Source organism: Podarcis liolepis (assembly GCF_965112155.1).
Source record: "Podarcis liolepis genome assembly, chromosome: 3".
NCBI lineage: Eukaryota > Metazoa > Chordata > Lepidosauria > Squamata > Lacertidae > Podarcis > Podarcis liolepis.
The window spans coordinates 21,196,003-21,340,181 of NC_139557.1; the positions used below are offsets into that span (position 1 = coordinate 21,196,003).

Consider the following 144,179-nt stretch of genomic DNA (forward strand, 5'->3'; position numbering starts at 1 on the left):
TTCAGTTCTCAGGATGTACCTTTGAATTTTAAAAAATTACAGCAGGCACTACAACACATTCCAGTGTCCAGCTGCCACAAATCTTAAGCAACGTAGCCACTCTGCTGGAATCTGAACAGCAAAAATCATCACTGAATTATGAAGATGAGTTTGGATTTGATATCCCGGTTTATCACTACCCAAAGGAGTCTCAAAGCGGCTAACAATCTTCTTTCCCTTCCTTCCCCACAACAAACACTCTGTGAGGTGAGTGGGGCTGAGAGACTTCAAAGAAGTGTGACTAGCTCAAGGTCACCCAGCAGCTGCATGTGGAGGAGCAGGGACGCGAACCCAGTTCACCAGATTACAAGTCCACCGCTCTTAACCACTACACCACACTATGACTATGCATGAAGAGTCCACAGTCTTAATAGAAACCACAGAGCCAGCATAAAATCACTAGCAAAGTCTCCGGGAAGAGGGATGGCCCATGGGATAGCCATAGGACGTTTGGCTATGAAAAACCTCATTCATTAGGTTTCCCTGTTCCTTTGCAGGAGCGGTAATGGAAAGAAACAAGAGCGCTCTGAATAAATGCAGAGACCTTAAAACAAAATAGGTGTGGCCTTGGAGGTGTAACCTGTGACTCAACATTGCAGTCCAGAAAAGGGTGGAAAGCCTTGCAGCAAAATGCAAGCAAGAAACTTGCCAGCACACTGTATATGGTCATAAGGAAGTGTGTTGGTGGTTTTCCCATTACTGTACTGAGTTAAAGCAACTACTATAAGGTCACAGTTAGGAAATCAGAAGATGGACCTGCTTATCTTGTGTCTGCTAAAACTCCAAGCTGAAGAGACAGAATGAAAGTGTCATCTAAATAAATAAGTCAGCCAACCAACCAACCAGCCTAGGATGCAGTATGACCACCTAGGCCTGGATCCAAAGGACTAGTTCCACAGGGAGCCCATTTCTCAAACTGCAGCCACCTGGTGAACTTTGTTTTAATAGCAGCTTGACGCAAAATCGGGCCAATGTTTCTCAAACGGGAAAACTCCACTGGGGGGTCATCAAGTTGATGTACGCTTAACAGTCTGGCTGAAGATCTACAACTTGCTTAAGTACCACTTCTGTACGTTTGGCCATTAGCTATCCTAGTTGAGCCCAACAGCAACTGCAGTTCATTTTGAGGTCCACAGGTTAGTTGTCCCGTTCTTATATATTACTGTAACGTATTTGACCATTTCTGCCAAGTCTTACACGATAGGGTAGCGACCTATGGATGTCTCTCTGCTCTGGCTTGCAACTAGGGCTCCCCTGCTAGTGTTACCGTTTGATGCTACCAAGATAAAACACCTGAAACATCGGAGTCTCTGGAAATGCTGTGGTGTGGATTTAATGGTGAAAATGCTGACAGACACTTCAGGGAAGGGGAACCTGTAGACCTTGAGATGTGGTTGACCTACAACTCCCGTTAGAGCCAGCCAAGTAGTTGGAATATGGGTCACAGGTTCTTCGGTATGTATCTAGAGCAGCCTTACATGACGTGGTGCCCCTCTGGTTGATGGGATAGCAACTCTAACCATTAGCCACACTGGGTGAGGCTGATGGGATTCTAACAATGTCTAAAGGGCCAAAAGCTTAGTGGAGGAGAAGACCCAGAAGTTCCTGTGAGCAGGACTGCACGCATGGAATGCTCTCACTGAAAAGCAGGCCGGGGAAGACAGTATTTTTTGGCACATACCACCTTGCTCCTCTGCTGAAAAGCTGCTCTGGAATTTCAAAGGTGGTCGTACTGAGCATTATAGGAGAAAGGGGAAATTGACAAAAATCACCTTCTGCACTCTTCCTCTCAGGGGTGCCAACTTGAAGAAAATATTGGAGGGAGCCAGATAAGCCCTGCCTCACATAATCAATCACATGACATGGCACCCCCCCTATTGGAATGGCAATGCCCATCAACTTTGGGGGGGCAGCCCCCTCAAATATAGATGAAGCCTCTAATGGACACACAAAGGCCCACTTTTACTGTGACTTCTACAAAGATTTGCTCATTTTCACCAAGTTATTAGGGTCCAAAGTCAGATAGTTAAAGCACTATTAAGTGGCTCTTCTAGCAAATGGAAAACTGTAGAGGTGATTAAAAATTCCACAATTTTAACTGATTAAATCCAGGAAGAAAATTCTGATAGAAACCTCCTTTGGAGACCTGCTAAACCCAGAAATGAAAGTAGCAATTTTAGTCGAGTGTGTAACCCAAGGCTTTTTGATAAGAATCAAAACATAAGACCAAGCATATTGCATAAAGTTATTCACACATTTTCATTTTGTTGTTTTCTTTACAGCATATTACAAGTGAACATTACATTATTCAATATGAACTAAGAGCAGCCTAGAGGCAGAACAGACCTAAACAGACTAGGAAAAAATGTTCCATAACCAAATCTACATTGGGAAGAGACTGTAGTGGGAAGAACATCCTCAAACCAAGAAAGCTTATTATGTGGGAAAGTATGCTTGGTTTCCTACACTACTTCTGCAGAAATATACAACTGATTATAGAGAAAGTATTGGTCAGATTAACAGAAGACAAAATATTATTAGAGTATAACTATGCCACTTAGGCCAGCCAACAGGTTACAGAACAGACTTGAAATGTACCAAAGAATACTGAATTATTGTTTGAAGACTGTTTAAGACAAATGGAATAAATTTTAACTTGACAGACTAGAGGTATTACGCACCTCCCCTCACATGAACCACCATATCCAACGGCAAACTCCCTGGAAAGATTAGTAGTTTCCTGTATCTACTGGGAAAATGTTCTATAACTGTCATTAAACTTAAATTCAAAAGTTAAATATAGGGAAAGGAGGAAACTACTATATAAATTCAAATTGTGAGAGATACTTGAGTTATTTTAAGGTGTAACTGTTGAGCAGTTGTGTTAAATTATCAACATACTAAATTTTGTTGTAAGCAAATGTCTGTATGCTGTGATTGTATTCTTAATAAAAATGAGCATTTTGTAAATGAGATGACATGTTGCTCTCCTATCTTCTCTTTAGACCTCTCCACAAAAGGTTTCAATGCAATCTATAGTCAAAGCACTACTTCCAGCAGCTTTGAGACAAAGCACCTATGTTATGACATCAAAATGAAGTGTTTACACAAAATACTGACTTGAACAAAATACAAAGCACTTTATCTTTCCGAAACTGAATATACAAAGTAAGCTTCTTTCCAAAATATTTTCATAGGCAAAGGATTAAAAAGGATTTTAATTATACACATATGGTCACAATTCTGCCTTAAAAAGGAAACTGGGAAATGTACATAAGGCCGCTTGTAAATGTACAGCTTTTATCTTACTGTTACAGTGTCTTGTTCAGAGAAAAATTGACAGTATCATACATATTTGCTTTAGGATGAAGTAAGCTGTCCAAAAATACAGTACTCTTCTGTACAAAAACAAATCGTGCCACATTTAAGATGGAAGAAGCACTGGTTTGTGTGGTCAGTATTTCAGTCCATTAATTTGCCTTTATTCTCATTAATGTTTAAACTGATTAAGTTCCCCAAATATCCATATTAACAGAACAACTATGTTAAACAAAAACATTTCCTCATAATAGATAAAAGAAAGCTGGTTCGTAGTTCTGAAACCATATAAAGATAGAATCTTTTAAAAAATCAGTCTTGATTTGCTGAAATAAATTTACATTATACAACACTATGTCAGGGCAAAAAAGGGACAGGGGTATGAATATACACTAAAATGCAAATTTTCTTCCCAAAAGGGGTAAAACAAAGTACATTTACAGCATGGAGGTTTACAAATGTACATCTGTACAACCAAAGTAAGCGTCACTACTCAATTAGCAAGGCTTGTAAAACATTGAAAACAAGAAATCTGCTTACAAACGGTAAACTTACATCTATTAACTATACTTATATAATGCTTATATTTATAAGGAAGCAAAAAGTTATTTGAATATTTAATCATGCTTTAGATGTTGAGCTATCAAAGTCTCAGTAGGCCTTTCCTCCACCATTAACTGCCTACCGTTTGCAGCTACCTGTGAGAACACAAAGCCTATCAACACTTTCAAATCCTGTATATGCAAAGCAAAGCACACACCTTATGCCCACTGACTGCCTATTAGTTTAATGCAGGTTTACTCTTTTCCCAGACAGTACGTTGCTGGACCAAAGTACCACCTTGATTTTTATTCCCATATCTTGCACATCAATTAAATATTTAAGTATATACATGGCTTTTATACACTGCTAGAGAAAAGGGCACATTACATTAAAAGAAAAAACAATTGTTTCCAAAGTAAAAAGGTAGAAACTATTCCTCAATGTTCACATTTTATCACTCCTTACTGGTATTCTTCAGTGCCCTGATTGCTATTTGGATTATAAAATTGTGAACCACCAAAATACAGAACTTAACTTTCTGTAATATGTTAAATAATAATTATGCAATCATCTATTTTCATCTGTTATAAAAAAAGGATTCCGCACAAAGGGGTGGGGGGAGAAATTAAACTAATTTCTATATACAACTATATAAACATGTGCTGTGATGTTGGGGAGACCTACCAGATTGTGAGCCAGTATATTAAAAGAATACTGTACTTTTTTTCCCTTTAAAAACTATTTTATTCAATGACTTTACAAGGTAAAAATTTACAAAATGTGAGAGCTATTCGGATAGTTACATCATTTACAGGCATTCTGTGCTTTGTGAGCCACACAATCTGATAGGTCTCTGATAAGAAATGGCAATATGTTGCAATTCATTCCCCAAAAATATACACATGAATAAAATTTTTTACAAATGCATGAAGAGTCAATAAATAGGGTTTTTTTATATAAAAAAAATCACAACGTTTTGAGTTAAGTTGTATGTTTTGATAATTCACAATAAAATTCATCTTCAAGATTTTCTGAATGTGTCCTTAAAGCATTCCATTAGGTGGCCCTCCAACTGGGCCCAGGTCAGCACTGTTCTTCAGGTAATACTTTTCCAGCTTGGCAAGGATATGTTTGCCGTAGGTGTATTTGCGCAGGGTGGTAATATGGGGGCGAATCTGCAATAAGAAAATCCAGGTTTTAGTCAAAACATTCCTATCGCGAGGAGAGCAGATGATAAACTGAAGCAGAATATTCAAGACATCTTTGTTAGTTTTACGTTAATGTTTATGAACTCCGAGATCAATGATAAAATCTTCAGAGTCAAATAATATTTAAGATGAACCCAAGTGAGGACCAGGCGTAAGAAAAATTACAGTGGTACCTTGGCTCCCTAACAGCTTATTTGTCAAACAAATCGGGTCCTGAATGCCGCAAACCCGGAAATAAGTGTTCCGGTTTGTGAACGTTTTTCGGAAGCCGAACGTCTGCTGCAGGAAGCTCCTGCAGACAATCAGAAGCCGTGCCTTGGTTGTCGAATGGACTCCCAGAATGGATTAAGTTTGAGAACCAAGGTATTAAAACTTGTACTACATTTTGATCCACTGCTTCCTAGCAAGGAACTCTTCTACTGGGGCAGATATGTCTTCCTTTAAGCCTTCCCTTCACAAGAGTTCAAAGACAAGGATGTTCACATCCAAGCTAGTGGTTTGCTTCTCCGAACAAAGAGGTAAGCCAAGAACAAAATTTGGCTTCTGAACATGGTTTGTTTGGAGAGGAGGAATGAACCCAGGTTCAGGCATCACAACAAGCCACGTTGTGGAATGTTTCTGGGCAGTGCAAGAGCCCAGGTTTCAAATCCCCACTCAGGACTGAAGCTCAATGGTTTGGGTTAGCCACTCCCTCTCAGCCTAACAGAACTCACTGTAAGGCTAAAATGGGAGAATCATGTACCGTATTACATATAACCAGTGTTATTTTCTTTTTAAAATGTTTAGGGGCACTCTCATTTTCCTACTCATGTTGAAATAATACCCCTCAATGAGGCCAAACTTACGATTCACAAAATGTTTAGGGGTATGCGTACCCCTGAGTAATAAATAAAGCATGGAAAGAGTGAAGCAGGCATTACAAACAAGCATGCTGCTTGTTCACATTTAGCTATCGTTTATTTTTAACTATAGTTCAACATTATTTGCAACCAGGTGTGTATCTACAGTCAAGTAAAAAAGCACGGTTATGGTTGAATCATAAGAGATGGAAGAACTCCTGAGGATTTTCTAGTCCCTGCAATGAAGGAATATGCAGCTGCCCCATACGGGGATCAAACCTGCAATCTTGGCATTATCAGCACCACGTTCCAACCAACAGAGCTATCCAGGTTGAGTAAACTATCATTTCCATCCATATTTATATGAACCTGAGCCTCTTGGGTTTGCTGATCAGAAGGGTGGTGGTTCGAAACCGCACGACGGGGTGAGCTCCTGTTGCCCTGTCCCAGCTCCTGCCAGCCTAGCAGTTCAAAATCATACCAATGCAAATAGATAAATAGGTACTGCTGCAGCAGGAAGGTAAACAGCATTTCTGTGCGCTCTGGTTTCCGTCACGGTGTCCCGTTGCACCAGAAGTGGTTTAGTCTTGCTGGCCACATGACCTGGAAAGCTGTCTGTGAACAAATGCTGACTGTCTCAGCCTGAAGTGAGATGAGTGCCACACCCACAGTTATGTTTGACTGGATTTAACCACCCAGGGGTCCTTAACCTTTACCTTTTTCATATGAACACCACAAATTTTAAAGAACCTATTTGAAATTAGTATCATTAACTTTCATCCTATTTTCAATTATGCTACTTACAAAATGAGGAATTAAAACATGGAGTTATTGGGTTGTGGGGAGGAGAGAGAAACTGTCAGACACAAAAGCATGCAAGAGTCCTCCAAAGTTTGCAAAAGGTGGGAAATGATTTTTAAATTAAGAGTTCTTTCAAAGTCTGGAGCAGATAGGCACAATTACCTTGTGCATTATAATCTTTCGCTGAGCAGGTTCAGCCATGTCAATCATCTTCTGAACAACGTAGTTTGCATATTGGTCCTTCATCATGGTGTATAAGGCACTGTGAGGACCGTCATTCTGGCAACACACCTCATCAATAAGTAAAGCTCTTTCTGCACGAGATGCGTGAGTGACACATTTTTCTACCACATTGCTGAAAAAGATTACGGAACAGAATACAGGAAAGATTACTGAATGGAATGGAATAAAGACTAGATAAAGAGACAAATTAGATCCAGCTAAATACATTACTAAGCAGATTAAACGCAACACACTGAAATGAAATACATGGCACTTAAACTATGAGACAACACAACATTACTGTATCGTGCTAATCTATCCCTGTGGCCTCTCACGTACATTAACCTCTGAGGTGCAGATTCTGCTGAAATGACTCCTCCTTGTGTCAGAAGAGGTAACATTGCATGCTCATATCCATCAGAGAGAAGAACAACTGCTCCCCATGGCAGTGTTGCCCACATTTTAGGAAAGGCGATGCTTGCAAAGGGAGGAATCCCAGCTTGGGTTCCTATCACGTGGCCCAAGTCTTCTGAGTTATCCCGTGGAGCACTTAGGAGTAGCAATGGCTAAACTGACCCTATTATATTTCAGGTCTGGGTTTGGTCGGTGCCTTAAAGGGGTGACTGCCTTAGGTTCCAAGATGAAAGAAAGGCAGATATAAAGGCACAGAAAGGAATAATAAAGCAGTCACTCACTGCCCAATATTAAACAGCAATTAGTAATTCACTGTTAACTATACCTGGCAAATTTATGCTGACTCAGAGTTAGAACCTTCCCTCTGATTTCAGACACAATTTTACTCTTGTCTTCAGGACGTCCATGTTCCAGCACATGTTGAATAACATAGTTCCCATATTGATCCTGAAAGTAACACACTTAAGTTGTCTCAAGCATATACATTAGTTTAGCATTTTCTAAAGCGCCCAAAAAACTGAAGTTGAAGAGGAGACCACTGTTACATACCCATGTTTTGGAACTGCAGCATTTAAAGTTCTATAGGGAAACTGATTATGCCCAACAGATACTACACCAAAAATCTAATAAATGAAAAGGTTGACATGATCTTTTTTAAAGAATTTACTTCCAATATACCCAAACTCTGATTAATATTTGCTAATAAAAAGACAGCTACACAATATATTTTGTGCTCCCCAGAATATTTTAGTGTACACCAACCTGCACAAGCTGTTCTGTGTGCTGATGCAGTTCTTCTAAAATGGGAAGTGTCTGTTCAGCGGTGCAGTGCTCCAGAATGCGTTGAATTACTCTGCAGCCATAAGGATGAGTTGAAAGCACAAACACCTTAAAACGACAGGATTATAATTATTAACACATACTGCATTAAATTTGCTCTATTCCAGATGAAGATGCCTCAGGTGTACATAAGGAGAAATTGCCATCTTTAATTACACCACATTATTGAAAAACATTCGATGTAAACATGATTTTTGGAAGGAGGGAAAACAAGTGACTTTTACTTTTTAATATATTGTGTAACACTGAACACAGATATCCGTGCATTTTCCCTTTGGCAAGAAATTACACCGCACCTATAGGAAAATTCTGATCCCCTGTTGCACAAGCAGGAACTTTTTCTTCACGACCCATTACAGAGTTTAATATGTGAAGGGTTCTGTATTCTGAAGACCACTACAGTGGGGTAGGGCAGCTGAAAAAAATTCACATCTGGGAACCAATGAGCCCTTTGGTTTCAGGTAGTACAAGGGTAGACGAGTCTAAAAAGCCAGGGACACAAATTTTCATGGCCCTCTAGCAGCTATGGTGGCTCATTTACCAGAAGTAATGTATTTAGTGTTAACTCTGGAAGTGTAGTAGTAGTAGTAATAAAAATAAAAATTAGTAGTAGTAGTATTTATTCATTCATTCATTCATTCATTCATTCCCCAGCCACTCTGGACAGCTCCCAACAAATGATGATGATGATGATGTACATTCAGTTCTGACCAAACTAAGCCTCCTAGAGCACAACATACACCAGGAGGATTAGTTTGGTTATAATCGAGTGTACACTTCCCAAGTTAATGCCAAACACATTACTTCTGTATTTAGGCTAGGCTAAATACTTCTGTAAGGACGCGGGTGGCGCTGTGGGTAAAACCTCAGCGCCTAGGACTTGCCGATCGCATGGTTGGCGGTTCAAATCCCCACGGTGGGGTGCGCTCCCGTCATTCGGTCCCAGCGCCTGCCAACCTAGCAGTTCGAAAGCACCCCCGGGTGCAAGTAGATAAATAGGGACCGCTTACCAGCGGGAAGGTAAACGGCGTTCCGTGTGCTGCGCTGGCTCGCCAGATGCAGTTTGTCACGCTGGCCACATGACCCGGAAGTGTCTGCGGACAGCGCTGGCTCCCGGCCTATAGAGTGAGATGAGCGCACAACCCTAGAGTCTGGCAAGACTGGCCCGTACGGGCAGGGGTACCTTTACCTTGAAATACTTCTGTATTTAGGCTAGACGGTTGTGTCCCAGGCTTTTTATATTTCTCTACCCATGTACCATCGGAAATCAAAGGGGTGCATTGGTTGCCAGATGCCAAATATATTGGCATTATTTAAAGCTCTCCGACCCCGCTACTGAAAAATAACCAGGAGTCTTCATGAAGCAAAGCCACTTATCTAAACTGAGATTCTGTATGACAGAGAAGCTCTTCCCTGTTCAGAACTAACCTGGCAGGGCAGAGCAATGCATGCAGAGACTCCAAAGCACATGCCACTCTCATCATACATAGGTAAGCAAACTTTACTTTCTTTGGTGACTTGCTACGGGGGGGGGGGGGGCGACTAGCAAGCTTTTCTTATGGAGAACAGTACACTGCAACCCCAAGAAGCAGCATACACTCCGGGCTGTGTGTACTTCCTGATGCCAGTAACAGGCAAACCCAAAGGCAGCAAGGGACATAGTGAGCTTCTCGCCCTCATCTGCCTGCCACCCCGCTCATTTGCACTGCCGTGGTAAGCACAGAGCCTGCCAGTGGATGCATGAAACCATATCCCTGCAGCTGATGAAGTTGGTGACCAACCAGAACTTCTGAATATAGGTGGGCTACCTCTGAGCAGAGGGGCCTGTACAGGGCTGGCCCACCCATGAGGCCAGGTAAAGCAACTGCCTCAGGCAGCACGATCCACAGGGCAACGGATCCCGATATAGATCTTTATCCCCCCTTTATTCCTGATGTAAATCTTCACTCCCCGTTTCTTCCCTGGCGGAGAGGGGGAAGCCATTTTGCGGTTCGACTCAGGTGGCAAAATGTCTTGGCCCGGCCTGTGTGGCAAATTAAGGGTTGCATCCGACCCTGTGTGCACAGAGTTCTGCTCACATGGTGGAGCTTCCCTTCCTTGGCCTGCTGCAGAGGGTCTTCCAACCCCCTGGATCAGATTTGGAGGGTTCGGAGGGGAGGGTTTCAGGGGAAATAATGTTCCATTGCACCAGCAGAACAACAGCACCACAGGATAAGACCCTAAACAAATGAGACACATTTAGGAAGACTATATTTGCAGCAGCGTGCTAACCAATGTTATCTGAAAAGCTGTGATTATGGATAGTAACCATTCAGTTAAAGAGAGTAAATATAAAAAAAAACTAATTACCTGTCCTTTGAAAGCATCAATAATAAATTGGAGTGACTGGGGCTGGACACATTCTATACATTTTTGTACCACGTGGTTTCCATTTTGATCCTTCACGCATTTCAGGACGTGCCCATCGAGCTCCTTCACCATTTCATTCTACAGAGGAATAATTTGGCATTACCAGGTTACACAGGTCCGTAACAGGTTACTTTCCCCGCAAGTGTGCATTTCCCAATTATGATTTAACAAGAATAGTGCCTTCTATATATAATCAGACTACTATATTGTTACAAGCACGTTTCCCAGCAAAGCAAAACAGGAAACGTTTTACATTTGTGGGGTTTTTTTTGTAATGGAATACAAAAATATTGTTCTAACTTACAATTACCTGCTGGTCAGGTGAGATAGACTCGAGGGCTTTCTGAATAACACGGCAACCGTACATCTGCAGAGCTAATGGGAGAACATGCCCACGAATGCGGGTAGCAAGGGCTAACTTCTGGTCTATGCTTCCAAACTACGAGAGAAGGGAAGGCACTGTTAACAAAAACCAAGCACACCTCTCGGCGTGTTACTATGACAGTCATCTCACGCCACTATAAGAAATTTAAATCGCCTATCAGTGGATTATTCAAACCTGTGGAAAGCTGGAAAGAAAAGCATGTGAGCAGCCTTCAACACCACAAACACGGGAGTCGTAATATAGTCTAGGTTTCTCCCCATCAGAACAAACTCAGAGGTCAAAAACCTTTGAACAGCTTCCTTTATGCACTTACCTCAAAGAATTTCTGTATGACATAGTTGCCAAACACATCCGTCATCAGCTGATATGCTGCTTGCAGAATCTCACTAAATACCATTTGACGTTCAGCTGGAGTGGCTCTTTCTAATTTCTGCTGTATAAATCTGTAAGCACCAGAATTATACAAAGTAAAAACCTCAAGTTGAATAGAAGTCGAATAACTAGAGCAAAGTAGTGTAAAACAAACAAACAAACAAACTGAAAATTACATAATAAGAATAAAATTTTTATTATTTATACCCCGCCCATCTGGCTGAGTTGCCCCAGCCACTCTGGGTGGCTCCCAATCAAGTGTTAAGAACAATACAGCATTAAATATTAAAAACTTCCCTAAACAGGGCTGCCTTCAGATGTCTTTTTAAAATAGGATGGCTGCTTATTTCCTTCACATCTGAAGGGAGGGCGTTCCACAGGGCGGGTGCCACTACCGAGAAGGCCCTCTGTCTGGTTCCCTGTAACCTTACTCCTTGCAATGAGGGAACCGCCAGAAGGCCCTCGGCGTTGGATCTCAGTGTCTGGGCTGAATTATGGGGGTGGAGATGCTCCTTCAGGTATACAGGACAGAGGCCATTTAGGGCTTTAAAGGTCAGCACCAACACTTTGAATTGTGCTCGGATACGTACTGGGAGCCAATGTAGATCTCTCAAGACCGGTGTTATATGGTCCCAGCAGCCACTCCCAGTCACCAGTCTAGTTGCCACATTCTGGATTAATTGCAGTTTCTGGGTCAGCTTGAAAGGTAGCCCCACGTAGAGCGCATTGCAGTAGTTCAAGTGGGAGATAACTAGAGCATGCACCATTCTGGCGAGACAGTCTGTGGGCAAGTAGGGTCTCAGCCTGCATACCAGATGGAGCTGGTAGACAGCCGCCCTGGACACAGAATTAACCTGCACCTCCATGGACAGCTGTGAGTCCAAAATGACTCCCAGGCTGCGCACCTGGTCCTTCAGGGACACAGTTACCCCATTCAGGACCAGGGAATCCCCCACACCCGCCCCGTCCCCCCAAAACAGTACTTCTGTCTTGTCAGGATTCAACCTCAATCTGTTAGCCACCATCCATCCTCCCACTGCCTCCAGGCACTCACACAGGACATTCACTGCCTTCACTGGTTCTGATTTAAAAGAGAGGTAGAGCTGGGTGTCATCTGCATACTGATGAACACCCAGCCCAAACCCCCTGATGATCTCTCCCAGCGGCTGCATGTAGATGTTGAAAAGCATGGGGGAGAAGATGGAACCCTGAGGCACCCCACAAGTGAGAGCCCAGGGGTCTGAACACTCATCCCCCAACACCACTTTCTGCAAGTTTATGAAATTTTAGTTAAATAGTAACTGGTAAGCTACTCTGGCATAGTCCTAGAAGGGATTACTGTAAGTTAATATCTCCATTATTTATTACGACTACACTAGGATGAAACCATCAACTTCAGTGCAATGAAATCCGTGTAAATTGCTTGTGATTCATTACTGAGAATGAAGATTTCTCTCATGTTAGCCTTTTTTTTTCTTTCTTTTTTTTGGAAGACAGGCTTGAAAGCCAGATGGCCATGCCTGCTTACTCCTAAAAGTAACGATGCACTGTCTGAACAGGCCCATTAAGAAGGAAGCTCCAGATCTTTTCACGTTGAGAATTAAAATGACAAAAATTCCATGTGTTTCCCCGCAAGACCCAATTAAAGGGAATGCTTATCATTGTAAATGTTCTCCAAACTCATCAGCATAAGTTACAAATACTAACCTAGAGCCATGCTGGTCCCGTGAAAACTCAACTATGTGTCCAACTAGGTCTCTTAGTTGAAGATTAGGGAAGCGATTGTTTCGGAAATCTTCCAGTAACCTACTACGTCCAGAAGGCATAATGTCAGACCGACTGTAACGGAGGCGCGAAGGAGGAAACAACTGGCTGCTGGAGCTAAAAAGACTGGAGGTGCTTGCTGCACTGCGATACTTTGCTTCTGCTCCAGGGGCTGCAGAGATATAGCGACCACTACCATTGGTCAGTCCTCCTACAATGAAGCAGCCGTGTTAGTAAGAAGTCTTAATTATGCCGTAAATACTAAGAATATAAATTGTACAAGAAATCAGGAAGACTAGAATAATGAGCGTCTTCTCACACTTCATTTTCATTAAATTTCGAGTAAAGTAGTTTCTACCACTAGAAAGGAACGAGCAAATCTTTTTTAAAAAAGAAATATAGTAATAATAATAAAGGTGAAGCAGCAATAAAATTGAGACAGCTCCAACATAAAACAAGAACCCCACAACTAGCTTTCGGACACCAGTGCACTTTGCACAAAAGAAAACTTGAACTTTCAACAATGGGCAACTAGTATACACACTATGCCAATCACAGGAACTAAAGCGAATCATCAGCTACTCTTTCCGGACTCTCACACTTGGAACGCTAAGTTGTATCAATTGAAGTCATACTCTTGATTTAAATCATACACTGATTTAAATGAGCATGACTAATCTAACCTCAGTGATTTCAGTGGGTCTGTTCTATGATATAAATCGAAGCAACCCGCTATGTAAATAGCAGAAGACCTTCACACTTCTTCTCTTAAGGATTAACGTGAAAGTTCAGTAGGGCAGCTTCTTAATATGCTATCAATGTTTGTATAGAAAAAGAATCTGGAAGTCTGATTTTCAGAGGTTTTCCGAAGAGATACTCAAAGCCGTGCCTTGACTGCTTTGTTATCGCTTCTCCTAAAACAGCCACATAGCTCCCACCTCTACAAAGCACAAGATCAACTGCTACTAAGACAACATCAAAATTGGAAGCTTTTGCAAAGAAGACATCTTAAGCCACATTGATTAGCCAGCACTCACCATGCCAATTTGGTTCATGTTATTTAAGCACTAGTCTAGAGACTTTTGCTGATGTTACTAGCATGGAACCAGCCCTGTAAGGTAACAGAGGGGAGGCCAATCCAGCATTCACTGTGTGGGATGTGAAAGTAAAGTATGGCAACTTGTCATCCACACGTAAATTATATTGGTTTATGGGGGGGATGGGGGGGATGAGAAATTAATTTAAATAAAATACGGATCATATTAAACATACAAGTCTAACCAGCACAGCTTAATTTAGCTGATCACTTAGGAAAGGTGATAGAACATTTTCAAGCTGACACTGGGATAGTATATAACTCATATACACAGTCTGTATATGAGTTGAAGACCACTCATGCAACTGGTATTTCCTCTTAGCCTGCATCTTCACAAAGTCTCTCTGGAGGGCTGGGAGTCCTTCTGAACAGCCTGAGCTGCGGCTACAATAAAAAGATTGGTTGCTCTGCTTGTGCAACCTTTGGATTCAATCAACTGCTTTTTTAAAAAAACCAAACCTATAGCTACATTATCAATACATCAAACTTACTACACGCTTACTAGACCCAAGTAATGGCAGTGATTTAGCAAAAGACACCCCCCCAATTGCTCAGTTTAAGAAAATAGCTCATGCTGAATTATTTCCCCCCAGGAATAGGAGTGAGGAACCTGGATGCAGTCTCCCAGACCTCTACTTGACACTCAGAACTTTCTCCAGACCATTTTTCGTCATTGGCCCCTGATTCACACAAAAACAGGAGTTTTTGCCTGTCCGGAACGTGCTCTGGACAACACCTCTGGCTTGCCCAAGTGGAGGTCAGAGGTCGGTGCTAGGGCTGGGCGATATATATCAATATATCATCCAAAACTGGTTTAAAGTCCATAGCATAATAGCGGTTTTTAGCAAATCTGAAGAAAGCCAGTGAGATAGATAGTGATACACACAACAGCTTAGAATGTACATATTGAACAAGTACTGCTCACAGCGAAAGGCCAGCACAAAGATTTAGTAGCTTGACTACTATGTTAGTTAAAAGATGGGGGTAGGGTCCAGAGAGCCCACTGTGGAAAGAGATTGCCCCTTTTTGCTACGTCCCATGTTACTGCAGAGGGGCCAGCAAATTCCCTGGCACAGTCCATAGGAAGAAACACAGGCTGCAGTAGCAAAGAGGCAGTGGGGGAAAGTCTCTTCTGTAAGCAACAGTTTCTTGGATCCCACTCATTGGACTTCACTTATATGAGCTACTCAAACGACCAGATCTCTTTAACCATTGCTTTTATAGAGATTTTACAAACAGCCCCTGTTTTCAGAGATATAGTGACAGGTAAGTTATGCACAGGTAAAACACAGACACATCAGTTTTGCATTTCTTAAACATCCACAGAAGAGGAAAAGGACAGAATAGTAGTGAAGCAGCTTGATGTGTTAAGAATAGAACCTGACGTCTTTTCTGAAGGTACAGAGAAATAAAAATGACCAGTCCTTGTTCTGGAAGTCAGCCTGCATGAAGAGGAAACTTACTTTGCAGAGTTATGAATATGGACACCTGAAGACTAAATGTTGATTTAAATCTGGGAATACAGGCACTAGGTTCAATGCAGTAACAAGGTGAAAGCCACCAGGTGGCAGCAAAGTTAGCTTAATAATCAAGTGAAAAGAATTAGGTACCATTTCCTGTAATTTAAGTGCACAGACTGCAAAGTCTGTATTATTGATCTGCATAAAAATTCTCATTCATAAGAAGAATTTAGTTTGCACCCACTTTGTGGTGTTATTAGCGCACACAATCAAGGCATAACAAATAAGGAATATCTTGCACACGATTTGTTTTTGTTTGTTTTTTAAACAAAAGCCCATGAATTTATTAAATCATAACATTTTTCCATTTTAATTTACTTGATAGCCAAAGTTACTAAATATAAATGTGTGATCAGATTTGCATTTAGCATGTGGTCCTTCAGGCTATGAACAAGTTGACTTACTAATCTTATTTGGAAAATAGTCCCTGGAAACAATTTTTTCTTTTAGTTATTTAGCAGGTAGTATTTAGCAAATACAAAAGGGGATTAATCTTGTTTTGGTCTCCATCTTCTACAGAAAATCTTGCCCCAGTCGTTTTATAAAATGTGACATGAAATAATCTGTTGATGTTTTTACCACCAACGCTATAAGAAATCAGACTAGCTAGATCAAGACTTCTGTATATATTCAGGTATGTGGAAGGAAGGCAGTGACAGAATGATGGCAGAAATAATAAACACAGCAGAGGTGAAAACAGCATCTCTATATCATGGTGAAGATGAGGGCAGGTAAGGTAAAGAAATAGAGCAAACACACTGGGAAAAACAATTTATAAAAAGGGTGTCAAGAAAGGAGCAATGCACAAAAGATAAAATGAGCTTTCTATTCTGAGACCCTGCTCACTAGTTTGGGCCTCTGAATTTTCTCTAAGGCAGAAAATAATAAAATACAAACAGGCTAAGAAATCCTTCTTGTGATATTGAAAAAAGGAGATACCCAATGGTCCACCATCTTAAGAGACTTCTGCTTGTAGAACAGAACTTTTCCTTCCTGTCCCCTTTCCTGAAGCCATCCTTCAAAATCAGATCCACAGGGTTGGGGAATCCCACCACAGCAGATTTTTGAGGCATGCAGGGGAGAGGAAGGGAAAGCCTTGTTGCATGAGTGGAGTTCTGCTCACAAAGCACTGAGTACAACCCAGACACATTCTGATTTTCTTCTTTGCAGAGCTAACAAAGAACTAGAGAGGTGACAGTCCTGATCCATAAGCAATTCAAATCTGATTTTTTTTTTAATGTTTTAATGTTTGAAAGCTGGAACAATAAGTACAAATACAGATTCTCATGCAGCATAAATTTTGCAAAGATGAAATAATGGAGCCTATTCTCTCTCTCTCTCTCTGACTAACCCATTTCTGTACAACTCCAAAAGCTAGCACTTATTCTCGAGAGAGAAACTCTCCATAAATCTTGATGGTGTATACCATTTTAGGTACTGAGAATTTTGGGGTGAGAAACCCTCATCTACTTTAACTGCAGGTTTGACTTTTCTCTTAACCTGAGCTTTTGGCTTTTAATCTGAAGCATGCCATTACGACCTCTTTTAGTGGGATGCAATCCCTAAATCTGCATCTTTTATCTGTATAACTGTGCTTTTAGATGTTTATAGGACGTTTTCAATTGCTTTTATTATAGCTATCTTCAAATATCTTAAGGGCTGTCACATCAAAGAGGGAACTAGCTTGTTCTTTCCTGCTTTCCTCCTCTGGATGGTAGGACTCGGAACCAATGGCTTCAAGTTACAAGAAAGGAGATTCCTACTAAACATTCCAAAAAACTTTCTGACCGTTAAGAGCTGTTCACCAGTGGAACAGACTCCTACGAGAGATGGTGGACTCTTCTTCCTTGGAGGTTTTTAAGCAGAAGTTGGATAGCCATCTGTCATGGATGCTTTCGCTGCAATTCCTGCATAGCAGGGGGTTGGACTAGATGAACTCTTGGGTCCCTTCCAACTCTATGGCTCTATTATTCTATTGTAAGCTACTTTGAGCCACTATGGGAAAAGTGACTCATATACTGCATATAACAAAGAAAGAAAACAATCTGCAGATAATTGACGTTAATAGAACTACCAGCTACTTTTTCACCCACCTGCAAGGAATTCTCAGTTTGAAACCTTATTAGCCCAATATGATAACAGGGCATATTAATTCTACACCTCCTGTCAGTGTGCAGAGGTTCCTTAATCAAAGCATTTTTTGTCTATCCGGATACTATGGATGAAATTCAACACTATGGGTTATTTCCGTTCATAAAACAGGGCATCCCCTTTCTCTCCTCTGCTTTGCAATCCCAAATCTGCTCCGTGGGGTGTCCTGCAATCTCCCCCTCCCACAGCAAATTGAGGGGGTGCATGTCAGGAAAAAAAGAGGAAGAGGAAGTTCTGTTGCATGAGCAGGTGTCTGTTCTGCAAAGGTATGAACACCCCTGGGTACAAGGCACTCTTCTGCACCAAAGACCTGTAAAATTTGTTCAACTGACTATTAGAAGCAAAATGTGCACGCTTCAAATTGTCACTGAAATTCTGCGCAAAGCTAGGCTTTAGGAAATGCACACATCATCATCTGAAAAGCTAACATTTTAATTTCCTAGATGATGTTTTAAAATTTTTAATGTCAAAAGCGTCCACACAAAAGCATCCTTCAGAGCACATGGCTAGACAGTCATAAAGGCATATTAAGAGGTTTTTGTTACTGTACAAAAGGACACAGTGTAATTTGGAAGTTGAAATTGTTGCAATTAAAAAGGCAGCAGCTTTTACAGCCTGCTTGGATGGAGGGCCTCTATATCAGATTGCCTCCATTTTGAGTCTTTTCGTGTCTGTGCTTTATGTAGCCCACACTGTACCATCAATGCACAAGATGGAAGTCTCGGCAGGCTTGAGACTAACCTCAAGGTGTACAAAAGCATTAAAAAAACCAACGGAAAACTCTCTTTAAAACCTCAATACAGCACTATAACTCCTCAGTGGAACTGACAAGTGGGTGGGAGGAGGGAATTGACTGAAAAGGAGAACAGAGAAACAGACGTCTCTAGTATTTTTTGGAAAGCTGTTTGTTTGCCACACATCTGAACACCTCTTAAGAGATAATAACCAAATTTTGCATGATCATTAAATGTTTTTAGGTGCCAGGCAAGAACATTCCTCTTTACCCAGGCCTTTCACCATTAAATAATATATGGCTTGCTAAAACTTTGGGGCGGGGAGGGAGAGACACTATGATTATTTTATTATCCTCCTGTCTATTATGTTTTTATTTTTACGCTCCATAAAATGTGTTCTTAATGTTGCACACCAACCTGAGATCTTTTGATAAAGGGTAGCATATAGTTCCTATTATTATTATTATTATTATTATTATTATTATTATTATTATTTCCTAAGAAGCAGGTTGCCTTCTTTGTTTGGATATAACTGGCTGTTGTTTGGAATCCAGATGGCAGATTGGACCTTTCAAAACTACTGATTTTAGCCACTGATGTCAAACTTCATTACAGCGAGGTATGAAGTTGCAGGTATAGAGTCATACCTCGGGTTGAATGCGCTTCGGGTTGAGCACGTTCGAGTTGCTCTCCACGGCAACCCAGAAATAACGAAGTGTGTTACTTCCGGGTTTTGCCGCTTGCGCATGCGCAGATGCTCAAAATGACGTCACGCGCATGCGCAGAAGCGGCAAAAAGTGACCTGCCATTGCTAGTTACGTTTGCTTCTAGATGCGAACGGGACTCCAGAACGGATCCCGTTTGTATCTAGAGGTACCACTGTATATATAAAAGGGTAGAAAGAGCCATCTCATTGGCTGGATACACCACTTACTGGTTCATACTGAGAAGCTATTTTTCAATATCCTCAAAGGCTGGAAGACAGAGGTGCCCATAAACAACAATGGAGAAAATAATCATTTAATATAGCTGGGATTGGGCCTGAGCATCCAGATGACTCCATCTCTTCCCTCCCCACTACATACATCTGTATCAATCTATCTATGGAGGGGAAACTCCAAGAAGCAGCCCACCAAGGGCTTTGTAGGCTCAGTGAGCATAGAATGCTGCCTACCTGGATGAGGTTGGATACAGACCTTCAGGACAGGGAGGAATGGCATTGAACATCTAATCCTAAACAACAGTACTCCACACTGTGACCTTTGGGTACAGGTTTGAACAAGTGGTCATGATCATAGCACAGTGTGTGCCTGCTTTATTTCTGATCAAGCAGAAAAAGCCACAGAAGGTGCACTGGGTGCAGATTTCAAAGTGTTATGAATCTCACCTTTCATTTTTAGACATTTCAGAATTAAAATGAAGTGTCTAATGTATGGTAAAATATCAAAAGCCTGAGAAGTTGCTAAGTTCCAGGCTTCCAGCAGGCAGGGCTTAATAAATAAATAATAATAATTTAAAAATAAAATAAAGAAATCTTTTGTGTCTTCCATGAATATTCACAATAAAACAATGCAGCACAAACTATGCAAATTAAGAACCACTTAATTCATAACTTGCACAGCTATAGGACAGCTTTTGTTGTAGAATTTGGGATTATCCCAATTTTAAATTTTTAGCCAGATTACAGCTGGCCTAATCATATGTCATTTACAGGAGAGTAATGTCAAACCAAGAAGAGCCTCAGGCCACCTTTGCTGTCGGCTACAGAGAATAAATAAGGTCTGATTCTGGATGGAATCTAAAGAGTGGTGTGCTATTGAGGCAAGTGCTTCTTTTGCCAAAAAATAAATTTTAAAAATCACACTGAATTCCACTTAGGAATACAGTCGTACCTTGGTTTTCGAACAGCTTAGTTTTCAAACGTTTTGGTTCCGGATGCCGCAAACCCGGAAGTAACTGTTCCAGTCGGCGAACTATTTTTGGAAGTCGAATGTCCGACGGGGTTTCTGATTGGCTGCAGGAGCTTCCTGCAGCCAATCAGAAGCCGCGCTTTGGTTTCCGAACATTTGGTAGTTGAACAGACTTCCGGAACGGATTCTGTTCGACGTCCGAGGTATGACTGTATTTAGTAACAGCTTTTCTGGGTGTGCCAAGCATTTTGGTAGGAAATGGAGTTGGAAAAGCCTGGGTATATGCACATATGTCTCTTGTCAACCACTGAGCTTACAGGAAACTGGTATTTTTCCTTGCGTTGTGACAGAAAACCTCAGTTCTTCCTGAGGACAGATCAAGAGGCAAGATGCAAACCCTACTCAAATGCAGAGGTGCAAGAGAACCTGAAACACATTCCAAGTAAAAATGTCTCCAAGTAGCGACAATATTCAAGTACTAGGCTAGACAAGCCTGAATACTGTTTTACATCTGGTAATCTTTGTTTCAATGCAGTTAGAACCAACTTAACTTCATGAGAATGGGTTAAGTGCTACCTTCATCTTCTAGCTAACTTTAGGAAAAAACAAACAAAGAAAAAACATAGTTTGGATAATAAAATCTATCTTTTTATTTGGGGCCTATTAGTCCAGCCTCCTGTGCTCACAATGGCCGCCTACTGTAAGCTTACAATCAGGACCTGCTTTATAATATAATTTATTATAAAGAAAATGCCAATATTCTAGACCGAAGCCTCATTTTAATAAGGATACTTTGCACTTTATAATCTACACATCTTAACATAAGTTTATTTAGTACTACTTCTAAATGCAGCACTTTTTTAGTACTTTATTTTCTAAATACAGCCAGGCACTCAGTATAAAACAGGGCCAATAAATATATGCCCAAACTGCCTGTTTTTACAAGTCAATAGGAAAGACCAAAGAGCATTTATTTAGGTACTGTGCCATTATAGCACAAGTAGATTTATAATATGTATTGACATTTTGAAACATGTCATGTTTTTGGATCTAACTGTGTGGTGGAGAAACCCTTCTCTAGCAAAATTCCCAGTGCCTCTACAGTTCACAAGCGTAAAGCATACAACCTTACGTTACACAGCTTATACTAACCTGAAGATACGTGGCTCACAGCATTACTAACAGGAAAGTACAGAATTGCAAATTGCACAAAAAGCCCCCCAAAATGTATGTAATTCAATCTTTTAAAAATAAGCCTAATACCATGCTAAATAAAACATTTATCAGCATAAACAAAATTTGATGAAAATATTACTAGTGCAGTAGGTGTGATGGAGAGGATGTATTATAGACTACATATCACTGCTGTTCCCCCTCCAGCTGTTTTGAAGGCAAGTTTCTAAAAGACTTCCTGCAAAATCATTCTAACCTGTTGGTTCAAAAAGCAGGATTTTTCAGTACTGCAAACTTTGCATGTGCTTTTCTTTAACAAAGATATAATAATTCATGTCACTACCACGCACCAAACATTAGCCTAAAGCCGACTCCATAAATAGCAGACATATGTTTAACACAGAAACAAGAGGAATATATATACCTTTTCCTGTCGTACAACAACAACAACAAAACAACCCAATCTTGGTTTGTTTTCTCTCTCTAGAAATCGGGCTTTCGTTTTGATGCGGCAAGGGTGGTTATGGAAAAACATGTTGCTCCAGGGGGCTGATTTAACTTTTGGTAACTGCATCCGTTAAAAGATTTGACTGTGCTGAGCAACACACTGGGACCCGGCCCATTATGCAACATTTGTTTCCTTTACTGAAGAGGCAAATTGACATTTAACCCAACATAAAATATTTAATATACATAGAAAAATACATATACACACATACATACACAAACAAAAAAGGGCTTTTGTTTTTTTTACCTAAATGCAAACTGGATGAGGATCCATGTGATGAAAGTGAAGGCGGAGGCGTAAGTGAATGTCCAGGAGTTTGGCTTGGCAGAGGCATGCCTATTGGGCTTGGAGAGGAGGAAAATCCCAGACTATTGTAAAATGGCTGCCCTATGGGTGCTAGGCTGCTACTAGATCTTTTGTACAAGTCAGAGCTAGTAGATAGAGACTCTCTCCTTGTGGCACTACTACTTGCAGAACTGCCAACTGAAGGAAGAAATAAAAAGACCCTATTACATACAGCGTCAACCAAGGAAAACCTAGCCCCAACCTACAGCTGGGTCATAACAGATGTGATCACAATCATTATAACAATCAAAATTATTCCAAAGACAAATTACTGTGATAACCACACATGATTTAATATAAATCACAAAATGAGCACAAGCATCATCCCTCAAATCAGGAAGGATTTTTAAGCAATCGCCAAGTCTCGACACACTCAAGACTTAGTAACATTTCTGAGGTTATTTTGATACACTGGAGTCGGGCTTTGGGACCAATAGTCAGGTATGTCGTACTGTGTTAAAATGAACCAATGGAGTATTAATTTGAAATAATTTCTGTAAATGGTGTCCCCTCCCCCCCCCCCAGCTGAATTACTATATTGACAGGAGCTCCCCTTGTCTCCCGCAACAACCCCCAGCTCAGTAGTGCTACAGGATTTGGGTCTACAGGAGAATCCCTAAAAGACATTTTGTTCCATGCTACTTCACAATTGTTACTAAAAAGTTTTTCCTGAGATTCCACACTTCTCAGAACCATTCAAATTGATCACACTCTCTAAGTAAGCACTCTTTTAAAAAAGAAAAAGTCCAATGACATTTTGAAGGCAGATCATAAAAGGGATTTGAACTGCAATAGCAAAATATATGTGGTCTCGTTTAAATAAGGAACTGGGATATGTACTTAAAAAGCATGGACTAATAGTTCAATGATGTACTTAAATTTTATAGGATAAATGTCATACCATTTTAAAAATCTTAATCTGTAACTTTATGTGAAAGTAAAGGCCATGGGCAGATGTTGAGATTACCTAAACATATTTGAAGACACTAGGTAAAACTTTGCTTCGCAGTTTAGCAAATGCGAGCAAATATCTTGAACTGCTTCACCTGTTTGTTAAGAAGCAGTCAAAATTATTCTGCTTTTAATTCAGAAATGCAGTGTATGTCCAGATTAACTGCCACTCATCATTATGTCAAATTAAATACAGAAGCAGGCTGGTGTCTATCAATCATCTAGGACTCAAGCAACATATAACATTTGCCTGAGAGGATTAATATACTACCCACCCACGACCTGGAGATGTGTGACACATTTTTGCTATATCCCTACTCTGCTTTGTAGAACCTGATTTTAGCGCACTACAAAGGACTAGTCAAGTAACAAGAAGAAATAAGTTGCAGGTAATATTTTAATTCTAATTTAGGATAGCATGATTAACAAACATAATTAAGTGGGGAAACGATTTATCAATATGAAGAGCTCTTTTAAAAATAGTATATGCATAGCACTTTCAAACATAATTGGGGACTTGAATGGATTTATGTTTATATAATCAAGCCAAGATTACAGGATTAAACTTGGAAATGACAAATGGCTGCAATTAACTACTGCCAGGGTACAAGGAGCACAAGACTACAATAAGGTTGTTTTTTATAAATGGGCACATCTGTATCATACTCAGCTAAGGGAGTGAAAAACAAAACAAAACAAAACTTTGGAAGTCTTAAGGGTACTCTATGTAAAAATGACATGGACATAATTTTCCATTTTGTCATTCATAGCTTTCTGTTGAAAGCATTTTAAGATTTGTACAAAGGGCACCTTTTTTTACACTACATTATATCTACTCATTTAAAAAATGGAATTTACTGCCTAAGATAAAAACAATCCTACAAGACTAAAAAGGGAAACTGCTTATAACGGTCAAAACTGAAGAGTTTTATTAAATTCTCCAATACATTAAAAAAATTGTTTCACATGGGACATTTTCCACTGTCAGGGTGTGCAAGCGCACTTCTATTTTGTAACGTGCGCAGAATTGTGTGTGCTTCACACAGACCTTCTTCTATGCAATGCAAACAACAAACTACTCATGTGTGCTTCACCATACATTCAACACTTCCTTCAATAATAAACCAATTTCCACAATCTTAACAGGCTGACAAATTCTAGAAAGGTGTTGAGGTACTTGTGTTACCAAAGCTGTGAATAAAACAGTAAAGATCATTGTCCAATGAAAATAAAAGAAAATGGCTATTCCTAAACATTTATAAACTTAAGCAGGTCCAATAGGAATGGGAGGGCAGGAATTTCGCTTGCCCACTGCTCAGCCATAGTTGCATTTAAGGGACATAAACTTTGAAAAGCACAAGACAAATCAACCACAATAGAGAATTGGTTTGAAAAGCTCCAAATGTGAGCTGTCTGTCAAAGGCATCAACACGCTCAACCCTGTTTCTCATGTACAAGGCCTAGCAGGCTAAACTGCCTTCCGTTGAACTCCAGATGTACCATTTTTGATGCATGTAGGAAATAAATATGCAAAAACAGGATTTTCTTTCATCCACAGCAATTCATACAACCTGTTCAGTTTTCCTTCTTTAAAAATGTAACTTACTAGATGCGCCAAATCCACCGAGTGCAGAGCCAATGGCAGCTCCTAAGGAGCTGCTGCTTCCAAAGCCAAGGGATGTGCTTCCTGGTTGGCCAGGACCATGCGAAAAGAGTGAACTGCTCTGGGAGTTATTGGTCAAAGTACTGTTGCCATAAAATGAATTGGACTGTAGGCTACTGTTTGTTTGCTGCTGCTGCGGCTGGGCACCAAGGGGCCGGAAAAGCCCGTTTGTGGCTGCTGTGAGGTTGTTTGCTGTTCCTCCAGCTGAAGCTGCTGCTGCTGTAAAGAGACATGGTTTTCAGTCATCAGATTCTAGAACATTTCGACTTTAGAAAAATGAGACTACTATTTTCATTACTCTCTCCTATAAAGGCAAATCATCAGCGAACAAAAGAAATATTCAACGTAAAAACGATCCCAGTTGCATAAGGTGTTAAGTAGACGAAATGATTTTCAATGAAAATACAAGAGAAAATTGTTGGGAAAACGCAAAGGGGTCTACAAATTCAACAGCCTTTCCCACTGTGGAAAGCTGTCCTGCCTTGGATGCTATCTCCACAAACTGTAAAGAGCTTGGAGAAGGAGAGGGATCTCCCACTTGTATGCTGGTCTTTCACAGAAAGCTGAAGGATTAAGAGTAGTTATTGCTTTCTGCAAAAGCAGCAAGGAATTAAAAAGACCTTTTCTAGTCTTCCACTGCACATGCAGCAAAGGAGTGTTATCTCTTTGCCTCAGGTGCTGTCATCTTTCTCACTGCTTTCCCCCTTTCAATGTTTGCTGTTAGGGTGAATCTGATGGGCCGTCACTTCACTTCCCTGCTCACTATTGAGGGAAAATAGTATCTGAAACCCAGGCACTATCATATACTCTTTTCCCAGTATGGCTATTCAATTTCCCCCACTTCTTCTGGTTATTACAGCAAGCACAGGAATAGGATCCATGTACCTTTCTGACTCATCCAAAGCAATCTCTTGAAAACTAAAGGCACCCTTAATTTTAAGCCATTTTTTTTGGGGGGGGGGGTTGATGCCAAAATTTTCTGAATGCAAAAACAAAACAAAAAGAATCAAATCATCAAGCCCGGCATTAGAAACCACTCATTTTAGTTCCTTTCTTATTATTCACTCCATAGCTACACCAAGCTTACCTGCAAGGCTTTGAAGCAACCCCCACATTAGGAGAGCAGAACAAAGCAAAACACTCCTTTAACATTCAGCAATTACCCTTCCTCTCCCCAAACTGCTTCCTAGGCATGGCTTCCTATGTTATAGTAAAATGTCTGTGTGTATTAGATTGAGCATAGAATCATATCAAGGTGGAAAGGACCTCAAGGGTCATCTAGTCCAACCCCTGCAAATCAGGAATCTTTTTGCCCAACGTGGGCGTATCTACAACTTAGCAATGGCAGGAGGTCCCTTCTGTAATGGCAGCATGCTGCCATCACAGAAATTACTACCAAGATGTATAGCGGCCGGGGGTGGGGGGTTGTAATAGAAACATGCTAGGTTGCCTTATACAGAGCCCAACTATTGCTACATCTAACTCATTACTATTTACACAGACGGAAAGCAGTTCCTCGGGGTTTCAAATCAGAAGACCCTCGCATCCCTACCTAGAGATGCCAGGGAATGAGCCTTGGAACTTATGCATGCAAAGCATGCAAGTTACAGCACTGAAGTACGGCAGATTTACTTTTGGGGTTTCTACTTGGGTTTTTAAATACAGCCAAGTACAAAAAAGGAAAACGCCAAGGTGCCTCTGAGCACATTCTGAGCCTCAGAATTTAATTTCCGTATCAGAATTGAACCGGGCTAAGCTCCCAGACCATTCACACAATGGCTTTCTTTATTTCAGCAGCTTAATTCAAGGTGAGAAAGTCATTTTGTGGCTAATATTTTTTTAAGAACTGAGATTCAAAAACCCTTGCAGGTCTACTGCAAATCTCCCGGAGCGTTATCAGCAGATCTCAATCTGCTTTCTGTTCACCTATGTACAACCTGGTGCATACAATCATTTCTCCACATGTCCAATATCTAAAGAGGGCTGCATTTGGTGGTGGGGGTAAAAGGGAATTTCTGGAACAATCCAGGAAATAGTCCTTCAGTAATTTAGCTTTTTATGCTTCGGAAGGGACAGGAGATGCAAATCTTGAGAGAAACAACCCGAACACAAACTTTCTTGCATATATGCGGGAGCTACGAGCAAATAATGCTAGCTATAAAGCAACACTATTTGAAAGCGTGCAAGCAGGGGGAGAGAACTGATTACTGTTAGAATGTTTCTCCATCAAATTGTGATAGTGCTGCGAAAGATCTACCTACCTGCTTGTGCAGCTGCAGAACTGATGATGACAGGTGTTGAAGCCACCAATCTGACAGGTCCTCCAAGCCCAGTTCTGGCCCCAGGACCCACTACCAATGCACCAGTCTGATCGTAATAGGCAGTGGGGGCTAAGACTTGATAGCCTAATCAATACAAAACAAACACTAGTAAAATTTATTTATTTTGGGATAAGCTTTCTGTTTTGCATCTATATGACAGATCGCTTTTTAAACAATGAGCAAACTGACAGCTTTTTATCTCCTAGAAAAGACGAAGCAATTCTATTCCAAATCTAGTGGCAAAGGTTTGGCTCGGACGTACAGTTTGCCACGCACCTGCTTGTCTAAAGACTAGACAGAGGAACTGTCTCTGAACCACTCCCCCATCTGCCTTCATCTATTTTCTCTCCTGTCTGCCCCAACCTTTCCAAGCAAGGAAAAGAAATGCAAAATAACTGCTTTTCTGAGCCAGTGGGAACGGATGTAACAAATGCTGCACAAGCCGCCTAACATGACCTGAAAGAGTGCTGCTTGTATACAGCCAAGGCAGAGGCATCTGTTTTTAGAGAACTGGTGACACACCCCCACCCCAAGCAGCAACACTACAGAACCACAGTGGAGGACACTTCAGCATAACAGGTTTTTTAAACTTATTTAAAAGCACTTTTTTGGAAGGGGGAACAAACATACAAAAACGTAGGGGAGTGGGGCTGATCCATCCTGCAAATCCGTCACCTCTACAGCCATGTAAAAGCCAATGCACTGCTGTGTATTTTTCACAACGTGTGTGGAAACCCAGGGCCAATCGAGGAGATGGGGAAAAAAGGTCAATGGTTTCTTCTGAAGTCCCCCTTCCATGCATGTAAGGGCTGCATGCAAGTGGCAGATTATGCCCAGGAGGCTCTGTGTTTCGTTTTGTTGTAAATACAAGCAAATAGTGCACATTAAATGGGGAGAAAGGGATACTGGAGATCACATGCATGTTCATAGGCATGTGACACTATACCATTTGAAATCAACAAAGAACTATTTATAGTTACAGGGATACTGAAACCTTCTGAGGAACAGGAGAATTGTAGTTTCATATTACAAATGCATATTGAAAACTAGACTGTGCTGTTCTTTTCTACTACCTTCACTACCATTTTCACATGCTAGCAAATGGGTCAGGCTTTCACTGCACTCTGCTTTACTGCTCCTCTGTAAAGAATGCAGAATAGGCTGTTAGAGAATAAATGTTACAAGTAATATAACAAAAACTCTTTCACAGATAAAAACCGCTCTTTATCAAATAGATGGCCCTTCTCTAGAACAAACAGAGCCAAGAACTGTTTTTCTTTTTCTTTTTGTTTTTTGCATAAAGAACACTCCTCGGGAAATGTACCTGCTTTTTGAGGTCAAGCATATCACACAATAGTGCAATATATCATTATAAATATGCATGATACTGGAGGCTCAAATTTTTAAATGTATGAGTGCCAATATAAAGGTTGAGAGCAATGTAGATGTGGTGCAAGTTCCTTTGTATGGTACAAAATAGCATTTGCATTTTGTTTTGTGAAATTTTAATTACTGTACTGCAGCCTGACAAAAACCTAGGTCATTTTGCCTAGTGAAATATTTATTGAAAATACAGTGGTACCTCGGTTTTCGAACACAATCCATTCCAGAAGATCGTTCGGCTTCCATAACGTTTGAAAACCGAGGCGCAAAGGGCAACCTGCAATTTCAATGGAGAAAATTGGGGGGAGGGGACTCAGCGGAAGCCGTTCAACTTCCTAGGTGCGTTCGAAAACGGAAGCATTTACTTCCGGGTTTTTGGCGTTCAAAAACTGAAACGTTCAGCTTCCAAGACGCTCAAAAACCGAGGTACCGCTATAGTTAAAAGATTTAACTATGGTCATAGAGAAGCTACTAAATTCTAGGACAGTGTTCTTCAGTCTTGGGCTCCCATCTGTTTTCGGACTCCAACTCCCATCATTCCCAGCCAGTTAGACACTGATCTGGGATGCTGTGAGTTGTAGTCTTGCAACATCCAAGGACCCAAGTTTGAAGGCAGCCACTCTAGAAGACCCCAGGAGTTTTATAGAACGCCATGTATAATCATACAGCAGCCTACCCTCCTCATAGCAACTACAGTGGATGCTTTAACACCTGTGCTGTGTGTCCCCTCTGATGATGGGTGTATGGGTTTTCTCCACGTTTCTTGTAAACTGTGATTCTGAACAAAGCAGCAGCCAATTACAGCATACAGCCGATGAAAGCTATGACATTTGGTTCGAGAGGGCAGTGGCTACTCCTAGATAAGGGGTGTGCAGGGGTGCAATCCTGATTCCTCTAATTACTGCCATTTTAAAAAAATAAAATAAAAAGAGTAGTGACAGAGTCAAGAAGGGAATTCTTGACTTCATAGAATTATTTGTTTAGTCAATTGACTGGCTTTCCGGCCCCAACAAAAAGGTGACCTAATAATCATGTACATCATTATAGTAAGACTTTAATACCAATCATTGCTACATTAATGACAGCAAATTCAAAGGAACACTTGTGCTATGGGTTAAAAATGTTATTTTGTTTTAAAACTTTATGAATCATGACAGCAGAATAGGCACTGCAGTGATCTTGCACAAAACAGAAATGTTATTTTCATTGATCTGATCGATCACCTCCAATCTTCTGAGCTAAAGGACCTTGATCCTTTACCTTTATATGTGTCAGAGGTTCTCAAACTCTGGTCTGCAGACAGCAGGTGGTATGTAAGTTTCATCCAAGAAAGGTTACGGAACAGTCAAGACTATCTGGCCTTGATTTTTTTCTTCTTCTGACAAATAGAGGCCATTTTAACCCAAGCCAGAATTACCAAACAGGCTAACGAGGCCCTGACCTAGGGCCTGTGATTTTCATACTATGGCAGTTGTGTAGCCTAATTTATTTTAAACATCTACCAGTTAGTTGAAGGTCCCTAGCTGGCCAGGGCTCCGTGATTTTCATATCACAGCACTGATTTTGACAAAGCTCGTACTGAAGGAAATAGAAGTTTATTGTGGTCCATCAAGACTTCCAGTAATGTTTAAGCGGAAGTTTCCTTGGAAAAAAGGTGTGAGAATTGCTGCTTTATACGAAACAGAGAAGTTGTTACTATTTCTGTACCATTTATTCTTTTAAGGTATTTACAAACTGCCCTTCCAGAAACTTTCCAAGGCAGCCTTTGAATCTGTCTTAAATAATTTGGTATATTTTGCTAATATTAATTCATTAGTTAATTACTGTGTCAGTGTTCATTTCATTTACCAAGGGAGTAATTCAACAAAGCGCAATGGCAACTGTTCCATCAGCACAAATATTTCAGCTTACCAGACAAGATAATCCCCCTTCCCAACTGCTATGTGCTATTTAGGGAGTTCTCCCGATCCCCTGAATCAATTTTTGGGGGACACAAAAGTGGAAAGCCCCACTGTGCTAGCAGAAGTCCTTATGTGGGCTTCTGGTAGCGGGACTCATAAGCTGACTCCTGCCTCATATCCTGAGTTAGGTACAACACGCTTATACAGTACATACTGGGCTAGTTTCTGTGATCCTTTCCTACAGCATTGTCATTTGTTGTATTGGTTTCTGCTTTTCCCTAGTACAAAACCTAAGCATTGCCTCCCTAAGACAAATCAGCAACCTCACTCCTATCAACTTTATTAGTCTGGCCTCAGCAGTTACATTGCCCACCATGTCGAGCGGAAATCTGATCCACTTCTGCAGGAACACCACTGTACAGAACCCTATACAAATTAGATGTTACGTATATAGATAACAAATGGAACAAAAATCAAACCACCTCTACTCCTCTCCACTACAGGTGTTTAGTGATTAAGGCTGCAGTCCTATACCCAAATACACAGAAGTAAGTCCCATTGAGAACAGTAGGACATAGAACTATGCTAAGCCGGAGCTTTCCAAACTGTGTGTCATGACATGTTAGTGTGTCATGACATGTTAGTGTGTCGGCTGCACTGTGCAGGTGTGTGACACAAACGCTCCCTGCGCTCCTCCTGGGGCCAGAAAGGGTTAGTTTAACCCCAGGTTTGCTAGTAAAATTGAATTACTGTCACGAAATGCAAAACTGAGTTACTGTGTTGTGAAATGATGAATGTCCTAAGAGTGCATCACCAATACGAAAAGTTTGGAAAGCTCTGTGCTAAGCAGTGCAATCCTATGCCTCTTAACTTGAATTGTCCAATGGGGGCTACTCCCAAACTACCTTCATGTATGCCAAAAGATGAAGTTGCAACACAACAGAACCAGAGAATGTTCCCATCTTTGAATGCCAATCAGTTCTTTAGATGTTCAATAATGATATAGAATAGAGTCAAAGAAACACTCCAGAGCAAATGATACCAAAACTGTGTTATAATTACACAGCGGCTTAAGTTCAAAGGACTTCCCAGCAAGCTTATGCCAGAAAAAAATAGTTAAGCCTGATACTTCAACAATCCAACTTGTAGTGGCCGCTTTTTTTCTTTGAAAGATCATCTACCACATTCACCACCAGGACAAGGTGCCATTTTCACATGACACTAAACCCATAAGAAGGTAAGTAAGGTGAAACAAATATCCAAGTTACAGCTTCAACTGGACCAATTCAGATGACCTATTCACCAGAGAGCCAAAATGTTTAGAAGATGCTTTGTATATATAGTCAAAGCAGCAGCAGCAAAGCTCTAAAAGCATTTGTATATACTTAGCACTTCTGAGCTGTCTTAGAAATATTACTGTTGTGCTATTAACCAACCTATAAGTATTAGATATTCTGGACTGCTTGATGACCAATGATACTTTGTAGCTTGCATAAAAGCAGACAATAGAGAAAAATCAGTGTAACTATCCTTAAATGTCAGGCATGAAAGTCTAAGTTCTTAATGTAAAAATGCATGTGACAAATTTAAGACATCCATTCGCCAAAGTTGAAGCCCTTCGAAGTGCATATTCTAATGTGGAAATATATTATGCACCAATGTAAGGAATATGGTTTAAAATCTGTTTTACTGAAATTCAAACTTTCCAGAATCAACACCGAAAAGCTGCTGACAAAGCACTAAGCTGTGTGTTGCATGTTGTCACAAACAGTAAATATTACATAGTGAGATACACACAAAAATTACAGTGCTTTGGATCAAAACAGCTCATTGCACAAAAGGAAAGCATTTCTGTTTGTACAAGGAGATTGTCTCTGATAGCTGGCTTTCCTTTCCAGCTGCAGCTCCCTCACCTCAGCAGATCCCATCCCATAACTCTCTCATAACTCTCAGCAGCAAGTTTTTGGCAGCTGTGAGGGGCTGAAGCACGAAGGAGGGATGGGAAAGTGCCACTGCACAACTGGAATGCCACTCATGTTTCTTAAAATATAAGTCATTATTACTCCTGATAATCTGAAGGTGTGATAATTAAGAGATTAACACTGGGCAGTTGATTTAATTCTCCCATGGAGAGGGCACAGACAGACCACTTCATGTTAAAGGGGCTGGAAGCAGCCTACATTATTCTCCCCCATCTTGTACACACATTTCTTCTGCCAGCCGTAAACATGGTTAATGAAAGTCACATTTCAAATTTTTACCGAAGCTTTAAAAACACGTTACAAAGAAATTGCATCTCAGCAGTCTACTACTGTGAACACAGCAGGATTTTTAGGATATTTAGCTTGAACTCATTCTTAGTTTCCTTAACTCATCATTAGATACCTGGCATGCCTGTGGCAAGACCCTGACCAAAAGCCAAAGTTGGATTTGCTGCCGCAGCTGCTGCAAGTGACTCTGCCTGCTGCCCTTGCTGACCCTGATTGGGAGTTAGAGGACGTTGACTTCCTCCAGTACGAAGAACCTACAAAAGACCAATGGCGACACTAATTGCTTAAAATGTGAAGTATATAAAGGTAATATAGTATAAAAACGCTGGAACATGTTGTGCGTACTTTGGGGTTGTGATTTATAAAAACACAAAAAAACACACACACCCAACAACAATGTATAAATAAGGTAAAGTAAGCAGGCATAGACTACTTCAATGGAAGCATTATGACACAAGAAAACACAAGTTTAAGGTGCTAGGCCTTCTGTAATTCAATAACACTGAAAAGTAGTTTAAAAATAGCAAGGAACCCAAAGTGGAGACATTTAGTAGGTTAAGCGTGGTGAGCAGGTTATCGTTTTAACAGTCTTTCTACCCACTTTCAGCCTGCAAATTTTAAATACTGAACACTTAAAAATGCAATTACTGTTAAACTGTAATTATGGAGTTTAGCGATATATTTAGAATTCAAACCTTTGCAGACAGCACTTGCTGGCCCTAAAATGTATTTAAGGGATTGTTAGCCAACCGTGCAATGACAGACTCCATTCACCAGTGCCTCTCCGCTTATGAAAATTCTTTAACCATGGCTCCTTACTGTATTACCAGTATCAAGCATACTCAGTATGAACCAGGCTGTGCGCCTAACCTTCAATTTGAACCTTGTAGTGAGCAAGGTACAGTGGAACCTCAGTTTTTGAACGTAATCCGTTCCAGAAGACCGTTCGACTTCTGAAACGTTCGAAAACTGAAAGCGGAAGCCTCAATACAATAGGGAAACTCAAAATGGAAGCCGCATGGGACTTTCAGCTTCCGAAATTCATTCAAAAACTGAAGCAGTTACTTCCGGGTTTTCGGCGTTCGAAAGCCAAAGCGTTCAACTTCTGAGACGCTCGTAAACAGAGGTTCCACATTCTGGTACTGATTTTGCATAAGTCATCACAGCTATCGAAATAATATGCCCTGCAATTGCCAATGTTTTGTTCTAAATATCCAAGTCAAATGCAAATTTCACTGGAGTGTATAACTATTTTTTATTATCACTATTTCATTTCAAATATCCTTAATGAATTTAAATAAGGACAATTTTGCTTGTAAGCAAAGCATAGCACTAGTCTCACTATGTTGCAAGTTGAGTTAATTTTACTATTACACTATTACTGAACATATTGCAACTCATTGTCCAGAAAGTCATCCAACTCTTATCTCTGCTCACTGAAGCTTCATATGTGCTTCATGAGATATGGGAGGATATGCAACTGAAGTAACCACTGTACTTAATAAACATGACTAAGTGAGGTCCATTAATTTTACTGGGTTAACTCTTAGCTTAGTAAAACTTAGCCGAATTCTGCCCCAAGAATGCTTTCAGCTAGAAATCCACTGTTGTTCAATTATGGCAGCTTTCTCACAATGTGGATGGCCCTGCCAAAATAAATACTTGTTATATTGTGTTCTGAAGTTCCTAAACATGGTGCCCCTTTCTCAAGGCATACATGGCTGGCTTAGCCTTAACAGACTCTTTTAGCGTAGTGGCTCTTGCAACTACTTCATATCACACCTTTATCGTTACCCGAAGAACCAGGCAACACTGCATATTACTCAAAACTAGGAGACAAGCTAGACTCCATGCCACCTTGTAAAGAGAGGCCTGTTTTCATGTTCCAGCCACCCCGATTGCACCTAGCAACTGCATACTCTGGGAATGTAGTTTTTAAACAGAAATGGTCTTTCCCCTATGCGGCTTGTGGGTGGAGGAGTGTATTTCTTCACAGGAAATTAATAGTGGAGGCCATCTTGGGTTCCAGATGTGCCTCCCTCTAGGGAACCCAAGCTTTGTCCTCAGGATTCCTTGAAGATGTTACCTAGGATGTCTGCATTGCATTATACCAATGCATTGCTGACACAGACTGCTTTGTGGTCCTTGCTAGGTGAAGAAGCAAGAACTGCAGTGGCAGAGCACAGTTTCTGGTCCACACAGGACATGAAAAAGTGGTGGTGGTGGTACTCAGCTGTCCTGAGGGCAATACTCCTCAACTACATTTCCTTCCGACATATGTGGGTAGAGGCAAAGTGGGGATGGGGTCAACAGGAGGAGGCTTTTCCCTTTAAAGCCAGCACTAACATTTTAAGCAGGTGAGAGGTTTACGTAGGAAACATCCTGACAGCTTGTTTCATACTGGCCCCTCTGTTCCCTTCTCAATTTGGGCTTTGCTGATTTGTTGCCGTTATTTTGGCAGGCAAACTCGCAACACTTAACTCAGCTGAAGCCTGCCTACAACAATAAAAAAGCCAACTAAAAAGCAAAAGGAGAGGCCTGTCTTTCTAGTTATAAACTTTAAACTGACCTTTGTAGTTCAGAAGGCAAACTAAAATTTTAACCTGAATAGAGGATTTCCCCCATTTCTGAGGGATGAGCTGCCCTCATCCCTCAGCGGAGAGAACTGATATCTGCTGATTTGGTAATGAAATACCCAGACAAAATTAAGCTTATGGACTGAATGGACTGCTGTCCAGCATGGCAAACACATAAACTGTGCACTGTTAGATATACCATTATTCTTTATTCAACAATACGCATTGCATTCAATAAAACAGCATGAGCAGACAGATATATTAACTCCTCAGGTGTGTCCACCCAGCTTACCTGTTGCTGGCCTTGTTGTGCCTGTGACGCAGCCTGTTGATTGGCTGTGTTGTTTGCTGCAGCTGCTGCTTGCTGCTGAAACAAGTTGGCTGGATACACGCCCCAAGGAACTCCATAATACTGAGGAGGGACCACTGCTGGCCCTAACAAAATAAAAAAATGGCTTTACACGAAAATATTTACAGTCTCTCCTCAAAAGCCTCGAGATCAGTGCTAACTCGGTTGTGTGAAAACCACACGCATAAACAAACCCAGTATCCTATGCCTTAAAGGGAATCTCTGCACACGTACCTGAAAGCAGAACTCCTCCCCCAGGACAGATTTTCCCCCTCCCTCCCTGTAAATATTCCAAGAGGACCATTCTCACCCTCTGATCAGAAGAGGGACGAAAAGAATTACCCTCCCGCAGAGAAATAAGCAAGCACAGCAAAAAGGCAAATAAGAAGGGGTATACCAACAGTGGAAGAGCTACCATTTAGCTAAAACCTTTCTTCCTATATATAAAAAACAACATACACAATTTAATATATTGGAAATAATCCTCTTCTGCACAGCGGCAGGAGCCCTAAAGAGCCATCCCTGTAAGAACTAACAAACATGTTACTTCACTCATCTTCAGTACAGTGGTACCTCCAGTTGTGGACGGGATCTGTTCCAGAGCTCTGATCAGATCCAGGTTTCCGCAACTGGAGGAACCGCTTCTGCACATGTGCGCAGTGTGGTAGAGTGCTTCTGATAATGCCCGGGCGGCGAAACGCTTCCGGGGCTGCCGCTTTCGCAACCCAAAGTTTATGTTACCCGAGGGTAACATAAGCTGAGGTGCTACTGTATATCTGAATTGGAAGTGCAACACAGAACCCCAACAATTCAGATAGCGGCAAGCGTCCCATGATCCTCTCCTTTCAGAGTTACACAAGCTCCAGAACTCATGTAACATGAGTGAAGAAAGGAGAAGAACTGGATGCGAGATATAGGAGACATGCAAAAACCGTTAACAGGAACAACCTGTGGTCCAAAGATGGTGGTAGTGTACAAAAAGAGCTCTACTAAATCCCCCAGAATCTCTCATATCATTTATGATTATTAGCACAATTTTTAAAAATATCACTCCTAAACAAGAGCATTTTAAAAATGTTCTCACATGCTCTCTCACGGCTGTGGTACTATGAAAATTAGCTATTTTATATATCTTCTAAACTGTTTGGATCATGCATGCATGGACTCAAGGTGCTAGGAAGTACAATCGGCCTTGCAATCTGCCACAATGCTTTATTCGCGCCCAGGGTGAACAGCATGCCAATTCCCCAGGCAGCAAAACCATGCCTTAAGGTAGCTATTTAATTCTCTAAGGGAGGAAAGATTTGCACATCCATGAGAATATCACAGACTGTTGCCACCACAATTTGCCATCTCCTCATCCTTTAAGGGCTACTAGCTATTCAAGCCAGAATAAAGTCAGAGCCAAATGTATAGTATACAGTGGTACCTTGGTTTTCGAACTGAATCTGTTCCAGGAGTCTGTTCAACTCCCAAAACTGTTTGAAAACCAAGGCGTGGCTGCAAGGGCTTCCTGCATTCAATTGGAAGCCACGTCGGACGTTTGGCTTCCGAAAAATGCTCACAAACCAGAACACTTACTTCCGGGTTTGTGGCATTCAGGAGCCAATTTGTTTGACAACTAAGCCGTTTGAGGACCGAGGCACCACTGTATATCTACTCCCACTTCTCTCAGACTCCCAATTCCTCTGCTCCTCTTCACTCAGCTGCAAAAAAACCCAAGCTGAACATAGGAATTAATACCCTATGCTTCTCTTCAATCTGCAAGTCCCACTGGTGACAAGGTGAACACAGGAGGGATGCATGACCACCCTTGGTCATTAGTTAAAAGGCTGTAGAACATAAGAAAGGCAATTTCCTTTAAAATGTTTCAGTAAATAGACGTTTGAATCCCTAGTGTCTGACAACCCCTCCAGGTAAAGTAGGAATAATTCTTGATCCAACATCTTTGTTCCTCACATTTAACATGAAATCCAAGTCTCGGGCAACAGGAGTGAATGGGAAAAAGAGTACTGTGATGTTATATCTAAACTAGTTCACAGTCGTACCTCGGAAGTGGAACAGAATCCGTTCCGGAAGTCTGTTCGACTTCTAAAAAGTTTGAAAACCAAAGTGCGGCTTCTGACTGGCTGCAGGAAGCTCCTGCAGCCAATCGGAAGCCCCATCGGATGTTCAGCTTCCAAAAACTGGAACAACTCCAAAGGCGTTCAATAGCCAAGGTATGACTGTATTTCAACCTTCTTGTGCATTTTTGATGGTTTATGCCCAAACACTAAAGTTTTCAAATTTCTAGAGAAAAAGAGATTGTTGTAATTAACTTGAGCGATGGTAGTTTCTTACCTGCTAATGTAGCTGCTGCAGCTAAGCCTGCTGCCGTGTATGGGTCAGCACCCGGTGGAGCAGCACTGATAATGTATGGGTTTGGCACAAAAGCAGCTGGAGCCAAGCCTGCCGAAAATACACCTGTTACAGTAACAAAAAGTTCAATTTCACCAAAATCAAGACACCACACAAACACACACGCACCCCATTACATCATTCAAATTGTAAACGTATTAGAAATTTATGCCACCTGTTCTTGAAGAGGCTTCAAAAGGTAATTAAGACTAAAGTATCTCTCGCTTCTCTCATTAACTGTCAGGTTCATGCTCTACTTTAAGAAACGTTCATACCATAGTCCCAAGTTACTGCTGCCATTTCTATAAAACTAAATTTATAAAACCAAATACATTTTAAAAATGTATCACACTAAATTATTATTACAATACCTTTAGAACTTCACTTTTAAGCAATGAAAATTCCAAGTTTGTCAAAAGGTCTGCCCAAATTAGCAAGCTTTTAATTAAAAGAAAAGCAGCAATCATACATTCCCAGTTTTTAAGCTTGAAATTTAAGTAAATAAACTTGGGAAAATGTCTCACCTATGTGTGGTTGCTGTGCCGCTGCCAATGCGTATTGTTGCTGCTGAGCTGCTGTTAACTGCTGGACAGTGAGAGGGTTAGTCCTCTGAAAAAGCTAAGAACAACAATTTAAACCTTTTAATTTTAGCAACAATCCCACATCAGAATTTAAAAACCAACTGTGTGTAGATGCATTCACAGGATTGTCCGAGATCCATAGCACTATGTATGAAGTTTAAATTCAGGTGTAATTCATTCTTAAGCAATATCACGGCAGAATTACACATTATAATAAGCATGGGACTATAGTAAAAAAAAGAGAATGGCAGCTCTGTGTTGCAAGCTTCTGATCTTTTACTGTTAACATCCAGTCAAATATAGCCATGTCCTAAGGTTACCACATTTTTAGCTTCCCTACCAGCCAATGATGCAGAACTGATGTTGGGAACTAACCATGACTCCAGGACATAGGTAAGAACGTGGGAATAAATCTCTGTGATTGCCAAAATGTTGTAGTTCCACTTTTTAATGTGGCTGTATAAAAACACTAACCTGCTGCTGTGAATTGTAATCAAAGAGTCCCACAGTAGCTCCTGAAGAGTCCATTTGTACCTGATTTCCAGGATAATCAAACTGCAGAGAATCAAGACCCACTTGTTCCATAGCATCCAAATTCTGAGATTCAGAGTTAGAAAATTCTTCCACCAGTGGCTTGTGGGTTGCAGGATTAGGAAGGGAAGCCAATCCTTCAGCAGCGCTTGGGTTCGGCCCCAGACGCTCAGTTACTTCAGTTGGGGAGGCTTGCCGACTTCCAGGAGTACGACTGCTTAGGAAAAGAATGCAAAATAGATGTCAGCTTCATTGCTTAAACAACAGAATTTGTGATAATTAGTATCAGCTGTAGTTGCCTGATCTAGGGAAAACAGCATACAGCTGTGCTGAATGGCGTTAACAGAACAGTTTGAAATGCTGGGATTATGTTTGGAAACAAAAAGAATTAGTCTCTATAACAGCAAGCTCAGGTGGTTAACTACAGAACAGCCCAATGAGGACTGGTGGCCTTCAGGAGCCAGAGAATGTTAAAAGTCAACCAGAAAAGAAAGCTGGGAATAGGAGAGAAAGAGTGAATTGAGCCCGTATTGTAGCACTCCTGTCAGAAAGGCTACCTTGTAACTACCTGTATCTGAAGTGAATGGACAAATGGTCTAATGCGGGGGGGGGGGGGACACCATTTAACACGGAGAGCAACAAGTGCAGATGGTAGAGAGAATGTAGAGAGGAAGATTAAGAAGAGCTATTCTATCAGCTCTGCTGAGAAGTCAACTCCACCCTATTTTTCTTGCTCTTCAACTGTCATCCAGCAACAACCACTCCACCAGACTGCAGTATACAGAGAGAGACTGTAATCAAGGCCTCTTCATCTGTTCACCTGGAAGACCACTGTCAGCCCTGTTTAGGGAAGTTTTTAATGTTTGATGTTTTATCGTGTTTTTCATATTCTGCAGGGAGCCGCCTAGAGTGGCTGGGGAAACCCAGCCAGATGGGCGGGGTATTATTATTATTATTATTATTATTATTATTATTATTATTATTATTATTCTAGTTGTCATCAGCCGCCCACCCAAGAGAGCTTCCTGCATAGCCCCTTCTTGCCCTTTTCAACATACAGAGGCCAAGAAGCCCCTGACAAAAGCTGTCCCTGCTCCAATAGGTCTCTAGCTTAAAGGAACAGAACTCAAACCTCCTCTATGTCGCTCCAGATATGCCTAAACCTCTTACTCATTTCCCTACTGGAGATCAAGAACGTGCTCACCTTGGAGCTAGGATTCTTTTAGATCCTTACATTGCCCCAGATATATTGGAAAGTTTTTGACACTGCTGGTAAAGCTGCCTCACCCGCCTAGAAATTTCCTTCAGCCAGTGCACACACATCAGAAGGCAACTGAGGCTCTTGGGATATGGTAAAGAATCCTGTCAATTACATACGAGTGAAGCTCTAAGCACATCAAATGCATGGAGAGGGGGAAAGAGAGGCAGGCCAGCAGCAAGAGTGATCCTGGCTGGGGAGCATTAAATAGATAGATCTGGATAGACAACTTGTACACACAAAGCAAAGCAAAGCAAAGCAGAACAGGGGACCAGTCAAGCATATTGACACAGAGCAGACATGCTGGTGGGGCCCACGTAGAAGGATCGTTGAACAGGGAGCAGCCAAAATCATACCCACAAACTTCTAACACAGTAGTCAAGGGAGCCAAAGTGAAATATGGAGACAGAATCTCCTATGTCCCCCAGCCATTTATTTGGATCGCCAAGCATCTATGATGGCTTTAAAACAACCTTAGAACAGCAAAGCCTTTTGACTTGTTTTATAGCCTACACAAATAGAACTTTAAACTATTTAAAGATGACCTGTCTATTTAAGGTGAATTCAGAGAGAGAGAGGGTGCATGCCAGAGGCTGAATATTATGCAAAATAGGAAGGTAGGGCTTGAATCATCCATATGAAAAACTGAACTCTTAAAAAATATACTTTGTATCTTTAGAAAAATGTAAATGCCTACTTAAAATCTTTGCAGTCAGCATCCATTCCATTTGGCAAACCTCTGCCATTTATTTTAGTAACATCATCATCATCATCTCCTTGTTTAAGATCTCTGGTTTTGTCCTCCTCAAATGGAGAAGCCTTGCCTTTCTGGTCTCCTTTCTCAGGTCCATCTGTTTCAGCTTCTCTAGTGCCCTGAAGAAAAGAATGTTTGATTCTGAATTTGACAAAATGCAAGAGCACCACCACAAAACAATCTAATTCTATGTTATACTGCACAATGAATCATAGAATACTCAATAATATACCTTGATTGAGGTAGTTTCAGTCTTATACAAAACAAGCTGGTGCATGAAAGCAAACTGCTAGGATAAACAGAAAGAACCGCTGGGCTTACCTGCAAAAAGTATTTTCCTTTGAATGATTTTTTTTTTTAAATCTCAGGTGGGATGTGAGCTCCCTCTAGCATTTGAGGACAGGATTACAGTTGAATCAGAGTTTTGCTCCCAGTTGTCTAGGCCCCACAAGTTTACACAACTGTCCAAGTTGCATCCACCCAAAATAAGAAACAAGTAACACCAAAAAGAAACAAACTCTTTTTCTCTGGTTGTATTAGGAAATATTTTCAACTATTTCCTAATGATCCCTGGGATGGAACTTGCCTCTTTCAAGCTGCCACATAATAGGTCAACTCTTTCATCAAGCTATCCACACATTCCTGGTCAGTTACTGCTAGTCTAGAGTCCAGACCCCATGAGTGTATAGGTGAGATTCTTTGCTCTGGCAAAATGTTCTATTCAGCTGCAATCCTGCCTCCAAGCATTAGAGGAAGTTCAAATCCAACCTGAGAGCATCTTCACTCAAAGGAAAAAGTCCAACTTTTGCTAAAGCAGTGTAGCCCTTTTCATCTGTGGAAGAGCTGGTGATCTAAGAGAATCCCGTACACACAGAAGCAAGGAAATTTTTGCTGATTCACCTTCTGCCTTCTCCCACCTGTAGCCTCCTCCCACAAGATTCAATAAGGCCTTCTGCCAACCTTTCAAAACTGATTTGGGAGAGGGGGACAAGCAGGAGAAAACTGGTAAAAATCAACTCCCCTCATGGAATCTCTGTATCTAACCCACTGTCATGAAGCTGTAGGATGAAACTTATTTTCATACCTATTATTTTTTCATTACTGACTGTTCTCCGTAAATATGGACGTGTTAAATAAAATACAACTTTCAGCTGAATACTAATAAAAATGTCAAATAGTTTATACCCTGGTGAACATATAGAATCTTAGAGTTGGAAAGGACCCAGGAGTTCACCTAGTCCAACCCCCTGCAATGCAGGAATCTCAGCTAAACATCCATAACAGGTGGCCATCCAACCTCTGCTTAAAAACCTCCAAGGAAGGAGAGTCCACCACCTCCCAAGGGAGTCTGTTCCACATGTGTAAAGTGTCCTATATGGAGTTTCTAAACACAGCTATTATTTGGAAGTAAATCATACCGATTTCAATGAAACTGAGTTTCATACAAGCAGAGACTCATGCGGTTCTGCATAGACAATTCTTGTCTACATATATGCTCAAATGCCCTACAGGAAATAATCATGTTAACACAAAACACTGCTTCCTACAGGTCAGAATGGGAACCAAACTTTGCTAGTCCAACTTCTTATTAATACTGATTTGGAACCGGTGCGGTCTAATGGGGGATCCAGCTTAGGATGGTCTAATATTTTGTTCACGTAACCAAGTTACTTACAAAAGCTCCTTTTCTAAATCGGGAGTCCAATTTATCCGCTGGAGAAGAACTTAACACATATTCTACCATGCTCACGCCAAGGCCACCACTCTCTGATCGAGGAGATAAGACAGCATTCACTTCACTGTTTCCATGAAAAACATGTCCAGGCTTTCTCTGAACCATAATAGGCTGAGACATAGAGTGGTCTGTTTAAAAAACAAAAACTAACATGTAACTTGCATGAATATATATGTAGTTTAAAAATACTTAAGTTAATGACACTTTGTTCAGTGAGCTTGTTTAGATCACTAAAGCTTAATGAGTGTGATTCCTTCCCCCAGTAATTTCTTTCCCAAATGATTTCTGACCATAAGTTCCTTAAATGTACATCACTTACGAGGTGCTCCCCAGGCAGTTTCTCTCCATTCATCACCAAGGAATATGCCTTTTTGTCCATCCTTTGCTGGATCATCTGGTTCCCAAAATTTTTTGGCAGGTAGCAGCTATTTAAAAAGGATATACCACAGTTAAAACTGGTTAGTTTTCAGTTTATTTGTAAACTGGTGCTGACACAAAGCTGAGGAACAGGCATGCTAAACAGGAGGTGTTTAGGAGAGTGAAGCAGTGGTATAGCCCATTATAAGTGAACCTTGCTAAATTTAGCACTAGCATACATTAGTACATAAAACTTTAGAAAAAGGATGGGAAACCTGTGGCCCTCCAGATGTAGTTCAGCTACAACTCCCATTATCTCTGACCTAGTGGTCTAGTCTGATGAGAGTCAAACAGGGTCATAGATTCCCGCTTTACATAGTTTGTAATTAAGACTTCAACCCTATCTTCAGGTACCTGATTTAATAACATCTAAATTAAACAGGACAAAATGCACAGAACTGTGCACAGAACTGCCACATTACAGGTTGGTTCCTTACCTATCCAAACTGAAATACATTTTAATGAAAATCAAACCAGAAACATGTCTAATAGGTATTACACTTCAGCACCAGTATACATGCCTGATACCTGCTACTTTAGGGCCATGGAGAATGTAACACCTATAAAAAACTCCCAAAAAATAAAGATGCACTGGTCCCTTCAGCCAAGGCTGCTTCGGAAGGATCATTTTCCATTCAGACATAAAACTTGTTTGTACAAAGTGATCTATGCTACTCTTTGTCAGGTGCAATTCTTATAAAAATCTTGCTACTCTCAGTCTTAAAAACTGTTATACACAAATGGCTGCAATTCTCAGCATTCACTCATTAAAAGTATGTAAACTGATTTGGCTTTCAGGCAACATTTGAAATTCAGTTAGCATCTTTTTCTATATAGACCTGGGGTTTCCAAGTATCTAATTCAAAAAGGGTGGGGTGGGATGATTTGATCACCCTGGATGAATCTAAACTGCTAGCACTCAACATGCAGCCCTTTCCAAGCAAGACTCTAAAATCAAAAGGTAGAGATATGGGGCAGCAGTAAACTAATGAGTCCTGTCAGCAGAAGCTGTGCGACAGGACTACATTTGCACAATTGGGTTTTCTCCCCTCCTTCCCCAAATGTGGCGGGGGGGGGGGCATGTCAAAACAATCACTTTAGCACAACACTGAATTCCTCCCACTGAGCTTTATTTAGCATTATCATTCTGTATAGACATGAGGTTTCCAAGTTACTAATTCTAAATCCAGGAAAATATGTCAGCTATTTCAATACATTAAGATGTTCCGGTTTAAAGAAAAAAATACTTGCTGGAACCCTGTGCATGTGTCCAACTGAAACAGATGCCATTCTCCATAATATAAGCAATGTTTGCTTTCTCTGAGTGCTTGCCAATATTAACAATACCTCATTTAAAACTGATATACCTCTACCCAATAATTTTCACATAAGTATTCCAATGAACTGAGGAAGACCTCTAAAAGGTAAAGGGACCCCTGACCAATAGGTCCAGTCGTGGTGCTCATCTCGCTTTATTGGCCGAGGGAGCCGGCGTACAGCTTCCAGGTCATGTGGCCAGCATGACTAAGCCGCTTCTGGCAAACCAGAGCAGTGCACGGAAACGCCGTTTACCTTCCTGCCGGAGCGGTACCTATTTATCTACTTGCACTTTGACATGCTTTCGAACTGCTAGGTTGGCAGGAGCAGGGACTGAGCAACGGGAGCTCACCCCGTCACGGGGATTCGAACCGCTGACCTTCTGATCAGCAAGTCCTAGGCTCTGTGGTTTAACCCACAGCACCACCCATGTCCCATTGAGGAAGACCAGAATATTTGGAGACATGGTACTATGATTTGTGATCTTGAAAACTGTGGCTTGAAGAGCTCAAGCTACTGATAGCTTTGAACACTAGCTTGACACACAGAATCAATCCTTCATCAGATGATGAGTTTTCTAGAAAAACTCAGTTTTGCCAATGCATTCTCTCCCACAATGTTGTGCTATTTGTACTCAAAGTGTACTTGCATAAAAGGTGACTTGAAAATTCCTCCAATAACAGAAGATACATATCCTAAATTGTTGTTCTTTTAAGTGGTGCCAAGTTTAACAGAGCGGTGATTTATAAATTCTTGCGACAATCCATTCTATACATTTCAATTAAAGTTATTTACCTCTCCCATTCCCCGAGATTCTAGTGCAAGAGCTTGAAACTCATGATTCATTTCATCCAGAGCGCGAACCTGGAGAAAATAAAAATAAAAATTAGATTTCACTTGAAAGCTATGTGTTATATTTTTAAATTTTAGAAGTAGCTTCCAAATTGTTATGCCCCTGTTCACTATGCCCCATTTTTTTATTACAATGGTGCCTCGCAAGACACTTGCGAAGCAGTGTCGGAAAAGTTTTGGAAAAGCTTCAAAAATCGCCAAAAACCTCAAAAAAGGCTACCACACCACGTTCTATGAGTTGCTCCTCGAAGTCAAGTCGCAACTGCATTAACGGTGTTAAGAAAAAGAAACAAACTTGCAAAAAACGCAAGACGTTTTCGTCTTGCGAAACAAGCCCATAGGGAAATTCATCTTGCGAAGCAGCTCAAAAACCGCAAAACCCTTTCGTCTAGTGAGTTTTTTGTCTTGCGAGGCATTCGTCTTGCGGGGCACCACTGTAATTGAACTTCCTTGGTTGAAGAGCAACAGACAATTCTCTTGAATATTCACTTGTTGAATGAAAGGAACTATGAAAAATATTTGAAAGTACATTATTTAGTCACCATGAGCTGCTGGTATAATACCCAAATAAGTAAAACTGATGTGATAAACTTCCTAGGTAATTTATTTCAGGTAGTTACTAAGCACTCTTAAAAAGGAAAAGCTTACAAGAACAAACAACAATAAGAAATGCTTTGATAAAAACAAAAAGCACCGAAAACATGATTTATCATCTCTCCCACAACCCAAGCATGCCTTAAATATATTAACTAATATAAATCAACATAGTACATTTTAAATCCCTTGTTTGCATCCATTTGTATGCTTCTACAACCAAAAGAAGCCATTCAATTTTCAGAAGAGTTTTTGAAACCATACCTAGCTTTGCAAATATGCTAGCAGTTTTACTACTGCACCACTAGAGTGCAAGAGGAGGGGCAGCAAATTTGCCTGTCCTCCTATTTCCAGGAGCCTTTCTCAACCTGTGGGTCCCCAGATGTTGTTGAACTACAACTCCCATCACCCCTAGCTAGCAAGGCCAGAGCTCAGGGATGATGGGAGTTGTAGTCCAACAACATCTGGGGACCCGCAGGTTGAGAACGGCTGCTTACAGCCTTCCCCAACCCCCAGCACAACCTTCCAGGCTCTTCTGAACAGTTCTCCCAACACCCTGGAGCAGATTTTCAGAGGGAAATTGCCTCCTTCCTATTCCATTAGTACAGACGTCCACTGGATCAAAAGCTCTTCCAGTAACCAAACAGCACAACTGGATTCAACTTACTGGCTACCTTTGTGACATTCAAATGTTAAGGAACATCTGTGAGCAGATATATATATATATATATTTTAAAGCAAGGACCCAAGACTCAAAGCTCTGCTGATTAAGTAAATTTACTACTGGGTTTAAATGTTACACAAATCAAATCAATGTTTTATAATCAAATTGTTGCATTATTAGTGTATTTTCAAAACACCAAATTAAAGTCAGAGTTAACAGTAATCAACAACAAAAAGTCTAAAACCTGAATGCCTACAATTGCCTGTATAATGAAAATTAAAACCTGAATACTGATTCTCATTAAAAAGCATTTTAGTAAAGTAGTCATCTTCTATTCTATCATTATAGCAAACCTGCTGCCCAGTCATGCAAAAAATACTGGTTATTGTTGCTGTTGCTATTCTAACACAACATAGAGTTAATGTCATCATTTTGAACTTTGAGCTCCAGGTGAAAATGCTGAAATATTCAAGGTGCAAAATGAGACAGTGCCCCCACTACTAGCTTGGAGAACAATGGGCACAGAGAAAAATCTGAAGGAGGTGTGGGCTCTATTGTCCATTTCTAGAGCAGCAACTCAACCTCTTGAGATAAGGAACTGGATCTCTAGTTGATGTCTCTAGCTGAGCCCCAAAACATGGTGAAGAAGGATACTGATTTATATTGCTCGACTGGCAAACACCAAGACATGTAAGGGATTTGCTACAATGATGAAGGAATCAGAACTGAGCTAAAGAAAGGAAAACATGTGTTCAAAGGACAACCCTATATGAGGTGCAAGAGAACAGATCATAAAGTTAGCTCCTGCAACAAAGCAGCTAGGAGAAGGATGACATGACACGAGTAACATTAGGAGAAGTCTTAAAAAGATAATCAACACAGAGTGCTGCCTTTTCTCTTCATAAAGAGCAAATCTGAACTGCTAAGATCCACTAGCTGTTTGATCTACCCATCTCTAAACAAGTGCAGGTTGCTGGTTGTGGTTTGTTGATGAATACCATAACACCCTGTTTGCAAGGCACTGAAAGCACCCTTTTCAATATTTACAATTGGAAAATGTAATTTACACATTGACCTAACACAAGCTGCACAGCAGTATGCTCTTGTTCAACGTTCCAGGCAGCCAGCCATGCCTTCCCCGAGATACTCCATTCCACTCTCCCTCCTCCATTGTTTTTCCCTTCTCAGGCAGAAAGATTTAGCATTCTGTGCCAGCCACGCATGCTCCATCCCGCTGCGTTAAGGCTTTTTGTACTTCTGCAAAGTTCAGAGTTCGCCCGAGCATGCCAATACCTCTCTTAGTCACTACTGGTGCTGTCTTGGCTACATAGGCAACAGAACTTGATGAATGAGTTCGCTATTAGTATACAGAAACAGGGTTACATACAAAAATATTGCAGTGCAACTGCTGTAACCCACCTCATGGTCAAGCGTGGATATCTAATCATCATCATAATCTACTGGAAGAAACAATTACAGCACCCTAGTTTGTAACTAAATAACTTTACACTAATGAGGAACATAATCCAAACTTTCTAGTTGTGAAACCCACATGGTTTCCCTAGAGTTTGCATAGGTTTAGACACTTAGGAGCTAATTTTGAGATTCAGGATTACTGTTTAGAGTCATGCATGGACACTTCATTTGAATACCTTACAGAAGCACTGGCCATATTACTGGGCAGAATTTCTGATGATTGATTTATTTTTTTAACTTGTGAAGCGTGGTCAACACTGTCCATACATTCTAATTTTTACTTGATGATGTGCCATTAACACAACTTTCAAAATCAGATTTTTGATCCTGGTTTTACATAAAAGCATGTTTTAACAGAGGGGTTAGATAGAGGTTCATAATTTGTTTTATGGGTGACAGCCAACATTATTCACCCTCACAGAAGACCCACTTAAATCACAAAACTAATGTTGACTTATCACTCTATGTCTACTGCATCCAAGACAGACATGAACGCTGAAAACTAACTACAGTGGTACCTTGGTTTGCAACTGCTTTGGATTACAATCGTTTTGGATTACAGCCACGCCAAACCCAGAAGTGTGTGTCCCTTTTTTTGGATTTCAACCCTTTTTTATTATTACAGTACAACCAATTGGGGGGGGGGGGAGGCCCCATTGGCAAAAGCACACCTTAGGTTACAACCTGTTTTGGTTTACAACCAGACCTCCGGAATGGATTATGGATGTAAACCAAGATACCACTGCACAATGCTAGGACCCAGCTCAATAAAAAAAAAATAAGACCACTAAACAGATCCATGCAAGAAAGTTTTACCCCAGACTACAATCACCTTTATATAGTGAAAACAACAAATGAATATTAAAAATAATAAACTTTTCTTAACTTGGTTAGGAAAAATCAGAGCAAGACAGAACCTTTTAAAACCAAGGATTCTTAGAAAGACTGCATTCCAAAGGTATGCATCAGTATGCAGGAAAAAATTCTTTGATAAGTCAATTATTTCCCTCTTTGTCTTCTCTTGAAACACTAAATTCAGAATCAACTTTGTGTCCTTGGTTACCATGTCATGTTCCAGAAAGCATGGTGCCTTTTGCACTCTCTTTATTCTAAATATTTCCAGCACTCTGCAAGAAGCAAACAATTTGCATACCAAAGGAAAAGCCAAAAGCATGTTACAGTAATGAGAATAAATAGGAATTGTGATCTGCAGGACTATAGAACAGTAATTCATTCTATCTGCTAAGTTTACTTAAGTAACCAGAGAGCTGGTAAGGAACCTTAGAGCCAAGGCTGGAATGTGGCCCCTCTACTTGACCCTTGGAAATCTCCCCAGGAAACCTCACCAGTTCCACTTCACACCAAACATTTCTGCCTAGCTGGAATGTGTCCTTGAACTCCAATACTGCCTTTTGCTTCTCTGGATGGAGGACAGAGCAGTGTGCGAAGCACCTTGCCCCCTGTGCAAGGGCAAAATGTACATTTATTGCTCTACATACTTTTGCCTCAAGACATGCCCACCACTGAAAAATGGCCCTCGGAAGTTTGTCTAGAAGGGAATGTGATCCTAGAGAACAATCCATTCTGATCTCTATAAAGCTCTTCATAGGAAATAATTTATATAAGATATCCTATTCGGAAGTGTAGTTGTTCATGTGGTCGTAGATGTTTCTGCAGGAACCACGCAATTACAATGGAAAAAACAATTTCCTCTACAGCAAGAAAGTTGAAGATGAGTACCCCAGAGTTATCCAGCCAGAACAGACCTATCAGGTATTAGCAAAGAAACTCTTTTAGGAGTAAAAAAGGTAAAGGGACCCCTGACCATTAGGTCTAGTCGTGGCCGACTCTGGGGTTGCAGCGCTCATCTCGCTTTATTGGCCGAGGGAGCCGCCGTACAGCTTCCGGGTCATGTGGCCAGCATGACTAACCCGCTTCTGGCAAACCAGAGCAGCACACGGAAATGCCATTTACCTTCCCGCCAGAGCGGTACCTATTTATCTACTTGCACTTTGACGTGCTTTCGAACTGCTAGGTTGGCAGGAGCAGGGACCGAGCAACGGGAGCTCACCCCGTTGCGGGGATTCAAACCGCCGACCTTCTGATCAGCAAGTCCTAGGCTCTGTGGTTTAACCCACAGCGCCACCCGCGTCCCTTCTTTTAGGAGTATAATCCTGAATTTAAAGAAAAACTTATTCACATCTTGAGTAGGTAAACTCAAAGCAGCAGCAGCAAGCTGTGCTTGAATTGCTCCAGAGACTAAAGGAATCTCTCTAAAATGCCAACTACAATAAATGTGGCATGCTGAAACAAAGTACTAGAAAGGGTGTCATTCAACTAAGTTTTATGCAGGTACAGCCACTGAATTTAATGAACATGATTAAAGGTAAATCCAGAGTTCAGTGTACAGATCATGTGGCTGTAGTCTACATGTTATGCTGTACCACAGGAGTGGTGGGCTTGGGGCTCTCCAGACTACATTTCCAATGGCCTCAGTCAGTATAGCCAATGGTCAGGGATGACGGGAGTAGGCCCAACAATATGTGGAGGGTTCCCTACCCCTGCTGTACACATAGAACTCTAAATAAAAACGTCAGTCCAACTTACAGACATCAGGGTAGGCAGATGCAACCCCAGATGTGGCATCGCAAGTCTCCAAAGCATTAGAAAAATAACATTCAACAGGATGCAAGATTGTGTACAATAAGCTTATAATGTAGGTGTTATTACTGAGATTCAGTGAATCAGCAACAGTTAGCCATGGCTAAGTATCATGCAATGGAAATTAATCATGATCAATTTATTCTGTACTGAATGTAGGATATAAGTGTAACAGGCAAGATTACATGCAAAATTCATTTTTAATGTCATCCTGTCACTTTTCTTTGGTTTCTCAAGATGAACCACTTGGTACCACCTATCCACCTGCCATGAAATCTAATACTTTAAAAACTACTAAAAGTATCCCTGAGGGGGAAAATACTAGGTACTTTCATATTAATGTGTATCACGCCTTAAGCCAGTTACACTGAGAAGTTTAACTTCCAACAGCATGATTAAATGCTGTGCTTATGATAAATTAACCTATACATATCTTTCTGAAAGATATGAGTTAAGGGGGGGGGAACTATAAGCAAAACACAAATAAGCTACCTACCGAATGATCTACATGAATGCTATCTCCTGTGGGCCGACGGTGCTTACTGAAGTAGCCACTCAGTTGCTCACCAGCCTGCCTCTGGAAGACATATCCAACTGTGGCATCGTCCTGAGACCATCCACTGAAGGGTACCTGGACACTGGAAGCACCTGACACTGCAGATGTAGGGATGGAGTGAGGATTGGTTCCACCTGAACTGGGCCCTGAAGTTGTTCCACCTACTGTTCCAGCTGAGGTAACCCCTTGTTCAACCCCTCTGGTTTCCTGACCAATGTTCACATGCATCATTCCTCTGGTCTCCTGCCAGGACACTTCATTCATACCTAGGAGGACACATGTAATTTCATACCATGTAGAAACCTAAAAAGAAAAAGGATTGATAACGTAAAAGGCTTTCCACAGAAGGAGCGTAAAATATGCAGTTCTTATAATTAGGATTTCAAAACTAAAAATCCAAACTATAAGGAACAGGGAGTTTGCTCTGAAACACTGGCTTCTCTTTGGAAGCTCAACACAAAAGTCTGGCGTCACCCTAGAAACAGGTATAGGCAAACTCGGCCATCCATGTTTTGGGACTACAACTCCCATCATCCCTAGCTAACAGGACCAGTGGTCAGGAATGATGGGAACTGTAGTCTCAAAACACATGGAGAGCCAACTTTGCCTATGCCTGCCCTAGAATATGTAAGGTAATATACTAAAAATGTTCTAATCCAGCTGCCTGTCAATCTTTTAACCAATGCTTTTTGGGTGGGGGGTACTTAAGGGTATGCAGTACCAACCTTTTTTTCCTAGAAGAAAAGCACTAGTTAAAAGTAGGGCACTTACTGTAACAACTTCATGGTGAGTACCGGTACCTTTTTTCTAGAAGAAAAGCAGTGCTTTTAACTATTCTTCCAACAAGCCATACCTTTCAAATCAGGAACTCAAAGTAGTTACTCATACACCATGTATCAATAAATGAAAATTAAACCTTGCTCTCCTGTCTGCATAGGAGCCTAAGAGCACTAAACGATTGGCATGCCAGTTAACTACAGTGGTACCTCAGGTTAAGAACTTAATTTGTTCTGGAGGTCCGTTCTTGACCTGAAACTGTTCTTAACCTGAAGCACCATTTTAGCTAATGGGGCCTCCCGCTGCTGCTGGGCCACCGCCGTGTGATTTTTGTTCTTATCCTGAAGCAAAGTTCTTAACCCGAGGTACTATTTCTAGGTTAGCTGAGCCTGTAACCTGAAGCGTATGTAACCTGAAGAACCACTGTACTGACCTTGGTTACATAGTTCATAAAGCCGTAACACTGATGAATTGGTCTGCTGCCTACTTAGTGCAACAACAAAACTGGCTTCTGCAACAGATGTCGTTGCTTTATTTGTTTCGAATTATTTTCTTTTAAATTTTGTAACTATAGTTTGTTCAAAGATAAAAGTCAAGAAGCGGGCTGTATTCAAAGAAGCAGAGTTTCATTGATGCAGTGGCACTTCTATTTCCACTCCCCACACCACGCTACAAAAAACCTACTTTGAAGAGTCCACAAATCCCCCTGAGCCAATTCTGAGGGCGGGAGGGTCTGCAGAGGAGATGTGTATGTGCAATGGGAGCCTTGGATACTGCCCACTGTTCAGTAAAGCACTCATCTTTATACAAATCTTTATTCCAAATGGTCTAAAATTTTCAGAAATGACTGATTTTTTTTAAGGAGTAATAAAATTACCTTTTTATTTTATTTGATCTCACACAAAACAAATGTGAAAGTAAGAGGATAGGGAACATGTAGATCTCCTTTTTCTGGAATTACTAAAAGGGAACCGCGATAGACCAAAATTAATAAAAAGACACCTATAGAAAAATCCTAGAAATCCATGCTTAGTGATTTAGACCGAGGGTAGGCAACTACCAGCCTGCAGGTCAAATCTGACCTATGGTATACAGTGGAACCTCGGAAGCCGAACGCCTGTAAACTCAAATGTTTCGGCTCCCAAACAATCAAAAAAACGGAAGCGATTGTTCTGTTTTTCAAATGATTTTAGGAAGCCAAAAGTCCGGTGTGGCTTCTGATTGGCTGCAGGATGCTCCTGCAGCCAATCGGAAGGCACACCTTGGAAGTCAAATATTTTGGAAGTCGAGCGGACTTCCGGAACAGATTCCGTTTGACTTCCAAGGTACATCTGTATATGGATCTGGCCAACAGTCTTTTCTACCAAGTAACTATTAGGATTAACAAAAGCTGTGGAAACTACCAATTTATGACTAATCCCATGGCATGCAAATTATTTCACCACTAAAAGTTCCATCCTATTTCGGCAGACCTCTTGCAGAGTTGTTCCTACCATCAAGAAATTTCTACTCATGTTAAACTGAAATCTACCCTCCTATAACTTAAGTCCATTATAGTTAGTTCTGTACTATAGGGCAGCAGAAAACAAGTCTTTGTCTCTTGTGCTATCATCATGTTCTCTTTCAAATAAACATACCCTGTTATTTCAACTTTTCTTCAAAGGACATTTTCTGATCTTCCTAACCACCTCTAAGCCCATTACAATTTATTTACATCCATCTTCAAATGCAGTGCCCAAGACTGGAGGATTACAAATGAGGTCAGAATAAAGTGCAGCCACTTCAAGACTTGGAAATTATAGTTCTATTAAAACAGCCTAAAAATAGCATCAGCCTTTTATGCAGCCCCACATGTTGACTTATGTTTAGCTTGTGATCAAATACAATCCTGAAATCCATTTCACATGCATTATCCTCAAGTCTGGTACTCAATATTCTGCACCTGCTTATTTGATCTTCTTTTGTGTAATAGCAAAATTTTGCATTGATTTCTGTTGATTTTCCTGGAAAGTCTCAGTCCAGATTCACATTAATTCTGAATTTTATTCCTTTCCTCTGTGGTGTCACCTATCCCTACCAGCAGGGTCATCTGCTGCAAATATGATCAGGATCCTTCCACCTGTTCATCTAAGTCACTGCTGTTTAAGTTCCATAAAATGTTGACGAGTTTCGATTTCATAAAATGTTTAGGTTTCATTAAAATGTAGACAAGTACCAGGACTGAGCTCTCACTCAAAATTCTCCCTCCAGTTTTTTTCTGGCACGGAGTACTCAAGAGACTAGTTTTCCAACAATATCATTATCTAACTCACATTTACCCAGTTTCCTAACTAAAATGTAACGAGAGAAATATACATTACATCCAGTTTGCCAACACCCTTTAAGCTAATAAAGAGAAAAATGCAGTTTGTGTGGCAGAATTTATTATTGTTAAACCTATGCCACCTTTTACAAACCACTACATTATTAACAAGGCACTTATTAGTTAATGGCTTTATAATTTACTCTAATATCTTCCCTGATATCAAATTCAGACTGGTTTGTGGTTTCCCAGATTCTCTTCTCCAACCACCCCTTTCTTAAACTATCTCAATCTCCAGGATTTTGGCAACTCACATTATTAGAATTTATCATATATGGCAGAAAGAAGTTCTAAGAGTGCATCAACAAATTATTTTATTAGTCCATGATGCAATTATCTTACCCAGATCAAGGGTTCAACTGGCTCAACATTTTGTCCCCGACAGTGGCCATCATATGCTCCTGGGAAACTCACAAGCTGGGCATGACAACAAGCAGCTCCTGCAAGCTCAACCCAGCCACTAGCCCCTATTGTTTGTCACCTAGCACCTAGAACTTAAATGTTGGTAGTTATTTTGGGCTAAACCATGTCTTTTCATGCTACATTAACAAGCCTACCCTCCTTCCACTTCCCCATCCTCCTAACGCAAAGCCAAGAGGCGTTGGGAAGCTTTTGCTTCCATTTTTAGCTCATTTCAACTGTCAACTCCAGTGCCATTCTAACTAGGAAGTATAGTTACCATTATCTATTGTCGTAGTTTAAACAATTCAGCTTCACAAACTACAGTGTAAAGTTGGCTTATTTTAACCTAACTCCACATTGTTAAGAGTTTGAAGAAAGGAAAAGGAAATGCACACGTGTGAAGGGGGCTCAGCTTGTTCACATAGCACTAAACAAGGGCTAGTGCTAAATCCATTATTAGGATCAGCCTACTTGTTGAGTTTTTATCACAACTATTGTACTTTCCATTCAAGTGTTGAAGACTACTTGTTTCTGTTTGCATTGTCTCAAGTTCTTTTCCAGAAGGGAGCAGTGTCACCTACTCAAGGAAAACACTCATTCCCAAATGCAGGCAAGCCTCTCCATTGGCAAAGCCCAGGCACTAGAATCCAACCACTGTTACTGCCAGCCAAAGACTCAAGCACTTTTGCCTTATCAGATCACAGCACAGATAAATGAAGCTGACTGAACTGTCATTGCACACAAGACATTGCACTACAATCCAAAGGGGTTTATTGCCAGAGTCACTGAAATATCTCACCTCCATAGAGAGTTGGAAGGCCAGGAAAGAGTACTGGCAGAACACTGAATTGGCACCACTCAGCTTTCTTGTTTCCTCAAAACACCTACTACTTGTGTGCCCAGGTCAGGGTGTTCCAGCTACAGGCTGTTTGCCTATTATTATCTCCACAGGTCCTCTCCCAATGGAACAAGACCTACCAACACACAGTACCACAAAGGAGATCCATGTCATTATGGTCAACTGTAAGCAGGATGCTCCCAGCTGTTCCTCTATGATATGTTTTCCAAGCAGGCTCCTCACAGGTTATGTGCAAAAGTTATGTCAAAAGTGAATATATTCCTAAATGGAGTGTCATAAAGGTGCTAGTGCTATGACTTTCCCATGTGCATTGTTCCTTTCTTATTCGGGATTGGTAGCTAGGGGCACCTTTTCCATCCCCAGATGCAATCTAGCTTCAGCTGGACTCAGGGTGGGACACGTAGCTTGTTATTACCAGTGGCCAGAGTAAGAGATCCTCTACTCTCTGATCAATCAGGTTCCCAGGACTGCAAGGGTGCTGTGGGGTAAGTGCTGATACAAGGGTGTATAGAAGCACCCAGTTTAGAAGGGGAAAGCATCAGTCAAAAGGTGTACGGGACTATTCAGTGCTCATGCATATTGGTTCAGATGTTCCTGTATGTCAAAGTCCCTTTCCTTTTCTAGTGATACCTGGATTTGAATACAGTATCTCCTGCATGTGAAATTTCAGCTGCTTTACCAGGGCTCCTCTTGAAACCTACAGGAACCTGGTGTTCATAACTGGGTCTTGACATTGGCAGCCCAATGATATCTGTTTCCTGCCTGCTGGCTGATCAGGCAGGCACTGTTCTGTAATTTTTGAAGAACTGCCTCAATTTGAAGGAGCTTCCTCTTGTGTCTGTAACATGACTGTTGCTAGACAAAGCATGTAAACAGTGAGGGAGCCATTTTCTCCCCTATCCCCACCAGGAGCTACTGCTCCAATCTCCTTTTTCCCAACCCCATGTGGCAGGAGTGAAAAACCTATGGCCTTCAAGATGATGTTGGACTGCAACTCCAAATAATCCCTGACCACTGGTTGCACTGACTAGGTCCGATGGAAGTTGCAGTCCAACAACATCTGGAAAGCCAGATTTCCCACCACTGCCCAATGCAGTGAATTGCTGCAGATGTCTGCTATCAGTGTGTGGTTGTGGCATACCATGGTTTCTGTCTTGGTTCCTCCTGTTCCCCCTTTGGCAAATATTTATTTTCTCCCACAGTGTGTCTTGAATCCTGGGAGCGAGGAGGGACACGAGTCCTTTCTGCAGATCTCCCGCCAATGGGACAATGCAGGTACTATACTCAGCAGCCTGTCCTTCATTCCCCTTGTGTGTGGCTAAATGCAATTATTTTGAGCAGTATGAAACATAATGAGACCCAAACACCTGGCTGAGGAGGAATGGTGACATCAGTGTGTATGGATTGGTAGAAGACTGTCCTGAGACATGTATCACCATCAGTGCACTGACTCCCTCAATCATAAGAGTGGTATGGGGGTCAATACTACAACAACCCATGATTAGTGGATACTGGCAATATTGCCATAGACAAAATATTGCTCAATTGTATGTTATTCCATGGTGCATTTTCCAGAGCAGTTTTTTCCTCTCTCATGTATGGGGCTGACCCCATGTAAGATGCAACGGTAGCTGCACCAACATAGCAATGACTGCTCACTCTCACTCCCCAGCATGAGAGGCATATAGGATCACACCCTGAAAATAGTTTTTCAATGTGGACTAGAGAATATGCCATGTTTCCTATAAAGCTTAATCCAGAAAACAGCAAGCATGAGGATGTTTCCACAAGAGGCCTTTCCCACTCTATTCCAAAAAAGCCATTTCCCAGACTGAGAACAGTATGCAACAATATAAGTGAACACTGGTACAATGTGGCAATTCCATGCTATCGTGGATGGTTCCTAATGAGGCTTTCTGAGGGGCTCATGAGATTTCAAAGGAAGATGGAAGGGAAGTCCTTTTGCTTGAGCATCCTTATACTTGAGCTTCTCCACATATATTGGTGTTAAGTTTAGGAAACATCTACAGAGACATTAAGTGCCACCCATCTAGTTCAGATGTTTATGGAACAAACTAGAGAAGCTTTGGGCTATGGGCCAATCTTGGCCAGTGAGGCCATTTTGCCCAAACCAAACCTACCAATTTACATTATTTATGACATCACATAATGGGCAGAGATAATTTCTAAATCAAGAAGGCGTTTGCTAAAACAAAGAAAACAAACATCCGTTTTAGCAAGGGATTTCACTGCAAACACATTCCCTGCTAAAACAAAGGCTCCTCCACTCTCCATTTTTGCAGGAAATTCCTCCCCCGCTGAGAGGGGAGAAAACAGTCCATTGTAGGCATGGCCTGCCCATTTCAAAGTTGCTGCAGCAACAGTAAAATTTTAGGCTCTTGGTGCTGTTTGCTTTGCCCCTGGACAGACAGGCTGCTCCTCAAGTGTGTAGTATCAACTGTTCCCTTTCTTGCTGCTCATTTCTGAATAGTTGCTTTTGCCTTCTGCATACTGTGCATTCCTTGGGGCAGCCAGTCAGTTGGCACTCTCTCACTCTTGCCTCTCGGTGTGCACCAGAAGCATGAAGGACTCAAAAAGTATGCATATGTATTTGGGAAGGAAATTAGAAAAGCACCCAGGTAAGCTCCTTTCAGTCTCTTCCATTGTTTCCTGTGGCAAAGCAGTGGGCAGAAGGCACAGAGGTTCCTTCATTCCAGGAGCTGAAATGTTAGAGGCCTTCTGAGAAAGCCGCCTCACTGTCTCCAGAAGAATTTTTTTTTTTGCATATAGGTCATAAACCCCTTTCTGATTCAGCAGCACTTTGCAAGTTGTTTTGAAGTCTGTACTTCAAAGCACCTTGAACATGACCTCATCATGACATTTGATTGAGAGGTGGGTGGCCCCACCCACCTGTCAAATTTGTCCCACAGGGTTGATTCTGATAAGGATCTGTCCCATGGAGCCAAAAAGATTCACCACCTGCCAAAGAATCAAAGCTATTTATTTATTTTAAAATATTTCTTTTAAACTCTGGAATTTTACCTTCCTATACAGTATCACTGATCTGGAATTGGGAGGAAAACTATTCTCAAAACTCATTACAGTGTTAAATACACTAGAACATATGCTTGTTTATCATGCTTAATAAAAATGAACAGGCTGTCAATTAGCCCTCCTCAATATACAACAGAAATATATAATGCACTGATAGGTCTGAAAAGTTGCATGCTCCAATATAATTTGCTGCAGAGGAAGTCAACACTTAAACTCACATACCCTACCTAAAAAACTGTTTCCTTAAAGACTAAAAGGGGGGAAACGCTGTATGTGAAACCACATTTACCAGAATGTATAATCAAATGTCAGTTACTCATTTCATGCAAACTGCTTCCTCACACAGATACTATATTTACATTTTTTCCTAAGGCACATTATTCAAACCGTCTACTGAACAAGAGAAAATCTGCCTGTATGACCACCACGTGTCTTGCATATCCGACTCTTTCCCTTTTTTCTACTTAGCATCCTACCATACCTCCAATAACCAAACTTGTTCACAGTTCCCCCACACTAGTTCCTGTTTTGCTGACTTCTCTTGCGGCCTTCACCACACTTCTCGCTGATCCTCCCACAGAGACGTGCTAAGTTTTTCTTCCCCAGACACCAAAATAAGTTCACCTCACAAATTCTTCCTAACTAGACTAATTTCCAAGTCACCATGTTCCAGATTCCCTGTGGCATCTCTTTGGCTGGCCTTTCAACAAATCCCAAGGACTCACACTTTAAGCCACATGGATGCTTCCAGCAGACCCAAACACCTTCTCAAGTGTCTTCCAATCAAGAGAATCCCATCAATTTGTAACCTATTTCCTCACCTGGAATCATGTGTACACTATACAAGGGGCATCCAGACTCTTTCTTCTACAGGGGGAACTGACAATAGGCATCAAACCAACAACCCACAGAACCAGGATTACTATGTCAATGAATGTTTTAAGACATACTGTGCAATAAGTCATAAATAAGTCTTTGCACACCCTTCCCTAGAGCCAGTGTAACAGAAGAATGTTCCTGTTTACCATCTCCACTTCTTTAGTTGCCATTTCCCTTCTGTGCACCCTTTTGTTACATCTCTCTCCTTTCTCAGGTTACCAATCCATCAAATACAGTCCCCTGGCTGGAAGGGACCAACACCACAACAAGCACCCACCCACAATACCCACTTTCCGTAAAACACCCCACGGTTCAGAGCCTCCTCGTTACTACCTTAGTCCCACAGCAGAAGGCTCACCAAATTAGGCTGAGCGTGTCAGACCAGTTTCTGCAGGCAAAGATTTAACCTTTTTGCTTCGTGCTCTTTGCTGTGGTTAACAGTCCTTTGGCTGGCACCTCCAAAAAAACCCTCTCGCCTCTTTGCAGAACCACAATAGCAGGCCTTCAAACACGATTGGGGGGGGCAAACCTACACAAACCCTATTCATTCGCCTAACCCTCTCTGTTAAAGAGGAGAAACTGAAATCCTTCTCCCCCACCCCCCAATACCAAAAACAGGGGGGGAAATCCCTCTAACAACCCCCCCTCTTTCACAACACACTGCCCCACCCACTTCCAAAATTATCTTTCTCGCCTGTCCCGCGCTCCCCGCTTGGCAGAGACGAAGCAAAACGAGACGTTTTAAAACGGAGAGGGCGAAACAAAACAAGCAGGAGACGCGGCTGCCCGGATCAGGACACGGCAGCCCGCCCGCCGTGCAGACGTCGTCCTCAGCACCATATTGACTCCTTCCTCTCTTTGCTTCCAAGCAAGCAAGCAAGCACCACACCCACACAGGCGCCCTCCTTTCTTCTCCTCCTCCTCCTCCTCTCTTTCTACCCCGCTTTTCCCTATGGCTTCCCCGCCGCCTCCAGCAGCGAGGGCCTGCCCGACGGGCCTAGTGCTCGCCAACACAAAGGGAGGGCCGGAGAAAGAGGTTGGTGTGGGGGGGGGGTGGAGACAGAGGGCACCGAAGACGTGCGCTCAGGCCCGGAGCAGCTGCAGCAGCGGCCTCTTCTCCTTGTCTGTCTTGTGTCCCCCCCCCAAAAAAAAATACTCCAATCCCCGGGTCTGAAACAATAGGACGTGGGTGAGCGACCGTGCGACGGGCGAGGATAATAATGGACTCGCCCTCCTGCTCCTCCCTCAATCGCGCTCCCCCCCGCCGCCGTTCCATGGGCCGTTCCATCCCCTCCCCCACCCACCTCATCCCATCGCCTCAGCAGCCGAATACTCACGGGCTAGTGTGCCTGTAACGGACACACGGGGGGGGGGGGGCGGGCTCCCTCCTCCTTCTCCTCTTCCTCCTCCTCCTTCCTCCGGGTACACCTTCACCTATAATTACCCAGCCACCCCGACGCCTTCCCGCCTCCCCCTCCTCCTCCTCCCCCCGCCGCCGCCGTCGTGGTCCCTCCCCCTCCTCCACCCTCGCCGCCGTGAGGGAGACTCACAACAACATGGCGAGCGACTGAGAGAAAGAGAGGGACGGGCATACACAGCAGCAACGGCGGCGGCAACGGCAACGCGCTACGGCGCATGCGCGCCGCCGGCCCGTCCGTCCGTCCGTCGACGCCGGGAGGGAGGGAGGGAAGGAGGAAAGAGAGCGTATCGGGAGCCGCGTGCGTCGCCGCCCAACCTGCGCGGCGCGCGCTTTGCGCCTGCGCACAAGGTGCGAAAGGGGAGGGGAGGAGGAACGGCCTCCCAAGCACAAAGGCATTGTAAAACCAAAGAGGTGGTGAAAACGAGCCGGTGCTCAATACTTCCGGTTCTCTGTGGGCACGTCCAGCGGGCATTCTCGTCCGCGTTCCCAGGTCCCGTTGCAAATCCTAGTGTTAGGAGGAACTCCCCCTAGGGTCATCTAGTCCAGCCTCCTGAAATGCAGGAATCTCTGCTAAAGCACCCATGACAGGCGGCCATCCACCCTCTCCGAGGAAGCAGAGTCCGCCACCTCGCAATGGCAACCGTTCAAATGCGTGGGAACGATTTGGGGGGCGGGGAGGCGGGGACTCCAGCAAATGCAATGGCACCTTCTCAGTTGCGGTTCTTTGAAACCGTCATGCTCAAAACCAGCACCGAAACCGCTCATGGGGACTGGCCCATTCATCAGGCAAGGTGAGGCGACTGCCTCGGGCGGCAGCGTCCCTAGAGACGGCAGATCCAATGCTGCCTCTACAGCTGGCCTCCTCCGTCCGTTGTTCCCATTGTGCAGCAAGCCCACAACTGGTGTTCAGAGATATGCTTCCTCTGAACATTTAACTCTCATGGCTCTTAGGAGAAGTTTCCATGGATGGAGCTAGTGTAGACAGAATGACTTTAGCAGGGCAGGGGTGTGTGGCCCGCAGTACACACACACTTTCCAGAGGCAACAGACGCCACTGTTTCCATATAGCTATGATATTTAGGTCACAGTCAAGGTCACAACCCACCTCTGTTTCCTTGATGATGAGATCTGAAATATACTCAGAGTCGAGAGTGGATTTCATGCTCTTTATTTTCAACTCAGTACATAAGATCTGTACAGCCACTTCCGTTTCATTAACTAATGAAGTCAAGGTTTGTGGTTGGTGCAAATCGTAAACTGCTGACAATATATGAGTGTACTACAAACATCGTAGCAAATGGATTCTTTCTCATCTGGTTGTCTTCAGCAAGTGACAAAGTTTGTGATACAAATCATATTGGTCTGGCTGGCCTATCCTCTCTAGATTGAATGAGTCAACGCTGTTCCGATCCCATAAAAAAAAAATCATTGCATATTACAGCCAGCTCTTTATCAGGTGGATAGCGCAACAGCTTCTGGGGTCTGTAATAAATTCTTAAAGAGAGCTCAGGTGCCCTTTCTAGAGAAGCTCCTCAGTGCTGCTTCAAGCAAGCAAGAGGGATTGTTGGTAAGTTAGGCAAAAAAATTGCTGCAATGGTTGCTGCAGCAACTCCACAGAGGTTTTCCTCTGAGGTGCGATCTCAGGCACAGGAACTATGTACCTTAATTCATAGTATCATACAGTTGGAAGGGACCCTGAGGATCATCTACCCCAACCCCGCACAATATAGGAATATGCAGCTTTCCGATACGGGGATCAAACCTGCAACCTTGGCGTTATCAGCATGTAACCAACTGAGCTTGCTTTTATTTTGTACATCACAGGGTGTAATCCATGTGCCTCTGCTATATATTCCCCGAATGTCATTTCTGGTAGGAAAAAAAGAGCACTTATTCAAGCCCTGGAATTGCCAGGTAGGGATTCTATGTCTGAAACTCAAGAGAGCTGCTACCAATGAATACTGAGCTAGACAAACTGTTCCTTGGTGTCCCTCCAGCATTGCTTTACTCCAGGGGTCAGCAACCTAAGGCCTATGGGCCAGAAGCAGCCCGCAGAGGTTGTTTGACCGGCCCATGAGCCACCCCCGAACCAAGCCGCCCACTCGCGCACTGCGCTAAACCAGAGCAGCATGGTGCAGGGACTCGTTTGCACAGTGCAAACGAGTGTCTTCGCAGACACCGGAAATCACGGGCAAGCAGGATCCAGCCACAAAGGGATCTCCACGGGACCAATGTGGCCCAGGCAAGATAAACCTTGCCGACCCCTGCATTACTCAAACATCTGATTTGTTTAAAGCAGACATTTCCCCCTCTTCCAGTGTCTTCTTTTCTTACTTTACTCAAAGTTCTCCATCTTCCATCTCTCAGCTGCATCATGTGAGAGAGATAAAGGATGCTGAGCACTTTTACATTACATAGTGCTTTACTCAAACCTCTGCCATTGTTTAAATCTGTCATTTACCTCCCTCCCGGCAGATATTTTAAAACTTGTCTTTCCCCCTCTTAGTACCCCACCCTCCTCACTCTCATGTCATTGTGCAACCTGCCTTCTCTTTTCCTCCCCTCTCTCCAGCCCCGACTGGGGAGAGTTGTGATGCAGCGCTACAGAACTTCCAAGGGGAGCTGCGTGGTGACAGCCTTGCATTTTTATGTATGTAGGAAAATAAGTCATATCATTATCTATGAAATAGTGAGTCAGCATTTGACAGAACAAATTGTCAGATGTGGTGGTGGTGTTGATTAAATGGTGGAAGAGTTCCTAATGTGGCTGCCGTTATCGCTAAGCAGCTGTCTTTATCTTGGTCACAGCGAGAACAAACGTGCATTCCTATTCCAGGACTCTACAGAAGAAACGCAAGAGGACAAAATTTAAAAATGTGAAACCAAACCTTATGTCATATGATGTTGTACACAAAATCTGCCCTTCTTCCCTTATGGGGTATCCAAGAGCCCCTATAGAGTCCTTAAGTGGCTTCCCTATCAGTAGGAGAAAATAACAGAGGCCAACCAGAGAATATTGAGAAGCAAAGCAGCTAGCAAGCCTGATCTTTATTAAAGCTGTTGCAACAGGGTGTTTCCCTCACACACAGGAGAAAGGAGGAGGACCCAGAAGAAAGGTGTGCCTGATCTTATATAGACATTTTAAATTCCCTGCCCTGGAGCTCAAGACCACCCCTCCATATATCATACATACATCACAGAAGGGGTGTAACCCAAGACCACCTCCCACAAACATCTTACCTACCGTACTTCACAGAAAAGGTGATCTACAACAGAAATTTGAGTGTTGTTGTTTTTCTTGTCTGCCAGGTTATCTGATACAGTAATGCCTTATCTGATTGCCTTTCCTGGTAGTCTGCCCATTCCTTTGAGATGGTGATTACCCAATTCCTGAGACAATGGGAAGGTTCCCTCACCCCCTCCCTCCTTGCAGAGAAAACATTTGGTCAGTTGGGGAGTCAAAATGGTTTCAGGATGGTCTTCCTGTGCTGCTCCAGACATGTGGTCCACATATCTATGTACGCGCTTGGTTGGTACATTTATGAACATTTATTATATATAGAAGACCTTAAATTTTTTTCTTACAATGAGAATAGAAGGAAAGTCATAGAGCTGCAGGAGCACAAGGTGGGTGACAGCAGATGAACTTGTGCACAATAGGCATGGTGGAATGAACAAGGAAAGTTAGAAAGCCTTACATGTAAGGGGAAAGCATTGGAGCCAATACAGAAGCCAACATTGGCCCAATAAAAAGTTATAAATAAAAGCGGACCTATATTCCCACTCAGGTATGAAACTTACTGGGTAAAGGGGGAATCCCTTTTTCAGCCTAACCTACCTCGCAGGCTGTTCCAAATATAAAAACCATGTATTATACACTATTTATTTAGTATTACCTTTATATCCCACCTTACCTCCAAGGAGCTCAAAGAGGTGCACATGATTCCCCACCAAATATATCCTTACAACAACCCTGTGAAAGACTGTAACTGGCCCAGTAAACTTCAGGGCTGACTGGGAATTTGAACTCTAGTCTCCCAGGTCTTAATCCAGTGCTCTTACCACTACACCACAGTGGCTCTTTTGGAAAATATTTTTTGGTGAGAAAATACTGCTGAGCAACAGGCCAAACGGGCCCAGAAGAGGTTGTCTCCCTCTCACTGGAGTCTACGGCTGCTTGGGAGGAGTCCAGAAGGAGAGGGCTAGAGAGGGATGGAGGGCCCAGGGGCTACTCCCAGCAACATCTAGGGCAGATTAGCCTAGATGAACTTTGTTGTGTTTTGACTTTTGTGAGTAAAAGCTGATTGCACTTCACGCCTCAAGTCCGTTTCCTGACCTATGGATAAAACTGCATTCCTGACAGCCCCTTGACACTGATAGCGGAGATAGCACATAAGCAACACAGCTAAGAGTCATTGATAGCCTTATCCTCCAGGAATTTGTCTAACCCTCTTTGGACGCCTTCCAAGCTGGTGGCCATCATTACTTATTGTAGAAGCCATCCAAGTTGGTGACCATCATCCCTGACCTCTGGCTAGGGCTGATGGGCATTGGGAATCCAGTAATGTCTGAAAGGCCATGAGTTCTGTTTTAACTAAATAGGCATGCCTGTGCGCCTTTAATTTGAAGCTATATGTGACACACACATAGTACAGCGGTACCTCGGGTTACATACGCTTTAGGTTACATACGCTTCAGGTTACAGACTCCGCTAACCCAGAAATAGTACCTCGGGTTAAGAACTTTGCTTCACGATGAGAACAGAAATCGTGCTCCGGCGGCGCGGCAGCAGCAGGAGGCCCCATTAGCTAAAGTGGTGCTTCAGGTTAAGAACAGTTTCAGGTTAGGAACGGACCTCCGGAATGAATTAAGTACTTAACCCGAGGTACCACTGTATATGACACACACATAGTAGTCACGTTTTGTAAAATCTGGTTGCTTTACTGGTTGAAGACCAGTAGATGGCAACAGGTGGTTGGTACAAAGGGAGTTTAGCTGCAACCACAGAATCTCTATGGGATGTACTGATGCTTTTTTAAAAACTACAACAACAAAACCTGAGATAGCTGTTTTTAAAATGCGGAATGCCTATCCTTTTAGGTTTTGGCCATGCCCTCATTAAAAGGTGCAAAAGGTCATAAACAGATAAAGATCACATGCAAGTCACTGACTTCATTCAGAGCCATAATGATGTTCAAATAATCCCCATGCAAAATGATAAGCTCACATTCTTCCCATGGTACATCCACTCTCCAGAAACATGAAAATAGGAAAGGTCAGAGATGTCCAAATGCTTGACCGCGATTGATAGATAGATCCCCGTGAGATCGTGGTCGACCACAGTCAATCTCGGGATCGTTATCAATCGCTGGATAAAAAAGCTGTGGAATAAAAGTCTCCGCCCCCCCCGTCCCTCCGTTGCGTGAAATGGACGGTCATTTGCTGTCTGCTGCTAGCAGTTGATGAGACGATAGTTTGCTTTAGCGCTGGATGCGTTTTTTAGCGGCGGAGTTATAGGTTAGCGAATTATATCATTACCCCTAAGAAAAGCAGGGTAGTATCTGTTATGTACTGAAGTTCTCACCCTGGGCCAGCAGGGGGATACTGTAGATAGTTTTCACTCAGGTCCACATATGCAAATAAGGGATTGAAAGTGACGCTCAGTGATTGGATAGTTACAGAAAGTTGTTACAGTTGCGTTGTAGTGGAGCTCTATATAAGCAGGTTGGCTGAACCCTTCAACAACAACAAGGTATGAGGTTGTACAACTCTGTTCAACATAAATAAACAAACCTCTTGAATGTGTTGTGCTCGTTTTTTGGTTGCTTCTTATTTGTCCAGTTGATAAGCTTGTTTCATTCACATGATCAGACATAAAATGGTGTTTGAAAACAGTCAAAAATGTTCTTCTATTTTAATGTTATTTATTTTATGAAGTATTTTAGATTTTTTTAATGTATGCTTTTCTAACTGAAAGTTTCTTTGAGACATTTTTGTAGTAAGTGACAAATAAAGGCAATTAATACTAACAGAATAACAATAATCTACATTGTTATTCTGTTATTATCACATCCACGCAACACATTTAAAGCATTTTGAAAGCACAAAGTTTTTCCCCAAAGCAGGGTTAGGCAACCTAAGGCCTGTGGGCTGCATCCAGCCCAATCGCCTTCTCAATCCGGCCCGCGGATGATCCAGGAATCAGCGTGTTTTTACGTGAGTAGAATGTGTCCTTTTATTTAAGCTGCATCTCTGGGTTATTTGTGGGGCATAGGAATTCATTCATCCCCCTCCCCCCCAAATAATAATAATTCAGCCCACCACATGGTCTGAGGGACAGTGGACCGGCCCACTGCTGAAAAAGGTTGCTGCCCCCTGCCCCAAAGCAACCTAGGAACTGCCATTTGTTAAGGGTGCTGGGAACTCTAGCACAGCAAGGGATAAACTCCCCTTCCCAGAATTCTTTGCAGGAAGCAATGTGCTTTGATGTATGGTGTGTAGTGAACACAACCAACGACAGAGCTGGCTGTGAACTATCCTCAAATGGCTTTTATTAATCAGTCACAAAGAATAAAGTACAGGGAAGGTGGCGGCTTATCTGTCGCCAATCTCACCAGAAGCAGGAAGCACAAAACTCACCAGCCTGTGAGACCCAAGAGAGAGAGAGAGAAATCCTCTTGCATTTATTTTTGCTTGCACGGAAGGTCTCAAGATGAAGACATCAGCAGGGCCTGCGTCAAAACGAAACAAACACTCTTGTCTCCTTGTAATTCTCAGCAATTCTCAAAACAAGCCAATACGAGGAAATACTTCAAGGAACTCAATTGCCAGAGTTGCACATGGCAAGACACTTTCTTTTTTTCTCTTTTTTTCTGGCTGCATATAATCATTAACTTAGAAGTGAAAGCTCTCTTTTTATTATTTCACTGCTGTCATGTGCTGATTTCTCAAGAAGCAAGTTCTACTAGTTCCATCATGGGAAAGGGAAGTCCAAGCCGACCAGACTCAGCCAACCCTCAGCCGAGCACAGCAACGGAGATGTTGAAATTGAAGCGAGAGATTGGGCTGGCCAGCGCAGTGTCATTAATTGCTGGCACTATGATCGGTTCGGGGATTTTCATGTCCCCAGAGTGGGTGCTGCGTAACATAGGCAGCCTGGCCGGCAGCCTCATCATTTGGGCATCCTGTGGCATATTGTCCACCTTTGGGGCCCTGTCCTATGCTGAACTGGGAACTTTAATTAAAGAGTCGGGAGGCGAATATATCTACATCCTGCGGACCTTTGGCTCCCTCCCCGCTTTCCTCTTTGCCTTTACCTCTGTCATTGTCGTGAGACCCGCCGGCGTGGCGGCCATCTCCCTGAGCTTTGCTGAATACACTGTGGCCGCCTTTCATCCTGGGTGCCCTTCACCCCAGGTAGCGGTCAAGTGCGCAGCTGTGGCCTGCATCCTGCTTTTAACTCTCATCAACTGCCTCAGCGTCAGGCTGGCCACCTCTGTCATGAACGTCTTCACGGTGGCCAAGCTGTTGGCGTTGCTGGTCATCGTGGTGGGAGGCGTGGTGCTGCTTGTTCAGGGAGAAACGCACCGTTTCCAGAATGGCTTTCAAAACACAAGGTTGGAAGCCGGGGTTATCGGGATTGCGTTCTATCAAGGGCTTTGGTCTTTCGATGGATGGAACAACCTGAATTATGTGACTGAGGAGATTAAGAAGCCGGAGGTGAGTGGAGAATAGATAATTGATGATAGATAGATAGATAGATAGATAGATAGATAGATAGATAGATAATGATAGATGATAGATGATAGATGATAGATGATAGATGATAGATGATAGATGATAGATGATAGATGATAGATAGATGATAGATAATGATGATAGATGATAGATAGATAGATGATAGATAGATAGATAGATGATAGATAATGATAGATGATAGATAGATAGATAGATAGATAGATAGATAGATAGATAGATAGACATAGAATACTGAATTGTTTATATTTTATATTGTGTGTATGTGTGTATTTGTACAGTGGACACTCGGGTTGCGAACATGATCTGTGTGGGAGGCACGTTCGCACCCTGCAGCATTTGCAACCCACAGCACGCATCTGCACATGCATGGGTTGCATGCGCAAAGCGCGATTTAGCACCTCTGCACATCCGTGACCACTGAAACCCAGAAGTAACCCGTTCCAGTACTTCCGGGTTTCGGTGGGTCCATAACCCCAAAAAACCCAACCTGAAGTGTCTGTAACCCGAGGTATGACTGTACTTAGATTGGCAGATTTCACACCTAGAGATGCCATATAGTCCACATGTCTGAGTTTTGCTTGCATTCTGGACATGCCAATCGATAGCTGGCTGGCCTACTTGTGGGCCTGGCTTCATTTTTAAAACAAAACAAAACAGCAAGTAACTAGCCCTTATGAATCCAGATCAGGGAGCAGGCATGTCCCTTTGCATCTCCAACTTAACTAGAACTAGAAACCCTTTACTATCTAAGCACGTATTTCCTATAATAAACTTAGCCTTCTTATTTTTTATATCAAGCGATTCGGTGTGATTGCTTTAGAGTTGATGAGGGTCAGCAGAGACAAAGGACTGAGACACTTTTGGAAGTTTGGAGGTTCCTCTCTCGGTCTCCTCTCTCCCCATGCAAACCAGTACAATCTGAGCTGCATCCCAACACTTCCAGCAATGAGAGAAAGAGAGCCATTAAAAAAAAATTCCTCTATAATCTTGAAGATAAGGGGGAGGAAGGATGCTTCATTTTTCCAAATCCGGATTCAGACACAGACCAGACGCAAAATGAACAACCTTCTGACTGAATCAGGCTGCTTCCAGAGTGCCAAATTGGGATCTGGACCACGGAAGGTGCACAGTTCTAGTATATATACCAATTGTTGTGAAATTATGAATATATAAGAGCCATGCATACCTAGGCTAGAAAAGCATCTTAGGCAGTGGGTTTCTACACATACACATGGCAAAATCTTCACCAGTAATCTTGCATAATGTACTCTGGCATCCTGTCTTTGAAATGTCACTGACACCCAACGTGCCTGTAGAAATAAAGTGTGAAGTTACTCTAGCTACAACTCTTTTATCCATTCAATTCAGTCGGAATTCACACTTACCTGGGAGGATTCTCTGAGTTATAGATTACTGTACTTGTTTTCAGACAAGTGTGGTAGCATTCGATTCAATTATGTTACCTTGATGGCTTTAATTTGTAGTGAATCACTTGCACATCTCTGTGCTGGGCACATTCTCATGAGTGGTTATTTTGGGGTTGCATTATTTGACTTGCGCAGCAGGCTTCCACTTTTGCCAGGCAACTTTCCACTCCCCCCTTTTTCCTTACAGCTCCATGTACCCACAAAAATCAGTTCCAGAGGGTTGGGGGAGATGAGCAAATATTGGAGTAATGTAGGGAGAAGACAGTGAATCTGCAGGAGTGCAGATTCTGTCTGTTCACACAGAGCTGACTACAGCTCTTAATTTTTTTACATGCCATCATTTTCAAACACTGCAAATTGTTTACTTTTAGCCCTGGGCTGACAACTTTGCTCCCTTGTTATCTTGTTTTTGCTGTTTAGAGAGATGTGATGGGAGCCTCCTTAAATGAGAAAAATGGTTGGCAAACTATGGGGTTCCTGAAATTTTGCATTTATGACATGAGATGGCAGCACTCAGTCGCAAGGCATACAAATATCGTGACAAAAATTCTGAGTTCACAAATCGTGAATCTATGAATTGCGGCTTTCCAAATGGTGTACAATAGCAGGGGTCAACAATCCAAGGTCTCAGCTGAGATTTGAAGTTCAAACTTGCAAAGTGCACCTTACAGCTCTGATACTTTTGCAAACTGAACATTGATACTTTTTACCACTTATAGCTTAAATAGCAAGCAAAGTCTAAGGTTATAGAATGCCTAGTTTTTAGTCAATCAGTGTCAGCTTTCACTATTTATTTGCTAAAGATGTGCAGATTATACCATCAGCTAAGTACGTGACGATGAAGATGCATTTGCGCTAAAGGAGAGAGTGGAGAAGTGAAGAAATAACTATGATCCTTTCAGGAAAACAGATACTAGTCCTACGAATCCAAAACTGGACAATACAATAAAAATGTCCCAAAATAGTGAGCGAGCTTTTTAATTCTCCTGAGTTCTTCACTGGGTTAGATTTTAAGCCAATTGGGTGCATCTGCACTGTACCTTTAAACCAGTATGATACTACTTTAAACAGTTGTACTTTCCCCAGATAATCATGGGAACTGTGGCTTGATAAAGATGCTGAGAGTTGCTGGGAGATTCCTATTCCCTTCACAGACCTACAGTTCCCAGAATTGACTGCTAGAAGTAAGTCCTCCTGTCGTCAATGAGATTTACATTAATCTAAGTGTGCCTAGGCATGTCTGCTCAAAAGTAAATCCAGCTGAATGCATTAAGACTTACTCCCAGGTAAGTGTACATGGGACTGCAGCCTTAATTGTGCAGTCTACCTAATCTCTCTATAACATTATAAAAGTATGATCTCCAGCTAGGGAAAATGAGCAGTGTAGAAAGGATTGAACTGTTGGAAGCTTTCTAGTATCATCACTAGTTTGTACATACGTCTTAGTTCCCTGGATCCCGCAATCTCCTGGCTTGTATCAAATGCCTACCATGCTCAGAGTGGACCCATTTAAATTAATGAACACAACTTACTGATGCTCACTAATTTCAATGGGTTTACTCTGAGTTTAAAACTTGTTGGATACATCTCTTTGTTTGGGGGCCTTTGGGGAAAACAACTCTCTCTCTCTCTCTCTCTCTCTCTCTCTGTGTGTGTGTGTGTGTGTGTGTGTTCAGTAAAAAAGATCAAATATAGAGGTGCGTATCAGGCCTTGTTTGCTTTTCTTTACTCTTTCTCCAGGTGAACCTTCCAAGGGCCATGATGATTGCTATCCCTCTAGTTACCTGCTTCTATTTGCTGGTAAATGTGAGCTATTTTGCAGCCATGACTCCTGCCGAACTTCTGTCTTCAGGTGCTGTGGCCATTACGTGGGGGTGAGTGGCGCTCCAGCAGAGCTCTGAAGACTTACCTACATGTTCACCCAAAGCAACCCAATGTTATTCATTCTGCGGTTCCTGCAAATCTACGTTCAGCTGCAGGCTGGATGAAAGTGGCTTTTCTGTTACCACTGCACATCACCCCACATTGTTGCAACTGATCAGGAAATAGTATTTTTCCCGAATGTGTCAAGTACCTACTCTCTAGTATAGAATCCTGGAAGAAATGCAGAAATGGGTGCAGAACTACTATACTAGCTTCCCAGAAGATGAGATGCTGTGGCTTGCCAAGGTGGTGGGGATGTTGGCATGGTGCGAACACGCCAGCAGGAGCCCCCGATTCTCTCTGCCATTGTGTTTGCAATGCATCAACCTCTCCTCCACTTTATGCTTCTCCCTCAGGATTAGTGACCCACTTGCTAGGAACCTAGCCTAAGGCTCTGTCTCACCAGGCAAGCTGCAGCAGATGGCTGCGGTTTGGAGAAAAGGAGGAAGGGAAAGCCAAAACCACACTGCCTATGGGGATCTTGTCATTGGAATACAGTGGTGCCTCGCAAGACGAAAATAATCCGTCCCGCGAGTCTCTTCGTCTAGCGGTTTTTTCATCTTGCGAAGCAACCCTATTAGCGGCTTAGTGGATTAGCGCTATTAGCGGTTTAGCGGCTATTAAAGGCTTAGCGGCTAAAAGGCTATTAGCGGCTTAGCGGCTTAGAAAAAGGAGGGGAGCGAAAAAAATCACAAGACTCGCAAGATGTTTTCGTCTTGCAAAGCAAGCCCATAGGGAAATTCGTCTAGCGGGTTTTTCGTCTTGCGAGGCATTCGTCTTGCGGGGCACCACTGTACTATAATCCACTTGTCACAGGAATACCATAATCCACCGTGTCAGCCCTCCAGGCTTAGAAAAACTGGGATGTGGAACTGAGGAAAGTAGAATGGTGAGAACAGATTGTGAAAGCCAAACTGAAATAAGACACAGCGATGTCTGTCTTGGTTATAATTTATAATAATTTATAATTTATTATTTATACCCCGCCCATCTGGCTGGGCCTCCCCAGCCACTCTGGGCGGCTTCCATAAAAACCGAAAATACAGTAAAATATCACACGTTAAAAACTTCCCTGAACAGGGCTGCCTTAAGATGTCTTCTGAATGTCAGGTAGTTGTTTATCGCTTTGACATCTGCTGGAAGGGCGTTCCACAGGGCAGGCGCCACTACCGAGAAGGCCCTCTGCCTGGTTCCCTGTAGCTTTGCTTCTCGCAATGAGGGAACCGCCAGAAGGCCCTCGGCGCTGGACCTCAGTGTCCGGGCAGAATGATGGGGGTGGAGATGCTCCTTCAGGTATACTGGACCGAGGCCGTTTAGGGCTTTAAAGGTCAGCACCAACACTTTGAATTGTGCTCAGAAACGTACTGGGAGCCAATGTAGGTCTTTCAAGACCGGTGTTATATGGTCCCGGCGGCCGCCCCCAGTCACCAGTCTAGCTGCCGCATTCTGGATTAGTTGTAGTTTCCGAGTCACCTTCAAAGGTAGCCCCACGTAGAGCGCATTGCAGTAGTCCATGGGTTATAGGTTGTATCCAATCAAGTCTTCTCTTTACTGCAAGGAATTCCGCCTGTGAAATAGTATTCCTCTCCTTGTTCTCCCCCATCTCTCTCTGTTTCCCCATAAGCTTCTCCAGAGGATTGGGGGGCGGAGACACAGAACAGATTTTTTGGGGGGTGTCACAATACTTAGGGGTGAGAGGGAGAGGAAGTCCTGTTCCACAGGCAGAAGTCCTTGTGCTAACAGGATGACTTGGTTGGATACAACCAATAGTTAAGGCTATTTCAGGCTTTCAAGTTTCCCTGAACTCTCAGTCAGTCGAAATAAAATAAGTTTGCACAACCAAGTTGCATCAGTTATTACATGCCTGTGTTAGTATGTATGTGTATACACACACACACACACACACACACGCCCCTTTAGAGCTGCTGTCTGGAAAAAGCATCCTGTGTCACCCTGAAGATGATCTTTTGTGTGTGTGTTATGAGTTTTCCTGGGGATGATCCCTGATACACAAAGTGGGCAGTGAAGGTGTTAGGTTTTTACACAAGCCGGGGGTCTGAGTGTGCACGAGACGCTATTGTTCTGCAAAGACAAAAGAAGTGAAATAGTCAATTGCAAAGCATCAACCTGCCTATATATAGCGATCATCTCAGAAACGTTCAAGCCTTTACCAGCTGGTATTCAGTCTGCACATTATCAAACATGCCCCACATAATGCTTATGATGCATCTTTTTATAGAGTTTATGTTAATACCCATTCACATGATGAATATATACTGAGACAAGTGACAAAGCTCATTTCACTGTGTCAAGACAACTTTTCCATGCACCGCCTTCCCTATTACTCCAGATTAACAAGTTCTTTGTTTCCGTTCTTCTCTGTTACAGTTCTCTGCCCCACCCCTTTAAAGTCCAATACCCTCTTCTGCCTGATTAACCTTGTCATTCCAGGGAGAAGGCAACAAGAGGGTAGAACAATTAAATGGTCCACTCAACAGAACTGTGTATCTCCTAGAGCAGATTAGGGTGACCATTTACACATTATCAAAAAGAGAGGAAACTCATCACCCAAAGAGAAAACAAAAGAGGATACAAGATTTGCACATCATTTGTCTATGCTAATTTATAAGCATAGATGAAAAATCCTAACCATAATTTCAGCAGAATAAAATGCATCTAACTTCATCAAGAGAGACAGATCAGGTGCGTTATGTGCCTGTGTTAGTTTTATGATGTTAGCCACCCTGAGCCCGGCTCCGGCTGGGGAGGGCAGGATACAAATACAAAATTATTATTATTATTTGAAGGCTGCCGTCTTGGTGCTGCTAATGAAAGACAACCTCCAAGGCCTCCTTAAGGTTCTTCATTGGAGCTGGACCAGACAGCTCTCCAAACAGGAGACTCATTATTTATGAATTTTGCACTAATACGTGCATTTTCATTCTCATCTTACCCTAATATATGCATTTTGTACGCATTATTTGTTTGCAAAATTGTGTTGTGAAATGCAGGGATGTGCAGATCTTGAAGGCTATCTGGGGAGCTTCACATTAAAATTGCCTCCACTCCTACTGGCTTGCCTTTCCAGTAATACCTACTGACGCATTAGTTGAGTGTGTGATTTAACAAAACAAGGCTGCTGCTTTCCCTTCTTAGTCATACTGTCATAATCCTTTCTCCATCCCCCTCTTTAGGAACAAGGTCCTTGGTAGCTGGGTCTGGCTGATGTCATTGTCCGTTGCAATGTCTTCGTTTGGATCAGCGAACGGAACATTCTTCAGCGGAGGCCGCATGTGTTATATTGCGGCAAGAGAAGGCCACATGGTAAGAGCTGTGAACCCACTGATATTCCTGTGTGTGTGTGTGTGTGTGTGTGTGTGTGTGTGTGTGTGAAACAATGGTTTAGTCTCTTACATCCATTGCAATGCAAGCCAAGCGAAACCCATCTCTTACTGTTACATGTATGTTTGACTCTTCTGTGTAATGTTCTGGTCTGATACCAGACCCTACAGAGAAGGCAGGTCAGGAGTAGCAGCACCATGGAGAGCTCAGAGTGAACAGACGTGAGCCCTTTTAAACTTCTGCCTCCAGGCTTTGCCCTCTTGTGACTAACTTTATATTCTTAAAGGGGCAAACCATCTGGCCTAAAGATGGGCACTCCTCCTCTATTCTCTAGCCTTCTGTGTGGTGTACTTTCTGTTTCGCTGGACTGGTGAGATTCTGTGGGGAGGCATTATGGTCCATAGGCTCAGGCAAAGGTGCCTGTAAGGGTCCAGGCTCCGCCCTGCAAAAATAGGAGGTTCTTCTGATGGCTCATGTTTGTCAGCCTCAGGCTCAGGCAGTCTCAAAGCCCTGCACCTGGTCTTACTATTTAGCTGGAGCCTCTGCAGCCTCCGACTCCTAGTCTTGATAGTCGCTGGACTCCTGGGTCATGACAATACTCTGTGGACTAATGTGGCTGCCTATCAGCCAGCTACGGCAGCAGTTGCAATTCTTTTTTGCGGGGAAGGGACCTATTTAAAAGGCTAAAAATACGAGACATTTATGAGGTGAGGAATTCTACACTCTGATTTCCCTTCCCTTTTTATGTGATTGCTCACATCTTTTCTCTTTTGTAAGAGAATTATCACTGTGGTAGATAACCTGTGCCAATAGTCAAGTATAGTAGTAGTAGTAGTAATACCCCCCCCCATCTGACTGACTGCACCAGCCACTCTAGGCGTTTTCCAACAAATATAAAAGCAAAATAAAATACAGTATAACATTGTGGTTCTCTTGTGCACACATATGACATCCCTGGTGCCTTGATGTGCTTTCTCTTCTGATCTGACTAGATGGCCTTCAGGATCTCTTCCACCTCTATGATTCTATGATTCAATGAGCTCCCATTCAAGTTAAGTTTCCAGAGAACCAGGATTTTTTATATTAGGCCTGACTTCAAGTTTACAGGCTGTTGGGTAAAACAGTGACAATCAAAATGAAACAAATGTATAGCAACAGAAATCATCTGGTGGCGATTTCTGTTTATTTCTTAAAGTTTAACAGCCGTGTTTACTGCTCTCTTCCTAATCAGAGTTTTGTGTTTGATCTTTGGAGAAAGCTCTGCTGAAGTGAAGGAGAAAAAAAATGACATTTCCAACGTGTTGATGAGTGTCTTGTACTTTGTCTCTTCATTTTCAGCCAGACATTCTATCTATGGCTCACGTAAGATACCTTACACCTTCTCCTGCTCTCATATTCACTTCTGCTGTGTCAATAATTATGGTTATAGCCGGAAGCTTCAGTCAGATTGTGAACCTTTTCAGGTATGTATGTTTAGTATTCTCACCACTCCATGGGTTTCTCAGTATCACATTAATTCTATTTTTGCTTCCACAGTCTTCCCTCTCTCCCCCCCCCCTTGATTTAAAAGTGATGAAAGCATGGATAGCAACTTTTTAGTCTTTCATTAATTTCATTAAGCATGCCAATGCAATATAACCATAAAAGCAACAGCAGTAAAAAGAAGAAAAGTGAAAGTGAAAACAATTTCAAAAAATCTCCTCTGAAAAGCCTTGTCGGAAAAGGGCGGTCTTCAAAGGGTAGCAAAAAAGATAACAGAGGCAGGGCATACCAGAGATATAATGTGAGCATGTTCTAAAGACCCAATTCCTACATTACATGGAACAGACTGCCTGATGAGATAATCTTTGCAAGATGCAGAGAGCAGTGATTGACTGGGTAGATCACTCTCACCCATTCAAGCTGTGTGCCTGAGAGAAGGAAATAAAAGTGTAATTGTGTGGGGGGTGTGTGTGTGTGTGTGTGTGTGTGTGTGACAGCGTTACAGGACTACAACCCCACTTGACTGTTGGCCATACGGACTGGGGCTAAACTGCATTGGAGCCCTACAATGCCAGAAAGGCTCACGTCTATAGAGTAAATGCTACTAACATTATTTCTGCACAGTTTTACAGCTTGGCTTTTTTACGGGACAACTGTCGCTGGTCTCCTGTACTTAAAGATTAAGAAACCAGAATTGCCAAGATCTTACAAGGTGAGACTTTAAAAAGAAGACGACTTAAACACACTGCTTTCTTGATTAAAGAGAAAAATGGCCCTCCAGATTTTGTTGGACTGCAACCTGTGATTAAAATTTTTTTTTGTGTTACCTGAGGGGGTCCTTCTAAAAGATATGACTATATTTTTTTTAATTAAAAATCTTTTTATACAGGTACCAATCATCATACCAGTAGTTTTTCTGATGGCGTCTATATACCTTGTGTTGGCACCCATCATTGACCAGCCGCAAATGGAGTTCCTTTACGTCATCCTATTCATTTTCAGTGGGGTCATCTTTTATTTCCCCCTGATTCACTACAAGTACCACCCCACCTTCTTAAGAAAATTTACTATGCATTTTCAGCTGTTTCTGGAGGTTGCCCCAACTGAAAAGAATGTGGACTGATTCAATAGTCACATGCCTGCTTTGAGAGACTCATGGCAAAGTCTGTGTATCTGGTCTGAACTGTCCGTCTGAACATTTGGGATCAAACCACCACAAGCTACCACTGTTTCCAAAACTGGAGAGCAATTATTTAAGTGACCTGGATGTTTCTGAAACAAGCTTTGTAAATTGTGGTGTGTATATGTCTATTTTGGGGTGTGTGTATGCATACACGCATACACACACATTCTCCCCATCCACTATAGTCACTGATATTTAATACAGTGGTTAGGGACGCGGGTGGTGCTGTGGGTTAAACCACAGAGCCTAGGACTTGCCGATCAGAAGGTCAGCGGTTCGAATCCCCGCGACGGGGTGAGCTCCCGTTGCTCGGTCCCTGCTCCTGCCAACCTAGCAGTTCGAAAGAACATCAAAGTACAAGTAGATAAATAGGTACCGCTTTATAGCGGGAAGGTAAACAGTGTTTCCATGTGCAGCTCTGGTTCGCCAGAAGCGGCTTTATCATGCTGGCCACATGACCCGGAAGCCGTACGCCGGCTCCCTCGGCCAATAAAGTGAGATGAGCGCCGCAACCCCAGAGTCGGTCACGACTGGACCTAATGGTCAGGGGTCCCTTTACCTTTACCTCAGGTTAAGAACTTAATTCGTTCTGGAGGTCCGTTCTTAACCTGAAATTGTTCTTAACCTGAGGTACCACTTTCGCTAATGGGGCCTGCTCCTGCTGCTGCGCCACCACGCAATTTCTGTTCTCATCCTGAAGCAAAGTTCTTAACCCGAGGTACTATTTCTGAGTTAGCGGAGTCTGTAACCTGAAATGTCTGTAACCTGAAGCATCTGTAACCTGAGTTACCATTGTACAGTTAAAAGCACATAGAAATCAAGGGGAAGTTTTGTATTTAATGGATTGATAGTTTTCTGCTGGGGAAGATGCAGATCTTACCATAGAAACGTACCATTTGTAAATAATAGGAAAAAAACTTTCTAAGCATATGCCGACTGTTCTTGAATCTGTGAACGGGAATTGATGAGGCTGACCTCCATAAAGGGTGTTTGTAACAGCTCCCATTTCACACTTTTGTACAAATTTTGGCCTAACTCCTGCCACTACCTACACAAATGGATCTGTCACTCTGAAAAGCTTCTTCGTGTGAGTCTTCTTCTGCAAACTGGCATGACACGAGTGCTTGTGGGTAGCTTAGGCTTATGCCAAGGCATTTCTGCTCTTTGCTAAACATATGGTCCCAGGAGAACAGCCGGGAGGCGCATTAGCTACCGCAGAGAAGGTAGGCAGATGTGTAGGAGGGTGAAGTTGCAGAGTGTTGGGAAATGTCCTGGGAACTTCAAAACATCAGAAATGAAATCAGCAAATGAGGGCTGAGGAGCAAGCCAAGGAGATGTAAGCTGGTGGCGGAGAAGAACAAAGGCATAAGATTAATTGTGTGGCCGTGTTTGGGATTTTGCAAAGGCATGGAGGAACACATTGGGACAAAGAGGATTAAAGTGGTACCTCAGGTTACATACACATCAGGTTACATACGCTTCAGGTTACAGACTCCACTAACCCAGAAATAGTGCTTCAGGTTAAGAACTTTGCTTCAGGATAAGAACAGAAATCGTGCTCTGGAGGCGCGGCGGCAGCGGGAGGCCCCATTAGCTAAAGTGGTGCTTCAGGTTAAGAACAGTTTCAGGTTAAGAGCGGACCTCTGGAACGAATTAAGTACTTAACCTGAGGTACCACTGTAGAGATGCCAAGATGGTTACAGTAAAAAAAAAAACACAACAAAATGAATTTGGGAAGGCAACTAATGTAACTGAATCCTCTGTGAGGAGACCGTAGCATGATTTGAAGTCACTGATATTTTCCTTTCAGCCTCCTGAATTAATGAAGAAGCTCTAGTGGTTCTTTAACTGAGTCATTATACTCTCTGGGTAGAATACAACTCAAGAATCTTGGCTCCCTTTATGGGGGCAAAAGAGGCTGGTTGCATAGATTCTCTGCTGTGAAAGTGTTATAACCCTTTGGCTGATATATTAAAACACACTGCTGGGAAGCATTTTGACCAGACCTACTAATCCTTGTCTCTGAAGTCAGAAGTCATGTGCTGAAGGGACTGCCGGAACAGTGAAAAGTACAGAACAAAACTGAATTGATGAAAGCATTGATTCTGGATGACAGTGCTCAGTTGCCTGGAGGAATATTATATATTTTCCTATTATACCTAGAGTGTTTTTTTAAATAAATAAATAAAACTTTTAAAAAAACAACCCTAGTATTTTCCTAGTTTAGGCCATGAATTTAGCATTACATTGTGTAAATTAAATATTGATTCGCCTAGCTTAATAAATGGGAACAGACTCAAATCTTTTTGCTATGCTGGTAAATAGGAGTTGATCTACACATTAACCAGAAAGGGGTAGATACAAAAACTTATGGAATATGCATACCGGAAGAATAAGAAATCAAGATAACAATTTTTTATATATAAAAGAATGGAAATGGTTTATTGAATATTTACAGATATATTATAAACAGATAAAAACATTGACAGGGTTATTGTAATAATCTGCAGTTTCATAAGAGTATATATTTAAAGAAGATGAATAAATGAGCAAATTAAGTTAATTTGGATATGCAGAAGATATGAAAAACAAATTTAAGGAACCGGAGAAAGAGGAGGAAGGAAGTCAAGTTTTGAAATGTCAAAATGATTGTAAAATTAGTGAAATGTATAAAATTAGTGAAATGTATAAACTTGAAAAGTAAAATACATTAAAATACATTTAAAAAAACCAGAAAGGGGTGCTAAATTGAAAAAGGAAGAACTTTTACCTTTGCCACTCTACAAATGCTCATTGTCTAAAAAATGTTCATCTTTAGGAATGTTTCCTTTCTCTCTGCGCTCTTAACATGAGGCAGCATTCAAAGATATGACTCACCCTCCTAGAAATCTGCAGGCTGAAGCAGTGCAATCCAGAATTCTATCGCCAAGTTCTGAATAATGTGCAAATGAGGGGTTGCCAAGTGGATCTTTTATTTTTATAAAATCAAGAGGTGATGCCAGGAAAGCACTTTATAGAGTTCTCTGCCTTTATTGTATTGCATTGTTTTGAAGCTGTGCTTCATATGCTGTTTCACACTGTGTTTCTTATTGGATTTGTGTTTTGTCCATTATATGTTTGTAAGCTACTAACAAAGGATATTGTCCTATCAGGTGACCTAAACAATAATTAAAATAATAGAGTATCAACTAGACAGAGCCTGGCGGTTTTTCCTCTGTGTGTGTGTGTGTGTGTGTGTGTGTGTGTGTGTATATATATATATATATATATATATATATATATATATATATATATATATAATTTTGTTGATATGTAAAGTAACAGAGTAGCTTACAGCTAGGAAGCTAAATAACTCTTCTAAGTGATTGATAACTTCTTTCTAAAGACTATACAGTGGTACCTCGGGTTAAGAACTTAATTCGTTCTGGAGGTCTGTTCTTAACCTGAAACTGTTCTTAACCTGAAGCACCACTTTAGCTAATGCGGCCTCCTGATGCCGCTGCAGCACGATTTCTGTTCTCATCCTGAAACAAAGTTCTTAACCCGAGGTAATATTTCAGGGTTAGCGGAGTCTGTTACCTGAAGCGTATGCAACCTGAAGCATCTGTAACCTGAAGCGTATGCAACCCGAGGTACCACTGTACAATGTCCAGACTCTCTATATTCAAAAAGAACTTTCATAAACGTATAACTGAAAAGAACATATTTGCAATCTCATGCTTATTCACTTTGTTCCTTGCAGAGAGCTCCCGCCCAGTTTTCTCCCTATTAACTTATTTTATTTATTGATATTGAGGGATCTTCCTCTGTCTGTTTCACTTCAGACAGATCACACTAACACAAACTGTCCTCAGCGGTATCCCAAGAAGTCTGTCTCAGCAGCCATTCTCCCTCACACACACAGAGAGAAGCAGAAAGACAGTTAAAAATGACAGCTACTAGAATAACAGTCACAACAGAATGGAATGCCTCTGTCATGTAACTCAAATTCAGCCAATCACATGAGAGCTACTGCCAGAGAAAAAACCCCATGATAAAAGTAATTTAACCTGAGTAAACATCCCCATTTCAGAAAATTAAACCATTATCCTTAACATGCGCACAGTAACCTAGTGAGTTTTCACACACCAGGAGGAGAAGCCTAGTGGTTCTAGGTGTAGGGTAAGGTAAAGGTAAAGGACCCCTGGACGGTTAAGTAAAGTTGAATTCAACTATGGGGTGCGGTTGTCATCTCTGCTCTCAGGCTGAGGGAACCAGCATTTGTCCACAGACAACTTTTCTGGGTCATGTGGCCAGCATGACTAAACCTCTTCTGCTGCATGGAGGACTGTGATGAGCAGTGCTTTATTCCTGGGGGAGATGCAGGGGTACGCATACCCCTAAACATTTTGTGAATCTAAGTTTGGCCTCATTGAGTGGCAATATTTCAATATGAGTAGGAAAATGGGAGTAACCCTAAACACTTTTTTTTATAGAAAACAGCACTGGGTAAGAGATTCCTGTTGTCTGGCCAGTACAGTGGTACCTCGGGTTAAGTACTTAATTCGTTCCGGAGGTCTGTTCTTAACCTGAAACTGTTCTTAACCTGAAGCACCACTTTAGCTAATGGGGCCTCCCGCTGCCGCTGCGCCACCACTGCACAATTTCTGTTCTCATCCTGAAGCAAAGTTCTTAACCTGAGGTACTATTTCTGGGTTAGTGGAGTCTGTAACCTGAAGCGTATGTAACCTGAAGCGTATGTAACCCGAGGTACCACCGTATAGGATTTTGAGGGAAGAGCTTCATTCTCATGAAAGCAGAGATCTGAGATCCCCGACTTTCTGTAGCATCAGTAGCACTGAGTTTGGAATAGGGGAAATTTCAGACCCCCCAAGTGCCCCCATTTCCCAGGGACAGTCCCAGATTTACAGAAGCTGTCCCAGTTTCTGATGTGATCCCGGAATGTCCTGCTTTTCCTTAGGACCTCCCTATTTTAAACATTCCCTAAGACTGTCAGGGAGCATTACCAGCACAGAATGCAGATGCTGATGAGAAAGTCTACTTACATCTCCATCCACTTTCTCTCTCACTTGCTGAATGATCAAACCAAAGGAGATGGCTATGCCTCTAGAGCCCTAGTGACCAAGGAGCCAGCAGAGGGAGGTGTCACAATGAAGGGCGTGTCACAAGGACCTCCGCAACCTAGCAACCACCAGCACTCAACTGACACTACTCTCAACTGACACTACCAAGTTTGCTTATATGGCTTTTAATCCACGTTCAGCTTTTTACAAATATATAAAATGAAATTTATTCCTTTATATTCAAGCTTCCGTTGTTCCTGCACCTACTGAGCATTAGCTAGCTAATCTACCTCTCTGCCTCTTTCGTCCTATATTGCTGAACAGTGGAAAACCAGAAATCACCCCTTGTGTATTTATTCATTTTATTACCATTCTTCCAGTGCTTTTTTTCAGGGGGGCCGCAGGGGTACGCATACCCCTAAACATTTTGTGACTCTAAGTTTGGCATCATTGAGGGGCAGTATTTCAAGATGAGTAGGAAAATGAGAGTACCCCTAAATATATATATTTTTTTTTTAGAAAAAAAGCACTGGTGACGAGACCCAGAGCGCATGGAAATGCCATTTCCCTTCCCACCACAGCGGTACCTATTTATCTACTCAAGCTGATAGGCTTTTGAACTGCTGGGTTGGCAGGAGCTGGGACAGAGCAATGGGAGCTCACCCCATTGCAGGGATTCGAACCAGTGACCTTCTGATCGGCAAGCCCAAGAGGCTCAGTGGTTTAAACCAAAGCGCCACCCGCATGCCTGCTGGTGTAGACAAAACTGAGTTAGATGGACCAATGGTCTGGTTCAATTATAAGGCAGCTTCCAATGTTCCTGTAATTTCTCACATCAGACCAGACATTATCATCACCATCATCATACTTGTACCCAGCTTATCGGACTGGGTTGCCCCAGCCACTCTGGGCGGTTTCCAATATATACTGTATATAAAATCATAAGACCACAAGATGGCAGTAAACTCCAACAAAAATCAACAGTTTTAACTCCTCTTGTATACTTCTGGAATTCCAGATTTGCAAGGAATCCCAAGGATCATCTGGAATGCAGGAATCTTCTGCCCAATGTGAGATTAAGAGTCTCATCATGCTGTCCCAACTGAGCTACGATTCGTGGTTTCCCATAAGCAGGCAAAATTATCCTTGAAAATGAGGCATGATCTGCGATGGTCTTAATAATAATATCTGTACAGTAAACATTCTGCAGATCAGCTGGTTGATTTCTTAGCAATGGAAGAATCTTTACAGGAAGGTTTTCTGATCCCCCCCCCAACCTGCCACACCCCTGTGTCTTTATCTGCAGACTGACACGTAGAAATTCAGCAAGGGACCGTTTATATTTTTTTGCTGCAAAGAGAAAGTGGAAGGGAAGGCTTCACCTGAGTTGCAGTTGCTGGTGAGAGTGCAGCTAAAGGCAGGAGCCAGGCCCTTTATTGCTTTGTAGTAGTAGTAGTAGTAGTAGTAGTAATAATAATAATAATAATAATAATAATAATAATAATAATAATTATTATTATTATTATTATTAATTATTTATACCCCACCCATCTGGCTGAGTTTCCCCAGCCACTTCCAATCAAGTGTTAAAAACAGTACAGCATTAACTATTAAAAACTTCCCTAAGCAGGGCTGCCTTCAGATGTCTTTTAAAGATAAGATAGCTGCTTATTTCCTTCACATCTGAAGGGAGGGCATTCTACAGGGCGGGTGCCACTACTGAGAAGGTCCTCTGTCTGGTTCCCTGTTACCTCACTTCTTGCAATGAGGGAACCACCAGAAGGCCCTCTGCGTGGACCTCAGCGTCCGGGCAGAACGATGGGGGTGGAGACGCTCCTTCAGGTATACTGGACCGAGGCTGTTTAGGGCTTTAAAGGTCAGCACCAACATTTTGAATTGTGGTCGGAAATGTATTGGGAGTCAATCCAGCAACATCTAGAGGTCTCCCCCGCCCCCCCTCTCCTGAACAGCAGATATACCTGGGAGAAAATCCCACCCCCTTTGTGATGTCAGAACACATTTGAGGACAAGAAACTTTACAGTGATGCCCTTTAGGCTAGTAAATGAGCTCCATTAGAAAGAGATGGACAACTGATCCGTTTCTATGGAGCTTTGGACAGTATCTTTTGATTTTTAAAATTAATTTTTATTTATGCTTAGTGTATTATATGAGATAAATAACTTTTAACACACTGTGGCTTTATGTTTCAGTTAGGGATTGTTGCGATTTGCAAACCTGTAAGCTGCTTGAAAGCTTATGGAGACAACATACACACACAACAAAAACAAACAAACACTGAATCACACACTTTCACCAATTGTTTAGTAGAACTGCCCTGAGATCTACGAGTATAAGGCAGCATAAAAAACCCAACTAACTAACTAAATATTAATTTCCTGCTAAATAAATAAATAAAAAGTAATGCCTGCCAACTGTAAAAAAAGTGGGGGTGGGGGTTTTCAGATTGTTTGTTTGAAGGCTTAGTCATTCTTCAAGAAACATATTCTTTTCTGGCACTGTAAAAAATAAAAATTGGAAACTCCTTTCCTCAGCTGACCTCTCTGGAAAGAATAAGCAAAACAGCTGAGTTTCATTTTGTCACATCTTTCATGGTTAATTCTGCTCTGTGGTTTGCAGTGATGATATCTGGTGACAGGGGTGTGTGCCCCTGCCCCAGGTTTTGCTGCTCATGCAGGCAGAAAAATGGGGGGGGGGGTGTTTCGTTGCAATTCCGTGTTCTAAATAAAGCCACATGGGCTGCAAATCGATGGACTTAATCCTATAGTGGGAGGGATATTTTTGTTGCTCTTGTAGGTTTAGGTTCTTATTGGGACACAATCGCTTTTCTGGAAATGTTGCTTCTCTCCCACCCCCTTGCCACCAGCTCTGACACTTGCAGAACAAAAGAAAATGACAGGACAAGATGATGATGAAGTTGTGTGTTGGGCAGGGAGCAGAACCTATGAGCGACTCACCAACCCGTCAAACGGCTCAATAAATCCCAGCTGCCAACGCACCATTTATGCCACAGCAGTTTCATTCCCTTCCACTGGGCAGTTTCAGGGCCACCTCCTTGACTTCGGCGGTGCTGTGCCTGGCAACAAGTGACCAGTTGCAGCTTGTGTACAAATACACACACACACACACACACACACACACACACACAGCGAGAGCGAGAGGTGTTTGGAAAACAGCTTATGGAGAACCGAGCAACATTTCACGACCCTTTTTTCTGAATGATGGAGCGACAGCTGCTGCGCACCTCTCAAGCAAAGAATAATAGGATTGGAAGCGACCCCAACCCACTGCAATGTCAGAATCTAAACCTCCCCCATCCGATTTGAAACCACACCGTACCCTACTTTAGCTTTGCAAATGCTAAAGTTTCATTGCTAGCAGTTGAAATGCTAGCAGTTTCATTTAGCAGTTTAAAAGCTAGCCGTTTCAGAGGGGCAAAAATGTCTTTACCGTGGAGAAAAGTTGGAAGAAAACTCTCCAGCCCTGCGGAGAGCTCGTCGGAACTGGGGGCGCTTCCTATGGGATGGGGGGGGGGTTAGAAACACAAAGGTGGAAGCCGTCTCCGCTTCTAGCTCTGCCGGATCCCTCCCCATCCTGCAAAAACCCCTCCTTGCAAATCTCAGCGCCTCACTCCGGAGCAGAAAGGGCTCCGCCCTCTTCCCATTGTTGGCTGTCAGTCACTCGGCACTTGGCCCCGCCCAAGCGCCTGCAGTCCCCGCCGCCAATCGCGGGCTTCCCGGGAAAGGATGACCTCACCCTCTCCGTCGTCATTGGCCAGCTATATTAAGAAAGTAGCCGGCGCCTTTAAATACCACAGCCCGAGTTGCCGCGGCGCCATGGAATAAAGTCGACGGGAGCAGTCGCTCGTTGGGAGGCGCAGAGGGCGAGGCGCGCGTCGTTGTTGCAGAACAGATCGCGGCCCGGAGGCTCGGCAAAGCAAAGCTGCGTCGGATTCCTTCCTGCGGGGGGTTGCCTGCCTCCACTGATCCCTTTCTCCGGAGCCGTCGGGCAACAGGCGGCGACGAAAAGGGCCGCCGGTCCAGATTTGGAGCGGAAAAGAGCAGCTCGACGGCGCGTCGGAAGAAGGAGCCGATCGAGGAGAGCCGCTGATAGACCTGCCCCGCCTGGACGTGACGAAGTGGGCGGTTCCCGCGGCAAGGCCGGAGCCCGCAGGCGAGACTCTCACGGCCCCGTCGGTCTGTCTCCCGGCGTCGGTTCGCGACGGTGCCCTGCGGAAGGCGCGAGCAGACGGCTGCTGCCGATCGCGGGGAAGGGGTCGCCGCGGTTTCCCTGCTGGAGCAGTATAACCGCGCGGGCTTGGCGCAGCTAGCCATGGCGGCGATCCGCAAGAAGCTGGTGGTGGTGGGCGACGGCGCGTGCGGCAAGACGTGCCTGCTGATCGTCTTCAGCAAGGACGAGTTCCCCGAGGTGTACGTGCCCACCGTCTTCGAGAACTACGTGGCCGACATCGAGGTGGACGGCAAGCAGGTGGAGCTGGCGCTGTGGGACACGGCCGGCCAGGAAGACTACGACCGCTTGCGCCCACTCTCCTACCCGGACACGGACGTTATCCTCATGTGCTTCTCGGTTGACAGCCCCGACTCCCTGGAGAACATCCCGGAGAAGTGGGTGCCCGAGGTGAAGCACTTCTGCCCCAACGTGCCCATCATCCTGGTGGCTAACAAGAAGGACCTGCGCAACGACGAGCACGTGCGCAACGAGCTGGCGCGCATGAAGCAGGAGCCGGTGCGCACCGACGACGGCCGCGCCATGGCCATCCGCATCCAAGCCTACGATTACCTCGAGTGCTCCGCCAAGACCAAGGAAGGCGTGCGGGAGGTTTTCGAGACGGCCACGCGAGCCGCCTTGCAGAAGCGCTACGGCACCCAGAACGGCTGCATCAATTGCTGCAAGGTGCTATAATGGCGCGCGCAAAAAGGCGCAAAGAAGGGGCAGTTTTCTGGAGGGGCGCGCTGGAAAGCCGAGAGCCGCGCGCAGGACAAACCCGGGGGGAGAGATGGGTGGGTGCCGTCGGAATGCATGCTTCTAGAAGGGGGCGCGGGAGCATGTGTGAACCCCCCACGAGACACGGGGAGGCCTTGATCATCATCGCAGAGGGCGGACCCCTCGCCAAGGCATCGCCCTGTTTGCTGACACTGAGAGGCAACGACTCTCCCCGCCTTCCAAAAGGGCTACTGTGAGACTTGAATGTACCGGGCTCCTTCCTTCCTTTCTTTCCTTGCTGGGGAGGACTGCAAACCCATCGCCAAGCCAAATATGGGAATCCATTTCTCGAGCCATTGTGATGGAGGCTATAGTAAGACTATTGAGGTGTCTCCCCACCCAGGACTGAACGGATAGTAACTCTACAAAGAGACATTGTGCTGGACAGATTTGTTCTCTCTCCCCTGCCCAAATCTCCTGCTGTGAATTCGTATTTTCCTTGAGGCTTTGAAAAGGGGAGGAGGGTGGTGGTTTTCCGAGGGGAGGGATCTCTGCTGTGTGTAAATATAAAATATTCTCTCGTTTAAACCGGAATACTGAAAGAGTGTGACTTATTTAACACTGGACTGGGCCCGCAGTCTCTCTCTGGAGACTTGTTATATTTCAGTTTGGGGAAATTGTGGCCTATTCTCTCGCCTGCTTCTGTTCCCTCAGTGTTTGTTCTTGTGATGGTTTTTTAAGAAAGGAGTTTGGAGGTCTGGAGAGGGCAGTGGAATGAGCTTGGGGGTGGAGCAGGGGAAGAGGGACATGGGTGGACAATTTTCATAAGCCCTCCCTCTTGCTTCCCATCCCCTCCCCTTACTTTTTGAGTCAGCAAATGCTTCTCTGTGGTTTATTTAAATAAATTATCTTCCTTTGCAAAAAAAGAAAAAAGAGACTACTTTGCACAAACCAGGATGTTTTTGTTTCCTTTAATTTTAATTTTGAACACTTTATGTACTTGCTGATCTTACATCTGAACACTGTAGCATTGCAAAACGCCCTCTTGGAACCTCAAACCTCATTCTGAGCACAACTCAACTAAGCACTTTCTAGCAAAACACTTCGAAAACACCCCTGGTGATGTCATGATTTAAGCACCTAAATCACTTTCACCAGTTGGTGATCAAGAGGGGGCTTGAAAATGTTTAATTTTGGCTCGATTGTGCCAACTTTGTTTTCTGTGTTACTAACTTACAAAAAAGTAAAACCACTGTAACTTTCTTTTTGTTGCCTTGAAAAAACAAGTAGGAACAATGTCTTGTGACATTTACTTGTCTTTTTAAAAGTTTTTTTTTATTATAGTACTAACTGCACTCTTTTGGGCTCATTTAAAATAGCAGTACGCTTATTTTCACAGGGCGACTTGTAGGCCTCTGTGAAAATAATCTGTACTTCTGTTTCAGAGAACACATTTAGTTTACCCTTCCCCTTTACAATTTTTTTTTTTTACAGTGGTACTAAAGACTCTTAAACACACACTACTAAATCAACCTGGTTAAAAAGAGAAGACCTGTGTAGTTTACATTAAAATTATATAAGCTGTGTATGCAGGTGGTTTTTTTTAATGTAAAGTATTAAAAAATTCTATGACTACACTCACAAATGCTCTTTGCACTTTTTTGAGGTGGAATGAATCCTGGTCCTGGATTTAAAAAAGCATTAAAAGGCTTAAAAAGTGAAGCTGATGATGATTCTTGAGACAATATATTTATAATTCTGTCCCAACTGTAATAGTGGGGCACCCTTAGAAGAATCAATTATTCTCTTGGACAGATTGAAATGCTGTGCAGAGTGAATTGTTTTAAATCCCATTGACTTTGTGGATTTAAACAGCCTAAATGCATGCAGGGTTGCAGTTTTGTGGCTGTGCTAAGCTTATGAGTATCTTGCACTAAAGGAGAGTTTTCTTTTATGGGGGGAGGGGAAAGCTGCTTTAAAAAAAAGAGAGAGTATTTGAGGCTGATCTCTAGTTCTGTAACAAGCAGCTGAAAAGCATAAAAAGCCTTTGTCCTGCTGGGGTGAAGTCAGTGCCTCTTCCGGGTCCTAAAGCCCGCTGACTTTTGTTTACATGCTGTAAATGGTAAATTAAAGTGCTATGGGAGCTGCAGACACTGATTAGATCAGGACTAAGTCTGATATAGGGCTGTTGCCAACCAGGCAAAATTCTTGTTCTGACAAAGATTTGCGAGTTTTGACATGACCCGCTTTGCTGTTGTGCATATGTTCCTGGCGACTTGAGCTTAACTGAAAGTAGTGTGTGAATGTGAGCTTCACTGGCGAGGGCTTTTGCTACACTTTGCCCTCCCTGTGGAGAAAACATAAATCCCAGGCAACGCTGGCATAACCTGCTGATCTATCTTGATTTACAATACTAGTGGGAAGAAGCAAATCAAGAAGATGCCATCTCACTAGAGCAAACCCCGTGAAATTCATCCCGCTTGTATCAATGCAAGTCACTTGCAAATTGTTCCTGTAGGTTGCAGGTGGCTAACCCTAGTTTGGGAGCCTGGTCTGGCCCCATGAGCAATTTTTTCTGACCTCCAATGCCCCACCAATTTCGGTGGCGGGGCCGGGGAAAAATTGACCCAGCAGTGAGGGGCAGAACCCAGCACCCTAATGAGGATGCAAATTGCCCTGTCCCCAGTCATCACATTGTTGTTTAGTTGTGTCCGACTCTTCGTGACCCCATGGACCAGAGCACTCCAGGCACTCCTGTCTTCCACTGCCTCCTGGATAGGTAGCCGTGTTGGTCTGCCATAGTCAAAATAAAAAAATTCCTTCCAGTAGCACCTTAAAGACCAACTAAGTTAGTTCTTGGTATGAGCTTTCGTGTGCATGCACACTTCTTCAGATACCATACTTCTTCTTCAGATACCACACTTCTTCGTGCATGCACACGAAAGCTCATACCAAGAACTAACTTAGTTGGTCTTTAAGGTGCTACTGGAAGGAATTTTTTTATTTTGCCTCCTGGAGTTTTGTCAAATTCATGTTGGTCGCTTCTATAACACTATCCAACCATCTCGTCCTCTGTCATCCCCTTCTTGTGCCCTCCATCTTTCCCAACATCAGGGTCTTTTCCAGGGAGTCTTCTCTTCTCATGAGGTGGCCAAAGTATTGGAGCCTCAAATTCAGGATCTGTCCTTCCAGTGAGCACTCCGGGCTGATTTCCTTCAGAATGGATCGGTTTGATCTTCTTGCAGTCCATGGGACTCTCATCAAGTAGCCCACATCAACTGGGGGAAGGGTCATAACCTCAGCTGATGTTCATGGTGGGGGGCTATGTTAAGGCAAGAGAGTGTTTGGTAGTCACACCCAAGTGGCTTGTGGGTTCCTGAAGGTTGGTCAAGGCTGCCTGAAGTTCTCAGATCCTACTCCACCCACTTTCAAAAAAAGTTAACTACCCTTTGTTTTAGGTACAGAACCATCTTGCAATATTGATAATGTACATGGAAGTTTGATTTTACAGAGCTGCTAAAGCAAGGTCCTTTCTGTGTGATCACACAAGCAACTGGAAGCTTTTATTTGAGGAAAGAGAGAATGGGTACCATAGCCTGGCACCTTCTGAATGTTCAGTTCCCTTCAGCTTCAGCTGGAATGGCCAGTGTTTAGGGGTGATGGGAGTTGTAGTCCGGCAACACCAGCAGGTTGGTGAAAAAACCCAAGAGAAGTAGACATTAACTGTTTTTAATTTTGGCAGAAATTTGGAAACCTCCCAGCCAATCACATGCATCTCTTGATATGAGTTAATTATACAACTTACAGAAGGTTTTTTCTTCTTCTTTCTGTGAAGGGCAAGGGGGATTTTGTCATTTGGAAGGCAAAGGGGTTGGCAGATGGTTCTATAAAAGGGCATTGCTGCTGATGTGATACAAAGGAAGCCTTTAGCACTGCCAGCATAAGCTCAGATGACATTAGCCTACAACCTAAATGAATACACATGGGTCTTCAGAGTGATACTCTGAATTTAACTTTCATGTATCTCTGGGTATTACTCGGGTCATGTTGGCATACAAAATCCTGCTAGATATGCACGGATCTGGACAAGAAAGCACAGAAGACCAAGATAATTTGGGAGGTGATGCCAGAATAGGTTTCTAATGGGCAGCTTGTGTTGTTAATTTAAAATAGGATCTGTTTTTCTGTTGCCTTTAGCCTCGGCCCATAATGAACCCTTGAAGCTGATATGTTAGATTTGTGCTGCGCTCGCTTCATGATCTCGGTGAAATTTCAACTGAATGAAATCCTTGAGTGGTCTGATGAAACCAGCATGCTCCCCTACAATCATCTGCCCAGGGTCCATTGTGAAAAACTACAGGTGGTGTTTTGTTGGTGACAAGGGCTGCAGACCTTATCAGCTGCTTGATTTTACCCCTATGGGCTCCCTCAACTGCCATGAAATTAGCTGAGCAAGCCCATAATCTACTATTTAGGTACGCAAACAATGCAGGCTATAAACTGAATAAATAGCGATAAGTAACTCCCACTCAACAACAACAACAACAACAACAACAACAACAACAACAACAACAAGGAAAATTTGTATGCAGTAGTGCTGTGTATTTGGATGATTTTCCTGCAGGACTCATTGGGGCCCCAATGAGCTAGCTGTGTGTATTTGCCATTCAGGGTCAATACTTCCTTTGCAAGATTAGAACTGAGTTGGGACAATCATTATTAATCCTGGCCTGGCCACTTAATACACATTGCCCACAGAGAAAATGAGCTCCCCCCGCCCCGCCCTCCTGCCAACACATGCGTTAGTCGTGTGTGTGTGTGTGTGTGTGTGTGTGTGTGTATAGTTGTTTAGTTGTGTCTGATTGTTTTTTTTAATGAAATTTTTATTGGTTTTTCAACATTTATAATAACACATACAATACAATACAATACAATACACAGTACAAACAAACAAACACATAAACAAACATGTATAATTTCAAATCATTTTTTCTTAAACCCTACTTCACCGACTTCACCGTACCTCCCCTTTCTGCATCCCTATTTCCAAATTTATTTCAGCAAATCCTCCCCCTTAAATTTATCTAATTTTCCCTTGTTCTTCTCTTTTACTTGATCTTTTGCAGCTGTAATCCCCTTTTTTCTATAACCTCAACATTTTAGCACTCATTAATTTTACAATATTTCTTAAGATAAATTTTGAATTTCTTCCAATCTTCTTCCGCCGTCTCTTTCCCTTGGTCTCGGATTCTGCCGGTCATTTCAGCCAGTCCCATATAGTCTATCACCTTCATCTGCCATTCTTCCAGAGTGGGTAGATCCTGTGTCTTCCAATATGTGTCTGATTCTTTGTGACCCCATACACGACACACACACACACACACACACACACACACACACACACACACAACCAGATTATCAATCAATATACCCATTTACATTCCCCCCCTTTTTATCCCCCCCCCCCGGACTTCCCTCAGCTCCTCTCTCTGGTTTCTTTGCACATATAATTCACTGCAGATTGTAAAATTGTACATATCATTGCCTTATCTATCATATATTTAACAAATAAGTTTGTGGGTGTTTATTCAAAACCTGCCAAGGAGTCCAAATCATTTTGTTGTCTGTGTTAGTCTAGTTTGAATGAAGAAGACTTGTCGTAATATTCATCGCTCCATGAAGCAATAGGGGGATTGGGGCACATTATGGTTGAGTGTGTTGCAGCGGATAGATTTCTTCAGCTTTGGAGAAGGTCTAGTTCCAGGTCTTTTCTTGGCCTTTGGAAGGGTTTCAGATAGCCTTGGGCAATGCTCACACCCCTTCAGTTGAACCTGCTTTGCAAGGTTGCTTCAGTGACATGAAATAAGAATTGTGAAATGCTTTTTGTACCGTGCAAAAAGCGGCAGTGCTCCTCCCTCTGTGTAAATTTAGATGTGCAGTATTTTAAGATACGATGCTAATACAGGGGCAATGGATTACCAGTTGAAAAATAAAAACTCTGCGTGTTTATTCTTTGCAGCTCTCCCATAAGTCTTGCTGTCTATATTGTGAGGAGCAAGCAAAGGCATTTCTGGATATGTTGATGTAGAAACCCCCCTCAAAGCCCTGTGCAAACTCTGAAAATTCAAACTATTGGCCTTCAGTGTTTCCATGAGTAAAGTTTCCCTTCAAGTGCAACTGTGTTGATCTAGGAAAGCAATTAGGCCTCTGATTTGACAAAGTACATTTAACACACTATTTCTTCCAAACACAGTATCTTTTTCTCAAGTTACATTCGCAGTGGCTCTGGCTAACAAAGGTTACGTAACTGAACTGATACATTAATCATCTTATACCAAACTCGATATTCTGTTTCCAGCAAAATTCTCTCTGGCAAGTTTTATGACCCTTGCACTCTAGTGATTTGAAGTTGTTGAGTACTGTAGCTTAAAGAAGAGTCACTGTTTGCCCGCTGCTGGGAAGAGGGGAAGAGGAAGAGATATACTTTACCTCCATTGCCAGAGGCATTGCAAGTGGGCGGAGGCTTCCCAAGGCATCTGGTTTGGCCACTGTGAAGACAGGATGGCCATTGGCCAGATCCAGCAGGCTTGCCTTATGTTCTTATGAGCATGGGTGGATGGCTTCTGCCTCAGTTGGTGCAATCTCTTCTACTCATCCTCCCTTCTAGAGAGAAGCAGAAACATTTTTACGTGATGTGGAAGCAGGCAGGTGTACTGGAACATCTGGGAGAAGGTCTTCATTGCCAGTGCTTGGACCAGAACAAATAAAGGAAGGGTCTATGTTTTCAGAAGCCAAGTAGATCATGCCAATGGCCAAATGCTGAAGCCTTGTGTATCCCAGAAAATTTTACGGAGAGCAGACTTGGGTCTTCAAGGGACATAGTAAGACACTTGTCCTCATCTCTTACTAATTCCTTCAAGGAATATCCACATTCCAGTACAGGGACAATCCTCTGTATATTCCTGGGTGGATGACGCTGGGATCTTGGTCAGAACATGGCAGTGTCTCTAACCAGATTCAGAGCTGCATGTGGAACTCAAGGGGCAGAGGGGTGGAGCTCAAATAGTGAATACAGACCAGTTTGCTTACCACCTGGAATTATAGGTGTGTTTTGGTGTAACCTCCAGAATGAGAATCAAGATGCTAGTACATTTTGGTGCATTTTAAGCAGGATTCTTTTAAATGAGGTGTTTTTAAAAAACAAGAAGCTTTAAAATGCTGGTGAGCTCAAACAGGCACATCACACTCACTGAACAAAACCTGCAGTTTCCCTCCACAGCAGTAACTCTTTGCACTTGGCTGCCTTAAACAATCTAGACATTTGGCTTTACAGTGGTACCTTGGGTTACATACGCTTCAGGTTACAGACTCCACAAACCCAGAAATAGTACCTCGGGTTAAGAACTTTGCTTCAGGATGAGAACAGAAATCGTGCTCCAGTGGTGCGGCAGTAGCAGGAGGCCCCATTAGCTAAAGTGGTGCTTCAGGTAAAGAACAGTTTCAGGTTAAAAACGGACCTCCGGATCGAATTAAGTTCTTAACCCGAGGTACCATTGTATGGAACTCATGCAACTTTAATGCTGTTAAGTTTGATGTAGCCACAAAATCCATTTTCCCAGTAGCTGGCAAGCAAACCACTTCAGATATGCCCACGTAGCCTGATATTACTCAACATCTTCTAGTCTCCAGGAAGATAAGAGCCAACAGAGGCTTGTCTAATGTTGAAGCACTACTCTTCTTCTTGTAATAACTCTTTATAAAGTTAAGTGTAAGCAGAACACGAACTGTAGTTTGACAATTTCTTCCTCATCAATGAAAGAGGCTTCTATTTTCCTGCGTCTTTTGAAGGGCACTTTAGAATTTCATTATTCTTTTGCTGGGAGCAAGATGGAGCTTTCTTTAGCATTGCAAAGGGCCAGAGGCTCGTGCGAGTGGTTTCTCTTCCCGCTAAGCATTTTCCAATACTGTGTAGTCTCTGCATCTGCTTGCACTTCCTGACTTCAATGAATTCCCATGGGAGGAGTTAACTCACACGGTCTTTCTCCAGGGTTTAACTGAAGCATGAAAATCCTGGGTGGGTAGCTGCCAAGCACTTGAGATCAGTGCACTCAGTGATACTGTTTTTTTAAAGAATGTCATTCCGTAAAAAGAAGAAGAAAAAAGAAGCACTGATTTGTTTAAAAGTAAAGATATTTCACTTAAAAATGAGATCTGCATATGCAGGGTGCACACCAGTGGAGATATGATTTGTAGAATGAAAGAAGGGACATCTGCATACCACCTCTTGGCTTCTAATCTAAAAACTTCTCTTTCCCCCCCAATTTTTTAATTAGTTTTCACAATATTATAAACAAAAAAATACATAAGACAGACAAACTTAAATCATAGCCTTACTGAAAATTACACTTATTAACTTTGTTAAGTGGCTTCCCCGCTTCCCCTTGGTTGAATTTCATTGCATATCCTTTTAACCGTTTCCCAAATCACAATTCTTAGAAAATTTAACTTAAACATTAACAACCTTAAATCTTCACTTTATGAAATTAAACATATTAACTCATCACTTAACATAAATAAAATCCTAAGCCAATTAAGTATCTGCAAGCTGTTTCCAGTTAATTTAACTTAACACATTTAACTAAATAATCATTAAATTTAATCCACTCTTCCTGATACTCCTCCTCCTTCTGGTCGCGGACTCTTCCAGTTAGGTCAGCTAAAAACTTCTTAAAAGATATTTAACTGTTACCAAAAGGACAATAAGTTGTCTTCCAGGTGTATGTTCTCTGGGCACAGGATTCCCACAAGTGGAATGCCACCATCATCACAAAGATCCTGGTCTCTGGTAGTCCCACCTCCTCACCACAGATGACAGGGCCATCCATAAGGTAAAAAAGGTAAAGGACCCCTGGACAGTTAAGTCCCGTCAAAGGTGACTATGGGGTTGCAGCGCTCATCTTGTTTTCAGGCTGAGGGAGCCACCGTTTGTCCACAGACAGCTTTCCAGGTCATGTGCCCAGCAGGACTAAACCGCTTCTGGTGCAATGGGACACTATGACGGAAACCAGAGCGCATGGAAACACAGTTTACCTTCCCGCTGCAGCAGTACCTATTTGTCTACTTGCACTGGTGTGCTTTCAAACTGCTAGGTTGGCAGGAGCTGGGACAGAGCAACAGGAGCTCATCCCGTCGCGGGGATTCGAACTGCCAACCTTCCGATCGGCAAGCCCAAGAGGCTCAGTGGTTTAGACCACAGCACCACCCGCATCCCCTTATCTTTCAGGGCCACCCATAGGAGACCCTCCACTGAAGATCTTACTGTATTCGTAGGTACATGTGGAGGCATTGTGCTGCGGTCCTGAGCTATGATGAGCATGAAAGACCAAAACCAAGACTTTAATTTGTGAGCAGAAACCATGCACAGATGTAATGAGATCATGATGCCCAGTCCCAGTGCTAGCAGCTATATTCTGCATTGTCTGGACCCTAAAGTCTCTGAGAAGTCTTCAAAGGCTGTCCCAGATATAGCGCACGAACAGGGAAGGAATATAAACTGGAGTTAATTAAGAGCAGACTACTAAATTTTGCCCTCTCTCTTCCCCATTTCCCCTTCCAGGATAGAAGTGGTGATTCTTAATGCAAGCACTAGCTCTCTGCCTGCCAAACTGGATGTGGTGTTAAAATCTCCCTGCTGCTAATCTAGAGACCCTCCCTGGCTGAGTAAATAATTATTTTGCTCATTGTGAATTCCTCTAATTCAGGGTTTTTGGACTACAGTTCCCATCATCCCTGACTGCTGCTCCTGCTAGCTAGGGATGGTGGGGTTTGTAGTACGAAAACAGCTGGGAAACTCTAGTTTTAAGCGTTGTGTCTGAAACAAGGGCATGGATTGGAACCTGTAGCCAAGATGTTGTGGGACTTCATCAGCCCCAAGAAGCATAGTCAGTAGTCAAGGATGATGAGAGTCATAGCTCAACAACATGTGGAGGGCCACAAATATCCCCACACTTGGACACACCCTTGGAGTGTGGTCACCCAATGAGTAAATGTACTAGATCCCAACTCACCCTTTCCACGGTATTACTAGCCGTGCATTCTGGTTTTCAGCCAGAAAGCTTTAGCAGAACAACCGGGACATTTCCCCCCACTACTGGTCTCCCTAGCGATCAGACAATGTCTGGCAGAATTTCAATTCCCATAACTGAAGCCTTATTTTTTCCTGTTACACAATGGATTTTATTGTCTTCCAAACAGGTTTGTCAAAGCACAATGGCTGAATTCCCCCCAGAATTTTGTTTATCAGAGCATTTAAGTTCCTCATTTTTGTTATGGAGAAGCCCTGGTCATAGAGTTGATTCCCCACCCCCCACCCCGCTGAAGAGACCACTGGTTTCTCAAATTTATTAATTAATTTGTTTGTTTTTTTGGAATCTAGGTTGCTTTTTGGCTAATCTTTATTAATGTTTGGATTTTTAAAGGTTTTTTTAAATGAATTTATTTAGTTTTTCAAATTTTGAAATTTACAGACAATTGTCAAACAACCAAAATAAAAAAAGAATTCTGTAGATTCCACTGGACCTCCCTCCTCCCCTTTGTGGGTCCTTAGTTAATTTTTTCCTCCTGCATCTTCTCTATTAATCCAAATCTATTAAAACTCCATTGCAGCCATTATTTAACATTAAACTACAAGTATTATTCCAATCCTACTAATAATCTAAATTGTTTACAATGATTTTTGAGGTAAATTATACATTTTCCCCTGGATTCTGTTAGATTTGAATCATTTTTTTCAAGAATATTTTGCTGTTCTTATAATATCTTGGCAGGAGAAGACTTGCTCTGTCTTGCTAAGCTTTTCCTTTCTCTTTTAATATAATTGTTATTAGTTTTTTAACACAAAATTTGATTCTCACTTTGCTTTCAATATAATAATTTCTTACATTTTGGCTTCCCAAAACATCCGTGATGTTCCTGTTGAATTCCTTTATCTGCTGCCATAACTGCCATTGTTTTTCCATTCTTCATTTTTTAAAACTGCACAGTGTTGTATTTCATGACAGAAAGGTGGGATTTAGGTGCAGCACACAACTAAACGGGCTCATTGCATTGGTGCAATGTTCTTTTGCTGGAATCCCTAGGAAGGATTTCCTTGATCCATCGTGTGATTGTTTTCTCAGAAGATAAATGCCCCTGAGTTTCATGGAAGCTTATTCCTGGGCAGGAATGTGTAAGACTGCTGCCTAAACCTGGGAAATTGATGGTTGAGAGATAGAAAAGAGAAGATGGCAGGAACTCTGGGACTTGGGTTTAAAACAGCTTGCTTAGTGTTTGGAGGAAGTGAGAGCTGGACCATAAAGAAGGCTGATCGCCGAAGAATTGATGCTTTTGAATTCTGGTGCTGGAGGAGACTCTTGAGAGTCCCATGGACTGCAAGAAGAGCAAACCTATCCATTCTGAAGGAAATCAGCCCTGAGTGCTCACTGGAAGGACAGATTGTGAAGCTGAGGCTCCAATACTTTGGCCACCTCATGAGAAGAGAAGACTCCCTGGAAAAGACCCTGATGTTGGGAAAGATTGAGGGCACAAGGAGAAGGGGATGACAGAGGATGAGATGGTTGGATAGTGTTCTCGAAGCTACCAGCATGAGTTTGACCAAACTGCAGGAGGCAGTGGAAGACAGGAGTGCCTGGCGTGCTCTGGTCCATGGGGTCACGAAGAGTTGGACACGACTAAACGACCAAACAACAAAAGTGTGTAGAGTGTTGTAGAACAATAATCCAAAATGGTACAAAAGTGTTTCAAACCAGAACAGGATCCTGGTCAGCTGTTGATAGATTTTTGAAAGTGATGCTGCTGTTGGGAGTTTGGCAGAGGAACAATCAGCTAAGAAACAGACTTGAGATGTGGGAGTTGGAAACAAAAGCTTGCCTGCACAATGAAACAAACTTATCGCTGGCTATCTTTCTGTTTAGTTGTGTACTTATCCCTGCCATGGGGATGACACAACAGCCCCGGAGTGGCTTTGTAAACAGCTCCATTCTCACTGAAAATAACAAGGAAAGGGAATAAGTTTGACTTCTGCGATACTGTTTTGAAATCCCATCCTGAAAGTCACCTGAAGTCATAACTACTTTCCGGGAGGGTAGTAGTATGAAAACTCCTGTCACGTGTGTGTGTGTGTGTGTGTGACCGTGTGTGACCTCTGTGTGTTTTCATTTAGTGCATACAAACTAAGTAAGCATCTTGTCTATAAAAGTGAAGGTGTTCATTATTGTAAATTGCTAATATTGTGTGTGTGTGTGTGTGTATATACACATATACATATACAGTCATACCTCAGGTTACAGATGCTTCAGGCTGCGGTCTTTCAGGTTACGGACCCGTTGAAACCTGGAAGTACTTCCGGGTTCCGAGCATGCACAGAAGCGCCGAATTGCAACCCGTGTGTGACCTTGGGGTACGGGGCACACTCCCCCTCACAGACAAAGCCACAGCTGTCTGAACATCATGTCCTCTGTCTAACCTTTTGTGGTCTTAATAGTCTGCTGTGCCCTGTGACCCCTGTCTCCTTCGAGTAAAAACATTGTGCAAGAGGAAAGTAACGCGGCGGAAACAGGTGCCAAATAACCTGTTCTACCCCTAGATCTTGGGATTGGAAGATGTGTAAAGGTCACAGTCCAAAAGTATCTGCCTGGTTTTGCATATTGTATCAGTAAAAGGAGCCTCTGCGGGTTTTAGCGAGCAGCTTGCTTCCGCATAGCTCACCTGATGATCAACACCTGTCTCGTGCCTTAACTTCAGACCACAGTACCAGCCTCTGAGCAATACTTCTTTTGTGTCTCCTCACTGACCAGTAATGCAAGACGACCATTGTGAACTTGTCACCTTCTGCTGTGCAGTTTAACAGTATAGAAGGCTGATTTAGCTTGACTGTTGGTGGTAACAGAAGCCAATACAGTGGTACCTCGGGTTACAAACGCTTCGGGTTACAAACTCTGCTAACCTGGAAGTAGTACCTTGGGTTACGAACTTTGCCCCAGGATGAGAACGGAAATCGTGTGCTGCCGGCGGGAAGCCCCATTAGCGAAAGCGTGCCTCAGGTTAAGAACGGTTTCGGGTTAAGAACGGACCTCCGAACGAATTAAGTTCGTAACCCGAGGTACCACTGTGTATCTTTCCTTTATGCCTAAAGTGGAGCTAGAAGCCCTCTGGAGTCAAGACTCGTTTCTAGCTCATTTCGCCTACTTGTTTATCAGCAGCCATGATTCAGCATTTCTCTCTTTTTGTTTAGATTATTTCCCTGCTACCCCACCCAGGCCTTCTCCTTTGGTAATCTTGGCACATGCTCTGAAATTTATTTCAGGCTCATTTCACTTCTGCACTTCCTGCCGCAAACCTTTTTGTGCTGTATTTATGGATAATCAGCTTCTGAGGATGTCTGGTCATGTAAAATGGGGGTGGGGTGGGGGTTGGACTATCTTTGTAGCTTGCTTGTGGGGCTTCCTGGAAACACCTGGAAATGGAAAACAGGATGCTGAACTAAATGAACCCTCAGTGAAATCCAGTGGGGTTGTTTCCACTTCATTCTACAGCCTTTCTGACTAGAAGACAGAAGATGACCTTCCTCACGGACCACCGGTATGAAGTTTACGGCATGCAATGCCTTGAAAGAAAACATTATGAAAATGGTATACAGGTGGTACATGACCCCAGTTAAGCTTGCTAAGATTTACCATTTGTCCGACAATAAATGCTGGAAATGTAAGGAGGCTGAAGGGACATTCTTTCACCTCTGGTGGACCTGCCCAAGAGTGAAGGCCTTCTGGGAAATGATATATAACGAGTTAAAAAAGGTGTTTAAATACACTTTCCCTAAGAAACCGGAGGCATTCCTCCTGGGCATTGTCGGCCAGAAGGTGTTAAAGAAGGATAGAACTCTTTTTATGTATGCCACCACAGCAGCAAGGATTCTTATCGCCAAGCATTGGAAGACTCAAGATTTGCCCACACTGGAGGACTGGCAGACGCAACTGATGAACTACATGGAACTAGCTGAGATGACTGCCAGGATCCGAGATCTGGGAGAAGAAGCAATGGAAGAGGACTGGAAAAAATTTAAGGACTATTTGCAAAAGTATTATAAGTTATATGAACTTTGAGATGCCGTATGATTTGGAAGGTTAGCCCCAGCAACGAGAGTGGATTATATAAGAAATTGGATAATACTTATGAAAGAACCAAAGTTTAAATGTGTAAAAACAATAATATGCTATATTTTTAGAGTAAATGGAGAATAAGGGATTTAAGCTTAAATTGCAATTGAAAGTATAAAGAAACACATGAAACAAGGGTATAACTTGCTGATAAATTTTATTGTTAAGAATGCATTGGGCGGGAGATGTGGGGAAGTCCGATAGAAATTTGGAAAAAGTTGTTGAAATGGTCTGGATTTTCTGTTTTTTTTTTTTCTTCTTTTCTATTCTCTATGCTTTTTCTTTTTTTTGGTTGTATTTGTATCTGGAAAAAATGTAATAAAAATTATTATAAAAAAAGAAGAAGAAGATGACCTTCCTCACAAATGACCACTTAGCTTAACACCTGAATATAACTCTATGGAGGAAGGGATGGGCAGGGAGAGTGACATCACATGATATCGTATTACACTGGGCAGCTAGGAATATCCCGAGCGAGAATCAGTGGCATCAGATCTCAAGAGTAGATCAATGGAGGGAATAAAAACATCCCCTCTAACAAGCCACTGCCGAAAATTGGGACGCGTATCTTTCGGGGCCACGATCCTGAGCAAGTCGTGTGAGATCACGTCCCCAAAAGATGTGCATGGGGGTGGGGCTGTGATCTCATATGAGTCACACAACTTGCTCAGGATTGTGGCCCCGAAAGTTGCGCATCCCAGTTTACGGCAGAGAGCCAGTGTGGTGTAGTGGTTAAGAGCGATAGACTCATAATCTGGGGAACCGGGTTCGCGTCTCCGCTCCTCCACATGCAGCTGCTGGGTGACCTTGGGCTAGTAACACAGAGTGTTTGTTGTGGGGGAGGAAGGGAAAGGAGAATGTTAGCCACTTTGAGACTCCTTTGGGTAGTGATAAAGCGGGATATCAAATCCAAACTCTTCTTCTTCTTCTTCTTCTTATGTGAAAGCATGGCCCACCAAAATGTAAGAGCTCAAACAGTTCATCCTGGGATCCAATCAGAAGCTAGGATGGCTTTTGCGATTCTGGGGTGCCCCGCTAAAAGCTGGACTGTTATGTATTGAAGTTCTCACCCTGGCCACCCACCCTGGGTTGTTGTTGCTACAATGTTGACAGCCAGGTGCCTATAAAAGCAGGCCAGCTGAGCTGTTTGCTGTTCAGTTCTGTTCCAGCTTACAAATAAAGAGCTGCTTTGAAGAATCGCTGTGTCGTCTGCTATGTCTACCCACTATTTAACATGGACAGTTTAGGGGTATGCAACAGATTGACCCATTTGCCCGACTAGCACTCTAGCCATGGGCTCACAGTGGTGTCTGGGACAAGTTGCTTCTTCCAAGCTCCGTTTCCCCATCTGTGACGCAGGATTTCCAGCAACTGACCTCACAAAATTGTTCTGAGGATGAGGACCATCTAACACTTTGAACACTAACAAGTTTCTCAGCCAGGTCTTCCAGTCTTCTTTAGCACCATAAGGATAGTTTTATCTTTAGAGGTTAACTTTTTTAAGTTGGTTGTTTTTAAGTTTGTTTTAAATACTTCATTTGTCTCTCCATAAGCAGCCATTTTCTTTTCCCACATAATACAATCAAATTTGCACAAAACAAACTCATAGGAAGGAGTCTTATTATATTTCGTACTGGAAAGATCTATGTATGATGAGCACATATACTAAAAACTGGAACGATACGGAGATTACCCCATGGTATCAAAACACTTCAGCCATCCCAATTTGTGGGTATTGCTGTACAATTATTGGAAAAAGTCACCATGCGATTGAAGGAGTCAAGTAAGGTCAATGTAGACAACCCTTTAAAAGTTAGCTTTAGTCCATTGTGCATGTAACCACTCAGCAGAATTATGGAGGAAGGACATTTCTGTGCATGTTCGGTAGAGAGTTGAAGCATAGAGTAGCCACCTTTATGGTAGTGAGTCTATGGTGAGAAAATGAAATTTTTGTTCTCTCTCAGCACAATTAGGAACTGGTTGTTAAGCAAGAGAGATGCCTGCTTATGCCCTCTCTGAAAAGCCCTGAACCCATAGGAAAAGCTTGCTGCCGAGGTTTTCTTTACAGGCTTTCAAAATAGTTGTGAAATACCCCAACAACACTGCAAGTTCTTTGCCTGCCCATGTTCCTTTGTGTTATAAGGGGCTTGTAAGTTTCCTTTTCTTCCTGAATCTGTTGGCAACTGGCAGCCATTTTAAGGAGACTGCTTTGTAACTGCAGCGAGTGAAATTGAGCCAATTTCCCCTCTTTGTTACCAGAAAAGACCAAGCTTCAAAAGAGAACTTCTGGTACTGTTGGGGGTGAACCAATTAAAAACACGATGTGGTAACAGTCTGAAGAAAGAACTTTAAAAAGACAGCAGTCCAATTTTTCGTTTTGTTTTATGAAGGCACTTATGTGAAATCCGTATTTACACCTACATATGATTAAGGCTGCCCACACGTTATGCCTTTAGAGTACATTCAAAGCACATCCTTTCCCTCAAAGAATTCTGGGCACTGTAATTAACTCCTCACAGAGTTACAATTCCCAGAAATCCTTAATAATACTGGTGACCAGTTTACCACGTGCCTATATGCATGCTGTACTATGTTACTACTTGGTAAACAACTGTCATGTAATTCATCTTATATATCTGAACCTCCTCCATGTCTAGATTAGTCATATGAATCCATGCTTTATGCCTCCCACTGAGACAAATTCTCTGCTTGCTTATGAGGTTGTTGCACCAGTTGCTAGCTGGAATTTATTTTTCTATAGTAATATTAACAGACATTCCAGTTGCTTTATTTTGATTTTATTGTATTGTTAGCCACTTTGAAATTTCTTAAGGATATAAAGCAGTGCATGCATTTGATAAAGAAATAAATGAAATCTCCATTCAAAAATGGTACATTTTCAGATCATCCAGCTAGCGCCTCTCCATCTCTGCAAGATCAGGGCTGCTTGCTTTCCTCAAAGTTCCTTTGAAACTTGCATGTGTGGTCTGAGACTCTGGACTGAGCTACACTGGCAAAGAAAAAGCGCTTTATATGCATTATTTATGCATTCTAACACTGGGACACCAGATGGTGCTGTGGAGTTCCATTTTTGCTAACCTGATTTCTAATAATAATAATAATAATAATAATAATAATAATAATAATAATAATAATAAATTTTATTTGTACCTTGCCCTCCCCAGCAGAAGTCAGGCTCAGAGTGGCTAACATCATACAAATAACACAGTATACATAAAAACAGGCATCAATTAATTAAAATACATCTTAAAATTAATTCAGACAAATTAAAACCTGGACAAATGGCAGTTATTGGTTAAGATTGAGAGCAGTTAATACTTGCCAGGACCAACTGTTTTCACTGATCATGTAAGAACCTGTGGTTCTTATACACATGAAAATAGGTCAGACTGCCCCCTGGCCAAAGGCCTGGTGAAACAGCTCCGTCTTGCAGGCCCTGCGGAAAGATGTCAAATCCCGCAGGGCCTGAGTCTCTTGTGACAGAGCATTCCACCAGGCTGGGGCCACGGCCGAAAAGGTACAAAGTTTGCAACGCATTTAACAGAAATGCTTCTTTGATTTCCAAATATCTTTTGGTCCCTGGTCTTCAGTGTTAAGCTCGTTGCTCTTAAAGAGTTCTACAAGCTCACATATCTTGCTGATGTATTGGGGTAGGGTTGCTTTCTTGGGGAAACATCTAGATTTCTACTGCATTTCTGCAGCCTGATTCCCAGACGTATGGGGGCCTTGGCTCCCTCACTTACGGTATATATTTAATAAAGTCAAACGACATAAAAAGAGACCTTTTCTTACTTTCTTTCACATCCTTGTGTGCAAGCAAGCTTTTTGCTCTCATTGTCTGGTTTCTGGCCATGTCAGGAAATCTCTGATGAAGGAAAGGATAACAGTCTACAGTGCGACTGTACTGCTGCATTTATGCCATTTCTACTGTGCAGTGAATCCACGCAATGATGAACCTAAGAGGAGCTCTGCAGACCAAAGGTCAATCTAGTCCCATATCCTGTTTCCTACAACGACTAATCAAACGCCTCCAGGAAGCCCACAAGTAGGCTGTGAAGGCAGTAGCCCTCTCCTATTGTTGCTCTTCAGCGACTGATACCCATCTCTGGTGCAGATCACACAAATCAATTTTACAATGGCATGCCACCAATTGGAAAACCAACTGATGGATGTGTGATCAGCCTTGAAGTCTTCTCATCTTGGGCCCTATAAGGCAGCCTTAAAAAAACAAAACAAAACAGAAAACTTCCAGTGCTAATGAAATAAAAAAAAAATTAAGGTCTTATAAATATAATAAATATTCATAACTCTTCCTCGCATCTCCTCTTAAGTCAAAGCTCAGTTACCGTTCTCCCACTGTATCAGAAGAAGCTTATTTTTAAAATCCCAGCCTAGCAACAGATATCCAAGTCGGCATCGGAGAACAAATGAGCAGTCAGCCTAGTTTTTTGCAAGAGACTTTTTTTTTAGTTAGCAATAAGCAATAAGCTCCTCACTTAGCAATAATCACATATTGGGTAAACTTCAGAGGCTGTGGTATTGCCGCCATACCTTAACAAAGGAAAGACTGGGGAGTGTGTAACCTTGATCTATATCGGTTTTTGGCGGGTGGGGGCAGAATACTGTCTCTATAATGACCATTGTTTGTTCATGCTGTTGCAACTTTGATAATGACCAGTTTATACATTTTTCCTCCGTCTGAGGCACTTTGTTGGACAGATCTCAAATGAGAGGCTGGAGTGTTTTATAGAAGACAGATGCCCTGCTTTTTCTCCTGGGAAATCACATCCCTATAAGTCTTCATTTCTGCTGACATTCCAATTTGCAGCTTCGGTGATGCCACAAGAAAGGCTTTGAATTTTAGCTCCTGTTAATAAAACCCAGGATGGGAAGGAAGGAAAGAAAGAAAGAAAGAAAGAAAGAAAGAAAGAAAGAAAGAAAGAAAGAATTGGAGAAGGTTTCTCTTCTTCTTTGCTTAGCTACAACACCAATATGCAAATCAAGGACCTGATCCAAGCCAATATCGCCTCTGAACCAAGGCAAAAACACAATGGTGAAATATGGCAATCAGAAACACATACTGATTGCCTTAAAAATATATATTATGGAGTCTTGAAGAAACATTGCACCCAGTCTTCTACCGGGCATTATAGTAGTTCTAACACTATACATGCAAGCAGCTATCTACTTTCATTGGAAAGGTTTCCCAGGTTTCCTGTAGACTGGGAAGGGGGATGCATAAGCTTTCTCCTGATTCAGATGTATATCCCACCTTTTCTCAAAGGAGCTCACAGCAGCATGCATGGCCTCCCCTTCCCCATTTTATATTCACAACAACCCTGTGCAGTAGGTTATTTTTACTCAACCAGCGAGGTTAATGGCTAAGCAGGGGGTTGAATCTTAGTTTCCATGCACCAGAGCGCAGGGAAACGCCGTTTACCTTCTCACCACAGTGGTACCTATTTATCTACTCGCTCTAGTATGCTTTCGGACTGCTAGGTTGGCAGGAGCTGGGACAGAGTGACGGGAGCTCACCCCACTGCCTGGATTTGAACCACCGACCTTCCAATTGGCAACCCCAATTAGTGGTTTAGACCACAGCGCCACCTGCGTCCCTTACTCTCCACTTCTAGAGATTGTCATCTCACTAGGTGGGCTGGGATCTTCAGATTGCTGGGTTTGTCTGTCTCTCCCCTCCTCTTCCTGAGTCCCACCAGTAAAAATAGCTTGTGGAGCATAAGCCTCCTTGCCTTCTGAAAGGCAAAAGAGAAAAGGATACACATGCCCCAAAGCTGAAATGGGACAAAACAGGAAAAACGTTCAGCTCATGCATATTTGTCTATCCCTGTGTGCTTCCTGAACTTCACAGCCAGGTCTGAGTCCCCGAAGCACAACTAACTCTAAAACATTCCTTTGGCAACTGTGAGAAATGATAGCAATGCACAGTTTTGTCATAGTTTCTTTAAAAATGTGGCACACGGAAAATACCACATCCCCCGGGGGCTTTCAGCTCATTTCTCAGTGGAATAATTCTGTATCGTTTTGCAAGGAGAAAGACCTTACTGGGAACAGGGTATAAATGTGTGCATCCTGTTTTGTGTCGGGGGAGGACATTGTCCCTAAAGGCTTTTCTGTTCTTTTCCAGCTATTTTTATGGTGGGCAGTTTCGCTTCCATTGACGTTTTGCTGGACGTGTGACAAAAAAGTGCATGCGGATTATTTTAGGCACTCTGATATTTGTGCAACGCTTCCTGCCATCCCTTATTTACTATCCACAAATACATACAGGATATTGCAGTGTCTTTGGAGTTTGGGGACAATTTCTAGCATACTGTTCAAATACATACAATATCCGAGGAAGTTCTTAGGAACATGACAGAAGTACAGTTAGAAACCAAAGCCCAGTGCAACAGCCGCAAGGAGGTTTTCTGGATGTATGGGGAAATGAGAGATTTTACATTCCAAAGCATAAAGTGAGAGAGGGATTATGAGGCAGGTGTTTTGTGGGAATCACTCTCAGAGCTGAAATCTTTGTTGCTCTTTAGCAGCAAGAGGAGAGTCGAAATAATGGCTGTGGGTGGGCAGCTGATGACGCCTAACTCCTTCCCCTCAGGACCAACACCTGGGCTAGATGGTCAGCTGTTGGCGGCCACTGGAGATTGCTGGGCTTTCCTGTCCCCTGTTGATCTGAATTCTGGCCAATCCAGCTGGACCAGGTGGGCGGGGCTTGGGGCCCAATAAAGGCCGGCTGTCCTCAACCTCAGGGGCAGCAGTTTGCTGAAGAACAACCTTTCCTACCCCCTCCTATTACAGTAAATGACGCAATGGGTTTATATATGGTAACCTTTTCCTTTAAGGACTGTGTTCAGTGACAGGAAGCGTTTTCTGTGGTTCAGTAATGGTTGCCATTTTCAGAGCCGGGAATGAATTTTCCTCCAAACAGATTGGCCCGGTTTGGAGGCTTTGCTTTCCCCATAGCAATACAGTGGTACTTCGGGTTACGTACGCTTCAGGTTACATACACTTCAGGTTACAGACTCTGCTAACCCAGAAATAGTACCTCGGGTTAAGAACTTTGCTTCAGGATGAGAACAGAAATTGTGCTCCGGCGGCGCAGCAGCAGCGACGGTGATTCGAACTGCCAGCCTTCTGATCTCCAAGCCCAAGAGGCTCGGTGGTTTAAATCAGAGCGCCACCTGCATCTCTCAGTACTGTGTGATAACAGGGTACCCTATTAGAGGAGTCTAGTAGGAAGTTTCTGTCACAAAGCCAAGGTGTGTGGCAGAAGGGTCATACAGCTTCCTTCAGAAGCTTGGGAGGGTCATACGTGTAGACTTGTGGCTTGGGGATAACCCGTTAATCCTGGGCTTGACTCTGCATTGTGACAGCCCTCTACCAGCAGGGGTGTGAGGGATATGCACACAGTGCGCAAGCCAAGTCCAACCTACATCTGGAATCAATAAAGTTGAGGTCAATTTTTAAATCCCAGAATGTTGTCCTGTCCAGCTTATTCTTCTTCTTGCTCCCGGTGGGGTGGGGGTGGTGGTCACTGCAAGTGGGTCCGCAATGGTTGTATTCTGTTAGCAGTGTACTGACAAGTGGGAGTAAGATTTATTTTGCGTGTTCAGACCCAGAAACCTCCCCCCTAAATAAATTCACACTTGACTCAAATTTCGGTTTTGGTTTTTGGCAGAATTTAGGTCACAACTTTATTGATTACAGAAAGTGACTGGTTGCATAGGCTCTGGTTCGACTAGCTCCCTGCCATGCACTGACCCAGGGTTCCAGCATAGGTCAGCCTAGGATGAACACCTGGATAAGCAGAAAGCCAGGAACGGGCTAACTTTGCCACCCAAATGCCCCCTTGGACTCAGGCATGGGCCCAACCCCCTCTCAGGGGTTGACCAAACCATCGAGTCCCTGGATTCCTTTAACGGAATACCCTTCGCATAGGGATGGCAAGACCACTCTCCCATCCCTATCACCTGAACCAGAGCCTATCCGCAACCTTACAAGTTGTGACGATTTGCTATGCGGCAGGTGGAATCCAAATGGCAACAGCCAATCAGCCAAGTGGGGAAAATTCCTGCCGTGCCCCTGTCCCAATGACAGACGACACACAATGGCATAGCAAGGTCAAGTGCAAAACCCTAAAAGTAGGGAGAGGTGGGCGGGTGTTCCAAATGCACACGCCAAAAGAGGAAGCTCTGGGTCACATGCATGGGCATAAATAGGTCCCTCAAACCGTTTGGACTGCGTCCCATTGGGCAGATTGCTCCCAGCTTCAAGGGACCTACCAATGGGGTGTTGTGGCTGACCAATCGTACCCACCCACAACGCAGGGTGTCGGTTTCCAGGTCTCACTGCAATACGTGCCCTCTTTAAGGGAGGACCCGATATATCAAATATGCCGCCACTCTTACATTATTACAATCTCTACCAACCTTTCTTTCTGTAGCTTAGCTGTTTTGTTCAATTTGACTACATTTGCAAAGTTATGAAATGATAATATTTTTAGTCCTCTGCATGCATAGAGCCTACGCAGAGACAAATTGTACCCTCACAGCCTCTGTTCACAGAGGACTTATCAGTGTGTGTAGGTTGCAGGGAGGTGGAGACAGCAGGTGTGATCCTGCTCCCCTACTATGTGCACCAATTTGCAAAGATCTGAAATGGAACTCTTGCCATTAAACTGAATATGTGGGAGGAACTCAATTGACAAGCTCTTTGGCTACCTAGGATAATACTAGCAGGAAGAATTTCAAATAACCAGACAGGGCTTTATTATATCTCAGCTGAGCCAGAAAGTGCACAGTCTTAGAGAGACTCATACTACATATGGTTTCCTATAGAGTAGGGGTCAGTAAACCTTTTCAGCAGGGGGCTGGTCCACTGTCCCTCAGACTTTGGGGGGGCGGACTATATTTTTTTGGGGGGGATGAACAAATTCCTATGCCCCACAAAAAACCCAGAGATGCATTTTAAATAAAAGCACACATTCTACTCCTGTAAAAACATGCTGATTCCTGAAGCATCCGCAGGCTGGATTGAGAAGGCGATTGGGCTGGATCCAGCCCCCAGCCTTAGTTTGCCTACCCATGCTATAGAGTTACAGGAGTAGACTGGTTTCAGGCTCTTCTGGAAGCAAATTTAAACTTTGACTGCTCTACCAAATTTCAGCATATAGTGCACGGTGAACCAATAGACTTCTGTACCACAAATGGTAGCATCGTATGATACTGCATGCTGCAATAAATAGCTAGTTAAGAAAATTCTCAAAAATGGGATTTATACCAGAAACGGCTTGGCAGAAGTTCTGATCATCTGGACTTAGGTTTTTGCAGCTGAACTTCACACTTTTAGAGACCCAGAACAGTAAAAGTATTCTCTTATTACTAAAGTAGCTACAATCAAAGCAGTAATGGGCGCAGAAAGCCAATATGGCAGCCTCCAGATGTGGAGTGCAACTCCCGTCACTTCTGACTGTTGGCCATGGTGGCTGAGCTGATGGGATTTGGAGTCCACAATATCTGGAAGGTACTAGGTTGGTTAGCCCTGTTGTATCCCTGATCTTGATGTTCTTATGGATTAGCCTAAGAAGAAATCTCACAATCCATCCAAGAACTGTGCATAAGTTCTGGATGACAAAAAGAAAAAGGCCAGGGCTTCTACACCTTTAACAGGAATTTATGACAAGCTACACCTAGCTAAATTTCTTTTTCTACACAATTATAAAAGGTACGGGACCTCTGACCACTATTTCATCTGGTTAGCCTATTAAGTAAGGATCCTTCACTGCTGATTTCTTTATGCATGTGTTCTGGAGACATACTTGGAAGCAATTCTCTCTTTCAGTTTCTTCCCAATATAATGGAATTATGATTGAAAGAAAATACACGTGGTATATCATTTTTATTAGGGCCATGGCACATTTTAAAAACAAGAATTCTGCTTGGTTTTTTCCCTGAGAGAGTGAAATTCATGTTGTTCCATCTCTTTAGGTCTTTGTTTACTTGTCGCCACAGTTGTGGAGGTATAATTTATTGAGGTTTCTGGTTATTTGTACCCCTAGGTACCTGAATCTGGTGTGGCAAAGTTTTATCTTGGTGACATTAGTGAGTTCTTTTTGGGTGTGAGGAGGAGTGTTGAAGCACATAGCTTCTGACTTTGCAAAGTTTACTTGTAGGCCCCACACCATTGCAAATGTGTTGAGTTCTCTGATTAAGGAGGTTGCTGTGTTTATGGGGTCTGGTGTTGTGACCATTAGGTCATCTGCAAAGAGCCCTAATTTGTAGGTTCTGCTTTTTATAAAACAAGAATTCTGTGTGAAGGACTACAAATTTGCTTAATTGGTGGGTGGGGGCCAGGAAAAGGGAAAGGGCACCCACCCTGAAACAATATGGATATCTTCCAGCTCATTTGGCCTATGGATGTGTACAAACTATTTGGAGCAGTGAGGCCAACCACCTATCTGCTTGGTTCTTGCTCTTCATGGCTTTTGAGATCACCAAGATTGGGGTTGGGTGTTTGGATCTTGGAGGTAGTTAATGCTATTAATCTTGAGGCAATAGTAAGACCACTCCTTAAAATGCCAAAAATAGATCCTTTAGTCAAGAACAGCTACCATCCACAATCTTGTTTGTCTTTTTTTGGAAAAAGAGCAGGTTGTGATCTTTCCACTCCAGGCAATTTTGGATTATATTGACTACTTGGGTCCATTCTAATTTGGGTTTAGCCTCAGTTATGGGACATAATGGGACGCAGATGGCGCTGTGGGTTAAAACACAGAGCCTAGGACTTGCTGAGCGGAAGGTCGGCAGTTCAAATCCCTGCGACGGGGTGAGCTCCCATTGCTTGGTCCCTGCTCCTGCCAACCTAGCAGTTTTAAAGCACATCAAAGTGCAAGTAGATAAATAGGTACCACTCTGGCGGGAAGGTAAACAGTGTTTCCGTGCACTGCTCTGGTTCGCCAGAAGCGGCTTAGTCATGCTGGCCACATGACCCGGAAGCTGTACGCTAGCTCCCTCGGCCAATAAAGCGAGATGAGCACCGCAACCCCAGAGTCGGCCATGACTGGACCTAATGGTCAGGGGTCCCTTTACCTTTACCTATGGGACATAATCCACACTGGTCACCCAGTGGAGGACTTAAACTGGAGGATGGATAAGAAAGTCCTACCTGGTTAGTCTTCCTGTACCATCTGCCAGCTTTCAGTACCATCAACCATGATGTTCTTCTGGGTTGACTATCAGGATTGGGTTTAGGAGGTCCTGTACAGTGGTCCTGATCCTTCTTGGATGGTTGTACTTAGAAGGTGGTGTAGGGGGACTTTTGCCATTGGCTTGCAGGTTGAGTGTGTGTTTATGTTTTGTTTCCCATGCCAAATAACAGCTACATGAAGCTCCAAAAGTTTGGGCTGCAGTGCCAACAATACGCTGAGAACGTTCAGTTCTACCTTTTGTCTCCACCCTCAAATTCCAAGGAGGCTTTCAAAATTCTACACTGGTGCCCGGAGGCAGTTGTGGGATGAATATGAGCAAACAAGTTGAGGTTGAATCTGAGTGCGACAGTGGCTGTGGGTAGGGAGATCTCTAGCTCCAGAAGATGGTTTGCATCTAGTGCTGTTGGTTGTGGGGGAGGGACAACCTTCCCACTAAAAGACAAAGGACATAATTTGGGAATGTTCCTGGACTTGGCTTTAAATGAGGAAGCCCAGGTGGCATCAGTGACTAGCAGTGCCTTTTCCCAGCTTTGACCACTATGCCTACTGTGTCCCTATTTGGGCAGGACTGACCTTTCCCCCTGCTCTGGTCACATCTAGCCTAGACTACTACAATGCTCTCTACATGGGGATTCATAAATTTCAGCTGGTCCAGAATGCAGCTGCTGCTGGACTCCTGCTGAACGCGAAACAGTCAGCATCTGTAACACTTCTAGTATAGTAATTGCACTGGTTATTGTTGCATTTCTAGGCTCAATTTAAAGTGCTGTTGTCTTGTGACCTTAATTGTTCGGACCCAAGCTATTTGGAGGAATGGTTGCACTTGCCCTATCCTGCCCATACTTTCAGATTCTTCATAGGTTTTCCTGGCATGCTCATTCCCTAGGTAAGTGATACAGGTGGCCACAGTGATGAGGTCGTTCTCTATTGATTTATTTTTTTATGAAAATACATATACAGTGGTACCTCGGGTTAAGTACTTAATTTGTTCTGGAGGTCCGCCCTTAACCTGAAGCACCACTTTAGCTAATGGGGCCTCCCGCTGCTGCTGCGCTGCCGGAGCACAATTTCTGTTCTCATCCTGAAGCAAAGTTCTTAACCCGAGGTACTATTTCTGGGTTAGTGGAGTCTGTAACCTGAAATGTATCTAACCTGAAGCGTATGTAACCCGAGGTACCACTGTATACTGCAATTTCATTTCTGTATAAAAGCACACTGATTACAAAAGTTATACACACACACAATAAGAGCACATAAGATTAAAATAACAACCCAGTAGCTAATTACATATTATAGACAATGCTTCCTTAATTATCTACATAAGCTTGGTAGCATAATTCCCCACCAGCCCCAGAAAACACTTAGAAGTTGATACAGAATACATCTCCTGAATCTCTAATGCAATCCCATTCTATAGGGTTGGTTTGTGTCAATGTCCAATGAGCTTCACCAACTTAGTGGATAACAAGTGACATTCTGACAGATGATCTACTGTAAGTCATCCAGCTAGGATATATAGGTTTAGGCAGTCCCTGAGGTACCCTGGACCTAAATTTGGTTACGGAGCTGAGTTGGTAATAACTTAGGTACTGTTGACCTAAGTGCTCTTTGTGGTGGTCCAACAGGTTTGGAATTCCCTTCCATTGGACCTGAGTCAAAATTCTACATTCTAGGCTTCTCAGAAGACTCTGAATACTTACTTTTCTTGCCCAATCGGCCTTCCAGTCATTATTTTTATTAGACGGATGATTCAATTATGATTGAATTATGTTCTTTCTGGCTCTGTTAATTTTTGGCTTTAGTGGTAGTTTTAAGTTTTAAAAATTGTAATTCTTGTTGTTTTATCTTTTGTTGTTTTTGGATAGGCCATTGCCCAGAAAAGCAGCCTAATTTTTAAATAAGCAAATATCGGAAAAGCTTTGTCTCATGTTTGCACATCTACAATACTGCTATCTGACTGTATGTTGTCAACCAGCCAGCAACAGCAAACATTAAACAGGAAAAGTGAGCATTTCTGAGACTGATCTCAAAGAGCCATTGCATCATAGGTTAGGTCAGGTTAGCAAGATTGACTTCTTGGTTGGAAAATATTGCCTGGAATAAGAACACAAAATCAAGTCCTCAAAACATGTTGACAGCTGGAGATAAGTTTTGAAAATGGCTGTTTTAAAGCTGTAGTCCTACATTCACTTCCCTGGAACTTCCTTTTGGGCAGACATGCATGTGATTACACACTGTAAAGCTGTAATCCTAGGTATATATATATATATATTCACAGTAACCAATGGGACTTACTTCCAAGTAAACAAAGTAAAGAACGTTGTAATTCACTTTTTCCAGATGTAAATGTGGAACAGGGTACAGGTAGCCAGAGTCTTGCACACTTCAGAGCCTTATTTTAGTTCCATGAGAGACAGTTAGGTATTTACAACTCAGACATTTACAGTTTAATCGCGTAATTGTCTTGCTCAGCAGAAAGCCCCATTGAATTTGAAGGAACTTACTACCAGTTAGTGTGTATAGGACTGCAGCCTTAAATAGAACACCACACTTCAAACACAGTAATGTCTGCTAGCACCCAGCATGAGATAAAACCTTTTTAAAATTCCATTCCTATAATTCTCTCGAAGATTTCAAGCAAGCATCTCTGGGTGGGTAGCCTAAGGTGAGTAATTATAGCAGAATTATGTGTCAGATAGAATATGCATCCTGCTTGCTGTATTAAAAAAGAGCACACATTTCAGAGACCCAGAGGTCATGCTTATGGCACTTCAAGATGTTGTTGGAGTGCCATTCCCATCATCTCTGACCATTTGGTCATGTTTGTTGGGACTGATGGGAGTTGGAGTCCAGCAACCCTGAGGGGCACCATGTTGACTACCCATTCAGTATCATGCACCATACTAAAAAAAGCTATTTTTTACATGGTAAAATCACCACGATATGATTTATAAAATTCTACATGGTGAGTAACTGCATTGTTATGTGACGAGATATCATATTCTGCAGGCACACCGAAAGCCAGTGTTCTCAAGGACGTGGTAAATCTCGCATTTCACCAGATGGGATATATTCGTGAGAAGCATGTGTGAAAAGCAGGAGATGAAAGTTACTTTGGTGATGACTTCTGCCATGGCAAAAAATATATGGGAGAATGAGATTGTGGGTCTTGCGAAAACATAATGCATTGCAATTGGTGTACAGTGCTACCTTGGGTTACAAACACCTCAGGTTACAAACACTTCAGGTTACAGACTCCGCTAACCCGGAAGTAGTACCTCGGGTTAAGAACTTTACCTCAGGATGAGAACAGAAATCGTGCACCGGCGGCGCAACGGCAGTGGGAGACCCCATTAGCTAAAGTGGTATCTCAGGTTAAGAACGGCTTCAGGTTAAGAACGGCCCTCCAGAATGAATTAAGTTTGTAACCAGAGGTACCTATTTGTACTCAATTACAAAATGACTCCTGCAAAAAGTAACATTATTTGGTGATTGTTGGGATACAGTTTAGAGATGCTATCTATCTTTCTATCTATCTATCGATCATCTATCTATCTATCTGTCTGTCTGTCTGTCTGTCTGTCTGTCTGTCTATCTATCTATCTATCTATCTATCTATCTATCTATCTATCTATCTATCTATCTGAGAGTTGTTAGGAAACCCTGAACTAGCAACAGTTCCCAAGATTCTTTGGGGAAAGCTATGGTATAGGTGTGCTTTAAATGGATGGTGTGGGTGAGCCCTTTGCTTTCATCTCAGGCCACAAATTATCTTGAGCTGACCCTGATAATCATGTAGAGTAAGTCAGTATTCTTATACCCCTTTGACAGTGGAGGAGGGTGTGATCTGAGCAGTTGATGCCTTGCCTTCCGTTCATATCTGAAAGGAAGGGTCTCTGCCTGCACATGTATGTCTGTAACTGAGTGCATACGTATATTTGTGTAGTAGTGTAGCATGGGTTGCCTGCGTCCGGGACAAGCACGCTCATGTATGGGGGCAGGGCACAGAGCCTGAACAGAACCTGTTGCAGCAGCCCACCCTTTGCTGCTGATGCCGCTGGAGTGACCGAGCTGTGGCGGTCTGACAAGTCACACATCACCAAGAATGCCAGTTTTGACTGTGACCGTGTGCCTTTATTTTAATGCAAGCGAAAGTAAACATGGGCAGCAAGGAGGGCGCCAAAACCCGGCCACAGGAAACTATCAGCTCAGCCCATGCACCTTCATATTCTTATGCTTTGAGATTGCTTTCCTAAATCTGTATCTTGGGTAGAAATAGGGACAACACTCTTCAGACATCCCTGCTGGTCTCGCTGCCAGAGCCGTCTTTCCCATAGGGCTTAGTGGTGCATCGCACCAGGGCGCTGGCCTCTCAGGCATGCCCCAGCAAGTGGGGGAGCTGCGCAGCTTTGCCAGTGGCCTCCCCTTTCCCTGCACACCCACCAGCTGCGCCCCACCAACCATAAGGCGGGCAGGCACGTAGCTTCCCTCCCAAGCCTCTGAGGGGATTGCTCTCCTCCTGAGGAGGCTTGGGAAGGGTGCAACTTCACTCCCAAGCCTCTGCGGGGATAGCTCTCCTCCCGAGGAGGCTTGGGAAGGGTGCAACTTCACTCCCAAGCCTCTGCGGGGATAGCTGTCCTGCAGCAGCATGGGGGAGAGTTGCCCCCCACCAATGGCTGGCTGTGCGCAGCTACGGCCACCCCAACACTATCTATGGTAATTTGGGGGCACTGGGCGGATATTTGCAGCCCGGCGCCGCATCTGCTAAAGACCGTCCTGTTCGCTGCAAAGCTCACTGCCTCTTCTCTCATTTGCCTTTTGCTCACCTCTCTTGCCCTCCTGCATGGGGGTGCCTGGTTGCGCCCCCTCAAAATTGTACGCCCAGGGCCACAGCCCCTGTTATGTACTGAGTTGAATAGGATCCAAACTGCAGCAGTCTGTTTGGTCCTAGAACAATAGGATCCAAAATGCAGCAGTCTGATTGGTCCTAGAACAATAGGATTCAGAATGCAGCAGTCTGGTCCTAGAACAATGCAGCAGTCTGATTGGTTGGCAGGAACCACCCAATCCTGCTCCAGATAGAAGTGAATCCACAACCTGATTGGCTTACAGTAGAATTCCGGAATTAGCCAATCATGTGCAGCCCATTGTGTAAATAATGTATATAAAGCAGATACTGTGAGGGGACTTTCATTCATTCCTCCTCACCACTATGAGCTGAATAAAGAGTATGAAATCACTTTATGACTCTGAGTATATTTCAGCCCCTCTTCCAACCCCCACTACACCCCTGTGATTGTGTGAAGGACTTTCCATCTGATACCCGTAGCTACTACAAACCAGCCCGCTCTCTCCCATCGCCCTCCCATAATGCAAGAAAGAAATGAAACATAACGGCACAGACTTTAATGAAGAGAAAAACAGGATGCCAGTAAAGCAAAGGAAAGGTGCCAGACATAAGTGTTTCGCCACATCTTTTATTTTGCAGGAAGCGATATGTTGTGCTACTCAGTTTAGCTGGAGACACGACCTCCTTGCCTCTTGTTTGTGGGCTAACAGCTCAAGGCAGAGTGTCTGAATTGATAATATGGGCAAGCATTCAGCAAGCAGAACTGTGTCTAGTTACTGGAAGGGAGAACAAATCAAGCTGTTCTTTCAATGCTGGTCAATACCCGACTCCTTGCAACATGGGCTTCCCCCTGTCTCCGCATAAATGCCCTTTCTGCTGTGTCTTGTGCCAGACGAAAGCATGTGCCCAAAGAATGCACATTGTTCACATAAAGTACATTAAAAACAAAGCAAGGAAGTTGGCTATATAACATAACAGGAGCCAACACAGAGTCCAGATGATTTATTCAAATCTTTAAATTGGTCCAAGAGACTCTGATCTGTTAGAGGGAAAAGGTCTCTGAAACGATTTTGAGCAATTACCAGCCAACCTGATAATGAAAACACACATACAGAAAAAATGAGAAATAGTTGCAAAGCAACAAATTTATCTCAAAACAACATAGCTATTTTTAAATAAGTTTTGCCTTGGTTTTACTTTCCACAACATTTATATACCATATTTTTCGCCCTATAGGACGCACTTTTCCCCCTCCAAAAATGAAGGGGAAATCTGGGTGTGTCCTATGGGGTGAATGCAGGCTTTTGCTGAAGCTTGGAGAGCGAGAGGGGTCGGTGCGCACCGACCCCTCTCGCTCTCCAGGCTTCAGGCAGACATCCGCAGCATGGGGAGCCTTGCAGGAGTTCCCTGCAAGGCTCCCCACGCTGCGGATAGCAGCCTGCCGCCCAGTGCGAGGGGCGCCCTGAAGCAGAGCGCCCCCGCGCCAGGCAGACATCCGCAGCGTGGGGAGCCTTGCAGGAGTTCCCCGCAGGGCTCCCCACACTGCAGATAGCAGCCTGCCGCCCCGCAGGGGGGGGGGCGCCCTGATGCAGAGCGCCCCTCGTGCGGGGCAGACATCGGCCAGCCCCACAAGCTCGGGGGACAGCACGGAGGCGCAGCGTCGCCATCCCGCTGTTCCTCGACCTGGTTCTCTTTCCCCGACCTGCTTCTGGGGGGGAAATAAAGGGGGAAAAATTCCCCTTTATTTCCCCCCCAAAAAACTAGGTGCGTCCTATGGGACGGAGCGTCCTATGGGACGAAAAATACGGTATATATATTTTTTTGATAATTCAGCTATTTCTAGAACACTTTTGAGCAAACATCAAATCTGAACATAATTTTGCAGAGGTGCACTTCAAACAATGGGCTGATTTATGAAGATTTTTAAACTCCTGATATCAGCATTCTTTTTTAAAAAAATATTTCTCATGAAGAACATACAGAAGCTTTCTCTTTGTTCTGAATTCAGGAAAAGACTTGTCTTTTTTGCTGCTTTGAATAAACTGATAGCTCTGCAAAAGACAGAGAGAGGGGGAGAGAGAGAGAGAGAATGGATTAAAAGGTAAAAATGTAGTTAAGAAGTTCAGAATAAAATCCATTTTGAGTAATATTTATTGTTAACTACTAATAGCTGCAGAGCCAGAGCACACCTTACAGCTTCTACATGTGATGGTGACTAAAATGTCCTTCTGCTTGGCAAGCCGAACTAATCCTAGCTAGAATAACTAGGGCTGTGTATAGACTCCTCAATCCACCCTGTGGCCCCAATCTGTGGTCCCCAAATAAGGGTGATTCTCCTGGTTCAACACTGGAGGTACCCACCTCACCCCTTTGATCCATCCCCCAAACACGAATGGTGTTTTTTTTTAAAAAAATTGGTTTTTGAAATAGGTTGCCTTCCCCTGTTTTAAAACCTTAAGGCCCATGGGCCACAAGTGGTCCATGGGAGTCGTTTAACTGGCCCATGAGCTGCCCCCACTCGGCGAAGCCCCGCACGCTGCGCTAAACTGGTGCAGCGTGGGGACTCGCTTCTGCGGTGCCAGAAATCGTGTCTGCGCATGCTCAGACGCCGAAAATCATGTCTGTGCAGGTGCCGGAAATTGCGGCCGCGTGCGCTCACACATGCGTGCGAACCAGCCCATGGAGGGATCTCCGCTGGAGTAAACCAACCCAAGTGAGGTAAACCTTGCCGACCTCTGTTTTAAGAGGTTTGGGGAATGTGCAGGAAGAGCTGATTCTGCATGGAACTGCTTCCAAAGCAGCATCTCCAACCCACAGGGAAAATGGCTGCACTCAACAGCGGTTGTACTTCATGCCGTGTAGATTAAAAATGGGTTTCAGCACTATTTTGAGGACCCTCTTCCCCACCCGCTTTTAAGACTGCAACCTGACAAAGGGATAGGCCTCGTTTGGTGGTACAGTGGTACCTCGGGTTAAGAACTTAATTCGTTCTGGAGGTCTGTTCTTAACCTGAAACTGTTCTTAACCTGAAGCACCACTTTAGCTAATGGGGCCTCCCGCTGCCGCCGCATGATTTCTGTTCTCATCCTGAAGCAAAGTTCTTAACCTGAGGTACTATTTCTGGGTTAGAGGAGTCTGTAACCTGAAGCGTATGTAACCCGAAGTAACACTGTACCTGTTTCCTGAGCCAAAGAATTCCTCTCAGCCTTAAATTGAACGGAATAACTGAGAAGCAGGGTAAAGATTCCTCAGAGACCACGAAATGGCAGGCATGTGAGCTGAGCCATTAGCTTTATCCATTAATCCAAACAGTTATTAATTAAATGTCCAAATGATGTAGTTCTTCCATAGATGACTCGGCCAGGATTTATACTTGTAATAATACATTGGATGGGGGAAGTGGAGCAAGATGCAAGTCTAGCCTTTCAAGCTGGCGGAATGCGGCCTTGCTTTATAAATGAGCGCATTAGAAGTCAGAGCACCAAGATAGGAAACTGACATTTTCATGGCACAACAGGGCTTAGTGTTTTGTGAGCAACAACAACAAAAAAAGAGGACTGAAAGAAAGAAAGCCAGTGGTTTATGCATTTGAAATATTGCAGAAAGAGGAAAATGTGAATCATTGTCTACGTTTATATTTTGGAAAGCAGATTGTCTGCCTGTATGTCTGCCACCTCTTGAGATATCATTGCCAAATTTGCCACAATGGTTCCCGAGAAGGAGGTAGAAATGGCTGATGATGTTTGGACGCCGTCCGCCATTTTGAATCAAGATAGTAGACCAACACACCACCCTGGCATTGCTTTGTCTACCTTTTTGGAATAGGTTCAGCTTCCTCTTGAGATATTTTCACCAAACTTCATCTCAACAAATTGGTCATGTCTGGACCAAAGGAAGAGAAGAATGACCCTACTTGCTGCCCAACACACTAACCATTGGGGAACCAGTTTTTGAGGACATCTAACCTGATCTGCTCCAGGATGAGCAATCTGGATATAGATTACAGTTTCTTCACAGAGCTGAAATTCAAATGAGAGTCATGATCATTGTGGTGTATACTCTTGTTTCTTTTCTTCCACCATTGCAGTGCTTTAAAATCCAGCAAACCTTTTTGAACAGAGGCAATAATGGTATAAAAGCAATTTAGATGTTTACTTCAGGGAACAATGGCATCATCGAACTATCTTCAACTCTTGGGTTGGTGGTGTGGAGGGAGATCAACTGTCTCTTCTCAAAGTTTCCTTTTATACATGCATCCAGCCTATATTTATTTTAGCAACACCCACAAAGGCATAAATTAAATCAAAACAGGGAACATCCATAAAAGAACAGATTGTTAGTGGGTGTTACAGTGTTTTCTTTTTTTTTTGGAATGGTTGTGAACTATTTGGAAATTAAATAGAACACTGTGTAGGTGAAAGATAAAGCGCTAAAAATGTCGACTGACCACAAAATTTGTTTCAGACCCCTGATTAACTGCTTCAGAAAACAGCCCACCTTGGTTTGAGGCATTTCATAGACTGCTTGATTTGACTCAGGCTCTATCCAAGTTTGCTTTGTTATTCTCCTCCCATCCTCATTTACTATTGGGATATCAAATGCAGCTGTATCATTTTTTTCTTTTTAGAGAAGTGGAGGAAATTTGCAAGCATATTAGTCCCTCAGAGTGGATAAAGCTTGCCAAATCATGCACAAATGGATCCAGGAGCTTTCAGACTGAACATCTTTAAAGTGTTATTATTGTCCCCCCCCCCCCGAAAGGAAATGTCTCTAATCTGTTGTATCCAGTTGTGGCACCTACCCCGTAGAATGCCTTGCCAAGTGATGTGTACCAAACCCCATTACAGTGGTACCTCGGGTTGCTTCAGGTTATATACGCTTCAGGTTACAGACTCCACTAACCCAGAAATAGTACCTCAGGTTAAGAACTTTGCTTCAGGACGAGAACAGAAATTGCGCGGCAGCAGTGGGAGGCTCCATTAGCTAAAGTGGTGCTTCAGGTTAAGAACAGTTTCAGGTTAAGTACAGACCTCCGGAACGAATTAAGTACTTAACCTGAGGTACCACTGTACTGTACTGTTTTGGGTGGGTGACAAAAACTCTGTTGTTAAAATGCTTTTGCTTGATTATTCTCCTTTCTGTGATTTATCTTTGATGTTAGTTTCAATAGCTATTTTGGATTTTGTTGCAAGCACTTGGCTTTTATTCAATTGTTGTAATTTTAATGAGGATTGTTATATAATTTGTTGCTGTTTTTGTCTTCTGAATTGTAAGTCGCCTTATGTTTCTTTGACTTTTAAATAAATAAATATTTTTTATTTTTATTTTTTTATTGCATTCTAGCTGGAAGGTCTCATACAAACCACAGTCTGCCAGTTTGGTTGCAATGGCTAACTATGGTTTGATTGTACCAATAAGTTTTTCATTAAACTTAGTGTGAGAGCGGAAGAAGAAATATATGAGCACAGAGCTTATTCCCAACTCTCCAAACTATGGTTTGCAGGATCAGCAACATTACATCTGAACCAAATAAGCTGCAGTACTATGACTAGCCAATTTTGCTCCATCGACTTAAATCCAAGGACATAAACTTAACAATATGTGGACGAGATACTATATTTGGCCATTTAGAACGGCTCGCAGTTTAAACAACCACTGTTGAAATAAGAAGCTTTAAACAAAGAATTACTCATAAAAAGACAGCTAATTTTTCAAATGATATGTGTGGAAAAGAACATCTACTTGTGAATGATTCATCAAGGAGGGTGTTCTGACATTTTGACTTGTTAGTCATTTACCTTGCTCCAGTCTGTCAATACATCCAGTCACTTACACTGTCTCCGGTACTTTCTGTGTTTATAACACTCTAGAGGTAACCGAACAAGCTGTACGAGCTGAAATTAAACCACACAGGGAGCTGAACGTTCCTTGTGCTGAGCACAGCAGGATGGTTCCAAGGAGGCTCACATCTAGGCCTCTTGGAAGTGCTTACAAACTACCAGATCTAATTCTGATCTGGGCAAGGACTGCATAGAAAGCCTAACTTTTGCATTTTGCTCCAGGCTCTGGCCTGCTCTGCTTTATCCAGTTCCGGGTGTCACACTTTGGAAAAGGATGCAGGCAAATTAGAACGGGCTCCAAGGAGATGGTGGTATGAAAGACGAGTCAGATCAGGGAAGAAGTGGAGCACATGGCACTGGGAAAGGAAAAATATAAAGAAAAAATCCTTCTCCACTGGAACAGCAATTTTGCCTAAAATGCAGTAGCTGAGTCACAAGACTTACAGATGTCTGTACAGTCATACATCGGGTTACAGACGCTTCAGGTTGCGCGTTTTCTGGTTGCGCACCACACCAAACCCGGAAGTACCGGAACGGGTTACTTCCAAGTTTCAGTGCTCGCACATGCGCAGAAGTGCTAAATCTCATTTTGCGCATGCACAGAAGCAGCTAATCACAACCCATGTGTGCGCAGACATGGCGCTGCGGGTTGCGAATGTGCCTCCTGCATGGATCACATTCGCAACCTGAGAGTCCACTGTACTTCACCTGAGGATAGCTCAGCTATGGGACTCCTTGACACAAGGGAAATGCTGTGGCAAAGAATTTAGCCATTTCCAAAGAGGGATAGATACTGTAGAAAGTGATAGCAGTGATTGCCATCCGATGGTGCCAATCTCTGCCTCTGTCTGCCACCATCATGTGACTGGCTGTAGTACTGCACCACCATTTTGCGACCGTTGGGCCTCAGTAATTTTCAACAGGAAGTTCAAGTACCCAGCCCTACAACACTCTCCTCAGTGCCACAGCCTCACCTCTTAAATCCTATCCCATTTTCACCTTCCCCATTGTGTATTTCATTTCTTTGCCACTAAACATACCTGTCTGACTTTGGAATGACTCAGGAGTAGTGGATGGGGACTAAGAGTGGAAGAGATTATTTTAGGTGCTAAGGGCGAATGGAGGCAGACCTAAAGATTTCGATTAACCTTTGATAACCTCCTTGGGGAAAGGAATTTTACTCAGGAAAATATATCCTTTTCCTAGAAGCAAGTGTCTGGAAACAAGTTGCAGCTTTCCTCTTTCTTATCTATATGAATCACCATCGTTCGAGAGGTCAGAGTTGTGCCAAGCGAGACATGGCCTCTGTCTTCCAAGGTTGTTTATATACGAGACTTAAGGCAGCTCCTGCCTCAGCTAAGCTTACAATGCAGAATGTAATGCTACAGTGGCTGCTCCAAATGCCTCTTCAGATTTCTCTTCCACATCATCAGCAACCAGATGTTAACATACACAGTGTGAGATTCAGGCACAACTGCTTTGCTCCTCTCTTCATGCAAGCGATGACACAAACCAGGAAGCTGCAGTAAACCATAACTTCCTGCATGTCCAAACTTGGAACTGTGGCTACTGGTTTCTCATCAACCCATGATACAGATGTTAGCTTTAAATCATGATTTCATATTATGGCTTGTCTGAAAGCCATAAACCAGAGTTTCCCGGTTGACACTTAACAGGACGAGTTATTATTTCTGACTTCCTGGCTTGTTCACTCATTTGCATGGAAAGAGGAATGTAGTTGTTGCATGTGGGTGCCTAAAACTAGCGCATATTTCAATTAAGCCACTATTGGATGTCTGAATCAAAGCCTCTGCAATGGATGGGTGCTGCACCAGCAGAGTTGGAGAGTACAGATTGTGTAGGAAGCATATTGCATTTGAAGTACATCCACACCTTGCAAAATGCTGGCGGGCATTCTCAGTAGCGGCGCCTGCCCTGCGGAATGCCTCCCCATCAGATGTCAAGGAAATAAACAACTATCTGATTTTTAGAAGACATCTGAAGGCAGCCCTGTTTAGGGAAGTTTTTAATGTTTTAATTTTTATTCTGTTTTTAATGTTCTGTTGAAAGCCACTCAGAGTGGCTGGGGAAACCCAGCCAGATGGGTGGGGTAGAAATAAATTTGTTGTTGTTGTTATTTAGAAATCTAGTTTCCGGCAACACATCAAAATCAACAGGTGCAACGAATTCTTGCAGTTGTACAAAAATCCCATGGAAAATCCCAGAATTCCCCACTTGTTTGACTGTACTTCTTAAAGGAAATGGCTCATTAAAGTAATTCAGATGGCAAGGGGCTTTGTAAGCACAGTGTAAACAAACAACCTTGGCTAGTGGAAACAGTCATTTTGGCTATTATTTAGTTTTACTCTCCTTGGTTCAAAAGGATTCATGTGGAGGGTTGCTCTCTTCCTATCTTATTTAATGCAATTGTAAAACATGTCAGCTAGCAATCTATGATCCAAGAAACAATAATTGACTACTACAGAAATTGTGCATTGTTTGTTAGGATTAATTTTAAAAAATGGAAAAGGGAAAACAGAGCAGAGGAAGAACATGGAAAACCACAGCCACACAGTTGTTGAGGCATACCACAGGAGGTCCAGTACAGCATGTGTGTGTGCACAGAAGCGGTGCTCTAGTTGTGGACTTTTCGGGGTGCGAACGGCACCCTGGAACGGATCGAGTCCGTAACTAGAGGTACCACTGTATATTCTTCATTAAATTATCCTTCCATTGGTATATAATTTTATAGTATTACTCAAAAATAAGTGATGTTATGAGCCATCAAACCTCAGAAACACACTTTTCCCAAAAGGCTTCCACAATTTTGGCCACTAGTGTAAATGGCAGCTAGGTTTCTCTTTTGGTCAATTCAGATTGAAGCTGGTTTGGCGGGAAATGCATTAAAACACACTGTTTAAGCTGTTTCCAGTGTGCTCCCACCTCTGGTTTGGGAAGTGGCGTACACACAATGTTCACCACAATCCTATTCTGTAATTTCCTATGAAATGCTGAGTTTTGATGCATTCTCTCCCAAGCCAGTTTCAATCTCAATTGACCAAAAGAGCAACCGAACCACATTTTAAGTTGGTAAAGTGTACGCAGCCACAGTATTTCATAAGAAACAACTGGATAGATATGGATTGTAACGAACGTTGCATTTAAACTGTTTCCCAAGCAAGCAGGGGACACACACTGGATGTGGAGTAAACAGAAGTACCCAACCTTATTTTACGAATAAGCCGGATGTGGTCAACCAACACCTTGCAAAATTATAGTAACTAGCATGCAATACAGGCGTGTTGGTAAGGGCGGGGGGGGGGGGGGAACAGAACTTTTTTACATTTATGTTGCTGGAGGTTCATGAGTACAATCTGTTGAATTGAGCCATTCCTGCTAAACTTTCTGACAAAAGAGCACAGAGATCCAGTCCAGAACATAACTGTCTGTGGTTTATAAAGCGAAGCTGAACTTTTTCTGTCCTTTCCAATAGGTAGGGTTGGATTCGTATGGTGACTGCATGGCTCTTTCAGAGTCCTCAGTGATAGAAAGCAGAACTGATGATTATCTCAATACTGACTACACACAAAATTTGTTAGCCTTGTTTGGATTTCACAATACTGACATCACTTGTTTCCTGCTCAGAAAGGTCACATGAAGTTCCCCTCTGAAGTTTTAAAGTGAACCCTGCATGATTTGTTTTGTTTTACAAAATGCAATGACCACCCACCCACCATAAAAAATCCTACCCTAAAACGATAACTATAGGACTAGTTGTTACAAGTCCTGATTTTTACATTTTTTAAAAACACACAAGTTTCATCACTTTTCTGCTCCCCTCCCCTGCCTTCATCTGAAGATGACAAATGGCACTTCTCTGATTGGTGAACCAATTAGATTGTATTTCCAAGATTGTTGAAAGAACCTATTGGTTAATTGGCAGGGAAGCAAACAATTAAAATAACTGTTTGTGAAAGTTATTGTGCCGTTTCAATTTTTCAGTCAAGCAATGCATCTTTAAAAAAACAAACTATAATTCAAACAAATAGACAGAATTTGTTTCCATGTAAACATACCCAGGGACGCGGGTGACGCTGTGGGTTAGACCACAGAGCCTAGGACTTGCCGATCAGAAGGTTGGTGGTTCGAATCCCTGCAATGGGGTGAGCTCCTGTTGCTTAGTCCTTGCTCCTGCCGACCTAGCAGTTCGAAAGCACATCAAAGTGCAAGTAGATAAATAGGTACCGCTCCAGCAGGAAGGTAAATGGCGTTTCTGTGTGCTGCTCTGGTTCGCCAGAAGCGGCTTAGTCATGCTGGCCACATGACCCAGAAGCTGTACGCCGGCTCCCTCAGCCAATAAAGCGAGATGAGTGCCGCAACCCGAGAGTCGGCCACGACTGGACCTAATGGTCAGGGGTCCCTTTATCTTTACCTAAACATACCCAAGACCATACTATTAGGCTGTAATCCTGCATGCATTTACCTGAGAGTAAACACCACAGAACTCAATGAGATCTACTATTGAGTAGATAGGCATAAGATTGCACTGTTAGGCTGCTTCCACAAGAGATATTGCACAATCCCTACATGTCTACTCAGAAGTAAGTCCCAATGAATTCAGTGGGCCTTACTCCCAGGTAAGTGGGTATGGGTAGGTGTATACATACCGTTTCTCTCCATGGCAGTATCAGATTAACCTGCCTTATATTTTCCTCAAGAATGTATATTTTTCTACGCACTGAAAGCAAAGCACCCATGAAGTGTTTTCAGGGCCAATTTGCAACCGACACACAAACAATAACAAGAGCTTCTTACCTCTTCTTGCTAAGCCCTTCAATTTATTTATTTCCTTACTTGAATTTCTATCCTGCAGTCTGTCCCAAGTGAGTAACCGCATGTTGTAAAGAGCAAAATAAAACAAGGCCAATTGAAATAACCAGTTACAACAAAGACTGCATCTCATCATAAATAACTGGGGGCCCGAGGGGAATTAAGGAGCAGAGAGCAGCTCACATTGTTTATGGTATCGAAATGCCTGATCAGATGCACAGCCACACTCCTCTTCTTTCATCTTGCACACAGTCCCAGAAGTAGGGAGAATCTGCTTATTTCTTCTTCTTTCCGTTGTGAATTCTCCTTGCTTCAGAGAGCAGCCATTCACTTTGAAAGGAGGACCACACTAGCAAACATAAGCCAAGAGGAATGAAGAATACTTGGGATGCTATCAGGGGCATGGATGGCGTGAAAGCGGGCAATAGGAAGGTGGTGCTTTTAACCTTCTGCACTGAACAAAGGAGAAAAGTTGTCTGAGGTTAGACGAGAAGTAAGTGGAAAACACACCAGAAAGCATGTTGCCAAAATTAGATACAAGGAAAGGGCTGTTATTATCTGTGTAGTGATGGATAACGCTTTTCTGCCTGCTCTCATTTGTCTTACTGTAGTCATCCCTACTCCCATCCCAGTCATTCACTGCTCTTTATCTTAATGGGCTGGAGATGGGCAAGTAATAGATTTTGTAAATGGGTGCTGCCAATCCTAAACTTCATTTTTTATTAGTTGACAGGCAGTATTCAGGTTTAAGCAGGGCTCTCTCTCCTCTCCTCCTTGCATTAAGTAGCAATCACCCTGCTCTGGCATCTGTCAACTCCCCTTAACTGGATTGCTGAGGTTTGTAACTTAGGTCCTTCCAGGGTGCATAGATTCCGTGGTCTGTTCACACCACCCTGTTAGGGCAACAACATTAAATTATCACCTCTGCTGATTGGGAGGAAGATGAATAGAAAGTAATAACCTGGAGAATATTAGAGACACTTGCAGTGACATGCAAAGGAGCAAATGGAAATTGAAAGCCATTGGACTCAGTTATACACCCACAAATAAAATGTTGCAAAGTGCAGTATAAAAATGTGGCACTAGGTGGCGATGGTGAGCTATGGTAAATTCAACATATTTTTCAAAATGTTTTTTGAAAAAAGCTTTTTCCACCGTGTTTTTTTATATGTGTGTAGATTCCACCATTGTTTCCTAGCCTTCTGTATGGCAACACATTTATGGGACCTTAGTATCACGGCTGTTTCTTGGCATACCTATCTTCCCCCATCCAGCTGACAACTACTCACCTGCCACCTCTCCTTGCCTTCATCAAAGGCTGTGAAGAGCTGTAAATTAAGGGGCAAAAGCCAAGAGGCTCATTGTGTCATGTTCCAACAACTCATTCATTGAGAATTCATTGAGAAAAGGCAGGACCCGCAGCAGTCACTCATTCATGGCATCCTATCATATACTCTTTTATTTGAAGTGGCATCATAGAATCTTTGAGTTGAAAGGGACCCAAGCGTTATCTAGTCCAACCCCCTGTGATGCAGGAATCCCAGCTAAAGCATCCTTCATCTCATAGGGCAGTCCATGACCTGGAATATCAGGACACCTTTTATAAGACCCCCCAAAGAGATGAAGTTCACAGATCCAAAGTATTCTGTGATCAGCTCACGCCAATTCCTGAGATTTTAAGCATGCTACAACATTTCCTCTTCGCATTTAATGCATCTATAGAGGAATGTAATCTCCATTTCCCATGATGTGTTTGGCCTAACCCTTAATCCACCACGGCAATGGGAAAAAGCTCAGATTCAACCCCTTCTTCTGTCCCTTGTCTCCCGCCAACCCACCTGTGAAATTTAGGTTGCAAGCTTTTCTTTGTTTCTTATTGCAGTGCAGAGACCAAAGCCACAAGGAATTCCTGAAAAATGCACTTCCAATGGGCGGGGGGATGGAATAAAGCATATACAAAGAAATGCCTAACACTGTCAACCTGCTGAATAGCTACCTAGCTAATTGCAAAGCACATTTGGAGGTTTTCTTGGGCACAGAGCTGAACTGAAACACACACACACACACACACACACAGACACACACACACAAATGCCTTTTTGCTTCCTGCTCCTGCGGAGTGAATGATGGAGCCCTCTCATCTCCTTAAGAACTCAAAGGCACAAGGTTGTGGCAGGTGGATGCTCCTGCCACAGGGTTCGCTGCTGGTTTGGCTTTGATCGGAAGTTGGCCCTTGTTGTTGAAAGGAGACTTTTCCCCTTGCCAGCTTCTCTAGACAGCCTGCTCATGTCCACTGCCACAGGCCTTGTCAGACAGGAGAAAGAGCAATCACTCCCTCCCTCTCCCCCAACACAAACACACATCGCCCCGCCTTCCCGTTCCCAAACAACCACCGAACAAAAGCACCCGAGCTGCCAAATTATAGTTCATTTCTATCAGGCACAAACTGTCTGAGGGTGACTCACGTGTTCATTATATTCCTGTGTTCTGTGAGACATTATGCAGGTGTTTCTGATTGTTACGGAGTGTTTTCTTTAGACAGGGAATACCAAAGCTGGCTTTCAGTGATCACCCATGTCCTCATAGCTCTGTGTTTGGCATCATGCCTCTCATTGTTTCTTCGGCCGAGATGATAATTGGAGTCAGGTTACCCAGTGTGTTAAGTGCGAAGCACTCCGCTGCTGGGTGACCTTGGGCCAGTCACACTTCTGTGAAGTCTCTCAGCCCCACTCACCTCACAGAGTGTTTGTTGTGGGGGAGGAAGGGAAAGGAGAATGTTAGCCGCTTTGAGACTCCTGAAGGGGAGTGAAAGGCGGGATATCAAATCCAAACTCTTCTTCTTCTTCTTCTTCTTCTCCTCTACCCCTGCTTCATATTAATCAGATTGCAGTGCAGACAAGTCTTTCTGGACCTCATCTGTCACTGTCCAAAGGTTCGACAACATATTGAGCCTTGTGTGAACAGGTTTACCGTTGTTCGCTCCTCAAAACATCCTGTGGTTAAATGTGCTGCCAGAAGGGTGGAAGGAATCTGTGCAAAAATATATACCTAAGGGAGGAAGACAACATTTATTTTTATACAACCCTTAGGATAATAATAATAATAATAATAATAATAATAATAATAATAATAATTGTTATGTACTGAAGTTCTCACCCTGGGCCAGCAGGGAGAATACTGTAGATAGTTTTCACTCAGGTCTACATATGCAAATAAGGGATTGAAAGTGACGTTCAGTGATTGGATAGTTACAGAAAGTGCTACAGTTGCGTTGTAGTGGAGCTCTATATAAGCAGGCTGGCTGAACCCTTCGAGTTCAGTTCTGTTCTGGCCTGTGAATAAAAAAGAGCTGTTTGAAAAATCGCTGTGTCGTCTGATATGTTCACCCACAACTTGACAATAATAATAATAATTTATTATTTATACCCCGCCCATCTGGCTGGGTTTCCCCAGCCACTCTGGGCGGCTTTCAACCGAATATTAAAAACAATACAGCATCAGACATTAAAAACTTCCCTAAACAGGGCTGCCTTCAGTTGTCTTTTAAAAGTAAAATAGTTGTTTATTGCCTTGGCATCTGCTGGGAGGGTGCTTTAAACAATGTTCTTCCTCTGTCTTCACATTTTTGTTGGGGACTGGTTGGATGTAGAAGAGTGGTGGAATCTGCCCAACCAAGAGTACCCCAGGGAAGGCGCAGAGATAGATGATTTTGAACCTGGGGATTGGTGGTGGGACCCCGACCACACCTCAGAGGAGTGGATGAGCTGGGAAATGCTAGAATCAGGGCCCTTGAGGAATAGTGAAGAGACAGGACAGGTTGAGGAGGTTTCCAGTTTGGATGCAGGCAGCAATGACAAAGGGGAGGCAGGCCCTGCAGTTCTCCCTCAAAGGCACCCTATAGCTTCTCTGCTGACAGCTTGCCACTCTCCCACTCTGAGAACAAGGCATTTAAGGCATGTTGCCGTGCAGTGAACCAGGCAGATACAGTGGTACCTCAGGTTACAGACGTTTCAGGTTACAGACTCCGCTAACCCAGAAATAGTACCTTGGGTTAAGAACTTTGCTTCAGGATGAGAACAGAAATTGCGCAGTGGCGGCTTGGTGGCAGCAAGAGGCCCCATTAGCTAAAGTGGTACCTCAGGTTAAGAACAGTTTCAGGTTAAGAATGGACCTCCAGAATGAATTAAGTTCTTAACCCGAGGTACCACTGTACTGAATTCTCTGCCTACTGAATTTTCTTCCCAAGCAGATTTAGGGACAGTCTAAGGAAAAGTGAGACATTCCGTGATCATTCCATGGCCTGACACAGAAGGCTAGAGAGTGAAGGTGGGGCTACATGCCATTCCGAACAACTGCTTAATTAAGACCGGTTTTCCCAAGAAAAGTCTCTGTCTGTTCTTGATTTGCTTTCCTTAATAAAGAAACTAACTGTAAGTTAGCCAAGCGTCTCTCTCTCTCTCTCTCTCTCTCTCTCTCTCTCTCTCTCTCTCTCTCTCTCTCTCTCTCCTGCTCTGCCTGTTGGTGCCTTGACAATTTTATCCTTAGGAGAAAATAATAATAATAATAATAATAATAATAATAATAATAATAATAATAATAATAATAATTTATTCTTTGTACCCCATCCATCTGACTGGGTTGCCCCCGCCACTCTGGCCAGCATATACAAAAACATAACAAAACATCAGACCTTTAAAAGCTTCCCTATAGAGGGCTGCCTTCAGATGTTTCCTAAATAACTACTCAACTCCTTAACATCTGATAGGAGGGCATTCCACAGGGTGGGGGCCACTACCAAGAAGGCCCTCTGCCTGGTTCCCTGTAATTTCACTTCATGCAGTGTGGAAACTACCAGAAGGCCCTCGGTGCTGGATCTCAGTGTCTGGGCGGAAAGATGGGGGTGGAGACGCTCCTTCAGGGATACAGGACCGAGAATGCGGACTGAGTCAGACCATTGATCCATCAAGTTCAGGAGCACCTACACTGACTGGCAGTGGTTTTCTGGGGAATCGTTCAGACAAAGGCCTCTCCCAGCCCTTCCTGGAGGTGCCAAGGTTTGAACCTGGGAACTTCTGCATATTAAGCATATGCTCTACCACTGAGTTATGGCTCTGTGAGGTAGGTTAGATAGCAACTAGCCCAAAGCCACCTTGTGAGCTATGTGGTTGAATGAGAATTCAAACCAGAGGGACGGGACGTGAACCGGTTATTTTCAGACATGGAAGAGAGGAGGACTTTAAGCACTGCTTTGTCTCGAGAGGAACTGGCTTCTCTTGAGAAGATGTCATCGCAAAGAGAGCTCCCAGCAACCTCCTCTTTCACAATCCTTACATTGCGATTCCAAAGGAATTCCAGCACAAGCCCCGAGGCTGCCTTCGAAGACCTGTGGGTGATGTCATGTCTGCAGCAAACGGGATGACAACAATTGCCCATTATATGACCCTGTTTATTTTTTGCAGGGAGACACACAAATGCAGCTTCAGAAAGAAGCCTTATGGGAGGCCATCTCTCAGCTCCCTTCTGTTCCTGGCGGTGTGGTTTTGTTAACAGGAAGCCATTAAGTCTATCATATTTAATGGCTTCCATCAGCAAGGCTGTTAATATGCAAAGGTTTGATAAACTTGGGTTTATCGGCCACTCTGTCTGCCATTACAGCGCCCCTGAGTTGCATAAACCAAATTCAAACATCAGGTTCCAGGCAGGAGGGGTGATGGTTTATCAATGTCAGACATCACCATTCAGAAAATGTTTATTAGAGAAGATGAGGAAAACCAGCGCTGTGTTGCAATTTGGAAAACAAACACAAAATTGATTCACGCATCCTTGCAATGCATGCACGCCTAGAGCACCCAGATTTTATAAAGCAATTTGCCCAACAGCCAATGATCCTTAAGCTGTTTTGGAGGAGGAGGAGGAGGAGGAAGAAGAGGTCTTTAAGCTTATACATGTTAAATCACAGTTCAGGATCACTGCACACAACTGATGAGCTTTAAGCAGAATGGATTGTAAGCGAAGTACCTTTAGCATAATCCATAAGGAGTCTCTGCAGCCTCTGGAATAGGGGCATTTATCACATTAAATTCATGATCTCACAAAGACTGTTACGGAGACATTTGTAGCTCTGCCTAATTTAAAAGCAGGGATGAAATCCATTTTAAATCCATTTCAGGGTCTGCTCCCGTTCGAGTCGGCGGAGCAACGTAAACACAGGGCAAAGCTGTTATAGAGCAAATTAAATCAACCTTTCTGCAGAGCAGAATTGCTGTGTGTGCGTTCCTTAGCATTTGTGTGAGTGACTTCCATTTCAAAATATGTGCCACAGAAATTTGATTCAGAAGCGATTCCTTGGTTCTTTGCTGTGTCTATTGGCCATGAAGATAAACAGTGGATTGCCATTAGGGCTGTGAGTGAGAAATAGATCTGGAGAGGCCTTCTGTACCTTTAAGATTCACATAGGAAGGGAGGGGGGAATGGTACTTGGCTACATTTCCCCCCTCTATGCATGCATTTTAAAAGGTACAGCTGCCAGGTCTGAAAGGGGTCAGATTGCAGTTCTGCATTGCATAGGTTTTAGTGTGGGAATGGTCACTAGTAGAGAAATTAAATGCCTACTCTTCTGGGAAAAAGAATCAGACTTTGCAAGTAACAAAATAGTGGTCTTTAAACACTGGACAAAATTACAGTACATACCTCTGCAGCAGTTATGCTGCCCTGAGGTCAGATATCTCATAGATCCTATGTAGCACATATAAGTAATTGTCAGGAGCTCGTCCTACACTAGAGTAGGACCCTGGCAGAGACACATGCCCGACTGGCATGTTCCCTCCCTCCTGGTCAATCGTTCAGGAGCTTCAAAAGCTTTCTTCAGCCCGAACATCACAGCAACCAATGCCAATGGACATTGGCACACTTAGGGATCTGCAGAGTCTTCGCAGCTTGCGGGACAGACCTCAGCAACTCAGCATTTTGTCTAATCTACTTTATTTACTGTATTTTTTGCTCTAGAAGACTCACTTTTCCCCTCCTAAAAAGTAAGGGGAAATGTGTGTGCGTCTTATGGAGCGAATGCAGGCTGCTCAGCTATCCCAGAAGCCAGAACAACAAGAGGGATTGCTGCGCAGCGATCCCTCTTGCTGTTCTGGCTTCCGAGATTCAGAATATTGTTTTTCTTGTTTTCCTCCTCCAAAAACTAGGTGCGTCTTGTGGTCTGGTGCGTTTTATAGAGCAAAAAATACGGTACATATAAACACACACGGAGCACTGCAACATGGCTCCCTCTCTCTCTCTAGCATCAGGCAGCAAAGAGAAAAAGAACAAAGGATAGTACAGTGGTACCTCGGGTTACATACGCTTCAGGTTACATACACTTCAGGTTACAGACTCTGCTAACCCAGAAATATTGCCTTGGGTTAAGAACTTTGCTTCAGGATGAGAACAGAAATCGTGCAGCGGCAGCACAACGACAGCAGGAGACCCCATTAGCTAAAGTGATGCTTCAGGTTAAGAATAGTTTCAGGTTAAGAACAGACCTCCAGAACAAATTAAGTTCTTAACCCGAGGTGCCACTGTAGTCCCACTTCACGGAACACAGTAACACAAACATCCTGTCTCCGTCCCTTCCCACTCTGTGGAATCAAAACATATACTGTCATGTGATAGACAACAATCCCATGACTGCAATTGTGGAGCAGGAATTCTAACAGTAATAACTGTGCATATGTTGTGTGTTTAAACAACAGGCTTTCAGAGTTCTGTTTTTAGAAAAATTATTCTCCAATTCATTCCACTGTCTGAGCAAAAACAACAAACTGCTGCATTTCTCTTCCCATGACTCATCTGGAGCATTTTTTAAAATAGATGCTTGGTGCATTTGGGCTTTTTCCAAAGTACATATTTCAGAAGTTTGCGATAGGTGCAATTTCTGTGCAACCACAATGCTTCAGAGGAGAAGCACAATTCATTACTTCTTATCTCTACCGATACAAGGCAAAAGTGGAAACCGCCTCCCATTCTTTCAGTTCTGTTCCAGGCATTTGGGGTTGGTTGGTGAACATTAATTGCTTCTTTGTGACTGAAATAAATGGCGCCTCGCACCAAAGCCATTTCTCTGGGAACAGGAACAGCGTTTCCCAAGTGTATTCCTCTTGAGAAAAGAGTTGATTCAGGTCTGTAGCTGGACGCTTTGCAGAGAAACAAAAGGAATCCTGGGCAGCCAGAACCATTTGCAGAACCAACATTGAGCTGCTAGAAGAGAGATAATTCGGGCTTTATATTAACTCTGCCTATTAGAAGTTTTGCTAATTCACCAACATCTGCCTTAAGTAGTCATTGTCTTCAATAGCAATTAGACTCTCATCTCTCTAGAGAATCTAAACCGAATTCTTCTCCAGGTTCAGCTGAAACCTTGCCTCCTGGGACTCCATTTACTCTGAACGTTTTTCTCACATAAACATGAAGAGCTTCCTGGAAAAATCAAAACCCAATTATTCTTACTGTGGGTCACCAGACCCCTTGACAGATACATACGCAAACAACTTTTTAATAATAATATTTTAAAACTTTGAATCTCTCGCTACAAAAAAAGAAACATTGGGCATAACCCAAGCGAAAGTCATTGTAACTCTGTAACTCTCTCCAGCTAAAGTTAAATCTGATTAGCTCTCATATGCTACATGATAGCTAATCCTGTTGTTAATGTCACATATATTTAGGCCCTAAATTGCACACACTGCCCCAAGCACAGCTGCTAAAACAAAAATGGGGAATGCATAGACATTTTCTCTGTAGGCAGAACAACACCTCCAACTACAGACTCTGTTCTGGGACATGCAATCTGTCCGGGGAGAAAAACATTGTTATATTTACCATTCAGAGCCCGGTTGCAACAGGCATTTTATAGTTGCTGCATGCAGAAGTTAGCATTTGCAAGGGTTTTCCGGTGAGTTAGTGTCAAAGACTTAGGGCAGGGGTCTGCAACCTTTAAGACAAAAAGAGCCACTTGGACCCGTTTCCGAAGAAAAAAAAACCTGGGAGCCGCAAAACTCGTCATTATAAAAATAACTTTTTTGTCACTTTTTTATTATTTCTTTGTTTGACCCCTCAGAATTATTCCTCCTCATAGAAATAAACGTTAAATTTACAAGTTACCTTTTTCTGTGTATGTGTTCTTCACTCTTCTTCAAAACAGTGACCAGCGTACATGCCCCCTTTCAATGCAGTGACCAGCGTACATGCCCCTTACCATGCAGTGGGCGGGCGGGAAGGTGACGTTGGGACGGTGCGTGACTAACGCACGCACTGCCCCCATGCGATGTCACAGCCAGTATAGTGCCCGCCACAGTGGGGAGTGTCGGGGCGCACAATGCGCCTCCTCCCCTCGCTAGTATCTGCCCCGGAGCCGCAGCAAAGGTGTAAAAGAGCCACATGCGGCTCCGGAGCCGCAGGTTGCAGACCCCTGACTTAGGGCTTGGACATACAGTGGTACCTTGGGTTAAGTACTTAATTCGTTCCGGAGGTCTGTTCTTAACCTGAAACTGTTCTTAACCTGAAGCACCACTTTAGCTAATGGGGCCTCCCCACTGCCCCGCTGGAGCACGATTTCTGTTCTCCGCCTGAAGCAAAGTTCTTAACCTGAGGTAATATTTCTGGGTTAGCGGAGTCTGTAACCTGAAACGTATGTAACCTGAAGCGTATGTAACCCGAGGTACCACTGTATTTAACCTGAAACTGTTCTTAACCTGAAGCACCACTTTAGCTAATGGGGCCTCCTGCTGCTGGAGTATTGGTGGTTAGGCATTGGAATATGTGTTGTGCGTTGGTGGGCAGGGTTTGTCCATCACCTACCCCGCTCCTTGTAGGGTATTCTGTTAAAGGAATCCGGCGGTCATGCATCCTGTCCGATGCCCTGCTGGTGGCTAGGGCTAGGGCACAACCCCCAGTGACATCAGGGGATGCTTCCAGTTGTATTTGCATCAACAAGCTCCTCCCACTGTTTGTTAACCATCAAAAGACCTCCCGCTGCGCAGGTGGGATCATGTACAGGTTGTTTTATCCAGTGCCTAGGCCAATACCACTCACATACTGTAACCAATAAATGTTGCGGCCTCTTTCAGCCCATTAACCTGAAATTATTGCATCCTTGTCTCTTATTTACCACCACGTGGGTGCGGTTCCTCGACTCACAAGCATGGGTGAAATATACTCAGAGTCGAGAGTGGATTTCATGCTCTTTATTCAGCTCATAGTGGTGAGGAGGAATGGAGGTTCCCCCACAATATCTGCTTTATATACATTGTTTACACAATGGGCTGCATGTGATTGGCTAATTCCTGGATTCTCCTGCAGGCCAATCAGGTTGTGGATTCACTTCCACCTGGAGCTGGATTGGGTGGCTCCTGCAGACCAATCATACTGCTGCATTGTTCTAGGACCAATCAGACTGCTGCATTTTGGATCCTATTCAACTCAGTACATAACACCGGGTCTGAGAGCTTTTCTGCTTATCCCATTCTTTCTAGGTACGGGTCGAAGCGGATTTGCTTTTGTGCCGCAGTTTCCCTGCCTCGTTCAACCCTAGAAAGCCCACGCTTTAGTGCTAAATCATAGCAAACATCAATCCAGAGACAGCGGTGGAGCAAGCCAATCAGGCGCCTGCGGCTGCACATGTGCCCTGTGCCCAGGGGTGGGGCCAGCCGGGGCAGGACACTCTGCGGGGCCTCTGAGGAGTCTGCCTGCCTCCTCCCACTCAGCTGCCCTCCAGGAGAGACACGTGGCTCAGGCACGCTGCAGGCCCCGCGGTGAGTGCCGTCCGACATTTTGTCAACCCCCCCATTGGTGACACTGGGGGCGGACCGCCCCCCACTGCACCCCCTTCCTCCACCCCTGTCTGGAGAAAACCCAACTGACATTTGCTATGATTCAGCAGTAAACAGCAGGGCAAGTGAAAGTGTGGATGAGCCCAGTATATCTGAAGGAGCGTCTCCACCCCCATCGTTCTACCCGGACACTGAGGTCCAGCACTGAGGACCTTCTGGTGGTTCCCTCACTGTGAGAAGCCAAGTTACAGGGAACCAGGCAGAGGGCCTTCTCGGTAGTGGCACCCACCCTGTGGAACACCCTCCCTTGTCAAAGAGAACAACAACTACCAGACTTTTAGAAGACATCTGAAGGCAATCCTGTTTAGGGAAGCTTTTAATGTTTGATGCATTACTGTATTTTAATACTTTGTTGGAAGTTGCCCAGTGTGGCTGGGGAAGCCCAGCCAGATAGGCAGGGTATAAATAATAAATTATTATTATTATGAAGGATCTCTTGGATTGTCACCACCATCCTTTTGCTGTGTATTATTCAGATATCACAGATTTATAGAGCTGCAAGGGACCCCATGGTTATCTAGTCAAACCCTCTGCAATGCAGGAATCTCTCACCCAACGTGGAGCTCAAACTCACTACCCCGAGATTAAGAGTCTCATGCTCTACCAACTGAGCTATCCCTCAATATGTATATATTTGGTGGGAAATGTTTTAACTGCATTATTGTGTTATTGTAACTCACCCTGGAACCATGTGGTGAAGGGTAGATAAGAAATTCCATCCAAAAACTGAATATAACAAGATTCATGGGTTCTACAGACAAGTTAACAAGATCTGTCAGTCAAGGTGATGAAGAGCTCAATTCATCTTACTTTGAATAATTTGCCCTTAGTTAACGTCGTTGTTAGCCATTCTAGTGGCGTGCAAAATGGGCAGGCAACTTTACGCAGTGGTATGTATAAGAATCAGTATCCAGTTATATGTCTATAATGCACATAGGAGTGGTCTTTGATGCATTCTTGATGCATCTTCCATAACTTTGAATTTTTATTGCCAGAGCAATAAAAATTATCCGTCAACTGTATAATATGAAAATATAATTGTATAATTATAACAAAGGAATATATAAATCCACTGATATATGCATCCTTAGTAAGCTTCTTTTTAAGATTTTGAAGTTGCAATCCCATGTAATACTTAATAATAAGTAATCCCATTGAATACTTCATAAGGAGACACGCTAAGGATTTAAGCGCAGAAATATTAGCTATTTATTTGGAAAATCTACTACATTTTTATGTGCCTTTACTCCTCCAATAGAACATATATAATTAAAATTGTTGATGTTTCTGACATTTTTAGTATCTGCTTAAGAAAACCAGCATTAAAAAAAAAAAAAGTCAGCTTACAATGTCATTCCTGAAGTGTGTCATTCTGACATTTTGGACAGCGTGCTTTATATTGGAAACATTACAGTTTCTGCCATTTGCATTTTAAAGAGAAATCAGTTTTAAAACAGTCTGGTTTAAAATTGACAACGGTTTGTTTGTTTTTTTAACTCCTGTCGATGAGAAGTTCATCTGAAAATAGTGATGCATCTTCAAAATTATGTGACTTCCTCCCCAAGCCCCAACTAGTTTGGATTACCTTTTCATGAGGCGAGAGTGTAAGGACTCTGCCACAAATAGTTTGAAACATGTTAACTTGAAATAGAACTTCATGGGGGGCGGGGGATATTGCTCAGATTGACAATGTCCACCTATCTCTTCCAAAAGGAGAAACATACACCTCGTTTTCTCATAAGCAGTGATGTCAGAAGAATGGACTCACCATCTTATATCCATCACATTGCCTTGGGTATTTTGTGTCAGAAGTATGCAGGGGCTGAACATGAGCACACACACACACACACACACACACACACACACACACACACACACACGTGCCCAATCACTCAACCCTTAAAAGAAAGAAAAAGGCAGCTGGAAACATCAAAATGACATTAAGTATGCTCTTTGATGATGAGTGGGTTGAAGAGGAATAATGAAAGACCCTGCATGCGAAATCATCTCACTGCTGGAGGAAGATCTAAGAACCCCTTCACTGCTCTGCTTTCAAACAATAAGCCTTAATTCATTGGTGTAGCATAACAACATCCTTTAAACAGGGGAAGTTTTACTTCTATTGCCACTTTAAAGGAATTTTGCAGAAGGGCCCCATCCCCTTTAAAATTATCTCGACAACCTTCCCTAGGTATTTTAAAGGTGAAATCAAATGTTTCCATTGTTTCAGTCTTCATAAATGGTTTAATAATGTTTTGTTCAAGGATCCTCAGTAACGAGGTTTTTTTAGGGCTCATCAGATATGGGTTAAGGATTACTGGTTGCGTTTAAACGGATGTGATGACAGACGCTGTTCACTTCTTGTGGGTGGGCAGAATTTGAAAGCTTCTGGGCTATTCAAAATTTGATATACAGTGGTACCTTGGCTTGCAACCGCTTTGGATTACAACCGTTTTGGATTACAACCACGTCAAACCTGGAAGTGTGTGTCCCTTTTTTTGGATTACAACCCCTTTTTTTTTTATTACAACCAATTTTGGGGGGAAGGCCCCATTGGTGAAAGCGTACCTTGGGTTACAACCTGTTTTGGTTTACAACCGGATCTCCGGAATGGATTATGGTTGTAAACCAAGGTACCACTGTAACATGAGCATCAAAAGACTGCTCTAGATATCATCCCATAGTCAGTGTGCATCAGATCATAAGCTGAGTTTAAACCCAAGGATTTAAACCCAAGTCTGAGGCCCACTGATTCTCCATGGATAGAGACGGAAAACCTGTGACTCTCTGGGCTCCAACTCCCCAGGCCCAGTCAGCATGACCCATTACTAGGAATGATGGAAGTCCAAAATCTGTTGTCCATCCCTGTCCTAGAAAGTGTGCACAGGATAGCCTTCTACTATAATTATCTACTGATACTTGTGTATCCTACACATGTCTACTCAGAGGTAAGTACAATTGAGTATGTTTGGCAAATCCTCACCTTGATCAACTCCCGCCTGGAAACCTATGTCCCCACTGTGGAAGGGCAGGTGGATCAAGAATTGGCCTCCACAGTCATTTATGGACACACCGTTACTACCCTGTTCATGGAAGACAATCTTACTCTGCCACTAGTAATCGCCAAAGACATTTGAGTTCAATGGTTCTTGCTGACAGGTAAGTGGGCATAGGATTACAGCCTAAGTCATCTAAGCAGAATGTGTGTGACAGAGAGTGTAGGGGGATTTTATTTTGCTTGTGGTAACTGAGATGTATGGAAGTGAGAGCTGGGCCATAAAGAAGGCTGATCGCCGAAGAATTGATGCTTTTGAATTATGGTGCTGGAGGAGACTCTTGAGAGTCCCATGGACTGCAAGAAGATCAAACCTATCTATTCTGAAGGAAATCAGCCCTGAGTGCTCACTGGAAGGACAGATCCTGAAGATGAGGCTCCAATACTTTGGCCACCTCATGAGAAGAGAAGACTCCCTGGAAAAGACCCTGATGTTGGGAAAGATGGAGGGCACAAGGAGAAGGGGACGACAAAGGACGAGATGGTTGGACAGTGTTCTCGAAGCTACCAGCATGAGTTTGACCAAACTGCGGGAGGCAGTGGAAGACAGGAGTGCCTGGCGTGCTCTGGTCCATGGGGTCACG

At 43.0% G+C, this 144,179-nt stretch overlaps 3 protein-coding genes and 2 long non-coding RNA genes across 47 annotated transcripts; 2 read left to right on the forward strand and 3 right to left on the reverse strand.

Moving 5' to 3' along the window:
- Positions 1 to 2,274: 2,274 nt before the first annotated feature.
- Positions 2,275 to 61,799, reverse strand: PUM2 (pumilio RNA binding family member 2). Of its 43 annotated transcripts, XM_083495491.1 has the most exons (23): positions 61,469 to 61,601; positions 51,739 to 52,101; positions 45,791 to 45,859; positions 43,581 to 43,686; positions 43,202 to 43,389; positions 41,470 to 41,645; positions 39,458 to 39,731; positions 38,927 to 39,020; positions 38,346 to 38,468; positions 35,949 to 36,091; positions 33,196 to 33,334; positions 29,109 to 29,186; positions 27,467 to 27,610; positions 25,149 to 25,424; positions 22,493 to 22,729; positions 13,098 to 13,365; positions 11,332 to 11,461; positions 10,938 to 11,072; positions 10,574 to 10,711; positions 8,147 to 8,272; positions 7,710 to 7,831; positions 6,911 to 7,103; positions 2,275 to 5,075 (listed from the first exon to the last, which is right to left on the reverse strand). In XM_083495491.1, exons 2-23 carry the CDS (start codon positions 52,060 to 52,062, stop codon positions 4,944 to 4,946), a joined length of 3,615 nt encoding a protein of 1,204 aa, XP_083351617.1. In that variant the 5' UTR covers positions 52,063 to 52,101; positions 61,469 to 61,601; the 3' UTR covers positions 2,275 to 4,943. The 43 variants fall into 43 exon arrangements, with proteins under 43 accessions (XP_083351617.1, XP_083351591.1, XP_083351598.1 ...); XM_083495465.1 differs by lacking the exons at positions 51,739 to 52,101; positions 61,469 to 61,601 and adding an exon at positions 61,682 to 61,763; XM_083495472.1 differs by lacking the exon at positions 51,739 to 52,101 and having other exon boundaries at positions 61,469 to 61,759.
- Positions 61,800 to 68,074: 6,275 nt separating this feature from the next.
- LOC310703503 lies at positions 68,075 to 68,983 on the reverse strand. The gene is made up of 2 exons (XR_014524199.1): positions 68,868 to 68,983; positions 68,075 to 68,282 (listed from the first exon to the last, which is right to left on the reverse strand). It is a non-coding gene; the product is annotated as an uncharacterized lncRNA (long non-coding RNA).
- Positions 68,264 to 81,046, forward strand: LOC310703323 (b(0,+)-type amino acid transporter 1-like; the record flags this gene model as incomplete). Its single annotated transcript, XM_083495618.1, is given in 7 exon segments — positions 68,264 to 68,309; positions 68,312 to 69,270; positions 72,477 to 72,610; positions 75,854 to 75,983; positions 77,340 to 77,464; positions 78,108 to 78,195; positions 78,373 to 81,046. Coding segments are annotated over 7 exon segments (1,716 nt in total). The 3' UTR covers positions 78,607 to 81,046.
- A 4,764-nt stretch (positions 81,047 to 85,810) lies between these two features.
- Positions 85,811 to 90,329, forward strand: RHOB (ras homolog family member B). Its single transcript, XM_083495774.1, has one exon. The coding sequence runs from the start codon at positions 88,081 to 88,083 to the stop codon at positions 88,669 to 88,671; it is 591 nt and encodes a 196-aa protein (XP_083351900.1). The 5' UTR covers positions 85,811 to 88,080; the 3' UTR covers positions 88,672 to 90,329.
- Positions 90,330 to 120,812: 30,483 nt separating this feature from the next.
- On the reverse strand, positions 120,813 to 130,106 carry LOC310703490. Its single transcript, XR_014524187.1, has 3 exons — positions 129,850 to 130,106; positions 128,913 to 129,035; positions 120,813 to 121,047 (listed from the first exon to the last, which is right to left on the reverse strand). It is a non-coding gene; the product is annotated as an uncharacterized lncRNA (long non-coding RNA).
- Positions 130,107 to 144,179: the final 14,073 nt, after the last annotated feature.

Coding starts and splice junctions, on each gene's coding strand:
- PUM2 (XM_083495491.1), bottom strand. CDS start 52,062: ATGAATGAAGTGTCCTGGCAGGAGACCAGAGGAATGATGCATGTGAAC. Junction 39,732..41,469: donor GCTGACTGCAAAGATTTTAA/GTAGGCATTTAC, acceptor TCTTTTCCTAAG/CAGTCGTACTCCTGGAAGTC. Junction 11,462..13,097: donor CGGGACCAGCATGGCTCTAG/GTTAGTATTTGT, acceptor TGGTGCTTACAG/ATTTATACAGCAGAAATTAG.
- RHOB (XM_083495774.1), top strand. CDS start 88,081: ATGGCGGCGATCCGCAAGAAGCTGGTGGTGGTGGGCGACGGCGCGTGC.